Genomic DNA, 144179 nt, shown 5'->3' on the forward strand with positions numbered 1-144179 from the left:
CCTTGCCCATCTGTGTTTCTCCAGTTGTCACCTGTGTCCACTAGAAGCATCACTTGTATTCAGAACAAAGACCTCTGAAAGCCCAGCAGCTAATGTGAACAAGCCTGAGGCCAAACATAACTTCAGATTCCTTCACTTTTAGAAAAGGAAACGAATTTTAGGATTATAATATAAAGCCATACTAGAGAAATCTGAAAGACATCTGATTCCCAAATGCTTTTCACAAACGCCAGATTTCTTCAGTGTGGGCAGCCGGGAAGAAACAATGCAATCTTTTCTGAATCGTGATCATGCCCTGTCTGTGAATGCAATATTAGAGCAAGCCACAAAGAAATAATCAGGGACCTGTTTAAGGTCAAGATCAGTAACTGAAAATTCTCAAAGACTCAAAACGCAACGTGACATTAGCTGGCCTGCCGTTCCGGACGTGGCACATCACTCAACAGTGTTGAAGCAACAGAATTTGGATGTGTTCGCGGAGCCACGTGCAGGTCCGGAAGGGTGATTGTCTTTTGTCAGAGCCAGGAGAATAGTGGCGAAAGAAAACCACAACCGGAGGTCGGCAAACAGTAGCTGAAGGAAGCAGGCACCTGGGAGCCAGCGCCCGTATCTGCCCCCGGTGAGGGTCTGCGTCTGAAAAGCGAATGCACAGAACTGGGCAAGTGTTTGAACCTCCAGAATGTACAATGAGGGACATCCTGTGTGATGGTGGTGTAGCTGAGGGCAAGTGTTTTTCCTGATATTGATCAGAAGAATGGAAACAAAGAGGTTGTACTTGGACTTGACTCAGGAAAAAAAAAAAAAAAAAAGAATGTTTTAATCTCTGAGTCCAGGCAGAAGTTACAAATATTTGTTTGTGTTGTGTCATATTTCAAATCATAGTCATGCTGGAACAGAATCAATATAGAATGCTGGGCATGACCAGCCCAGACCGTGCTCACGGAGTTTATAGCAGCAGCAAATGTGCCAACTCTGGCTACGGCAGTGACTTAGATTTTCATTTATTTTTCAAAGAAAAAAAAATGTCAGAATTAAACATTTCAGGAGATCTGATAACAGTAAAAGAACTTACCAAAGAGGCTCATTTAAATTTTTACTGAGGGTGTCTTGCACGGTGCTGGCCAACTATGGGGACAAAAGAAAATCAAAGAGCTTGATTTTTCTAGGGGTACAAGGTACGCTTACAAGGTAACAGTTAGCAACCATTCAAAGCCACAATTTGAGGGGCGCCTGGGTGGCTCGGTCGGTTCAGCGTCCAACTTTGGCTCAGGTCACGATCTCGCAGTTTGTGAGTTTGAGCCCCGCGTCGGGCTCTGTGCTGACCGCTCAGAGCCTGGAGCCTGTTTTGGATTCTGTGTCTCCCTCTGTCTCTGCCCCTCCCCCGTTCAGGCTCTGTCTCTCTCTGTCTCAAAAATAAATAAACGTTAAAAAAAAATTTTAAAAAGCCACAATTTGAGTGGTGTCACGAAACTGAAGTTGGTGGCAAGTGACAGCTAGTCACTGATGAAGTTCCTGTCACTTTGCCGTCACTGGGCCATATTGGATCCCCACTTGTAAAAGGTCAAATATGTGACCTTTTTCAAGCCATGAAACTTCCCTGATTCTCAAGGATTGCACCTTAAAAGTGGGTGTTGGACTTGAGACTCCCTTTCTCTAAAATCTCTGTGGATCTTGGATGATTTTCTTTTTTTTTTTAATTTTTTTTTAACATTTATTTATTTTTGAGACAGAGAGAGACAGAGCCTGAACGGGGAAGGGGCAGAGAGAGAGGGAGACACAGAATCGGAAGCAGGCTCCAGGCTCTGAGCCATCAGCCCAGAGCCCGACGCGGGGCTCGAACTCACAGACTGCGAGATCCTGAGCTGAAGTCGGACGCTTAACCAACTGAGCCACCCAGGCGCCCCTTGGATGATTTTCAAGAGTCTGTATGGACGCTCTGACATGCAGTCAACCTTTCTTCCTTTCCAAATTGGAAACCGACGAAAGTCAAAATATTGTACGTCAAAGAGGAAACCAGGGTGGTAAAAGTAAAGGAACAAAATGAACCTTCCATTAACACAATATCTATTGATCCTGATCAGCCAGCATCCATAGTTTCAGAAGTGAGAAAAAAATGTGTATAATCTAGTCAGCTTGCCTCTAGCCTTTTAACCTCAGAATCTCGGTAAGTCAGTAAGTGATGAATACTTGAACTGGAAAGTGGAATGAAGAAATGTAATTACTACTTAAATAAAAGAGAAAATCCAGCAATTGCTTCAAATTCATATATATATATATATATATATATATATATATATAATGTAAAAAATTGAAAAATTGCTGTTTATTTAATATGGTCTCTGCTGCACCCTTTGACTTTAAACTCAATGAATGATTATCGTCAATGGCAACTGATACATATCTCAAACAATGCTCTGTCATTCAGGAATAAAAACTAGAGCAATGTTAGTAGTTGTAATTCTGTTAGGCTAGATTTTTTTGGTTTAATTTACCACTGATTCTGTGCCATTTCATATTTAGCTAATGCCTTCAAAGTATTATTTTGACCCAACTAGAGTAATATCTCGCTTTCCTACATTGATGGATTCTTTTTTGTTTTCAGTTAAACCAGTAGATTTGATAAAGTTGAAGTGTCTGCTTTCTTTTTCCCCACTTGTACTTACAATAGTAGTAATTATATTGTATGCGTAATGCTATGGGAGGAGATGTTCAAATTTTCTTATGTTGCACTCTCTTGAGTTGTCATTGTGTGCGACAAGAGTCAGAATGGCAGGAATAACCAGCCCATGAAATGTGCACAGAGTTTTTATCAGGCCTGCATACCGAGAAACCTAGGGTACAGAAAAATAAGGAGACTTAACAAAATGACTCAGTCAATCTTATTTTCTAGGTCATTGCTCCAAATATAGGAACATGTTAATTTTAGGATAACGTAGCAAACTACCAGAATCTAATATCATACTTTAACTTTCTAAACACCGACAATCTGGCAAATAATTTACGGAAAAGGAACATGACTGCAACTCTAAGATCTAGAACTCTCTTTTTTCATACCAATCATTCACTTCTTAGTATTATCTCTCTTTGAATATTGGATCATTTTCAGGGGTATTACTTCCATTGGTGAGGCTAATCACTAAGTGTATTTGTATCTGTGGACTACACACTGGCATTTTGGTGTGATGTTGAAAAATTAGAATGTGCATATAACTAAAGTAATTGAACACAACTTTCACTTTAAGAGTTACATAGGAAGTAAGGAAGGGAGGGAGGAAGGGAGGAAGGAAGAAGGAAAGAGAGAAGGAAGGGAGGAAGGGGGAGCCAGGGAGGGAAGGAAGGAAGGAAAGGAAGGGAGGGAAGGGGGAAGGGAGGGAGGGAGGGAGGGAAGGAGAAAGGAAAGGAGGGAAGGGGGAAGGGAGGGAGGGAGGGAAGGAGAAAGGAAGGGGGGAGGGAGGTGTGGAGGGAGGAAGAAAGAAGGAGGGAAAGATGGGAGGAAGGAAGAATTTGTAGCCAGGTATAAAAAAATGGAAATATTTTAGGTTCTTCACTTTAACCGTAGCTAACAACTTTCCCACAGTTACTGGATTATATTAGAACATTTTATAAAGACTGTTTATTGTATCCTCTTACTCATTACAGGTAATACTTGTAAGCATCTCTAGTGTAATTTTAAGGAGAGCATGTGAAGTGTGTCTTTGAGAATTTATGAGTACTATTTACTAGAGTTAGTGGATTGTCTCCATTAGATTTCCAACAACTATAAGCTCACAAATGATCGACAAGAATCTCAGCTGCTACAGTTCTGAAAGTTACAGTGAAACCAAACTATCCCAAACCAGGAGGGTTAGATGTGTATCTGGCCGTACAGGTGTAATGGTTAGTTTTGTGTCAACCTGACAGGATCACGGGAAGCCCCGGTACTTGTCTACACATTATTTTTAGGTGTTCCCCTATGAGATTAGTATTTGGATTGGTGGACTTAGGAAAGCAGATGGCTCTCTCCAGTGAAGGATCACATCATCCAAGCCACTGAGAGCCTGAAGGAAACAAAAGGGTGGAAGAAGGTTGAATTTACTCTCAGCTTGACTTCTTGATCTGGACTTTGATCTTCTCCTATCCTCTGTGTTTCTGGTTCTCAGGCTTTCCGATCAGACCTGGCATATATACCATTGGCTCTTGAACTCTCAGCCCTTTGGACTTCATCACCAGACTCCCTGCTTCTCTAGTTTGAAGATGGCAGATCATGGGACATCTCAACCTCCAGAATCGTGTGAGTCAACTCCTTCTTTTATATATATATCCTGGTAGTTCAGTTTCTCTCTGGGGAACCCTGGCTGATACAAGAGGAAAGAGGAATCTAGATCATCAAAGGTATGCCCTACAGCTCCCTAATTTGCGTAGAAGGTGAAGCACTTAGGTCTTATATGGCAGAAGGATATTCTGCTTCCTAGTAGGCAGGGGCCTCCTCTCCATGCATGTAGCTTGTAGATTCAGTTAAGCCCACAAGTGAGAATCTTCCAGGCATCATGGCACCGCTAATGGTAACAAGAAGAAAAGCTATAGTGACTGCTTCTAGGAACCTACGGTGAGAGTTCTAAGATGACTCACTCTCTTCCTTAACTGAAGCTGATAAGGAAGTATTTGTTTATCTCATCATTCAAGGATTAACTAGCTACCTAATATGTGAAAGACTCTGTGCTATGTGTTGTATGTAGACTGGTGAACAAGGCAGACTGGGTTTTTGCTCTTACAGTTTTTGCTCAGGGAAATAGACAAGCAGATATTTTTCATTTTTCTCTTGTTATACTGTGCAAAGGGAAGGGGAGGATGCTGAGAGAAGATGTATGGAAAGCGGGCCCCTGATGGGGGGAAGGGAATGCAGAACTATCTAAAGATAAGTTCAAGGTCACTCAGGAGAGAGGAGAAGGACTTGGGAAAGAGTATTTGCAAAGGCCATGAGGCAGAAACTGAAAGGTCAAGGTGATGAGGTACAGAGAAGAAGAGGGGAGTACTATGAGGTGAAGATCGAGAACTGAGGCCAGCCGACACAGGGCCTCACAGGCCGTGTTAAGGATTTCTGTCTTGATCCGGACAGTCTTGGACCTGAGGCAGGAGGCTGGTGGGACCGGATCTGCCTCACTAACAAATTCTCCTGCCTAGTCTGTGCTCATTCGTTCAGAGGTCAGAGGGACAAAACTATTATAGAAATCCAGGTAATAGTGGAATGATGAAGGAGGTGGCAAAGATAAAACGCACAGATTCAAGAGGTATTTAGGAAGAAAAATAAGAATAAGTAAAAGATTGAACATGGACCATCAGGAAGAGTCTGATAACAAGGATGACTCCCAGGCTCCCGGCTTGTGCACAGAGCAGGTGGTGGAACCCGTCCCTGAAGTGGAGAAAAATGGGAGGAAAACAGGCTGGGACAAGGTGAGCTCTGGCATATCAGAAGGAGGATTGATATTAAGGATGACTCAGAAGCGTGAATCTGGGCAACTGCTGCATTTAGTAAAACTAAGGACTCTGGTGTGTGTCTTTAAGCCTTTCGGGGGAGGGTGTGTTTTTAATCGTTGTCAAGTATCTATCATAAGACCACTTTCAAATTTGTGTGCGTTCATGACTCACTCCCACAGATCAAGGATTTAAATAACCTAAGTCGTAGCGTGGTAATATTCGTCACTCGGTTATCACACAACATTGTCTATTTTCTCTCTCTTCCCTCCTCTCCCTGGTTTGCTTCCCCACAATTTGTGTCCCGTGTTGATCTGGATGATGATACGGAAGGAGATGGTCACTGGGGTAGATTCCATAATTTAAATCCTCATGTTGCTACTTGCTAGTCGCAGGACTGTAGCAAATTAGCCAAACTTACTGTGTCCGTTCTGTTCTGTTCTATTCTATTCTATTCTATTCTATTCTATTCTATTCTATCCTATCCTATCCTATCCTATTCTATTCTAAATATTATGATCTTATTCACCTATAGTACTACTGCAGGAGTTTTGTGATATTTTAATAAGGCCTAAAAGGTTTGTTACACCACCTAGCCTATGGTAGATGCTCAAAAAAATAAAATGACTACTGTCCTGTAGTATCAGAGTGCCCTCACTCCTCTCCTGAGACTGTCTCATCTGGCAAACCAAGATGGCAGATGGGTTCTCCTCCGCCGCCCTTTGGAGAGAATAGAAAATGAGAAGCGTTCTAATCTGAGCTTAGTATGTGTGTCACAGTCACAGGGAAGCCTCCCCACTTCCCTCCCTGACTGCTTGGCTTGTCCCTCTCTCCAAAGAACAAATCAGCCCACCCCTCGAGACCACTGCTGAGGCCAAGAATTTCATTCATGTATTTGCTCGGCTTCTACTTATTCATTTTAAAAACAAAAGGTGAGGACCTCTTTTTGTGTACATGGAGGCACAGGAAAGATTCTTCAGGTTCTGTCTGTGTGGGTTGGAGGTAAGCCCCTGCCTGCCAAATTTGGACTTTTACAAGTATGCAGACCCAGAAATGATGTCCTGGCCCTGGGTGCCCAAAATGCCTTTGACTGAAACATTTGAGTAGTTGTTTATGTGGACACAGTGTTAGTTTCAGCTGCCAATTTTAGAATTAAATGGCTTACATTACTACAAAATGTTAGCAGAACATGTTTTCCAAAATAAATGTCATTACATCTACACTCCCACCAACTGATTAGAGACTTGAACTCAGAAAATATGGCAAAAACAGCAGAGCAGCAAAAGCAAGAAAAACACATGCTCGCTTCATATGGTAAAAAGGACTCTTCCCTTCCTCTCTGCAAAGCACATCCATTTGGTGAGTGAGGAATGTGAAAAAAAGAGAAAGAAAGAAAACGAGAAAAAAGAGAAAAGGGCCTCCTCTGAACCTAGGGAACTCCCACACAGTGACTGTCTCTCTCTTTCCAACTCACACTGTAGTAGATGTTACTGAATTTACATTTTCGTGACTTAAGTTGCCGTCTGTAAATCAACGTCTCTTTATTTTTTATTTATGATTTACAAAATAAACCTGATCCGAAATCCTGACGAATACGGTGTTGCCACATCAGAGCAGCAGTATACCTGAGGAAAGCTTCACTAAGAGAGTCTCAGAAATAACTGATGTATTGTCTTCTGGAGCCCGGGGTCCTACCTATCTTCAGACAGGTTATCTTTACAGTTCTGAGAGTTGATGAGCCATGAAGGGATCATTTAAGGGCTGATGTCACAGCAGTGGCCATATGAGTTTGTCACTGTGATGACACTTTTTAGAAAATCATCTCAATTTGTGCCTTGTCCTCGGAGAAGAGGGGGAAAAAAATTATACCTTATTCCTCCCCATTGCCTCCATCTGGGATACAAGCAATGTCTGATCAAACATATGGCATATAAACAGTAATTTAATTAAATGTGAACAAAGCCTTTTCATTCACCGTATTTAAATTTTGAAGTGCAGCCCAGTTTTCTTTCTATCTGAAATACATGAAACAGCGGCAAGAAAAAAAAAAAATTGAGTCACTTACTTGATGACAGATGTGATGCTGACGTGCACTCGGGCTGTGTGATGTGGCCTGGATCCATCAGTAAAGGTACACTATTTTGAGTATGCCCTACTCCATAGACGTGAGTGTTTTTGTCCCAACCAACATAGCATTTTAATAAAATTCCAAGGATAGCTTCCTTGTGATTTCATCTAACTGTAGCATCTGAAACAGTTTGATTTCAGTCTTGCTAGCGTGTTCTAAAGAGAGTCCCATCACAAGCTAACCAGGGAGCGCTTACATAAACTTATATGTTGTCTTAGAAGTTCGTGGACACATCAAGAAACAAGCATTGCTTTGACAAAAGAGGAGTTTGTGGATACTGCCTGTACAGAAGGTTTGAACTTTATTTAGCTAATTATGGAGTGTTCCTACAACAAAAGCAAAGAATTTCACATAATGATCACGTAAAGACTCACATAATGATCATAGAATAATTACCAAATATCCCCGCATGAAGTTGGCCAAAGAGGCAGAGATACCAGAAGATGACAAGAATACTGACATGTTTGTTTACTTCTTTTGGTGGAAATCATCAGGATTCCGCAAAGATCCGACCTGCACTACCCAAAGTAAAATGTCTGAGGCAGACAAAATGATACATAAAAAGATCATCCAGTAGATTGTCTTATGTTTTGGAAAGCCTTAATATGTTAAACCAAGTCGTTTATTATCTCTTGTCTTCTAATTGCCCAATTACAACCTTTACTGAAGCATTACATTCCTTACAATGAAATGGATTTCTCACAGCCCTGTCCCCTATTCTCAGACAGAAAGTTCAGATAAAAAAAAAAAACCTGCCTGGAAACTTCTTTCAGTATTATAATGAAGTCACCCACTGAAAGTATACCAGGGCTTTCAAAATGAGAGCTCTCAGCCCAGATGTCCTTACTGTTCCGTCTAACAGTGTCATGTGCTATACATGCGTTTAAAACTCATGATGGCTTTCAATTCACTTGTCCCCATCATTTTTCAGCTTCCATCTTCTAGAGAAAAAAAGACCAATAAAACTCACATCGTGTTGTTCGGAGTGCTTTTTTCCATTCATGTTTAAACCCATGCATCTGGCAAGCGAATAAAATCTGTGTGTTCCCAACTCATTTACGCTTAAGTCACCAAAATGTTCTTTTTGAAAAGAGAACTGACATCCACCAAGTCCTTCTGAACCTCCTTTTCTTTTCCATATTAGTCCCATCTTGTCGACTCCCAGCTCCCAAGGTTCATGGTTGGTTCACAGCTTTGAACCCGTATGTTGAGAATGAGTGTGAAACTTCACAAAACAAACATGCATCGCTGTGACCCCCTCTGAAAATACTTGCACCGGAGCATTGGATGTGACGTTTTGTCGCTTCTTCAGTCTCGAGTTACAGTGGCAATGAATGAGGCAAGTGGGAAAAGAAGAAAAAAAAAGGAAACTTTTAAAAGACAAAAGGAAACAGGAAATGACGGATTTACTTGGGATGTGGTGCGTAGAAAGAACACTGGCCTGGAAATAAAGGGAGGCCTCGCGGTCACTCTGCCCAACACTGAACTAGCTATAGCATCCTAGGGTAAAACGTTACCCATCCAGTCTGAGCAACAAAATCCACAATTATAAAAACAAGAGGACCAGGGGCACCTGGGTGGCTCAGTCTGTTAAGCGTCGGACTCTTGGTTTTGGCTCAGATCGTGATCTCACAGTTTGTGAGTTCTAACCCCCACATCTTTTCATCTCTCTCTCTCGTTCTCTTTCTCCTTTCTCTTTATCTCTCTCCCTCCTGCACACTCTTTCAGAATAAATAAATAAAAACTTTAAAAAATGAGAGAGCTGAAATGTATAAAGTTGGGTGAGATGATTATTGTGTTTCCTTCTGCTCCTGGTACCGTATTACGTTTTGAATTTATCCCAGAACAGAGAAGCAAGCCAAACCGTTCAAGGAGCTCATGATCATGAGAATTCACTGCCCCCAAACTGCCCTTCCTGGACCTCTGTGTCTGTCTGTGCCCTCTCCACCCCCCACACTACCCCCTAGAACATTTCCCCAATCTCTTGGCTGCTCTGCTCCCTCCAGTGTCTTTCATGTTCCTATTGATCTGCTGCTCCAAATCTGGAATCTTCGGCTTCTGTCTAGGGTCGTTCTTAGACATGAATTGGTTCCTCTTGTACTTACATGAGATTTGGCCTCAGAATGGCTTCCATAGTCTGCGCTCAGTCTCTGAACCCCTTGTCTGCAGTCACAAAAGGCCGGGTTCTTGCATCAAACAGTTCTCAAGAGTCTGTGTGCAAATATGAGAATTGCTCCAGATTTAACTGAAGCTGTAGTCAGGTGTAAAACCAGACAATCAAACAACAGTCGGTGATAGCTTTTACTCAAGCATTCTGGTCTAGAAACACATTCAATCTGGGGAAAAAGAAAAATCGTGTCCAGCCTATTGCTGTGAATATAAAGGACCTTTTACTGGATACGCATTTAATACATTTTACTTAAAAGGAAAGATCATTGGATCATCAGAAGTTCAAAAACATCCTTTGTCCTTTTTCATGGAAAAATTAACCTACTGGCTTCTGGACAGTGTTTGGTACACAGAGACCAGCATGGGGCTTTTTGTGCTGATCTCAAAATTCTTTTATTTCAGGAATATAGAGTTAATATGATATATATTGCAAGTCCCCTGACTAAACATCTTCATATCCTAGAGACTCCCTTTATGCTTGTGATGATTTTGATGTTTGGGGGGTCACTTCTGATGTTTTTCCCTTCAAAGTGCTTGTCACTATGTGCGTGGAAAGTAGTTTGCCGAGTTTCAAACTCCTTGGAATCTCCTCACTTCTCTGTCAGAATCAGACTTAAGCTCTTCCAGGTTCTGTTTACTGCCAGCTGATGATGACTTCCTTATCCAAATGGGGGAAAGACTTTTGAACATATATTAAAATGTGTGTATGATTTCTGAGACATCAAATAGCTGGAATAACAAGTCAACATTTTGATGAGTTAAGTGTAAATTAACTAAAAACACATGTACTAAATTCTCCTCGAAGCACAGATGGTTTGAAAAACCTAGAAGTGCTTGGAAAAAAATATGGCTTTTATTTTCATGAACCCCCAAAGTTTAAAAAGGTAATTGAAGATTAATTTCCCTTCTCTTTCCAATTGTTGCTTTAGATGTTTAAAAGATGATATCCTTATCTTTTGTTCTTAACCTGGGTCCTCTTAGGGACGAAGGTGTTTTCTTCTTCCCTCTTTTTTCTCCTCTTTCTTATTCAAGGATGAGTGGCCATCCGGGGCAAGAAACCCATCTTCCAAGGGGGTGGAGTGCTAATCTGATGAATATCAAGGTACTGGTCAGCCATGTTTTCTTATGGAAGATACACTGGAAGCACAGATAAACCTTCATGGGGCTCTGCTTTCACCCTATTTCCTTTATTTTGGCAGAGGTATCTTTTTGTCCTATGAGACTGCTAAGGGGCGATCCTCTAGTGAAGACGTAGCAATGTAGTGTGGCCTGTCTTCAGTCTACTTTGATTCTGGGCTCTAGGCTTCCATTGGATCAAGCACAAAGAAGGCCATGGGTGGTGAGGTGCAGGCTTGCAGCACTGGTATTGAGGCTGATGCGCAGTTATTAATAAAGTGATATTTTCCTTAGCCTTCTTCAAACGCATCTCTTTTTCTAAGAATCATTTAGAAAGGAAAAATAGTGGGGCACCTGGGTGGCTCAGTCGGTTAAGTGTCCGACTTCGGCTCAGGTCATGATCTTGCAGTTCATTGAGTTCGAGCCCCACGTCGGGCTCTGTGCTGATAGCTCAGAGCCTGGAGTCTGCTTTGGATTCTCTGTCTCTCTCTCTCTCCCTCTCTCTCTCTCTCTCTCTCTGCCCGTACCCCACTTACACACACACTCTGTCTCAAAAATAAATAAACATTTTTTTTTAAAAAAAGGAAGAATAGTAAAACTGAAGCAAGATTCCCACTCACTAGACAATAAAATAAAATAAAATAAAATAAAATAAAATAAAATAGGCAGTATATTTCTCAGCATCATCTAGCACCACTCCATTATTACTACTGATGCTCAGAATATTGTACCAAATTCTAAGTACCTGCCTCTAAAATCATTAAACCTTGGGGCGCCTGGGTGGCTTGGTCGGTTAAGCGTCCGACTTCGGCTCGGGTCATGATCTCACGGTCCGTAAGTTCGAGCCCCGCGTCGGGCTCTGTGCTGGCAGCTCGGAACCTGGAGCCTGTTTTGGATTCTGTGTCTCCCTCTCTCTCTGCCTCTCCCCTGTTCATGCTCTGTCTCTCTCTGTCTCAAAAATAAATAAACATTAAAAAAAAATTAAAAAAAATAAATAAAATAAAATAAAAATAAAATAAAATCATTAAACCTTATATGAGAACAGAAAGGTATTTTCTATGAAACTTGTTCATCCAATCATATATTTTTTTTTCATTTTAAGTGTTCTTTATTCACTTTTTTAAATTATAAAAATAAGATATACATGCTTACCATAATGTATAAATTCTGAAGGAAAACATGATTATATCATCAAATCATCACTATTCATGAAAGCAGTTTTAATAGTCTATTATTTCAGTCCTGTTTTCATGCATGTGTGCACGTGTGTGCGTCTGTGTGTGTGTTTATGTTTTTCTCAAAAAAATATAAGTTCATCTTGTACCATATTATTTCTCAGCTTGCTATTTTCATTCAAAAGCCCATTCTGAAAGTCTAATTCAAACAAATCTTTAAAATAAGAGTTTAATCTTCTATATCATTATTACCTGTGATATGTTCTGTCATACATGACTCGTAGACCTTTGGGTACTTTCCAGTTTCTTGCCACACTGAAGAGTTTTGCTATACAAATCCTTGCACATATGTCCTTGTATCCTGGGGTTTTGATCTGTGCACTACTGATGCTCACAGAGAAGGATTGGTCAGCCAAATAATAAGGCTATGTTTAATTTATAAAAGTTACAGCTACATTCCTTTCCAGAAAGAAATGTAGAAATGTCGAGAATGTCCATCTCTCCATATTCCCTTTTTATTTGTGTATATTTAATGAATGAAAATAGTTTTTTTGTTTTTCTGAGTTGTTCCCTAATACATTAATTTCAATTTTGTATTGCTGAATGTTTTATCAGAATTTATTTCTATGATTTAAAGTACGATGATAATAAATTCTATGAAGAGAACATCGCTAATGCAAAATTTACCACAAAGCAAAAAAGGAATGAGTCAGGCCATGTGTTGACATGGGAGGATGTCCACCACAAACTAAGTAATAAGATCAAGATGCAAAACAAAATGAATAATATAAAGTTTACCATATAGAACAAAACAAAACATCTCTCTTAGATTAATTCTGAAATAGTGCTCACCAGAATGATAACCATAAGGCTTCAGGGTATTCTCTTTGGAGAAGACTTCAAAATTTTATTCTGAAGGCTCATTTCTACTGTGTACATTTGTATGAGTATCTATTATTTTATTCTTAAAAGATGACATAAGCCTTTTAATTGATGAAATTAGCTGATTGCAGTATGGCTTATAATGATAATATTGTTTTCCCTAGGCAGTAAAACTTCCATTTTCTCCTCATGGTCAGTATTAATATGTCATACTGATTTTGACCTTGTGCCCTAGACACTGTCAGGCTCAGGCTGGTGTTCTCCAGAAAGGATTAACGTCTGTGCTAAATTCTTCTGGCTGCGTAGCCCCAACTCAATCCAATTAACAGCAGCAAGCATAGGTCATGTTGTCCAGGTAAGAAAATCAACATCAGGACCACACTTCCAAGTGGAAAGGTTGTACCTGTTAAAACACACCATTTCAATGACTAAGTGACTGTTCTCTTAAACCTCACTCTAGATATTGATATTTGTCCGAGAACTCTGACCCTTTTTGACACCAGCCATGCTCAGTATTTAGCAATGACATATGTGTGACATTGATTTCCAAATGGGTTCTGTGGTATCATTTTATTCGTTGGCGATTTTGCTGTCATTTGTAATTTTTCATTCTGGTAGAAATATGATCTGTGCTAGGTGTTTTAATCACGTAAGTTCAAAATGCAGTGACATGTACAAAAAATCAACTTTCATTACTGAAGTATTTAAAGTTACTAAATACTAAAGTATTTAGTTACTAAATACTAAAGTATTTAAAGTTACATTGTACTGGTAAATGAATACACAAAATTATCAACAAAATGAATAGATATTCCAGAAATAAACATTAAATGATATACTATATTATATTATATTATATTATGTTATATATTACATAATGCCATAAAATTCACATCTCAAATAAGTAGAAAAATGGTTATTCAATAAGTGGTCACAAGACAACTAGGTAACCACGTGGAAAAATATTCAATTTCTACTTTGCACATTATACGAAAATAAATTCCAAATGGACCAAATATTTCAACATAAATAATGAAGCCATAGAATTGCTAATAACATGGGAGAATTGTTGTTATAATCTGAACGTACAGTAGGCTTTGTTAACATGCCATAAAACTAAGAACCAAAAAAATTTAAAAGGGATTAATTGGATAACGTAATAAGAGATTTGTACATCAAAGTACACCGTTCACAGGCTAAACGACAAATAAACAAATAACAAATAATGTCCAAACAGCATATCCCAAATTAAAAGCTAGTATTCTTAATTCATAGGGAGTGCCTAAAAATCTGTAAAACCAACACATTGAAAGAAAAATAGGAAAAAAAAGGACAAAAACAAATGAAAATTAAAAACTCTCTTAAGCGGTCTCAGTCAATCAGGCCTCCAGCTCTTGGTTTCAGCTCAGGTCATGATCTCATGGTTCGTGAGGTCAGGTGCTGAGTAGGGCTCTGCATTGACAGCACGGAGCCTGCTTGGGATTCTTTCTCCTTTTCTCTCTCTGCCCCTCCCCTGCGCTCTCTCTCTCTCTCTCTCTCAAAATAAATAAATAAACTTAAAAAAAAATATTCTTAAAAACTTACGCAATACTCAGCTTCGTTTGTAAAAAAAATAAAATGTTCGTGCAAACTTTGAGACACCTTTTTTTTTTTTTTTTACTTCTCACTGTCAGGATTGTTTATACAATCTGGTAGGAAAGGCACAGGGGGCCAGACAGTCCTTCCTATTTAGGTTGATAAGACTGTAAGAGCAATTCTGCTGCAAAGAATTTGGCTGTATCTATCCGAATAAAAAATTATATTTGATACAGCAATTCGACTTCTAGGTATTATTCTATAGATTAACCTACACATGTTCAAAATAAACATTAAAAGATATTCATCACAGCATTGTTTGCTAGAAAAAAAAAAAAAACTGAAACAACCAAAAGGGGGTAAGAGGGCCTGGTCAAATAAATTGTGTTACTTTGTTGTATTTGAATACTGTGCAACCATCAAGAGGTATAAGCCCCCTCTCTGGGTAGTAATATGTACTGATAAAGGTATATTAAGTTAAAAAAAAATGAAAGATACAGAACAGTGTGTGTAGCATGCTACAAATTCTTTTGAAAAGAGAAAAAACTACATATACATACGTGTTTAGGCACAGAAAACCTCTGGGAATATAGATATAAGACCCTGGAAACAGAGGCGCCTGGGTGGCTCAGTCGGTTAAGCGTCCGACTTCAGCTCAGGTCATGATCTCGCGGTTTGTGAGTTCAAGCCCCGCGTCGGGCTCTGTGCTGACAGCTCAGAGCCTGGAGCCTGTTTCCGATTCTGTGTCTCCCTCTCTCTCTCTGACCCTCCCCCGTTCATGTTCTGTCTCTCTCTGTCTCCAAAATAAATAAACGTTTAAAAAAAATTAAAAAAAAAAAAGACCCTGGAAACAGTGATTATCTCTGTGGACAATATCTGAGTGCCTAAGGGACATGGGTAGAATAGACTTGTCTTTTCCCATTTACGTTTTTACATCTTGAACTGCTTCCTTTCTCCAGTATTTCAAATATTGGGAATATTCCAAGAACAGTCCTTGCTCATTTTTGAGGGTGCCTCCTCCCACTCGTACTTCCCAAGTTACCGACTGGCTGCAGAGATGAGTAAGCTTTTCAAAGTACCAAAATATTCCCTCTACATACCCAGGGCCAAACCTAGGAAACTGAGATCATCGAATTTTACTGTCAGCCACATCACAGAGGTAATGGAAGAATGTGTAATAAGGGAAATTTCTATAAGACAGGAAGCAGAAAGAGAAAGACGTTCTGGGGCTTGGGGAAGAGCCAAGGAGAAGAGAATAAGGAGTAAGAGCGTGGTGGTGGGGTCAAAATCTCAAGAGGATGGGTAGGTAGAAACATCCAGATGCCATCTGGGAAATTCCAGTGTACATCTCCTTGGGTTTTGTTGGTTTGGTTTCATTTCGTTTGGTTTATTGGGCTGGGCCTGAGAAATTTTCATGCCTCATAGAGAGATTCCATGTTCATTAGTATCTCAGCCAACCGGGGACGTATCTGAGCAAGTGGACTTAACATAGTAGCCCCAGCTTTCCCTGGCCCATATGTGGTGTGTTCGGGATCCACATCTCCCTTTATACTCCGATGGGAGGACGGAAAAGTAGAGAGTAGACTCAGCAATGAGAAGAGGACTGAGGTTGGTGCCAAAGAGGGTACAGGGATCTTAGGACCAGACTCAAGGCAGGGACCGTGAACTCAGAAGCAGATGCCAGGGCCATGCCAAAGAGAGGGAACAGGACTAGTCACTTGCAGGGAACACCAGCTCAGGATAATACCCAGCCCCAGACCTCATCATCAACTCTGCCATGGGGAGGGAGCGGTGGGGGGCCAGCAAACACTCTGTAACATAGACCTTCCTCCTGCTTCCGTGAGAACGCTTGCAAAGCCCAGCTTTTAAGCCTATTATTTTGCTGTGGACTGAAAAGCGTATCTTGATACTCTATGCTGAACTCTGACTTCTGTGTTGTAGGTGGGATTTGTCTTCACTCTAAAGAAAAGAATGGCTTGATACAATGGATAGGGAGTCACAAGGCATGTGAAGATTGTAAAATACGCTGATTTATTACATCATACCTCTTGTATCAGTGTATTATTGGTTTATTTGTTTGCTGTAAATCACCTAAAGTTATGTTAGGCATAAGTAAATGTAGGGATATATTCTGAATATAATATTATAAAAATCAATAACTTTTTGTCAAGAGCTAATAAATATTGCATACTTGCAAATGAGAGCTATCTTTTCTCCTCAATACTGATTTGATGGGCGGAAACTGCGTAGGAAACATCAATACTTGCTCTTTGTTGGGATCCGCTTCTCTCTGACCTTGAACATGCAGCCAAGACTCCAGTAGAATGTCCATTTTTAGCTTCAGTTGCTCTGAAAGCACTTATCGAAAGCAAGAGCAAAGTGTGTGTGTGTGTGTGTGTGTGTGTGTGTGTGTGTGTGTGTGCGTGTGTAAAAGTTATAAATCTAATAGGCACAAAAAAGTCTTCAAGTAAAGCAGCAATCAACTATTTATAATGCTTTCAAATCTATTTTCAAAGATACTATGAATATTCTTGGAAGCCCCCAAAGTATTTCTTCACTTGTATATTCATCAAAGTGCCTGAAAATTACACAAGAACAATCAGATAAGGCAGTTAATATGGCTGGCACCAATATGACTGCTTTACTCCTCCCTCTATGATTAATTACAACTAAATTGATGTTACCAGCAATGATTAATTTACATCTTAGGTGCAAAGTAAATGAAGTAAGCAAATTGGAATTGGCACTAACAATTTCTTAAGCCTCAGCGAAGCGCCCAAATCACGGTAAGCTATCCTGCTCAGAATAATTTCTCCCCCCAAAATGGTTAAAAAGCCTAGGTATAGACTTTAATTTTATATATGTATAATGTACATTTTCTTATATTTTCTGAAGCAAACTTTAAATATACATTAAAAAACTAACCTCAGATTCTATTTTTGGCTTGGATATACAGCATCCATATGCGTGGTAAGACAAGTGTCTCCAATCTCATTTACTTGAAATAAGCACACAATGTTTTCTTCCATCCTGATCTTTTAGAGAACTTAGATTGGGTTACGTGCAGACACAAATCCACGCCTGGCCCAATTGTGTATCTTCAGTGTTCTCTTACTAAAACTGAAGAGAATTAAAACTATTTTATAAAGCTCGTAAGTGAAATAACGGCTGAGATGTCCTGGCACACAGCAGGCTTCTTGTAAGATGGCCCAGTACCGTGGCCAGTGTGTTCTCCCGAACAGAGTAGAGGCAGTCTGCTAGAAGCTTCCCACATCCTGCCAATGCACCTTCATATTTACTTATAGATCCGAGTGCATAGGAGAATAAAACCCTAAGGGAGGCTGTTATTTCCTCCAAATAAATTGAGACAACAGTCAGGAAAATGTAGGTAAGATGACATTGGACTCAAGTGGCATTGAGATCGAAGCATGCAAATATATAATCTCTTTGCAGAGGGAGGATAAAGTTGCAATCAATCAAATATTTTGAAGAAACAGAAAAATAATTATTAGAGCCATTAAAATTCATCTAGGTGTAACGCATGATTTTACTGTAAGAACCCTGGGAGAAATTGACTGAAGCATGGAGGGAGCAGAGAAGGAGCCAGAACGAGGCTCTCTTGTTTGTTTAAAATCAATAATATGTGTTCCCAGCCTGCAGAATTTACAAAATTCCCATGCAATACCTTTTTTTTGTTTGTCTGTTTCAAGAAACATTTCTTCCAAAGATAAACTTCCCAAAGCTTTGTGGTCTTCATTTCTTGGAGCACAGACCATATTGTAGTAATTTACTCTTTTCAACCTCTTAGCATAGTACCACCTGGCATGGCAGAGTTGCTTGATAGTTCTTTGTTTTATTCTTTAAGATTTGGAATTATTAGACAATTGATGGTTGTGAATAATGAATTTTTAAAAGGAGAATATGACAACTGTCTTTATCATTGTTAATTAACCTTTGACCAAATTTTTTCACTAAAAGTCACATGCACATCTGAATTAAGGGACATAAAATATGATTAATGTCTGTAATCTTTCTTTTAGGCACTTAAAATTCTTACTGGTTCTTTTCAGGTGGCATCTTTTGTGCATTTGAAAAGCCATATTTTGGGTGGGAGGGAGGGGAGGGTGGGTGAGGGGTATCGAGGAGGGCACCTTTTGGGATGAGCACTGGGTGTTGTATGGAAACCAGTTTGACAATAAACTTCATATATTGAAAAAAAAGCCATATTTTGATAATTTTAAAGAAAATTACTGGATAGGCTGTTAACCTTAGGTTTGTTCCTAAAACATTTTTTGCAGTGAGTGGGATTGCTTAGTGGAAAGGTGAGCAAAGGTAATAGAAAAGAGAATCACCCACAAAATGTGAAAACATGAGTACATTGAATATCTTATTATTTCACTGAAACAAATACATTCTGGGACAAGGATGGAATGATAATAAACCTGACCTTAATGTTTGTACTTTACATAGCGGCCCTTTTGTCTCTGTTTCTCCTTCCACATTTTGCCCATCTGAGGGGCTTTTCTATTTTTTTTTTTAAGTTTACTCATTTTGAGAGAGAAAAAGAGAGAGCGAGAGACAGAACCCAAGTCGGGGAGGGGCAGAGAGAGAGGGAAGAGAGAGAATCTTAAGCAGGCTCCATACTGTCAGCCCAGAAACCGACGTGAGGCTCAAACCCACGAGCAGTGAGATAATGACCTGACCCAAAATTGAGAGTCTAATGCTTAACCGACTGAGCCATCCAGGACCCTGAGGGGCTCTTCTAAATTGCCTCCCCCCTCACATATATTATGTTAGAGTCTTGAAACACTCTTTACCTTTCTGGAAACTTGCTGTTTTGTTTTTTTTTTTTAATTTAAAGCAAAAAATAGGAACTTGACTTCACTAGCTGGGCTATACCCTTATTCCAAAGGCTTGCTTCAGTTTAAGGAAAACCTTTCTGAACAAGATGGGTCTTGTTTCTTTTGTCTTAGACCAGTGAGGTTTGCTCCCAATTTAATTCCCTATATGACCACATAGGTGTGGCTCTGTCCTCAAGAAATACAAAGTTGAACAGGAGTTACTGAGTATCTTTAGGGGATTAAAAATCTGATAAGGAACATATATATATATATATGCATATATATGCATATATATACATATATAAATCTGATAAGGAACATATATATATGTATATATGTATATATACATATACATATATAAATCTGATAAGGAACATATATATATGTATATATGTGTATATATATGTATATATACATATACATATGTATATATGTGTGTATATATATACATATGTATGTGTGTTGTGTATATGTATATATGAATATATATGCATATGTGTAGGTGTGTGTGTGTGTGTGTGTGTGTGTGTGTGTGTGAATAGGAAGAAATAACAAGTCCCATGTTAGATGCACGAACAATGAATGGGTGCTTTGTGCCACTCAAGTGGTAAACTGAATAATTCACAGATCCAGAAGTTTAAAATGTAGCTCCTAATCTGGTGTTTAATTCTGAAATGGGTTGACAATATTCTTATTTATTATGTTTTTGTTATTTACACAGAGTGGTAGTTAATATGTTTTTAAGGACATCGAGAAAGAATTAAAACGAGAAAATATTGCACAAGTCAAATACCATAAGTGAATGGGTACATCTTAGACCATTTAAGCAATGTATTTGAGGAGAGAGTGAGTTTGATGTTTTATATCTATTTTGTGGTCTGTCTGTCTGTCTGTCTGTATTTATGCAAAATAACCCTGTCTTCGAGTGTTTGATTTTTTTTGTAACTTACTCATATAATTTTGGGAAATAGGTGAAGCTGAAAATTAAGTCAACCAGCTAAAAATCTGTCTCCCTGTCCTTGGATACTACTGTGATAACATTATCCTTAGATATGAAATTCGTTAAGTTTTAACAATTTTTACAATTCAGTGGTAGATGCTTTGTGTCGGAAAAAGATCAACGATCATAGTCTTGTCAAAGCAGTGGGATTGACACTATTCTGTCCTTTAAATCTATCATAACGTATGCATCACTTGTATTATTCCCAGGCCTACGTGAACATTTTTGTAGGTGTACCTGAGCTTTGTGACATTTTAAACCACCAAGCCTAGTGTGAACTTTCAGAGAAAATTTCCGTTCAGTTTACCAAAATATTCCCTACAATCAGAAAATAAAACTACGCATACACACAGGTTAATTTGCTCATTGCACCTAGTAACTTGCCAGTTATCTATAAAACTTCACACTGCTACATTGTTTATAAATCTATACTGGTCGTTTCTTATAGGTCTAGGATCTGTTCTTTCTTCACATTTTTATATAATCAACCTATTTATGATCATAGAGTCAAATTAATCTTTTTTTAAATTTAACTGAGAGCCAGGATTTCGAAATAAGAAAAAAAGAAATGGTCTACTCTTTCCTTACTTCTCTTATTAATCTGCAAAAGGGTCTGTCTTTAGAATCCTGGGAAAGTGTCTTGTGTTTGACTAGAAAGACTTGATGTTTAGGTTTCTTTGGTCCTAATTGCCCCTATCTAGCCTTTCACATGTAACAGTAAATTGGCCCCATTTCCACCCATTAATGATCCGCAAATGGATTTGACTTATTTCTTCCAAGTGTCTCATCAGTAGACAATTCTATTTTCCTTTGGTAATAAAAAAACAACTCCCTGTTCCTATGTAGTCCTAAGGCTTTTTGATCTCCCATGCAAAAAATGCTTTCATGGACAAGGTTTACCTTAAATACCAAACTCGAGGTTTTCTGCCTCAGAGACAAGGAATTCGTCACAAAAGCTTTCTGGGTACTAGACTTCTAAAGCAGAGTGACTTACTCATACATTCATTGACTTGCTACATTCTTTTTCACCCCTTGCTCACAACTCTCATAAAGAGGGAATGGAAATTTCAGAAACCTTAGTGCTAGAAAAAAAAGCTTGACTGACTCTTCCCAGAACGCTTCTCAGAATAGGAAGTGATATAAATCCAGGTTTACGGAAGCCATTTGGGGAGGAAACAAAGCTAGTCTTCAAAGAGGGAAAGGAGACTCAACTTCATAAAGAGATATATGGTGGAGTCATTTTCCTGGGTAACTGACAGATTTTGTGCTTCAGAAATCTAGTGCCTCAGGAGGCTTAATTTTGTTTATTTCCATTGGACTTAGTGAAAAGCCTTGTGGTATAACCCCTCTTCACTCAGGAGGAACCCCGTAAGCACCATACAACGTTTGTCTTCCAATATTCTTTTCCTTTTGGGGGAGAGAACACAGAAGCCATAATGATGTCTTGAGGAAACCCCAAGCACAGTCTATTCCTTAGCCTTAAGAAAAAGATCTCTGCCCCTCTCATCTCTTCTGTCTTCACTCTCTCTTCAGTGGCACCAACCTACCCTTCCTACCCTCGGTCACCCTAGCGTAAGAGTTGAGGCTCTCTAAACAAACAAACAAACAAACAAACAAACCAGGAAGAGAATTGATTTCAGGCTCTTTCTGCTTTGACCATGCAACTCAACCATCCTAAGGGAAAGGAAGGCAAAAGTCCAGCTGTATTCTTGGAGAGTTGGCAAGGGAAAAACAGAGAAGACATGATGTGAATTAATATATGAACAAACTATATCACCTTGATAGTTTAAGTGTATATCTGTGACTTGCAAGTAAAAAATTATTGACTAAGGAAAAGATTATTGAAAATAACAAATGGCTCTTATCACCATGTCATTATCAGAGCCAAGTCTGATGAATAAGGTGCTGTTCAAGATGGGTAATTCAGTTTGGGATCCAAAATGAGCTGTAACTATAGAGTAATTAAAGTGACATTATTAATGGCTCACAAGCTGCCTCTTAAATCAATTCCAAACCATGGAAGAAAACTATATAGCTACCCAAAACTACTATGATCGACAGCTTTTATTTGCATATAAAATTGCTAGTGATGTATTTCTTCAGTTTTCAGTAAGATCAATATGTCACAATTCATTATTTAACAAATATTTTGTGAATTCCAGTGTGCCAGGAACTGTTCTAGGCATTAGGGATACTTTGGTGAATAAAACAAACAAATGTAAAAAAAAATCCTTGCCTGCATGAAGCTTATATTCTCTTCAATGGAATACACAATGAACAAAATAGCAAATTATGTATCATGTTGCATGATGATAAACGCTCTAAGGAAAAATAATTCGGAGGAAGGAGCAGGGTAGGAAGAGTGGGGACCGAGGATGAAGTTCTAAATATGGTGGTCAGAGGATACCTTACCAAGGTGACATTTGAGCAAAGACTTAAAAGAGATTAGGGTACGAACCATGAAAGAAGAGTGTTTTAGTAAGAGGTCAGTAAGAGTGAACACATGGCATATTTATGACCCCCCCAAAAAGGCCAAGTGGCTGGTTTCAAGAGAACAAGACAGAGAATGGCAGGGAAGAAAGATAGAGAACTAACAAAGGATTGGTTCACATAAGCCCTTATGGACTATGGTAAGGATCTATGGTAAGGATCTATGGACTATGAGGCAGGATCCTGTCTCACTCTGTTGAGACAGGAAGCATTTGCAGGGTTTGGCATGCTCAGATTTGTGTGGTGTTTTTTTTAACGTTTCTTTATTTTGAGAGAGAGAGAGAGAATGTGGTAGGGGCAGAAAGTGTGGGAGACACACAATCCGAACCAAGCTCCAGACTCTGAGCTGTCAGCACAGAGCCCGTCGCAGGCTCGAACTCACAAATAGCGAGATCATGACCTGAGCCGAAGTCGGACGCTCAACCAACTGGTGCCTGTGATTTGTGTTTTAATAGGATTATACAACTGCTATATTGAAAGTAAACTCAACGATAGGGGAGTAGAAATCAGGGAGACCAACTAGAAGTGTGGTGCTATAATCAACAGGAGGTGATAGTGCATTATACCAACATATTAGCAAGGACAGTGGTGGGAACTGGTCAAATTCGGGAAGACGTTAGAAGATAGAACCCAGCAGGATTTGCTGCCATATTGGATATGAAATGGGATAGAAGGAAAGAAGCCACAGATGAGCAATGCAAAGGACCCAATAGGCCATTCAGAGTTGGGTAAAAGTATAAATCAAGCATGTTTGGAGCAAGAAGTTGAAATTTCAGTTCTGCTTGTCTTGTGTTTCCATGCTTCTTAGACAACAGGCAGTCCTAGCCTAAAGATCAGGAGTCGCTTGCAAGCTGGAAATAAAACGTTGGTAGCCCTGATTTGAGAGTGTTAGGATTTTGTTTTAAGCTCCAGAAATTTCATGCTAATTTATACAATTTTGTTTGGTAGCAGTACAAATAATTTCTGTCCAGCAGAAAACTATGGGCTTTTTTAACCCTATAAAACATTAATCTGTTTTGTATGTAATCCTGAAAGCTTGTCTTAACATTCCGCACTGTAACTCTGACACTGTTTGAGTTATCACAGTCCACGGGCTGAGGGCTCACAAGCCTTCCCTCACTTCAGACACCAGCTGCAAGCTCTGGGATTCCCAACTTATGACCAACTGGCTACAAACTTGGACGTTCCCATTACATCCGTGTGTATAATAATTTGCTAGAGCACTTCACAAAACTCAGGGTAGTATTGTATTTACAACTGCGGTTTTATCATAAGGAACATAAATCAGGACTAGCCAGATGAAGAAACACATGGGTTGTCCCAAATGCGAAGCTTCCGTATCCTCAGGATGTGTCACTGTGCTTCCATATCCTTAGGATGTGTCGTATGGATGTATATCACTAACCAGAAAAGCTTCCCGAAGTTTTGGTTTTCAGAGTTTTTATTACGCAGACATGATTAATCAGAGCATTGGCCATAAACTCAGTTTCTAGCTGCCTCCCTTTCCCTGGAGGTCGGGCTGTTCTCATCCAGCTCAAAGCCCCAATGTTCAGGAATGGCCGGCCTCCATCTGAGAATTACCTAGGAGCCCAACTAGAGTCACTTCACTAGCATAAACTCAGGTGTGGTTCCAGGGGCTCACCATCACTAACAAAAGGCTCCCCTGTTGGGAGATTCCAAGCACTGAAAGCTTCCTCTCTGGACCCAGGACAAAAACCATACACATTCTTTATTTTACAACACATTCCTTTACTAAATGGTCAGTAGCTCCTCAGGTGTTCTTTGAACTGGCTTTAGTATCTTCACTCCCTTGTTAATTAATGAGGGGAATAAAATATTAGATGTATGTGTTATAGATTTGCATGAAAGTCATGATTTTGCCTTTTTTGAAAATTAAACGTTAGCAGTGCTATTAAATGAATAACCACCAAGTAAATCAAGAAGGAAGGTTCGCCAGAGAACCCCTAAGCACTCCATGTAAAGGTGTAAAAGATAAAAAGTAATCCACAAAGGATTCATTGAAATGCCTAAAGACCCAAGAAGAAAACGGGGAAAGTGTGTTCTCCTAGAACCCAAGCAAAGAATTCAGTTAAAGGAGAAGAGTGTCAGCTATGCTCCATGTTGCTGATAAATCTTGTTAAATAAAGACAAGCTTTATCATTGGATTTAGAGACTTAGTCGTCACTGGTAAGCTTAATAAGAGCATGTTTGAAAATGGTGAGACAAAAAGCATTTGGAGTGGTTTTAAGACAGTGATAGAACAATAGAATCTTATTCAACCCCCAAAAAGGAATGAAGTACAGATCCATGCTACAATGTGGATGAGACTGGAAAACATTATGCTAAGTGGAAGAAATCAGACATAAAAAAAAAAAAATCATGTTTTTTATGATTTCATTTACATGAAATATCCAAAATGGATAAGTACATAGAAACAGAAAGAACACCAATGGCTGGGGGATGGGGGGAAATGGGGAGCAACTTGTTAATGGGTTCAGGGTTTCCTTGGGGGCTGATGAAGTGTTTCTGGAACCAGACATAGGAGGTGGCTGCACAAATTCTGAAGGTACTCAACACCACTGAATTGTCGGCCTTACAGCGGTGCGCTTTGTTATGTAAATTTTGCCTTAATGAGAACAAGAGAGAGAGAATGGGTGATGAGAAGTTGCAGGGAGTGAGTATAGACACATCTGTAAGAGACTTGCTGGGAAGGAAAACAAAAAAATAGGACTGGAGCTGGTAGCGAATGTGGGACCAAATGAGGCTTTTGTGTACATATATACATATATGTATGTATGGGCAAAATATATTTTTTAATGGAAGAAGGCGGAATGTATTTGTTAGTTGATGGAAATGCAAACCTGGCTTTAGGTACAAGTTTAACTGTAGACACACCTTTCCTGCTTCAGAAGAACACATTACAGAAGCAGCTAGCTTATAAAGACATTGTCCATCATGAAGAAACATGGGCTGTAGAAGGGTTGATCTCAGGGGATGCCTGGGTGGCTCAGTCAGTTAAGCGTCCAACGTCAGCTCAGGTCATGATCTCCCGGTTCGTGGGTTTGAGCCCCGCATCAACTCAGAGCCTGGAGCCTGCTCAGATTCTGTGTCTCACTCTCTCAAAAACAAACATTTAAAAAAAATTAAAAAATGTAAGAACGATTCTACTCTCCATACAGTTTGCTTTCATTTAAATGCAAAACAGAGAAACAAAAGCACAGCTTTCACAATCCACTTACTTAATCCTGAACCAGATACTACAGGTATCTAACGCCAGCTCTGCCGCTATCTTGTTCTGTCTTCATGAAATCTTCTAAATCCTCACAACTGAAGTTTTCTCATCCGCAAAACGAAAGAATTGAACCAGATTGTCCCTGAGCGTCCTCTCCGTCCCAGAGCCCACTGATTGGCCCATACTCACGGATTTGTTTCGTTACGAGACCTAAGAATATCTTTACGATGTCTATACTCTCTCCACATTCATATCATTGGATCTCCTCAAACTTCCTTTAAAAAAAAAAATTCAAAGCTACGCTGATTTATAGCAGATTAAATGAACAGAACACACAAGATGAGCAAAGAACTTGAGATGAGCTAGATGCAATCAGAGACATCTGGGTGAATTTAACACCACAGCTTTACAACATCTGGGTGATGTTAGTACTCCAGTTCTGGAAATCATACATTCCGAAATCTGACATTACTTTGGATGAGCAACTTGTATCCTTAAGCTGCAGATGCCTCGTTTTGGCAAGAAAACCTGATAAGCCCAGGAAAGTGCGCAGAAGAAAATAAACATCCGAACATTTTTAGCCTGCGGTGATGGACTATCGTAAGCCAAAAAGTTGAAATCTAAATATAAATAATGTGTTTTTTATTTATAGACCACAGGTATTTGCTAACCCACTGACACATCAAACTCACTGTGCCTGAACCCAAAACATTGGATCTCCCACGATCCCATCCCATGTGATTCACAAGTTTTCAGTGTTGCTCTCGCCAGTAGCCAGGTTCAAAACTTAGGAATCACTTTTGAGCCTCTTCTTCTTTGGGCCCCTTTTGTACCTCTAATCATTTGCTGAGGCCTGTCGATTTATATGTGTGTCTTGTTCCGGGCCCCCATTTCTCCTCGTTTTTCTCCAAGATCACCACTGATTCCACGTTACCTGGGCCCCAGACTCTGAAAGGCTTTCCCAGCAATTCTCTCTGCTCCTCACATTCCAACTCACGTCCCGTAGCCAGTTAGCCTTTGAGGAGGCAAGACCAACCTTTCTTAGGCCGGGCCCAGAAAGCCCCGATATTGGCCCCAGTGAGATTCAGGCCACAAGCTGAATGGACAACCAATGCCCAGGGGTGGAAGACAAGTTCTTGCAATGTGGCCCCATCCTTATTTCTAGTACGAATGAGCAGCTTAACCTCCTGCCAGTGAGACTACTCATATCTCAGCATATTTGATGGTAACCGTTCTTCAAACGTATGTTCTTTCTCACATGTCAGTGTGTTTACTTATCGAGGAAGAAGCATCCTTAGTCCCGCACAAAGTTAGGATGGCTCCAGCAGAAATGAAAAGAAAGTCTCAGCTCAGTTTTGAAGTCAAAGCTGGGTCAAGAGAAGGCCACAGAGTGTGGAGATGTAGAATGGGAAGGTCTGGCAGGTCCTTGCCGTGACCTCGGCACACGGCACCAACACGACATCACTCTGTCCACCTAAATCCCTACTACTCACAGGGTAAATGAAACTGAAGAGCAGGACTCCTTTTAGGCAATAAGTTGTTAGAAGTAAGAATAAGGCAAGGCCCCTGAGCAGACCAGTAAGATCAACAAATAGCAGCTCTAGAAAGAGAAGGTAGCAAAACTACCTCTTAGGGAAGTAGGTTTGTTACCTGTGGGTGTATGGTATTACTCTGTGGGATCTGCTCTAGAGAATCTCTATGAAATTCCATATTGGCAATTAATGCCTTTGGAGCATTCTGGCTTTTTAAAAAGCATTTGTGTACGTATTAAAGGCAGCATTGATGTTGTCACGCAGAGAAATCAGCTATATTCTTTTTGGACAATGATAGGATTGATTGGGTTGCTGGAATTTGTCCGTGAAAGAAAGGAAATGGCAGACTTCTAGAAGATCCTGTTGGGTACTTATATTCGTATATAATTTCGTGTTCCATTGTTTAGTGTTGCTTTGTAAATTCACTGCGAAAATTACCAATCCTGAGTGAAATGCTGCGATTTGATAAACATTAACTGTTTGAAACATTAAAAAAAAAAGTTGTTCGTCTCTTTAGTCAACTGGCTAAAAAGCCCTGAGTTGTTCAAATGTAGATAAAATATATTAGAGGGGAACAGTGAGACCCTTACACGAGACCAGAAAGATAAAGCATATCATTCATAAAATGTTATCATTTTAAGGATTTTTATACCATTAGTTGAATCATTGTTAAAATTCTTAAAATAACAAAAGAGTATAGATCAAAAGCCGCAAAAATTGGTGGTATTCAGCAAACTGGCTCCAGTCCTATTGGCTTGTTACTAATAATTCGAAACAATTGAGCTAACCCAAGAAATAATTTCTTAAAAAATTGTGAGATCTGCATTGCGCTCTTGACTCCTACTACCAGCATAATACTCACTAAATGAAGGTTTAAGGGCGCCTGGGTGGCTCAGTCGGTTGAGCGTCCGACTTCAGCCCAGGTCATGATCTCGCGGTCCGTGGGTTCGAGCCCCGTGTCGGGCTCTGTGCTGACAGCTCGGATCCCGGAGCCTGTTTCAGATTCTGTGTCTCCCTCTCTCTCTGACCCTCCCCTGTTCATGCTCTGTCTCTCTTTGTCTCAAAAATAAATAAACATTAAAAAAATAAACAAAATAAAATAAAATAAAATAAAATAAAATAAAATAAATAAAGGTTTAAAAATATATTCGATCCTTAAGCTCCAAGCATTAGCTAAGAAAGACATTATTGGCCTCATCTGATCAACGGAGAGCAAGAGGGGGCACTGGGGGTCCCTCTGAAGGGGCAAAGCTCACGAGCGGTCGTGCCGGAAATGTGAACACAGGTCTCCTGATCCAATCTCAGGTGGAAATGATTAGATTTGCTTATCTAGGAGAATGAAATTAATCAAATAATTTCTTTCTTGTCACTATCTTTATATGGAGAGCCAAGAAGACAAAACTTGAGCGAGAGATTTTTCCAGAGATTTCTATTTTCATTGTAATCTGGTAAATGATAAAATATCTGTAAGAATTACTGACCATGTCAAGGCTGCTGACAAGCTAACATGACAAGCAGTATCATTCAGGATCGTTTGGTGGTGGGGTATTTTTTTTTTTCTTAGTTCGAAATTGTGATGATAAGATGGATAAGGTCATTTAAAGATGGTGACATGTGGTATCCATTAACAAACGCTGGGTCGTATTTAAAACATGCTGAGAGCAGCACAGAGGCAGGGACAAAATGTTCTTCGTTTTTCAAGACTAATATCTCTTCCACTGTATAGATTTCCATCAACTGGTTCTATTAGGTAAATTACATCTGACCTTTATATCCCAGGAAAGGTAAAGGTAATTTAAGAGTTTATGAGCGTGAGAGTAGGGAAAATGGAAAGAGTCCACTGTGCAAAGGAGGGATTATTAAATAATGATGCAGAAGGCGTCAAATAGATGCCCCTATATGTACTTCTGGTGATTTCCACTGGGGCAGCCCAACGGGTTAAGAGTTTTGTTGTTTGTTGCTCTGCTTGATTTTTCCTTTTTGCATCTGAAAACTGGAACCTAACTCCTTCCTCTGGCTTAAGTTGTCCTTAGGGAATCATCCATTTTTCCAAACAATATGTATTGATAACAGCACAAAAGTCAGCAACGGTGTGGTGGGACATGTGTTCTCATACACCGTACTGTACGTGTCCACACAGGTTTCAGGAGGAAAGTTTGCTTTTTTTTTTTTCAACGTCCTTCAAAATATTCATAAACTTCATCAGAGTCTTTCTACTTTTAAGAATTTACCCAATAGATTGGGGCGCCTGGGTGGCTCAGTCGGTTAAGCGTCCGACTTCAGCTCAGGTCACGATCTCGCGGTCCGTGGGTTCAAGCCCCGCGTCGGGCTCTGGGCTGATGGCTCAGAGCCTGGAGCCTGCTTCCGATTCTGTGTCTCCCTCTCTCTCTGCCCCTCCCCCGTTCATGCTCTGTCTCTCTCTGTCTCAAAAATAATAAAAAAAAAAAAAAGAATTTACCCAATAGAGGGGCGCCTGGGTGGATCAGTCAGTTAAGTATCCAACTTCCGCTCAGGTCATGATTTCATGGTTCATGGATTGGAGCCCCATGTCGGGCTCTATGCTGACAGCTCAGAGCCTGGAACCTGCTTCAGATTCTGTGTCTCCTTCTCTCTCTGCCCCTCTTCAGCTCATGCTCTATCTCTCCCTGTCTCTTAAAAATTAAAAAAAACTTTAAAAATTTTTTTATTTTTTTAAATAAAAAAAAAGAATTTACCCAATAGAAATAAGAGATGTACACTATGACTGCTATAAAGCACTTCTTATAATAACAATTGGAAACAGTTAATGTCCCATAACAGGAGGATAAATTATGATAGACCTTTCTAATGGAATAAAATATAGCCATTACAGTCAGGTTTTCCAGAATGCTCCCACTTTACACAAGATATATATCTGGACTGAGAGAGCGAGAAGGAGTCTAAGATATTCTCTCGAAAGTTAGCAGGTCTAGATGAATGATGGCTCTGTGGATAATTTTCTCAACATTTCAAAATGAATATATATAATTATTGTACTTCATATAAGAGCAATAGTTTTCAAATCATCTTTAGAGAATGAAATTTATTATTTTACTTATGCTTATTATACATATATATGCTTTGATATGAAAACATGGGGGGCCTGGGTGGCTCAGTCAGTTAAGTGTCCGACTTCAGCTTAGGTCATGATCTCACGGTTCGTGAGTTTGAGCCCCGCATCGGGCTCTGTGCTGACAGCTTAGAGCCTGGAACCTGCCTCGAATTCTGTGTCTCCCTCTCTCTCTGTTCCTCCCCCACTCATACTGTCTCTCTCTCTCCTTCAAAAATAAATAAAAACATTAAAAAAATTAAAAAAAAAAAGAAAACAGTGACTGAAAAGCAAAATGTGAACAGTGTCTGTAGAAAACTATTATTGGTAATATTTATTGCTTCATATTTTTCTACATTTTCAAAAATTCCTAGAACTATTTTTAATCAAGCTGATATGGATGTATAGAAAGAAATCAAATAGTACCCCCAAAACTTAACCATATCTCTGTTTTGTGCTTTTGATATTTACTCCACATCTCTAAATAATAGGCTCATACCTCTTGTGGTAGCCAGCTCCCAAGGTGGCCGCCAATGATCCTCACTTGCTGACATTCATGCTCTTGTGAGGTCCACTTCTAGAAAGAATAAGCTATGTGACTAATAGGATATTGCAAAAGTGGCAACATGTGATTTTTGGGGGCTAGGTAATACGGCTGACCCTTGAACAACGGTGGAGGTTAGAGGCTCCCTGCATAGAAGAAAATCCACATATAATTTTTGACTCCTCCAAAACTTGCTGCTAATAGCCTGCTGTTGACCAGAAATCTTCCCAATTACGTAAATAGTTGATTACCTTACATTCGGTATGTTACGTGTATTCTAGGGAAAAGAAAAGGCTATTAGGAAAATCATAAGGAAGAGAAAATACATTTACAGTACTGTACTGTATTTATCAAAATTTTTAAAATCTGCAACGGAGCCTGGGTGGCTCAGTTGGTTGAGTGTCTGACTTTGGCTCAGGTCATGATCTAACTGTCCATGGGTGGTTTGAGCCCCGCATCAGGCTCTGTGCTGACAGCTCAGAGCCTGGAGCCTACTTCGGAATCTGTGTCTCCCTCTCTCTCTCTGCCCCTCCCTGCCTTGTGCTCTCTCTTTCTCTCAAAAATAAACAAACAGTAAAATAAACAAATCCGCGTATAAGTTGACCCACAGAGTTCAAACCCGTGTTGTTCAGGGGTCAACTTTTATTGGTTTCTTGGATTACTCGGAGGAAGCAGCTTCTCTATCATGAGGACACTACAGTAGCCCTGTGGAGAGAAGGGAGGCCTCCTGCCATCTTGAGAGTGAATTTTAGCCCCACTCAAGCCTTAGAATGATGGCAACCTCATGAGAAACTGATCAGGACTCCCCAGCCAACCTGCTCAAATTCAGGGTGGGCAGAGGTAATCAGTGTTTATTGTTTTAAACGTCTGAGTTACGGGGGAAATGTTTATGCAGCCATAAGTAATAAATACCATTCCATTTCCTACTTTGTGAATTTTGAACATTTTCTTTGAATGTTCTACCATGACAGATGACAATTAGCTCACTTTCACATCCCCTATCTGCAATCCCCTCCTCCTCTTTTCCCCAATTTTTGGTCATTGTGTCCTGTGGTAGGTGAGGGGATTCTATCCATTATAGCTGAGGATATAAATGATATGCCTAAAACTCTGTATCCCTTCCCATCAAACTGCAAGGGCACCTCTTAATCTCAACATATAAGTGCAGGTTCTGTGACTCTCTGCTCCTCCCTTGTATACCCATCCACTATCTTTTGTCAGCTATACCATTGCTTTAAGGTCATAATACCTAATGACTTTTAGGCTCTGTTCCACATTGCAAGCAGTTCCTCCATGCTCTGTTAATAGGTTGATATTGATGTTGGAAAATATGGTTAGTATATGACAATGAAAACATATTTTTCTCCAGAAAAGCCCTGTTGTATGGTAAGATTCTGTTTCCGCTTCTACTGATCCAGTGTGATGAATTGTAGGGGGCCTGAAGGAACATGCTTCTGTGATGAGGTCAAACGGATCCTTTTTTTTTTAGATTCCATCAGTATCTCAAAACCATGCCATATCTCAGTTTGCATCACATTTGACCACGTCTTTCCTTGACAACGTTTTCCCTCCATCGGTATTGTCATACCGCTTCCTCATTATTTTCAGTAAGACTTTCTAGCTTTTTGCAGCAATTGAGTGAACCCACTTCATTCTTCCTGGTGTCAGTCTTGGAGTCCACCTTGTACTAGTTAGGACTCACTGTTTTCCATGCTCCCCAGCTAACATTCTGGCATTTCTTTCCCTTGTATGCATAGGCTAATTCCACCATTTTTTTTTTATTTAATGCCTTCCTATTACTTAGGGTTTTTCCCCCTCTTTTCTCTAGAGCATACTGTCGAGTATATTTTTTCAGGTTGGCCATGTGACCTTAAGGAAGTTTTCTGTGACCTTGCCTGAAATATCTTCATTTTACACCTCCTATTAAATCCAACTGTTGGCTAGATACATAGTTCTAGATTTAAAAATATACCCATTATTATTTAAATTTTTTTAAGTGTCTTTATTTTGAGAGACAGAGAACAGAGAGAGTAGAGGAGGGGCAGAAAGAGAGGGAGAGAGAGAATTCCAGGCAAGCTCCATGCTGTCAGCACAGAGCCTGATGCAGGGCTCAAACCCATGAACCGCAAGATCATGACCCAAGCCAAAACCAAGAGCGGGACACTTAACCAACTGAGCCATCCAGTCGCCCCCAAAAATATACCCATTATTATTGAAGAGAAACTTGGTACTAGTATGTTTACTGTCAAACTTCACAGGACTTTTTTCTTCTTTAAACTTTTAGAGTCTTGCCACTAGGTTGGTTTACCAAAATTCCATGACCCAGTGTCTAGATCATATGGCCACACTTGTATCCATTTAAAATGAAGAGTCTGGTCTTTTTGGTACAATAATAAATTTTCTTCCATTGTTTTTTGTAATTTTCTCTTGGCCTTTTTTCCATATTCTCTAATACTCAAATATGGAACCTAAGTTTAGTTTCAAGGTCTCACCTCTTCTTTCATGTTTTCTTTCTCCCTTAATTTTGCTCTCCCCTCAACTCTGTCTTTTATAATTTGTAAATAAATCATTTGTAATGTTCTCAGCTTGAATTTGCTATTGTGTGTCCCACTATGTAGTGAGATGTGAAATTGACAAGCTCATTACATCACAGTACAAGGTACAATTTCAAACTGAAAATCAGCAACCAGTGGGGCACCCAGATGGCTCAGTCTTTTAAGCGTCCGACTTCAGCTCAGGTCATGATCTTACAGTTCGTGAGTTCAAGCCCCGTATTGGGCTCTGTGCTGACAGCTCAGAGCCTGGAGCCTGCCTTGGATTCTGTGTCTCCCTAGCTCTCTGCCCCTCCCCCACTTGCACTCTGTCTGTCTGTCTTTCTCTCTCTCTCTCTCTCTCTCTCTCAAAAATGAATAAACGTTTAAAAAAAATTTGTAGTAAAAAAAAAAAAAAGAAAATCAGACATCAGCATTCACTGACCATCGTCTATGCCAGGAAATCTCTGTCTTGGTCCCTCAAGTCAGGTGCCTTTCTCAAGTCCAGTAAGATGGGACAGAGATCGTGTGGTGGGTCACATGCTGAGAACAGGAACACTATGTGTAGGCACATCCTAGGTTTCCATCGGTGAACAAAAGACTAAAGGCTGAAAATACCCCCAAGGGACTCTTTTTCCCAATCTTCTCTTATCTGAATGTAGTTTTCTCCCTGTTCTCTTTCTCTCCAGAGGAACTTCCCTGTTACTTAGATATGCAGAGCAGTTGCAATCCCCTTGTTCCAACCCTCTCATTCAGGACCATTCTCTAAGCTTTGCTTTTTATAACTCAAACATAAATCTGTAATTTATCAACCATTCAACAAACCTTAACACCCAAATGCTCATGTGCCCAAATGTTTCTGTTCTGGAAACCAGAGATTTCCAGGGGGGGAGAAAGGCAAAATGCCTACCCTCATGGGGCATGCAATCTAGCAGGAGAAACAAAGAATATGTAAAATGAGTAAATAGGTAGTATTATGGTGAAAAGTTAAGCAGGGAAGAGAGAGGAAATGGGGTTTGCAATTTTTTTTAAATTCCAGTATAATTAACATACAGTTTTATATTAGTTTCAGGTATACAATATAGTAATCCAGCAATTCTACACATTGCTAAATGCTAATCACATGAATATATTCTGAACCCCCGTCATTCATTTCGCCCATCCCCCCACAACCTTCCCTCTGGTAACCATCAGTTTCTTCTCTATAATTAAAAGTCCACTTAAAAAAATAAATAAAATAAAACTCTATTTTTTTATTTGTCTCTGTTTTCTTTGTTTATTCATTTTTTTTCTCAAATTCCACATAGGAGTGAAATCATGGCATTTTGCTTTCTCTGACTTATTTCACTTAGCATTATATCCTCTAGATCCATCTACGTTGCAAATGGCAAGATTTAATTTTATGGCTGAGTAATATTCCATTGTGTGTGTGTGTGTGTGTGTGTGTGTGTGTGTGTGTGTGTGTTTACCACCTATTCTTTACCCATTCATCTATCAATGGACACAGGCTGCCTCCATAAGATGAGTATTATAAATAATGCTGCAACAAGCATGGGAATGTGTATATCCCTTCAAGTTAGCATTGTAGTTGTATTTTTGGGGTAAGTACCCAGTAGTAGAATTACGTGACCATACAGTAATTCTGTTTTTAATTTTTAAGGAGCCTCCATACTGTTTGCTACAGTGGCTGTACCAGTTTACATTCCTACCAACAGCACATGAGGGTCCCTTTTTCTCCACATCCTCACCAACTCTTGTTGTTTCTTGAGTTTTTGATTTTAATCATTCTGACAGGTGTGAGTTGATATCTCATTGTCATTTTGATTTGCATGTCCCTGATGAGTGATGTTGAGCATCTTTCCATGCATCTCTTGGCCATCTGTGTCTTCTTTGAGATACCTATTCATGTCTGTTGACCATTTTTAATTGGATTACTTTTTTTTATGTTGGGTTGTAGAAGTTCTTTATATATTTTGGATACTAACCCCTTATCAGATCTATCATTCGCAAATATCTTCTCCCATGCAATAGGTTGTCTTTTAGTTTTGTTGATTGTTTCTTTTGCTGTGCAGAAGCTTTTTATTTTGATATAGTCCCCATAGTTTATTTTTCCATTTGTTTCCCTTGCCTCAGGAGACATATATAGAAAAATGTTGCTATGGCCAATGTCAGATAAATTACTGCCTATGCTCTCTTCTAGGATTTACATAGTTTCAGATCTCACATTTGGGTCTTTAATCCATTTTGAGTTTGTTTTGTGTTTGGTATAAGAAAGTTGTCCAGTTTGATTCTTTTGCACGTTGCTTACCAGTTTTCCCACCGCCATTTGTTGAAGAGACTGTCTTCTTCCATTGCATATTCTTGCCTCCCTTGTCACAGATTAGTTGACCATACAATTGTGGGTTTATCTCTAGGCTTTCTATTCTATGTGTCTATTTTTGTGCCAGTATTATACTTTTTGATTACTACAGCTTCGTGGTATATCTTGACATTGAGCATTGTGATACTCCCGGTTTTGTTCTTATTTTTCAAGATTGCTTTGGCTATTTGAGTCTTTTGTGATTCTGTATAAATTTTAGGATTTTTTTTCTAGTTCTGTGAAAAATGCTGTTGCTCTTGTGATAGGGATTGTCTTAAATCTATAGATTGCTTTGGGTTGTATAGACACTTTAACAATATTTGTTCTCCCAGTTCATGAGCGTGGAATATCTTTCCAAACAAATATCTTTGTGTCATCCTCAATTTCTTTCATTAATATTTTATAGTTTTTAGAGTACAGGTCTTTCGCCTCCTTGCTTAAGTTTATTTATAGGCATTTTGTTATTTTTGGTACAATTGTAAATGGAATTGTTTTCTTAATTTCTCTTTCTGCTACTTCATTATTAATGTATAGAAATGCAACACATTTCTGTATATTGAGTTTTTCTTCTGTGACCTTATTGAATTAATTTATTAATTTTGGTAGTTTTTCAGTAGTCTTTAGGGTTTTATATATGCATTATGTCAACTACAAATAGTCAAAGCTTTACTTCTTCCTTACCAATTTAGATGCTTTTTATTACTTTTTCTTGTCTGATTGTTATGACAAGGTCTTCCAGTACTATATTGAATGGGTTTGGAATTTTTAACAGAGGAATCAAGAAAAATCTCAATGAGAAAGAGACTATAGAGCAAAGGCCCCCAAAATATCAAACTAGATAATTAAACTTTACATTTTTGGCTTCTAATCATCTACCCAGATGACTGTGGTCCAATTGAAGCAAGTATTTTAAGAATTGTAAAGGGTATGTCATGATCAAAAGTCCTTAAGGTGGTAAACAGAATCACAAAACAGCTGGCCATCCCAGGCCCTCTTGGGGATATCAAGTCAAGTACGATTTTTGTAGAAAAGAGTGGGAGTGCATGTTTTGATGACCACATGTACTTTTATGAGGGTCTTCTGTCCTCTCTTTCTCAAGCTTCTATTGAATCATGGCACCTAGCCTCTTTGCTTTCTTATAATCAACTCAATTTTCAGATGAGTAAAAAACAAACAAAACTATACTTTCTGCCACATTAAGTCATAGAAAAGAGCCATGTATGTGACTATACGCTAAACACAAGTCAAAGTCATGGGATTCTTTTTTAATGTAACTTTTCACTCCATATGTGAGAATACTGAACTGTAAGGTAAACTGTGATCTGTGGGTGATTATGGTGTGTCTGTGTAGGTTCACCATTTGTAACAAGTGTATCCCTCTGAGGGTGGATGCTGATAATGGAGGACGCTAAGCAGGTCAGGGGCAGGCAGGACATGGGAAATAGCTATACTTTCCCCTCCATTTTTCTGTGAACCTCATGCTGGTCTGAAACAATAAAATCTTGATTTAAAAGAAATGAATGAAACGGAGGCAAAAAGATCCATTCATTCAATTCTCTGTGTGTTAGCTACACCCTAATTTGTGGGGAACGGTCCTTTGTAAGACTATCGATTTGAAGGAGCTCCGCATGTTTACCTGCTTCGAGTTGAAAACTGTTTTCTACTACAGGAGTCTCATATAGAACACGGCCATATGCACCTGCTCCACCAGGATGCGGCATCTATCTTGATGATGGTACTCACCACTTTTGATAGGAATCACATACATACTCCCCTGCTTACCTAACAGCGGTGAGATCCTCTAAGGAACTAAATCTCAGGCTTTGCACGGTACCCAGCCACTAACTGGTCCTTACTGAATGTTGCCTGCCTGGTATTGGTCCCAGTTGAACTCTTCACAAGAACCATACCGTCCGCTACCGTTTGTTGAGCATCTACTATTCTGGCATCATTATCTGTAATCTTCACGGCAACCGGAATTAGGTCCTGTGCCAGTGGTACAGATGGCAAAACCGAGGCTTGGTAGATTTAAGTACTTCGTCTAAGTGTCCACAATCGGCAGAATGGAAAGACGAGGAACCTGCCCCCGGGCCGTTATGACCCGAAATTACCCTTTTGGTTACGTCCTCAGCATCTCTTGAAGATAACTCGATGAGACATCTCAGGGGGAACAAGGAGGAGAGAAGCCATTTTTCTCTCCTTCTCGTTCCTAGCAAGGCCAAAAGAACATATTTGGGACACCTAACACACAGTCATTTGTCTGGTAGGATTTGTCTGCCACCACATCTCTGTCTTTGTGAACTGTGATGCATCAGAGACACAGCGGCCACTGCCCTTTTATCTCTATGCCAGCCACATTTAGAAAGAGGTGAAATTGAAGTAGAACGGGGTTAAATGGGTTCTCATAATAGAATCCACTATCTCTTACTATTAGAGCACTTGAAAGCCCCTAGTCTTCCTCTATTTCCCTTTTAGAGAATTAAAAAAAAAAAAAAGCAAGCAAACCACACAGTTAGGATGAGATGATGAGAAGGATGTATAAAGGAGCTATTTGGCCATCTTGCAGGTCCTCATGCGCTCGTATTTACAGACGTCTTACCAAGAGAGCGTGTCCTGCGGAACGTGTAGGAATTGGGGATGTTGGATTTTTGGCTAAGTCTTGGCCGCTCCTAGCTGTGTTCTGAGTTTGACCGGGGCAGGTCTGACAGAGTGCTGACATGTGGTTTCCCCTACTTTGTTCAGGTTCTGGCATGTTATCTCTCAGCTAGCAGAACGACCTTATGGTTTATTTGGCTTGGGGTGCGTAAGGGCCTGAGTTACGTAAGGCTATTAAATCACAACCTGCCGAGGTGTCTTTGGAAGGCTGTTAGCCTTGTTCATTCTGGGCAAATACAATTAAGGTCCTGGCTATTATTTACAGCAAATACCAGTGAAAATAACCTCAGGTTCCTGGGTTGATTAACACTGACGCTGAGGGGAAGGGGGAGGATCAGCATGAACGTGGTCGGTGTCGTAGCTTGCACTGATTAAAACCCTCCTTGTCATATTCTATATCGCTGTACTGTAGTTATAGTAAATGTTCCTTGTAATGCATTTTCAAGTACAAAAATTGCTTCAGAAAAGAGCATTTAGAAAACTAATTCTATTGAAACCAATGAAGTGTTGACACATTGCCTGATGCAGATTTGTTTAAAGAGGCTTGTTTTAAGTTATAAAAGTACAGTCCTAGAGGCAAAAATCAGTGAGTCCTCAGTCTAGCGACGGAGAGAACAGTAGAGCAGTATGTTCAGCCAGCACCCCCTCATTAATCCTTTCCCGTAATTCTATCCTAGTCACCTTCCCCCCTTGCCTGACTCTATAGAATTTCAAACCTGCTGCCAGCCCAGGAACTCGCTCAGAAGCCATTCATTACTCAGGCAAGGCATTTATAATGTTTGCTGATGTGTCGGTGAATAGGAACACAGTGTAAATCTGGACTGAAGGGTGCTCTCTTTGTCATCTAAATTGCTCCTATGCAATGTGTTCCACAAGCGTCAGAAATCACCGGGGGTTTTGACACGCTCATCTTTTCTGAACGTAGCATTTCCCTCGGCCCAACCTTGGGAAGAGAAAAGGATGCAGACTGTTTCCAGCTGAAAAGAGAGATAGGGCGTTAAGTAAAGAGCTTATTATTTACCTCGAACTAGGCCACCGGCTCCCACAGAAACCCTTCAATGCCTGCAGCCCCGCTAAAATCGGACTTGACGGTGGGCATCTCTGGCATCCTAAACAGGCCCCTAATATAACCTAATTACGTAGTTTGGGGACGAGAGAGTGTCAGGGAAGGGAGGGAGTGGTCCAGCAAAGAGCTGTTCCAGTCTTTAGGTGAAAAACTGTGCCTAGGGAAAGACATACACGTTCATTGTTGAGCAGTGGTTTCAGATTTCAAAGCTGCTTTGCCCTGCGATGATATTTAGGGATGTCTACCAAGAAACGTGTGGACCCGGGGTTTCTGGCAGCGTAGAGGCTGGCACTCCTTCTTTTGCTCACTTCGGCGGCACATTCATCAGATTTGTTATGGCTACTTGTATCCATGGTCGTCTGTCTGGAAACCTTAGTGAGTCACTGTTTCTCCAGATTCTGTGTCTGCTATCACCAGGACATTCCACAGATGTTAGTTTTTTGTTTGTTTCTTTTTTAATGGAGGTGAAATTTATATAACATAACATCAATCTTCCAGCGGCGTTTAGTACCTCCACAGCGCTGTGTGTAACCGTCTCTATCTGATACCAAAACATTCTCATCGCCTTAAAAAGACAATTGCATGCCCATGAGGCAGCTATTCCCCTATCCCTTCCTCTTCCTCATCCCTGGTAGCCAATATTCTGCATTCTGTCTCTATGGGTTTACCTCTTCTGGATATTTCTGATAAATGAAACCATGTAAGATGAGGCCTTTTATGTCTGGCTCCTTTCACTCAGTGACAGGTTTTCAAGATCCGTATACATTGTATCACTCCTTTTTATAGCTGAATAATGCTCCACTGAATGGACATACCACAGTTGTCCATTTATACATTAATGGACGTTTGGGATGTTTCCACATTCTGGCTGTTGTGAATAGTGCTGCTATAGACATGTGGGTGCATGTATGTGTTGAGTACCTGCTTTTGATTCTTTGGGGGGTATATACTTAGAGGTAGAATTGCTAACTCATATGGCAATTCTACACTTACCATTTTAAGGAAACTCCAGACTGTTTTCCACAGCACAGCTTCATGTTACATTCCCATCTGCCATGTGCAAGGCTTCTAATTTTCCCACATCCCCACCAACACTTGCTATTTGTTTTCTATTTCTTATATCCATCATGTTGGGTGTGAAATGTAGGTATCACCTCCATTGGACCCTGGCCCCAGGGCCTATGTACAGCTAGGAGGGAGAAGAGAGCACAGACCAGTCCTGGGGCAGAAGTTTGAAATAGAGTGAGGGATTGGCATTCCCCATGTTCTTGCTATAAGCCTTTCCTACCACTTAAGGTCTTCTCTTCCTGCCAACATGCCTATCATATCTGGGAGCTGTGTTAAGTACACAGCTTCCCTCCTCTTTCCCTTCATCCACCCAAACCAACCCTCCACTGCTTCAAAGGACTCTATCCTCTGAAGATAGTGCATCTCCCAGTCAAAATAGTCAACTCCTCAATGCCCTCACAAAAGCAAATTCCAAACAGTCCCTTCATCTTCAAAGAGGTCTCTTCATTACAGAAATACGAGATTTGTTAACCCAGTTAAGTGATATGGAACATCAGTGAAGAGTTCTTGAGGACAAAAGAACTCCATTGTGAGCAGGCCAGTTTTCTCCGAATGCTTCGTAGATCTGTGTCCCTAAGCCACCCACCTTGTCTGGCTTTCCCCACCTTCTTCCATGCTGAGCCCAGCTTCTCCGAGAAGCCCATGGCTTTTCCATGAAGTTTCCCACAATAGCCCCAATCACTGGTGGTGGGAGGATGTGGTGAGACACCCAGTGGAGTCATTGCTCTGAGAAGATTTTGTATCTTCCAGGCGCCTGTAAGTTTAAGACAATCTCTGCTGTGTTTGAATGACCTGAGATTTATAACCAAACCTCCTGATCTCACAAAGAAATTTCGAGGTGTCATTTGTGGTTTATACCTCTCTGTTCCTTTTTTGTAATTCCTTAAATCTTTGTTCATTTTTTGTCCACCTTTTTTTTTTAATCTGTACAGAGGTATATATTACTGTTCCGTGTTGCAACTAAGAAAACTGAGGCTTGGGGAAAAAAAGGAAAAAAGAAAAAAAAAAAAAAACAACCCACAACTGAGGCCTGAGAATCCTAAGGAACTTGGGTAAAATGACATAGCTAGTCAGTGACTGAGCCAAAATTCCAAACTAGATCTGTCTCTTTCCAGAGCCAGAGCCCTAACCTCTACATTTTACTACCCTAATCAATCAGCTTTGCCCAGAATCTTAGCCCTGGAGCAGATCTTTGAGATCACGGAGTCCAGCTAATTCATTTTTCAAACTCAAAGGTGTTGGGAGGTTTCATTATTTTTGTACCTCTCCATATTACACAAGGCTTTCCACAGAAACAGAATAATGGGATGTATTCTTTATTTATATATATACAGAGAGATTTACTTTAAGGAATTGGGCTCACGCAATTGTGGAGGCTTGGCAAGTCCAAAAAAAATCTGATGGGGTTGATCAGTAGCCTGGGGACGTGTGAAAGAGTTACAGTTCTGTCCAAAGCACATCTGCTGGCAGAAATTTCTTCTTCCTCAAAGAGGTCAGTCTGTGTTCTATTAAGGCCTTCCACACATTGGATGAGGATTTTCTGCTTTACTCGCCGTTCATGGATTTAAATTTTAATCTCATCAAAAAAATCGCCTTCAAAGAAAGATCCAGAATAACGTTTGACCAAACCTCTGGCCCCCGTGGCCCAGCCAAGTTGACGCCTAAAACCAAACATCACACTTTCCTTCCATACTATCGTCTGTATACTCAGTCATGCAAGCTGTCATTTCCTTGGAGTGAATTCAGTCTTCTCTAACCCACATCACATGCTACTATGAATGGAGCAGTGACTCTTGAGTGACTTCTTTGCTGGACTGTTCGATGATTTTACTCGTGAACCCAACAATCTAAGCGATGTTACGGGAATCCCAGTCTCTCATGTGTGTCCACACCGTGGCCTGACCAGTGAAACCCTCTCAGGTTTCCACTGAGGCAAAGAGGCAAATGCTTTGGTTAATTGGTGTGGTCCAGTCTCTGTTTGAGAAAGACGTGTTTTCTTGGCCATAGTTTAGGGTTTCATGCTGATCTGGTTGACACAGTTCAGATCAGTTTGACCCACCGCGGCAGTAGCTTGCCTTTGATCTGGAGTCTAGTTTGTAATATGACCCATTCAGATGGCTTTCCTATAATAGTCAGGCCAGACAAAACCAAATCATCCCATTTATCTTAATGGGCTTTTTCTTTTTCTTCTCTCATTTTTTTTTCTTTTTTCCTTTTTTTTTTTTTTTAATTACTATTTTTTTAGACAGGAGGCCTTGCCGATCTTTTGTTGAAAAGAAAAAGGAATCTGCGTATCTGATAGGCTTTGAAATACCATCTGGTGTTTAATGTTATTGTGCTCTGTTCTCACAGGGTGTGCTGAATCATATCTTCAAAGTTCAACGGCCATTCAGTCAGTCACCACTCAGTATCACTCATTATCAACTGTTTAAATTTACAAAACGCTACCTGGAAACAAAGCCCACTTAACAGGCTGCTTTCCCTGAGACCAGGTCTGCTGCTTGGGACAGGTCTTCCAGTGTGAAGTCCGTTTGTCTGACATTTGTCCCGGCCCTTGTACCCAGCAGAACTTGTGATCCTGAAAATAGCTGGTTGAATTACATAATTTTATGTGACAAAAGAAACACAACAGTATTCTTCTGCTAAGATCGAGTCTGTGTTTGCTTTACTCTTCTTTTATAAACACCCATATATTGGCAATGAATGTGTGAACAGGTAAACTTCATTTGAATCGTGAAATACATGCCCAAAGGGTTAAATGTTCACAGATACTCTCTAAGTGTTTAAGTGCAGTAGGAAAACCCATCAGGGAAATAAAGCCTGTGATGCATTGTGTCGGGAATGGGGGGGGGGGGGGGATGGGGCGCGGTGGACATTTTGTAAGAGAATACTCATCCCAGAATGCATCTGTTTGGCAGGTGAAAATATTTTTTTCAGAGGAACACACACCTCTCTTTAGCACAGTTTCACAAGCTTAAGCTGTATCATTAAATGCCTGGACATAACTTGCGCTTACTCCTTTTAGAATGACAATGCGGCTTTCTCTTTTCACTTAATAATGATCAGGTTTACTTGTATGAAGCACGGCAGTATAGAGCTTGACGCAATAGCCATAAACAACCTCTCCTAAAATGCATTTTTGCTTTTATACCTCAGTGAACAACTCTGTTTGAGTAAATGATCCATTCTTGAATTGTGTATACAGAGAGAAGATCAGCATTGGATTGTTGTTTTAATAAATTGGAAGTCTGCCAACATTCTCTGGGAAGAGGACGAAGACGTTAATGCTAGCATGCAATCTAGCCCGTGTTTGGATTTAAGATGGAATTTAATCTTCTTGCCTCCTTTTCCTCCCCCCTCCCCCTTCCCAGTTCTTTCTTCCCTTGATACACAGTCTCTTTTCATGGAGTTAACTCAAGCTATCTTAAACAGCATGAACTAATAAAGGATGGCAGTTTTAAAAGGGGAGGCATTCACAAATGTTGGAATGTGGAACATTTTAAATTCTTTCTGTGGTGCTTAGTTTAAGAGAGTGGTGATTAATGAGTTTATGTTATCTATCAAAATGCTTCCATCATGCTGCTGATGTGACATGGGATTTATGGTAATGAAAACCCTGCAATCCATCCCTGGTATCTAAATTTATCAGCCCCACGTTCATACAAAAAGCCCTAAATGATATATTTGTAGCTCTCTGAAAGCAAGATCATTTTTAAGAGATTATGTCCTGCCAAAAGGGAACGTTCTTAAAATATAGGAAAGGAAACAATTTCCTTTTCACCCTATTGCTCTAGCAAGCATCATACTAGGTCACATGAGTGGGCTAGTAATGCTCCGTGAATTTCCTGTAATTTTCTGGGAACTCCTTTGTAATACATTTGCAAAGGGTCCTGTGGATTTTCGTGGGGCGAATTTGCAACTGCCCTTTGTGCTGTGCGTCTTCGAAAGGGAAAATCCTCTCGTACCTAGAATAAAACTCACTTAGCTCCATCTGTCAGCTAAGAGTGTTCCAAGTAGTCCCATAAAAAGCCTCATCCATTCGCAGCAGCTGGAGGAAAACAAACCATCCCTGCCCCCCACTTCTTCTTCATTAGGCAGATATTTCTGTTTCTGCAAGGCCTTATAGAAAGGATGAAAATGTGTTTCCCAAAATTGCCTATATCTTGCTTCTCAACTCCCTCTCAAATGGCACCAAAGTATGGACAAAACATGCCATGTTATTACATGGGTTTGTGAATGCATATATTAGATGGGAAGATACTGGATGGGGTTTCCAAGACAAGGTCTCTTACCATGCTGCAGCGTGTTGATTAGAATTGGTGTGCCTGAGGGACGCCTGGGTGACTCAGTGGGTTAGGCTTCCGACTTCTGCTCAGGTCACCATCTCACAGTTTGCCGGTTTGAGCCACGAGACGGTCTCTGCTCGTCTCGAGACTGCTCAGAGCCTGGATCCTGCTTTGGATTCTCGGTCTCCCTCGTCTCGGCTCTTCCCCCACTCATCCTCTGTGTCTCTCTCAAAAATAAATAAGCATTAAAAAAAAAATTTAGAAGTGGTGTGCACAAAAATAAACTTGTCTCTGCAAAAGGTAAAAACACTGACCTTTGCGCTCGGTTTACTTTTTAACAAATTTTGACCAACGCAAGTATACACTCTTTGAAAGCTTGGTCTGTTACTTGATCTCAGAAAGACATTGATGACTGGGAGAAAAGGGGGCGGAGCTACCCCTCTAAGAAGGGCATGTGTTTCTAGCATAACCCTCCAGAACACCACTGTGAGTTATGTATGCTCTGGGGGGGCGGGGGGGTGCAGAGTCACTGTTCTTCAAATCCTGAGGACCCGTCTATATTTTCACTCTGTGCATAGTCGTTTTCATCAGGGTCATCTCCGTGTCAGGCATTTGGGTGCCTACATTTCGAGTTAATCCATTTTTGTGTGCTTTGGAAAGCAGACAAAAAGCCCTGTAGTGGAATATTTTTCTTAAGGCAGAATTTCTACCTCCAGAGTGTGGACACAAGCTCCCTGTGTTCCAGAAACAGCACAAGCTTGTATTCCTTTGCCATTTTCCTGCTGCTTTTGCTACTTCTGCCTTGGAGAGCTGCAAAGGATTGAGAAACACAGCTAAAGAGAAAGGAATCCCAGAGGCCACAAGGCGAGTGGTAACAAGCGAGTATGTGTTCTGTCTACAGGGCTGGGCTTGAAGGGGGTGGGGAAGTCTTGTTAAAATCACAGAAACTGTCTGTGCAGCAAATAGATTCTCCCCCTACCCCTCCTCCCACTACTAACACTGCGGAAAATGCCGTCTATCAAAATGTTCTTAAAAGCAGCCCGTGATGATGTTGGAATAAAAAGGTTATGACACAGTTATGACAACTGGGAGGTGGGAGGAGCCTCCCTCCACCCAGCTGTCTGTCAGACTGGGTACCTGAGACCCTTCAGATTAATAGAGTCATATCGGGAACTGGCTGTCCGTTGAGACGTTCTCTTGCTGCACCCTTCACTCCACCCACCTCCAGAAGCCCTCAGCCTTGGCCCTTGGGGTCAGAGTCATGGGTCATTTCCTATTGATTATGCCCAGCTTGTCTTTTTTCTGGTGTCACTGTTTCTGGCCTCATTGGTCTACTCTGGCCCAACCCCAAACATCTTCTTCAATACTTAGATGGTTCCAGCTTAGAAAAGAAATGATGGGGGCACCTGGGTGGCTCAGTCGGTTAAGCCTCTGACTTCGGCTCAGTTCATGATCTCACTGGTTCTGGGTTCAAGCCCCACGTCGGGCTCTGTGCTGACAGCTCAGAGCCTGGAGCCTGTTTCAGATTCTGTGTCTCCCTCTCTCTCTGCCCCTCCCCTGCTAGCACTCTGTCTCGCTTTCTCTGAAAAATAAATAAACTTAAAAAAATTTTTTTAAAGAAAAGAAAAGAAATGATGAACCATTTTCACATTTTCAACCACCTTTCCAGCACACTCTGAGGCTGGTTTCAGTTTCGAAGAACTAATGTAATGTCCACGTGATTGTCTCCAGTATATTATCTGCCTCACTGGCTCCCAGTATTAAAATGCTATTAATAGTTTTGTTTGTTGTGTTGTGTTTTTGCCAGCTTGGTAAGAAAGCCGTGAAGATTTCACTCATTTTTCAAGGGCAGGCCACATGTTCCATGATGAGGGAAAAGGAGGAAAAAAGTTGTATTTGTTATGTAATAATAAGAAGGTAGAAAAGCTCATAAGAAAACATTCTTTAATTGCTTAATTTCATAGGACAAAGATGTTGAAGAAAGCTGACAATACTCACGGTGTTTTCATTTAAACTTTTGATATTTGGATTTTTTTGCCTTAATTTTGATTTTTTTTAAGTTGCCTTAAAATATGACTTATTTAAATTACTGAATTTTTGGGTACCTCCTAAATTTTGTAGGCAAGTGCCTCACTGGCCTCATTCACCTTGACCTATTTCTGGCCCTACTTTCAGAGAAAAAGAAAACAGAAATTGAAGCCATGGGCATAGGTAATTTTCTTAAATTTAGCAAGCTCAAATGAATGTAAGACTCAAGATTTTGATTTTCACTGTTCAAGTCACCAACACTTATTGTTTTCTAAAATACATGCCTAAGTTCTTAGCTATCTGGAACATTTTATGTATATTAGGTGACATATTTTGAGACGCTATCTAGGAATTTTCTTTCCCATCCTTGTTGACATTAGTATGCTGCCTATTCGTGGGTGACAGCCGATTGCCTTACATGGAGGACAGATGCCTCAGAAAAAATAAGCGAATTCAGTGGCTAGGTACAGTTTATAAATACATAGTAGAGAAAGTCTCAGATGCTCCGGTGTTCAATTACAAGGGTCAAGTGATCGAGAGGGGGACGATTTCTCTAAGAGCTAAACGTTTGGGTTTTCATATCAAGAAACAAAGCCTTAAACACTCGGTCGTAATATTAAAACCTTAAATCACACAACAGAGAGAATGCATAATGCCATGAAGAAGCTACCATTTTCCCACCAGAAATTAAATATCAATTCACTCAGTAGATGGTAAAAAGGAATGTTAGGAAATGTGATAAAAATATAGCTGTCAGTAGGGGCCTGAGAAGAGTGCTGTTCCTGTTCCCTTAACAGAACAAAACCTTATAAGATTGTATAAACGCCAAGTGTGTATCAGAATACCAAAAAAGATGAGGGGCCCCTGGGTGGCTCAGTCGGTTAAGCATCCACCTTCGACTCAGGACATAATCTTGCAATGAGTGAGTTCGAGCCCCCTGCCGGTCTCTGCCCTGGCAGCTCAGAGCCTGGAGCCTGCTTCGGATTCTGTGTCTCCCTCTCTCTCTCTCTGCCCCTTCCCTGCTCATTCTCTCTCTCTCTCTCTCTCTCTCTCTCTCTCTCTCTCTCTCTCAAAAATAAATAAACCTTAAAAAAAATGTTTTAGGGGCACCTGGGTGTTCAGTTCGTTGAGCGTCCAACTTCAGCTCAGGTCATGATCTCGCAGTTTGTGAGTTTGAGCCCCACATCGGGCTGTCAGCACAGAGCCTGCTTCAGATCTTCTGTCCCCCTCTCTCTCTGTCCCACCCCCACTCCTGCTCTAGCTTTCTCTCTCGAAAATAAATAAAACATAAAAAAAATTTTTTTGAAAAAAAAAGTCCTAGAAAGAGTACTGGAAAAGAAGAGGTTATTTTCTAAAAACACCATTTTCTAGCTTGCATGATAACAAATACCCCCAAAGACTTCACCATTACGATTCACAAGGCTCAGGGTGCAGAAATGAAAAAGTTCTTCTGTTTCTCTGTAACTAAACTAAACTAAACCAAACTTTAAAGCCTCCATCCGTATGGCGGAAGAGTTAAACTTGTCACGATCACCCTCAACCACATCTGACTTGAAACATGTTTTATTGGCTTTACGTTTCTGTCAATTCCTTCCTTCTGTTTTCCTGACATTCCTCTCAAATGTAATAATATGCTAAACAGTTAATGGAGCACTTTTACCTGCCAAGTATAAATTAACATATTTCATCTTTATGTCAACCCTCTGAGGAATACAGTATTATCTCTCCAGAGGTGTAGAAATCGAGGGGCAGAGAGCAAAATGCTGAAGGTTATATAGCAAGTGAGTTGTAGAACTGACTTAAACCGTGGGGTTTTTTTTAATTGATTAATTTATTGATTTTGAGAGGGAAAGAAGGAATGGGGAAGGGGCAGAGAGAGAGGGAGAAAAAGAGAACCCCAAGCAGGCTCTGCCCTGTTGCCACAGAGCCCAATGCGGGACTCGAACCCATAAACCATGAGATCATGACCTGAGCCGAAGTGGGACACTTAACCAACTGGGCCCCCCAGCCGTCCCTAAACCATGTTTTGACATGAAACCCTGAGTAGTGGAAAAGCCATCACTGAGGGGCACTTTGGAGGCATGGATTCAAGGAAGATTTCACAGAAGTACCTCTCCACACCATCAGGGAGCTCTGAGCTCCCAGAGAGAAGTTCTGTAGTAGGTAGGAGTTGACAGAAAGTCTCACAAGGAACGGGCAGTTGAGCTGACAAAGCCAGGGGCTAGGCTGTAGGACAAGATACAACAGCGGAAGCCAGAGGGAACTGGACTGACCCTGGATGAGAGGTGCAGGTGGTGTCTAAGTCTCTGGGGGCACAGATTGCCCAGAAGTCTTCAAAAGCAGGGAGGTGATATGGTTCCTACAGGTCAGGAGCACCTACTCTGGAGACCTCATGGTTGGAATACCAGCTGTGTCTCTTACTAGTTGTGTGATTTGGAACACTGTGACTTCCCTGTCCCTTCATGTGCACACGTAAATTAGAGACTGTGAATATCGCGTACGTATGGGATTAAATGACTTAACTTACAGGAGCATCTTAGAACATTATGTGGTAAGTATGACTATAATTTTTCGTGTTGGCCACGATTTTATTCCTGAGAGGCATGCAGAAAAGCAGTATGAAAATCTCAAATGAACTGAAATGTATAAATGGAAATATATCTTAAGCTAGAAGTAACTGAATTTATCTTAAGAAGTTTTCCACATTAAAAAAAAAAAAAAAAAGGAGATTCCAAAGCTAAGTTCAGTTTAATTACAGAGACAAAAAAAGAAATTTACATTTCTGGATGCTGCATCCATTGTAAGACACTTCTCCTTGGTTCACCCCTGTTTTGACACATCATAGAAGGAGAGCCACTGACAGCCTGTTTTCGGACTATATTTTCAAGGATGTTTGTATAGCAAAAAGCCTTGGAAGATATGGTGTTTCCCTCCAAAGAAATTAAGGCCTATTTGTTTATTGTCCAATAAAATAAAGATGCTATCTCTCTCCACGGCAAAGTTTAGGCATTCTCACTGCCCATTACAAATAGTTCTTGTTCCCTAAACTCAGGGTTCCTCTCCTGTAACATAACCTACTGTAAGTACAGGCATCACCTGTCCTTCACAGTATAGCTTAGTAGGAATCAGATCCTGAGAAACTGGGGCAAATACTCAGTCTGGCTACTGCTATTACTGTGAATAATAATAGCTTTGTCTCTGACCCAGAAGTCTCTTGTTTTTGGTTAGAATCCATGTCCTTGGCAGGCTAACTTGTTATTACGGCAAAATCTCAGAACTTTCACATCCTATTCAGTATATTATAAATATCCTAACTAAATCAAATTATTTAATGTTATGCATTGTGATTTAATACTGTCGTAAGAATACTAACATTTTTACTTCTGTAAGTTTTTCAGTGTTTTGTTGTCAGGAGATAGATAAGTACAAGCATATATATATATATATATATATATATGTGTGTGTGTGTGTATATATATATATATACATACATATATATGTGTGTATATATATGTATATATATATGTATATGTATATATATGTGTGTGTATATATATATACAAGTATATATACAAGTATATATATATATATACAAGTATATATACAAGTATATATACAAGTATATATACAAGTATATATATATATATATATATACACACACAAGTATATATACAAGTATATATATATATATATATATATGCTTGATTTAGTCTTTACCCACAATGTGTCCTTAAAAAAAATACTTGTCTATATTTAAGCAGTAATTAAAGGTTTACGCCAGTGACCAGAGCTGTCCACATGTAGTCTGTCCTGAACACACACGCAGTCCAGGGGTATATCATTACCAAAGCTAAGAACACTGTAGTGTACAGATTCTCACGGAGTGCAAATTCCATTCTTCATCTGCCACATTCGGACAAAGTCATGTAATCAGAATGCATTAACATTTCGAGATCAAGTTCAGGATAGTACCTTGAAGAAAGTAGCTAGAACAAACGGTGAATTCAGGACAATTGTCCATCATTTTATTATCTCTAATTGAAAACACTTGAGTCACATTTTTTAAGATTATTCAAAGAAACAGAAAACAAATCAGCTGCCGGTTCTTCTAAAATCCTACAATGAGATCACTGAAGCAAACACACGAGATATGTACTCCCAACACCACAAACATCACAGAAGGGAGTCAGCATTTTTCTCTAGCCCTAGCTCAGCCTGGTCATTCTGGAATAACATGCTTCTGTCACCTGCCCATTGGTGAATGACTTGTAGAAACTAACATCCAAAATAACTCGATGGGCGTAATTAAACCTCACCAGTCTTGGCTACTTTCTCAAATGTCATAATAAAAGGGTGAAATTATATACTAGACAGAGCTGTTTTCCAAAGTGGGAAACATAAAAATTTAGGGAGATGAATGATAACGTTATGAGAGCAGTATTTTTACTGAGGAGACCGATGAATGTGGCGTTGCTGAGACATTTCTCCTCTTGTCCTCCCGTTGGGAGTTGCCGCTCTTCTCTGCTGTATTCCTCCTCCACTTTTTCTACTCAGTCATTATCAAATACACTCATCTTGTTTAAATAACATGGTACTTAACCTCCGTTTGATGTTGGGAATGTAGGGCTGCTGAAATTACAACCAGAAGGATATGAGTAGGTGTGAGAGAAATAGGCAGAGGGGAATATAGAAAGAAATTGCATGTTTAAGCCTCATCATGACCAGAAAATATTTTCAGTTCAAAGTGTGACATCTCTTTTTGGAAGGAGGAAGCCAAAATGACCACAGATAGTTTAAAACAGGGTAAAACTGGAGACATGGATAGCTATTTAGAGATTGACCGTTTTTTGGATTGTAGCATAGTTATATATTAATATAGCCTCATAACCGCCCCTCAATACCTAAACAACTGTTCTACGCTCTCGGACTTTGAAAGAAAATCCAGTAAAATAAATCTTTTTTTTTTCTTGGGAGAGAGAGAGAGGTGGGGGGCGCAAGTGACAAAGGGGCAGAGAGGATCCCAGGAGGGACAAAGAGAGAGAAAGAGAGGGAGAGAGAAACAGGGTTCACCCGAAATGGGGCTTGAGCTCACCGAATGAGGGGCTCGAACTCATGAGCCCTTGAGATCATGACCTGAACCAAAGTCAGATGCTTAACCAACTGAGCCACCCAGGTGCCCCATCCAGTAAAATGAACCTTAATCAGGATCCATTTTGTCCCAGCTGTGGACTTTTCAGACCCACTTATACCAAAATTCTGTCTTTGAAAAAGGTTTATAGTGACTGAGATAGTACCTTTAAGAATTACTGATCTTGGTTGTATTTGTTGTATTTTTTTGTAGTCGCCCAGAAAATATATACATGGATTACCTTCAGGCTGGGGGATTATTAAAACGATATGTAAAGAACGTCCTGTACTTCAGTCTTTCTAAGCCATGACACTTTGAGGAGTGGGGTACACAGTGGATTTCATGGATAAACAGAACACTAGCTTAAAATGTTTGTGCGAAAACTTGAACTAAATTGGCCCACCTCTTCCATTTATCTGGAATGTATTTTTCCGCAGTGAAAGTGGGGCCAATATTCCGAAAGTTATGCTAAGCCACTTCACATGCCTCCGCAGTTTTCAGCCCATGTGTGATTGACTTTGGCTTGAATTCCATTAACTAGTTGAATTGGTGCTCTTTTGGTTACAAACAAAAGTAAGTTTCATCTACTTTAGGCCATTAGAGGTCTTTGTTGTTGGCCTATCCCAATCTCAGTAAAGGTGGTATAAAGCCTAAAGCCAAAGGAAGTAGGACTCAGATAAACTAGGATTCTCTGTGCTGCTCTTTCCTAAGGTTCTCTGCATGCCAAAATTTTCTTCAAGGCTGAACTCGTAACTACCAGTACCTCACATCTTCCCAGATCTGTCATTAGAGACAAAAGTGCTCTTTCTTCTGGTTGTAAAAAAAAAAAAAAAAAATCTCAAGAGAGATTCTTATTGGTTGACATGACACATATGACCATTCCCGTGGCCAGATAGTCCAGGAACTAGGAGTGGCAAGTGCAGTAAGAACTTGGTGGTTGGGGTGATGGGAAAAAGAAAAGTTTCTCAAACTCAAGGTAAGCCACAGTAGCTATCTGCCATCCTGGGGATAAGGCTCGGTTTTACTAAATAGAAAATGGGCAAAACTATAGCTATCTATGGAAGAAAGAACCCCCTTAGGCTACTTTACTTAATATGGCAGGCAACTTAGACTTGCAGAATCATGATACAGCCTCTCTAGTGCTTAGTTCCAATTTGCTTCGTTAGACAAATGGAGAGATAGACCCTAGAGACCAAAAGGCTAATCCACAAACGTGAATCTTGCAAATAATCGTGTCCCTTTGAGCTAATAGAGCAAAAATGCCACAGACTGGATGACTTAAAAAAAAGACACATTCAGGGGCATCTGGGTGGCTCAATCAGTTAAGCCTGTGACTCTGGATTGTGGCTCAGGTGATGAGTTGGGCTCTGCACTGTCAGCTCAGAGCTTGCTTGGGATTCTCTCTCTCATTCTCTCTCTCTCTCTCTCTCTCTTTCTGCCCTTCCCCTGCTTATGTTCTCAAATAAACAAACAAACAAACTTAAAAAAAACATTTATTTCTCACATTTTCGGAGGCTGACAATTACAAAATCCAGCCACTAGCAAAATCAGTGACCGATGAAGGCCAGCTTCCTGGCTCATCGACAGCCTTCTACTATTAATTCAAGCAGCCTCTCTGATTCCTTTCCTTTCAAACATCAAACCACTTATGTTTGTATAGAGAGATTTAAATTTACAGTCCTCAAAGGACAGTTATCTTACCTTCTCCGTGTCTCTGGGACAAAAATCAGTTTACTAAAATGGAGCCTTATACTGGAGAGATGAAGTTTTTCTGCTAATTTGTGAGAAGCCCCAAGCTACATTTATTTCAACTGTACCAAGAAAAAAAAACACCTTAATCTCTTCTGGGTAATAGCTGGTCAAATCCAGTTCTAGGCTCTCCCTATGGCCATCTCCAGTCTAATTTCGGTGTCAGGGTCCCTGTTGGGTGTAGGTTGCCCACCTGGACGTGAGTTGGCCAGTGCACTCACCTGTTCTCTGATGTTCACAACTGACCGTGAGGCCTCCTCAAGCCCCACAGCCCAGTCCCGTCAATGCCTGCGGGTTCCAGTACCCTCCCCGCACTTCTCTGGGGCCATAGGATTAGAAGGGGCTGCCCCTGGGAACTTCGTGCCTATGTGCCCACCCCCTTGCCAAGCCTCAACAAATGCCAGCTTCCCCAGGACCAGACTGGTGCTGAGGATTCTCTGAGAAGTTAAAACTCTTCCAGCTACCCTTTGAGAGCTGAGGCACAAAGACTGCCCTTCTCAGATTCCTTCAAATTTACCTACATGTTTCCTATACACACACACACACACACACACACACACACACACACTGGGACCTTTGGCACCTCTTCTCAGGATCCTATCAGTACCCAGGCTCTGCTCTGTTCTCTAATGCTCCCCCACTTTCTGTTAAATTAGGGGAAAGAAAGCTACTGTTTCATTTTCCCTGCACGATGTCTCATGGTACTATATTGAATTTACATAATATATATTTTTATATATATTATACATTATTTTTTATTGTTACTTGTTTTATTTATATATACGTTGTTTGGGCTCTCAAGCTTAAAAGTGTAGAAATACTGAAAAAAATACTCTGTTTTAAGCATTCAGCTTTTTTTTTTAAATGAATTTATTTATTTTGGGAGAGAAAGAGAGCAAGCAGGGGAAGGGCAGACAGAGAGAGGAAGAAAGAGAGAATCCCACACAGGCTACACACAGTCAGCATAGAGCCTGACATGGAGCCCAGACCCACGAACTGTGAGATCATGACTGAAAATAAGAGTCAGGCACTTAACTGACTGAGCCACCCAGGCACCCCTAAGCATTCAGCTCTTTAACCTAAGAAACACTTGTTCTTCCAGACCTTGAACTTTAAGGTCACTGGTCAACATTAAAGAATGCTAAGAGATCAACTCACTATTTTTTAAAGTGGCAAATAACGGTAGAAAATCAGTATTTGTCTTGCTTTCTCATGTGATGTGTGACAAAATAACCGAATAATAAGAGGGAAGTATATTTCAGCTTATAAATCAATAAGAAACGTTAGAATGACAACATCATCAGTTTGTAATCTCTGTAACAAAAGACATCAACCTCCACAAATATCACAAAAAGAGAAATATCCAGAGAATGTGTGCCTGTTGGTGGAGAAAACACCACCACCGCCTGTAAAACATTCTTGCCAAAACTAATTGAATGAATGAATGAATGAATTTGATCAAACTCTAGAGCCAGTTTACAGGAGGCAGAAGATAGAGAAACATGGAAAACCTCACCTTGAGGATGGAATCAACAAAATCCAGATGGTGGAACTAAAAGACAAACAACCCAGTTTTCTCAACAAACAAATTGCAAAGAAAGAGAGACAGAGACAGAGACAGAGACAGAGACAGAGAGAAGAAGAAGAAGAGGAAGAAGAAGAAGAAGAAGAAGAAGAAGAAGAAGAAGAAGAAGAAGAAGAAGGAGGAGGAGGAGGAGGAGGAGGAGAGGAAATCTGTAGAACAAAAGAGATTTAAAGTCATATTAGCCAATCATAATATTTGGGTCATGTTTAGATCCAGGATTTGAAAAAAAGAGCATAAAAAAAAAGGACATGATACATACAAGAAAGTGTTTGATTAGATGCAGGTGATATTAAGGAATTGATATTTTGTGGGTGTAATGATAACATTATAGTTGCATTAAAGAGTCTTTGTCTTTTAGGGATGTGTACTAGAGCATTTACCAGTGAAAATAGTTAATATCTCTGATATGCTTCAAAATAACACAGGGCTAAATGCAATATGGTGTCTTGGATTGGAATCTGGAACAGAGAAAGAAAACTGGTAGAAAAGAACTGGTGAAATCAGAATAAAGTCTAAATTTAACTAATAGTTATATATCAATATTAATTCTTCATTTTGACAAGTATACCATGGAAATGTGAGATTTTTAACAACAGGGAGAACTGAGTGGAGATATGTGGAAATTCTCTGTGCTATCTTTGCAAGTTTTCTGAAAATGTGAAATTATTCCAAAATTTACAGGTTTTTTTCTTTTTTTTTTACATTTATTTATTATTGAGAGAGAGACAGACAGAGCATGAGCGGGGGAGGGGCAGAGAGAGGAGGAGACACAGAATCGGAATCAGGCTCCCGGCTCTGAGCTGTCAGCACAGAGCCCGATGCGGGGCTCAAACTCACGAACTGGGAGATCATGACCCGAGCTAAAGCCGGACCCTCAACCGACTGAGCCACCCAGGTGCCCCTACAGTTTTTTTTTTTCCAAAGTAATGAGAAAGGAGAAGATGGAGTGCTGGATGGAACAAGGTTACCCATGGACTGGTGGTTTGGGGAGCAGTGATGAGTAGTTGGGGTTTACTATAGTACTATGCCCGCTATTGAATGAGTTGTAAATTCTCATAATAAAAAGTTGAGTAATTTTTAAATATATTATTATTGTCTCTCTGTAGGCTCTTAAAAGTCTACATAAACCTTTAGAAGCTGGTAATTTGACACTTAATTCTCTGTATCATTCCTGCCATCAGGGTCGTGGTGTTTAAACCATAGGGCAAAGGGTAACAGTAGAAAGTATTGGAAAACAGCAGAATTAAATATGGTCCAATTACACAATTTGCTTATTCTCTTTGGTTATTAGACTTCTTCAAATTATTTCCTCCCCCTTAATTTTTTTTCAAATCTTTTTTTCCTCCTTTTTTTTTTTTTAACTACTTTTCAGATCTGTCACCTAGTGCCCATCCATGTGTCACTCAACATAAGGTCCCACTGTAATGGGAACATTCAAGAATCGTGGCTTCAACAACGTAGAAGCTTATGTCTCTAACACATAAAATAAGTCTGGAGGTCATAGTTCATGGCTGCCACAGCAGCTCCTCAGAGTTGAGAGTGACTCAGGCTCCTTTCTGTTCTTCACTCACCAATTCCTGGGATGTTGCCTTTGTCCTCGAGCTTCCAAGAGAGGTTCTAAATTTTTTTTTAATGTTTACTTTATTTCTGAGAGAGAGAGAGAGAGAGAGAGAGAGAGTGGGGGGGGGGGGGGAGGGACACAGAGAGATGGACAGAGAGATTCTTCAGACACAGAATCTGAAGCAAGCTCCAGTCTCTGAGCTGACAGGGGCTCAAAGCCAAGAACCAGCAGATCATGACCTGAGCTGACGTCGACACTTCACCGACTGAGCCCCCCAGGTGCCCCTCAAGAGAGGTTCTACAGCTCCAACCATCATACCCACATTCCAAGTAGCAAGAAGGCAAGTCAAACCACTGCCTTTTAAGGAAAGACCCCTACAGCCCCACAGAATACTTCTGCTAACCTTTTGTTGACCAAAACATACCCCTACAGCCACTCCTAGTTGCAAGGTGGAGTGTGGAAGATGGTTTTTTAACGGTGCCCAGGCTGTCCTCTATAAAACCAGGGTTCTATGACTGAAGGAGGAAGGAAGGGTAGATGTTAGCAGCCTCTGCCATAGTCAGCCATGAGGAAAATCTAAGCATGCAGTGGCAGAACAGTCCAACCATGACTTATGCCCAAATTAATTACCCGGCTAGTACAATCAGCAAAGATCTGGAAGTATCTGTCATCCCACATACAGTGCTGAGTGGTTTACGTTGATCGGGTTGACCGAAAGTTAAAACTAGAAAGCCGCCTGTAGATTCACCCTTCACAGCGAGATACCGTCTATCTACATGGAAGCCGATATATGTGCATTTCTGTCGACATTGTGTATAGTACAAGATATGCCTGCTGTGACTATAATGTCTTTTAAACCTAAAATGGACGCATTATAGATTCCTCCTGGCAGCCTTCTTGACCCTCTGGGAGACCTTCTGGCCTCCTGGCCGGTCTCCAGAGAGATTCCTGTCCGTCTTCCTGAGAGGAGACACATTCTGGGCTCCCTGCCCATGTTGTAACCTGCTGTTCCTGTGGGTAGAGAGCCATGTCTATCTGGGTCAGTCCTGACTGATTATCCCATTGCCTTTAAGTAAGTTCGCCGGAATACTCCACACATACCAATCACGTAGGCCGCCCATTTGCATGCCGGGTACCCAGTGAAAACAATGAGAGATGGTGGAAAGAGCATCTGCAACATGGCTGCAAGGATTAAGACCGAGCAATTCTCAGTCCTGGTGGTGAGACCTTAGGAAAGTCACTGAGGGTCGCTAAGCTTTGGTTTCTTCGTTTGCCCAGCAGGGATCTTGCTGCTTTCCCTGCTTTCCTTGCAAAGCTGTTAGAGAAGCTCAGTTACAAGACAGTGCATGTCAAAGTCCTGTACTTTACCCCCACCCCCAGTATTATTATTACTATTTTCAGTTGTTATTATTGACCTACTCAAAATGTGAATCGTTTGGAAAAAGAAGAGAACAACAAAAAAATAATGTGGCTTAAGCCCATTTGTGGCTAAAAAGAGGAACAGAACAGCTAGTACAGAATCTGCAGGGTGAAAGGATGAGATACAAGGATGGGTGAAATTATATCTGTCTCGGGAATGATAGGTAATAAATGACTTGTTCCATGGAGTAAACCCAGAATATTCTAACCACCATTTCCGTTTATTATAAGGCTATCCCTTCCATGGAACACCAGTCCCAAGAGTCACCCTATCATTAAAGATCCTGTTCTACCCCCACTGGAAAGTTAAAATAAGTTTAATTCCTTTTTAACTAAGTTACCTTTAAAATATAGCTATAGGCCCTTCTCAACAGCCAAAACCCAAATCACCCACTTAGCATTTCCCTGCTCAATACGATCAACTAGGACCCACTTCTTTTCATAAAAAGAAGCCTTTGGGAACAGTGTGTGAGTAGTTGTAGACACACAAATCCACTTTGGGACTGTGTGAGTAGGGGTAAGAGTACATGTGAATGTGTGTGCAACTATAACTCTATGTATTGAAGCCTGCACAAGGCTTATAATTTTGCAGAGAAATTTAGGAGAAATTTAGTTTTTGTCAAAGGAAAAATCATGCAACATAAAATTAAATTGCTTTTACTGGCTATCACTTTAATATTAACATTTTTATGTGGCATTAGATTGAAAGCTAAATTTCTGTGATTGACATAAGAAATTACTCCACAAATGTGAAGCAAAAATCACTTGGGCTTTATTGGCCAGTTAGGGGTTTTTGCTCTGAACTACCTTTCAAGGATAATTTCTGTTGGGAGCTAAAGAACATTCCGTGACTTGACTGCTAAAGTCATAAAAGTCAATAAGCGTATTCACTGACCATTTGTGAATGTTTCATGTGACCGTAGCTGTAGTAAAGGACCTCTTAACTGTGAGTCCTTTTTCGTGAGGAGATTAAAAATTTCTTCCTCCAACTTCCCTAAATCTAGAACTTCTCTTGCATAGAAAACACACACATCACAAAAGGAATCGATTCCAGATGCGCAAGAGACCTTGTGTGACAGTGTCTGGCTTTGATGGTCACATCACAGAAGGCCATTTGGGCAGGTGGCCACAACGGTATTTTGTTTCTCTCACACTCGATGCCATCATACCACACTGTAGCATTCATCGGGTTTATATCTGTATGATTTCTCCCCAACAAAGGAAGGAAAACAAGATAAGAGAATTGGATAGCTATTCAGATCACAAGGCTAGAATGTGTGGTTTCTGGAACACAGGTGTAGGTGAACTTCCCAGTAAGAATCTTGTCAATGCTGACTGTATTCCAATTCAATCCATGCCATGTGGACGGAAGAAAGATAGGACACATTGTCCCAAGGCTTGAGAACTTAAAATGCCTTCTGAGCAGGAAGGTTAATAAAAATGAAACTGCCAACGAGCTGCCTACCTCCCTGTGTAAAAGCATCGCTGTACAACCCACCCTGGGTTATAACGATCTATTTGTGTGACTGATGTCACTCACCACATCGAGGCCCTTCCAGAAGAGGAACAATGGCATATCTTCAAGGTAGAGAGCCCAGAGTACAGCCCAAAGTACCAAAGCATATTTGATAAACATTCACTGGAGGAATGAAGGAAACACTGTTTAAGGGGATACAAGTGCCATAGGGATTCCAAATGCAATCAAACATGAGCCTGTTGTGTTTCTGGAAAGTAATCAAGAGTTCATAGCTTTCATTCTGCTCATAAGACATTCCTGCATATTTCTAAGGACCAATGAATTTCTGCCCTCCACAGTGCTACACATTGAAAGACAACGGCTCCCATGTTGAGAAATAGTCCGTATTCTCAGAGCCCCTTGCTAAAAAGTAGACATTGTACGATTGCACAAGGGGAAAGGGAGGTTTAGGGACAGCTAGCTGAGAGGAAGTTGATTTCACTTGGTGTGTGTTGATGACAATGTATTCCCAAGGAGCAAGGCAATATATTGTCGAAAAACTGAGCTCAAACTCAGATGAGAATTGGAGATTCCTCTCCCTCTTCTTCTTCTTCTTCTTCTTTTTTTTTTAAAGCAAATTAAGACCTATTCTGTATAAAGCAGTTGAGCAAGACAAAGTATCTGCTTCCCAGATTGTAAACCGAGGAAAGATCCCTAGTCTTGCCTTCATTGAGACCCAGTTTTCCAGCGTTCCCAAAGTGTGTTCCATGGAACACTGCTTATGGGGGAGTTTTAATAAACATCATTTTAAGAAGGGTAGGTTCCTAGTCAAATAAGTTTAGGAAACATTGATTACCATACCCCCTCCTTTAGATTTACAGTGGGCAATTACACTGTAAAGAAAATGGTTTGTGTTTATTCGTTCAAGGGTTTTCTCAAAATTATTTGACTATGGGCTCTTCATTCACAAGATATCTTCCGGAATTGGATTGGAAAGCATCAGTTCAGGAGTCCTGCAATGATGTTTAATTTATGTTTCATAGCTAACATCCTTTATCACTTGGGGCTCATATTCTGTATCGCTTTTTTAAAGCAACAGCTAAGATGTAGGAACAAAAGACCATGAAGAGAGGAACTGAGCTCTAGAGATTGAGACTTTGCAAGAAACTACACTAGAGACCAAGGAAAAGAAACAGCAGTGAGCATTACATCCTGAAATTAAAATGTTTTTGGAAAAAAAAAAAATTAGAATCTGATCATGCCTCTAGAGATCTTGCCAGCAATTTATAGGGATGATAACCATGAACTGAAATCAACAAAATTTCAACTTGAGAAACCCTAGAGGATGAATAACCTGCTTCCTTCAACAACAACAACAAAAAAAAATCAAGAAAAAAATAACGAAGAAAGGGAAGTGTTATCTGTAAATTAAAAGACATTTGAGGGGCACCTAGGTGGCTCAGTCTGTTGATCATCTGACTCTTGATTTCATCTCAGGTGGGATCGAACCCCACATCGGGCTCCACACTGAGCATGAAGCCTACTTAAGATTCTCTCTCTCTCTCTCTCTCTCCATCTTCCCCTCTCCCCTGCTTGCACTCTCTCTGTAACATAAAAGAAAAAAAAGCAATAAATTGAGGCTCCTGGGTGGCTCTGTTGGTTAAGCCTCCAACTCTTGATTTTGGCTTGGGTCATGACCTCTTGGTTCATGAGATCCAGCCCTGCACTGGGCTCTGTGCTGACAGCATGGAGTCTGCTTGGGATTCTGTCTCCCCTCTGTCTCTCACCCCCTCCCCTACCGGCACGGACTCATACACACACATGATCCCTCTCTCTCTCTCTCTCAAAAAAAAAAACAAAAAACTGAATATAAATAAATAAATAACACTTGGGAGGCATATCAACTTTGCAACACCTTGGGTTGTATTTGGGTCCTGATTTAAGCAAGCTAACTACGAAAAAAAATACCTGTGAACAATCAGGAAATTCTGGATAGTTGATATTTCACAATTGCAAACATTTTTAGGTATGATAAGTATTGTGGTTATGATTTTGTAAGTCGTTACATTTAAGAAATAAGGCGCCTGGGTGGCTCAGAGGGTTAAGCTCAGGTCATGATCTTATGGTTGGTGACTTTGAGCCCCATATCAGGTGAGCACAACCCCCACTTGGGGTGAGCCCCGCTTCTCTCTCTCTGCCTCTCCCCCTTTCTCTCTCCCTCTCTCTCTCTCTCTGTCTCTGCCCCTGGTTCACTGGCACCCTCTCTCTCTCTTAAAAAAAATATTCTGGGGGTGCCTGGGTGGCTCAGTCGGTTAAGCGGCCGACTTCGGCTCAGGTCACAATCTCGCGGTCCGTGAGTTCGAGCCCCGCGTCGGGCTCTGGGCTGATGGCTCAGAGCCTGGAGCCTGCTTCCGATTCTGTGTCTCCCTCTCTCTCTGCTCCTCCCCCGTTCATGCTCTGTCTCTCTCTGTCTCAAAAATAAATAAACGTTAAAAAAAAAAAATTTTTAAAAAAAGCGATTGAAAGAGAAAGAAATGGGGCAAAAGGATTATTACAAACTTGGTGTGAATTCAGAGTTCGAAAAGGGATGAGAACAAGGAATTTTGAGAAAAAAGGGGCAAAAACAGCCTGAGTGACACAGAGAAATTCAAGTAGGTGAAAACTGGAGTGCCTGGCTGGCTCAGTTAGTGGATCGTGTAACTCTTGATCTCAGGATTGTGGGTCCAAGCCCCACGCTGGATGTGGAGATTCTTGCAAAATAAAGTCCTTTAAAAAAACAGCAAACGAAAATGAAGTGTGTGAAAAACCAAGGAAAGAAGGAGAAAAATTCCACTGGACTTTTGAGAGAGGAAAACAGATTGCAGAGTGTCTGAGGCATGGTGCCTGGTAAACAAATGCTGCTCATAGTTAGAACCTCTCCTGTGAGAAATATGGCGGCTCTGAAGAAAGATGGCAGCTGGAGGTCAAGTAAAGGTTGGTCAGGAAGGATAATGCTATAGACTGAACTGTGCCCAAACCAAATTCATACATTGAAGCCCTAACACCCCCTCCAGTGACCAGACTGGAGATCAGACCTTTATGGTGGTAATTAAGGTTAGACAAGGTCAGAAGGTAGAACCTTGATCTGATAGAAGTGTTGCCCATAGAAGAAGAGGAAGAGAGATTGCATTCTTTCCGCCATGCAAAGACATCATGAGAAGGCAGCTAACGGCAAGCCTGGAAGGGGATCAGACCTGAACCTGCCCAGCACCTAATCAGGGACTTGCAGCCTCCAAAACTGTGAAAAAAATACATTTATGCTGTTTAACCACCCAATCCATGGTATTTTGTTATGGCAGCCTGAGCTAAGACAGATAAAGCAGACACGTTCACTTCAGTAGCCTTTTTATCTTGTTCAGAACGTATCCCATTCTTCTTTTCTTATGTTGGAAGGGTACACAGAAAAGTAAATGTCTCTGAGTGATACTGCTCTGTGATCTTTTCTGTGATGGTCATTGAGGTGTGGCCACAAGAAAGGACACAAGAAAGGCACAGGAAAACAAAGCTTATTATTCTCACGGGTCCTGGAGAGAGAGTCGCTGCGCACCTAAAGGGGGCCGTATGTGAGAAGCACCAAGGAACAGCATTAGTGCAATGGGTGGAAGCCAAGAGAGAGCCAGTACCTATGAACAAGGGCCTTTATTGGGGGTCGGGATGGATTTGGAGTACTCGAAGAAAGGCTCAGGGGGATTGCTTTGGGGCATTTGAATCTTCCTAGGCCACTAGTCAGCAGAGTGCAGAGAGGAGAGGCACGGCAGGGGCCAGCCTTATCACACTGGGGCACCTTGGTCACTGGGGCCGCACGCTCATAGCCTGTGGAGGGGGTGCTGAGGCAGCCGGAAACAAAACATCAAGTTTTAACATTTCAGAAGACAGGTACAAAGACTCAGTAATTGCTTCTTTCAAATTTTATTTTTGTGATGTGTTCTTTTCACTGTGCTCACCTTATATTTTTTTTAAAGGAAGTAGAAAACAACAGCTTTCAGGTTCCATTATAATCAGAAGGCTTGCATAAACCATTTCAATTCAAATCTTTCTCCCTTATGACTTACAAAGGCATAGGGACCCACTTCAGCCATTAAAAACAGACTAGTGCAGAATCCTGGTTTTTCTGAGTAGACTGGTCCTAAAATTTTCTTCATTCTTATTATGTTAGGGGCCCCCCAAATCACTGCCTGATCTGATGATTCATCAGGACCCAGTATGTAGTCACAGAAATGCTTTATTCCGGCAAAAGGCTACAGAGCAACATCAACACATGTGAAACACTGTCTACCAGGGAAGTTCATTAGAATTGGTGCCCAAGGTTTTTTACCGTAGGCTGGTCATGTAGGCACCCTCTGCCCGCACAGAGCAAAATTCCAGACTCCCAGAAGAAAAGCAGGTATTCAGCATAAACCACATGACACAGTTTAGGCACCGTGAGGCACTCTTACCAGGTAGGGAATGCCGAGAACCTTCCTAAAACATACAAACCCTGATGCCAGCCGAGGCCAACCTTGCAAGCAAAGTTGGGTTCTTCACTTTGCCAGCACGTGGGAACCCCCTGGGGGGTGCTACTAAGCATACTGATGTCTCGGTCCCACCTCTTGAATTTCTGATTCATTTGGTCTCTAAGATGGCCTCTTGCCTGGGGTCATCCAAGAGCTCCCAGGGCTTGTGATACACAGGCAGGATCGAGAAACACTGACAGAGCGGTCTGCCTCTGCCTGTGTTTTATCTCCAAAAGCACATTTACAAAATACAGCCCACGCACCCTTCTTGTTTCTCTATTATTCCTCATCTGGAATCACTCTCCTCCCTCAGTCGCCATGCCGCATCTTTGAAGTCTGACTCACATGCCATTTTCTGAAGAAGCCTTCCCTCATCACCAACCAAAGGCATCTTCACTATCCTGTGAAGAAAGCCATTGTGATCCCACCCCTCGTCCTTCTCAGCCTCGGACATTACTTGTGCATCCCTGCCGCTCTTCTCCCTTCCACTGCCTTTCCAAGCACCCTTCTCACAGTTGATGCGTCATGAAATCATGTGTTTTACATGAGAATTTGAAAACTCCAAATATGGCTGTTTTACAAGCGTTGTATAATGCTTTTAATCAGAAACTCACCCCGTAAGTCAAGTAGAAGTAATCTCGTACTTTCTGAGCCGTGATGTGCTCTAAAGGCACATACCCCACTAATTATTTTAGGATCTGAATCAACGATGTGAATGTATTTGCTTACTTCTCACTGGCAACTGCTTGCGTGACCACATTCAGAACTGTGTATATGGGACTCCTGGACAAAAGAAGACAAAAAAAGAGTCCCCTTTGCCTTACCGTCCCCTGCTACATATGAGGTGGAGTTTGCTTCCCAATTTAAGGACAGAAAAAGGAAATAAGCGTTAGCATGCCTCATAGGTTGGCAATTGCTTGACTTCCTATTCCCGATTGCTTCAGGGCAGACAGGTCACCTGCATTTCAAAGCAGACACCTGCTAATTCACCTTTCCACCCTTTCATCTCACCCTTCCACTTAGAGCATCCTCCTTACTCTGCAATTAATACACTCCTGCAGTTACCCAGTTGGACGGATGGCAGGGAAGGAGGGAGAGGAGAGAAACCGGCCTGATAGTGATTCTCAGTTCAGACACCCCATCCCTTGTTGAGTGAGATTCTCTGATCCCGATTCATTTTGTCCAATAACAGGCCTCAGAACACTCTCCCCAGTATGCCTGATATGTGTGCCTGTGCACATATGTGTACACATGCACACATGTTCACCAATGCACACACGGGCACATGCACACATACATATGTGCATGCACATGCACAAGTATGTATGCACACATACACATGCACACACAAGTTCACAAATGCGCATATGCACACACATGCATACGTACACGCATGTACACATACATATATGCATGTGCATGCACGCATATGCCTACGTATGCACATGCACGCGTGATCACAAATGCACACGCGCACATGCACATACATGCGTGCGTGCACATGTACATATATGTGGTCACACATCCACATGTGCACATGCATAAGCACACAACGCACCTACACACAGGGAGACAAACATGAACATACACACCTAAGAAAGTGACCAGGAGAGCAAGAGTTCCCAAAGAAGTTGGGAAAAGGAAAAAGGGGGGAAATGAATACACAGAGACTTTTTTCTTTGCCCTTTGGATGTTGCCCACCAGCCTTGGATTAATTTTCCATTTTCAGTGGTGGAAGACTGAGCTTTGTTGGTATTGCTCATTAAGTATGGTCGATGTGTCTAACCAGACTTCTTTCCGAACTCAAACTCATCTGGGGCAGGAGTGAAGCTCCTCTGCAGGGCTTCCTTCCCAACCCCCCCCCACCTCCCTGGGAGCCTCCATTGGCTGTGGGGGTTGCTGCTTCTCTTTGTTAGCGGTCCTTCAGGCCAGCATTTGCCCAGCAGACTCAGTGGGGACTAGACTCTGGCCAGGTAGCACAGGGTGCCTGCTGGGCCCGGGCCCTCCCTCAGTCCTGCACGTACAGGGACAGGGCTTCCAGGAGATTTCATCTGCATTGGCAGCATTTTCTTTCTGTCCATCCTGGGCACTAGTGATCTCTTCGAGGAGCCATTTTAGCATCCTGCAGGATGTCTCTGTCCCCTCTACTCCCCTAACGCAGACTTGTCCTAATCCTGGCTTTGAACTGCAGAAAATTGAAATGCCAAGTTGGGGTGCTGACACTTTATTGACATGATTGCCCACTGGCCTTGTGCTCAGAACGTGACATCTTGTTTCAGCGGACATTTACAGCGAGTTTCCGGGATCGGTTCTCTTGGCCCCAACTTACAGAGGAGGACACGGAGGCACAACATCCCACCCAATGTCAGGTGCACATTCCCCCAGCCTTCTACCCTGATTTGCGGCTTCTCGCTCTGTCCTCAGTATGCTCCAGGTCGGAAGTGGCATGTGATCTGATAAACCATCCAGATTAGAAAATAAGGAGGCAGGACATTGACCCAGAGGAGCAACCCCAATTTGAAACAAACTGGCAAAATGAGAACGGGCTGTGTTCCTGCCTTCCTAGGAATGAAAGGGACAACGGCATTCTAAACCACAACCCCCGCCCCCAAGTGACGAGGGTACACCCTTGGCTCTGGCCATTTGCGATTACGTAGACAAGGCACCACGCCAGAATCTTGGTCTACACAAGCAGGACATCACTGCTGCTTCAGAGGCCCACAGATGTAGTTTGGGGACTGCTTCTTTCTCAAGTCCAGACTGCTTGCTAACCTGAGAACATACACGTCACATTTTAATTGATTTACTTGATTTCCTCTTACGTGGCGCACTTTAAATTTTCCAGGGCTCTTCCCTTTCGAAATTTCCTTACGCGTCTCCTCATTATCATCTCCCTTATTCTTAGCCCCACAAGTCACCCAATCTGCCTCGAGCTTCAAGTCCAGTGTTCCTTCCACTGTTCCATACAACCTGGGCCCTTCACACACACGGATGAAGTAGATGCTCGTGTGGGAGTGTCCCAACGCTCAATCTCAGTGACTATGACCTGATTGGGAAATAGGATCTTTACAGATGTGACGAGGCTGTGAGTTAGAGGATGTCATACGGGAACAGAACAAGCCCTTAACACAGTATGACCAGTGTCCTTCTAAAAAGAAAAGGCAGGGGGTGTGCCTGGGTGGCTCAGTTGGTTAAGCGCCCGGCTTCGCTTTGGAACAGGACACGATCTTACGGGTTGTGAGTTCGAGCCCCGCATGGGGTTCTCTGCTGTTGGCCCAGAGCCTGCTTCGGATGCTCTGCCCCCCTTCCTCTCTGCCTCTCCCTCACTGGTGCACGCACACACATACACGCGCTCTTTATCTCTCAAAAATGAACATTTAAAAATTAATGAATGAATGAATTAAAAAAAGAGACAAGACCCCAAAACAGACTCACAGAGAGGAGGGTGCTAATGTGATTCGGAGGCAGAGACTTCCATTCCCCTGGCCTTATACTGCCTGTAGCACCAGCTCCCAGGCACTGTCCCACCGTGATGCTTTTCAAACTGTGTTGATCTCTGAAAATACCCAGCGCCCAGATCCTGCCCCTGGACCAATTCCATCTTAATCCCGGGACCTGGGCGAGGCACTTAGCGTCATTATCTTTACAATTTTTTCCGGGTGTTTCCAGTGATCATGTTACAATGTCCTACAAATTCCTCTTGGGTTTTATTTCATCAGAGGATGCGTGTAAGTAAGGCCTCTGCCCTATGATAAGCGTTTAGAGCAACATCAGCATCCAGCTTACAGCCTGTTTTAATAAAGTTTGGGGGGACACAGACACAGATTTCCATGTTGCTTTCCAGCTGCAATGGCAGAGTTGAGTATTATGAGTTTGTAGTCCACAAAGCCAAAACTCTGTCTGATCAGGTAGTCAGATGAATTACCTGTTTCATCCTTCCTAGCACAGTGAAGATTTAGCAAAGGGCTTTGCACTTAGTAGGGGCTCAAGTGAATCAAACTGAAGGCAAGTGAGCTGAAAGGAACGGAATTAAATTGAATCTCCTTCAGCATATTATCTGAAAAGAATCCAAGGTGTTATACCTCCCAGGGGTATTCACATGTTAATAAGCAAGGAGCAAAGCCCCAAAGCTTTTATTCGAAGACAGAAGGCAATACCTGATGGCTGAAATTGCAAGCACGTGTAATTATGAATGTGCCGTTCTGTTCCGTGAGATTGAGAAATCTCAGCCAGAACCCCTCAAATTGCACCAGGAAGGTTACTCCCCAGCTTACCTAAGCACAGAATATTGTGCTTCTAGAATAGGCTCACCAGAGGGCTCGATAGCCTTTACTGTGAAACAACATATATCTCCAAGGTTTATTTGTTTTCTTTATAGTCCTATTTGTTAGCCCAGCAAGTTCCCCCCATGGGAGAAAACTGGTAGGTTTTCTTAAAAGGTGTCACCACTTCCCATTTTCTAATTGCTAGAACGTTCTTCCCCTGGGGACTTTTTTTTTTTCCTCACTGTGAACATGTATGTCAGCGTAAATAGGTTGGTGAATTTCATTATTTAATTTTACACTAGTCCGTGAATGCTGGGAATTTAGTGAGTTAAATTTGCCTCAATGCCAAGTCACCTTGGGAATCTGTCAGCCAGCTAGAATGATGCAAAGTCTTCGAAGATCCTCATCAAGTAAGAGGTTCTTAAATTTTAATTAGTTGACATCGATGCTCCGAAAGAACAAGTGTCACTCTTGTGTCCCAGGTAACCCAAACTCTCCCAGGGGAAGGGCTGTGGGAGGGTAACTCCCGAAAGAGTCAGGGAATAGGAGACTTCCACCGAGGAGTTCAAACAGATCCCGTTTTGAATTCTGACTGTTTCCATTCAGTGGCGAGTAAACTCAGGCAAGTTCTTGAACTCTCTCGATATTAGTTGAGAAGAGTTCAAGTGAAAGAGGGAGATAATAAAAGGGTTGTAAGGACCAATGACATGTGGGGACCTTGGCACAGTGCCTACAACATAGTAAATATTAAATAAATGCTACCTTTCCTTATGATCTTAGCTGAAATTAAATTACTCTTATGGGAGCTTGCAGCCCTGGGACAGATGGCTCTGGAGAATTCTAACCCCTGTTTACATGAGATGAGAACCCATGACAGACCATTCGGTAATCGCATCTGTGTGTGCTTGCCTGTGTGTTTAATTTATAAACGTGGAGTTCTGGGGTGCCTGGGCAGCTCTCCATCGGTTGAGCGTCCGACTCTTGGTTTTGGCTCAGGTCATGATCTCATGGGATCAAGGCTCACATCAGGCTCCATGCTGATAGTGCAGAGCATGCTTGGGATTCTCTGACTCTCTCTCTCTCCCTTCCTCCCCTCCTTCCCTCCCTCCCCTCTCTCTCTCTCCAAATAAATAAACTTTTAAAAAAGTAAAGTTCTGACATCTACCAAGCAAAATACTAGAACATTGCATGACTCTGAACACAATAGCCACACCTCCTTACCGTTACGTTCTTCCTTCCCACCAAATCATTCTGCCCACAGTATGATCACACCTTCCTCCTTTTCAGAAGGATTGAGTGGCTCCTTCCTCCCACATGAAAAACATAGACTGTTCTGCTTGCTTTCAGGAGCCACAACAATCTGCCTCCTGAGAAAACTGAGTTTACTAAATCCCACCCCAGGACATTGTTCTTTTATTCTGGATTTCCCTCTATTCTACACACGTGTCATGCTCATCGTCTCCTCTGTTGGCTCAGCCTTGAGTTCCTTAATCCTCTCTTCCCTCCATCTTCTCAAGTCATACTCATCCGTTAAGATTCAGCTTTGTGGGGCGCCTGGGTGGCTCAGTCAGTTAACCGTCCGGCTTCGGCTCAGGTCATGATCTCACAGTCCGTGAGTTCGAGCCCTGCGTCGGGCTCTGTGCTGACAGCGCAGAGCCTGGAGCCTGCTTCAGATTCTGTGTCTCCCTCTCTCTCTGCCTCTCCCCTGCTCATGCTCTGCCTCTCTCTGTCTCAAAAATAAATAAAAACATTAAAAAAAAAAAACATTAAAAAAAAAAAGATTCAGCTTTGGTCCAACATCCTCCCAGTCTCTTGAATTTCTCCTTTATTCCTGAATTTGATAGCAATTACAGTCTGTGTCACACGATTCAACCTTTTACTAGACACCATCTCTCATTCTTCACCGATATTTTGCATGTCCTAGTTGTAGCTCCTTAGCCTGGGTGTAATCCTTGAGGTAGGAGACATCTCTTAAGATTCTTCTGTAACACACGTTTTTAGATTATATATACCGTGTGGTGTGAAGGGCATCAGATTTGGTGTTAGACATACCTAACTTCCGGTGTTCAGTTCTAGGACTTTGGGCAGGCATCTTAACCTTTGTGGACCAAAGTTTCTTTAATTATAAATTCTGTTATGGGGTCCAGTGACATAACGTCTAGTGCCTAGAACGTAGAAACCAGTCAGTAACCCCTAGCTATTATTAAGTCTGATTCAATACTTGGCACTAAGTGCCTTTGAAATCCAGTGTTTCTTCGTCTATGTGGTCTCACAGAATGGGTCTTAGCTTGGTGTTGCCCAGAAAACAGAGCCTGAGGAAAAGCTTGGGTGCTGCCACTTTGTTAGGGAGTGCAATGCAGAGAAACGGAAGTGAGGGAAAGGGGAAATGTGCCAGAGAAGAAGGGATGAGCCTAATGGAAGGGTGCCTAATGGAAGTGGCCACCTCTGTGTATGGAGTGCTGCTGTTTTCTCTTTCTGGCATGTGAGTCTTGAGGGAGCCATATAAGCTACAGCATCTGAGTGCAGTACGTTCAGGGGAAGAAGGAAGAAGACTATACCCACTGGCCCCTGTCTTCCCTTGGTCAAAGGTTCTGCCCACAGGGCCCTGACTCCCCCGTACTGGTAGCTTGTGTTTCCCGTGTCGTAGAATAAATCCCCAGCATCTGAAGCCTCAGCTTGATACTAGGCCAATAGGGGACACCCTGTGGCTGAAGGCTTCGGAGAAAATTGAGGCCAAGAAGAAGCCGATGAACTCTGAGATAAATGAAGCTTTCCTATCGTTCATTTAATGCTTTTATATTTATTTCAGATCTTTTCCAAAGGTTTATACCGGTCTTGTTATCATATTATTTTGTATGTTTCCTTCCCCATGGATGTTGACATTCATACTTCTCTCTGTAAGATTTTTTTGAATTTGAAAGTAATAAATGCTTAGTGAAGAGAAATTAGGAAGCAGAAATAAGTAGATAAGAAAATAAAAATATTTCAAAATTCTTCATCATGATATATATTAATATATATCAGCTGGGTTTTCTTAATATATTTCTTAACTTAATGTGCTAACTTAGTATGTTTTCTTGTTAACAAATCATAGTCTAGAATCTCATTTTAAGGGCTTTATAACATTTCGTTTTATATTTGACCCGTTATTTGCTTCATCAGCCCCCTATTATCGGACATTTACATTGTTTAAATTTTTGGAATTATTAATAACACCAAAGTAAGCAGATAAATATTGTTAAAGATAAATTCCTAGGAGGGAAATTGATGGCTTAAGGGTATGAATCCTTTTAATGCTTTAGATAATTATTATCAACTTCTCCTCCAGAAAGGCTATACCAATTCAAACTCTTCCAGCAGTGTTCAGGATTAAGACATGCATTTGCCGACTTGCAGATTCTATTTAATGGCTCTGACCTCAGTGGAAAACTGCCGGGCAGATGGAGCTCGACCAAGCATGATTCCAATCAATCAGCACTCCCTCTTATCCTCACGTAGGGTTCTGAGGACTCTGCAGGAAGTAGCATTAGCCTCTCGGGGCTCTGGAGCTGCCTTTCTCCTTTCTTTCATCTCTACCTGAGAAAACCATCATTCTCATTGTTACCCTCAGTATCACAAAGTAGCATCCACCTTGGCTGGGAAGTCAATGCTAGTCGCAAATAACAGTCTTCCGGGCCTTGGTGGAACATCAGGGTCCGATGAGGGTAATTCCCACATACGCAATCCTGAATAACCTGTTTGCCAACCTCACAGGACTAAACCACAATTTTCTATGTTGTTCAATCCTTTCATCTCTGGGAAACACATTCGCCTGCCCAGCTAGGTCCTTGGTGTGCATAAAACAATAATAAGCATTTATGCTGGGCTTTTAATCTTCAAAGTACTTTGTGAACATTAACTAATTAATTTTCACAACACTCTTGTAAGATTAGTAAGTATTACTCCTCCCCTGGAATAAAAACAGCATAAACCACTGAAACATTTGACATCACAAAAAACCCGGAACCTAATAGTCTGGGAAGAGAAGAGTGTTGATTACCAGCTCAGTTATGAGAGCAGAAGGAAGCTGGGCAGGCTAGTGATTTATCCAGAGTCACAAAGGGAATCAGCAACGAGGCAGCAATTAGATTTCACTTCCCTAGTACCCGTGGCTTGGCTGACACCAGAAAGCAGTTAGACTGTGTAATTCAGTCAAAACCCTGCACAAGAGTTAAGAATATCTGACAGAGTCAAGGTCACCTACATACAAGCAAATGATGTGAAGGAAAGGTACCAAGAAAAGTTATAAGTATTCAAATTAATGATTTAAGAGGACGAAAGTGTATCTCCGTAAACAGGCACAGCGGGCATTGAATTGAAAGGTTAGGCATCGACGAAGACATTCAAAATATAAACACGATGACAAGGGACTTTACAATGAATCCTAAGAGGACCGTCCTATGAATTCTTTCTCGGATGTACACCTCTACCGTCACCTAATTGACAATTAGAAATGCCAAAATTCCAGAACATAGGCAAACACGCAGCTCTTAACGCCCGTGAAAAAATTAATTTGTGTTCTACACCTGGGAACTAGTGATTCGTTTTGACCTTTGGGCCCTGAACAGATGATAAAGTAAAGAATTCTAAGGTTTGAAACTTTTCATCATGTACTAAACCATTAGTTTCTTCGTGCTCCCGAATCCAGTCTAGGAAGACAGGTGTCACTTGGTATATTATTTTTTTATTCTGTGTGAATGGCACATGTCATGGGCACCATGGTATAAGAATACTGGACTCCTGGAAATGAGAATAACACTAACAGCAACAACAGTATAATGCAAATATTGCATATATTGCAAATATTTACCGGAATACTGCCTATTAGTGGTGGATACTGTACACAGAGTGTGAAAGGCGAAGCCTACCTTATGGTGTGAAAGAGTGTGGACTTCAGCAGAAAAGCGCCAACTAAACTGTAATTCACTACGTATTAACCATGTGTCATTGAGCAGGTTACGTACACTCACTAAGCCCCAATTTCCTCATCTGGATAATGAGGATAATGACACAGTATTGGCCAGGACTCTCGGCTGCAAGTGACCTTTCCTTGACTCCATGTTCCCTCTGGCAACTGTGTTATTGTTCTGCTTTTCGGAAAGAACGGCCCATACCCTGTGTCCAGGTTCCAATTTCCCCAACTCTCTTCAGCCAACCACAAATAAGCTCCTGTCCCTACTGCCATGCCATTGGAATTCCTCTCTCTCTCTGTCTCTCTGTCTCTCTGTCTCTCTCTGTCTCTCGCTCTCTCTTTTTAAATTTATTTATTTATTTTGAAAGAGAGAGAGAGTGAGCACAAGCAGGGGAGGGGCAGAGAGAGAAGATCCCAAGCGGGGTTCTCTCTACTGACGCAGGGCTCGAACTCCCAAACCGTTAGATGATGACGTGAGCAGAAATCCAGAGTCAGACGCTTGACCAGTTGAGCCACCCGGGTGCCCCTTAAGTTTTTAAGGTCAACGTAGAAAACCAGTATTCAATTCTTAATCCTCATCTTACTGGACTCCCAGTAGCTGGTCCTCAGTGCACAAGTCTGAGCACATGCTTTTCTCTTGAACCTCTTCCTTCTCTTCACTTCCTTAATATCACAATCACCTGGACTTTCTTAAACCTCAGCAGCCATGACTTTTGAATCTCCCCTGCCGACACCTCTTTTTCTGCCTGATTTCTAAATGTTGGAGTGTCTGAGGGCTCCGTCCTTGTCCCTCATCTATAGATATCCCCACCCCCTCAAGAGCTCACCATATCTCATGGCTTCCAATAGAACAGATATTTATGTGTCCAGCCCAGATGCTTTTCCTAAGCTCCCTATTGGCCAATTCAACAACAGTCTCCTCGACATCTGCTCTTTCATAGATAAGAAACATTTCAAACTTTACACATCCGATATTGAAATTGTGGCATCCATCCACCCCCTCATCCTCAGTCCTGCCAAACTTTTCTTCTCCACATCTTCTCTACCTACTTTGTTCATCCAGTTGCTTAGACTAAGAACCTAGGACACATCCGTATGGCTTCCTTGATTTTCCTCTCTCGCTCTTCCCCTCACACCGTCCACTCATATATTTAACCATCAGGAGGCCCTACTTGTTCTGTCTAAAGATACCTCCTGATTCCAGCCACTTCCCTGTGTTCACCACAACCACCCTAGTTCAAGCCAGCAACATCTCTCGCATGGATTAATGGACGTTTCCCTCCTTTCCCTCCTGCTTTTCCTCATGTATTGCTGTCGTTCGTTCTTCACGTGACAAAGTAATTATTTTGGAACAGGACGCAGATAAGTCTATGCTTCTACTATAGAGCCACCAATGGATTCATAATGCAATTATAATAAAACTCAAACTCCTTAGCAGGTTCTAAGAGGCTCTGCATGAATTAATCATGCCTCACCCACCACCCTCGGTTCATTGTGACCTTCTTTCTGATACTTGAATACAACAATCACATGTGGATTTCAGAGACGTTGTACTTGTATTTTCCCATTGTACTTGTACTGGGAAACTCATGCCCCAGGTTTTCACATGGCTGGCTCCCTGACAACCCAGATCCCAGCTCAAATGTCAATTCCTTAGAGAGACTTTCTTTGACATTTTAAAATAAAGTTATCTCCACACACTTCCACATGCACACCTATATTTTCTACTCCATTAAACTTCTTCAATTTTTTCAAGCCCATATTACTATCTGAAATTTTATTAATCATTTATTTATTATCTGCCTTCCCCCCATCATAAGATTCTATAAAGCCAAGATCTTATGTCTTTTCTTCTCTATATCCTCCACACCTAATAGAGTTTTAGTCTATTCAGAGGCACTCACACAGTATTTTTTAGAGTGTAGATGAAAATCCAACTTAAACTATCTTAAGGAGAAATAGAAAAAATAAATGTAACTTATAGGTTGAAGAATAGATTTAACATAAGGTATGACTGAAACCAAGTACCCAAGATTGACACACTAGTGCTGTTATATTTCTCAGTCTCTTGGCTCAGTTTCCCTGTGTGTGTGTGGGGGGGGGGGGGAGGGGGGAGTTGTTTTGTTTTATTTTGTTTTGTTTCCTGCTCAGGCAGATGAGACAGGAGAAAACACAACAAGTAGAATCTCCTGAATATAGTTCCTTTTTTAAAAGTTTATTTTTTGAGGGAGAGAGAACACAAACGAGGGAGGGGCAGAGAGAAGAAGAGACAGAATCCAAAGCAGGCTCCATGCCATCCGTGCAAAGCCTGATGTGGGGGCTCAAACTCACAAACTGTGACTTCATGACCTGAGTGGAGATCGAGAATCAGACGCTTAACCAACTGAGCCACCCAGGTGCCCCCCTGAGTATGGTTCTTATAGTTCTCAATCTCAGAGGGAGGAAAATTCCCTGGGAAGAAAGTCATTGATTTGCCCACTGTTTTATATCCCAAACCTAGAAGAGTGGCTGGAACATAGTAGGCACTCATTAATATTCACTGAATGAGTTCATTACAGAATAAATACACACATTTTCTCTCCCAGTCCCTACATATCCACTCCTCCAGAAGACTCTATTGGCCCACTTGAAGAAGGACAGTAATGCTGAGAAATCACCTGGATGATGTGTCCATGCTAGCAGACAGAGTTTCCACAAAATCACAAATGACGGCTGATGGCAGATTCCCCTGGAAAAAGTGCCATAAGAAGACCAAAGTACTCTACCACAAACACTTACCTGCTTAGGTTGATTAAGCTTTCAGTGAGTTAATACTGGTGAAAATAAATCCTAATGCAATACAGGAAACAAAAATATTTCAGCAATTAGTACTTTCTTCTGCCTCTTCAAATACTTTAACCTATGTGGGGCATAGAAGTGGTTCACATTAATTAAGATCCATCCACTTGGAAAACTTAAGACTCCCTGAAAAGGATACGTTTAGGGGCACCTGGGTGGCTCAGTCGGTTGAGCGTCTGACTTCAGCTCAGGTCATGATCTCACAATTCATGAGTTTGAGCCCCACATTGAGCAGTGTGCTGTCAATACAGAGCTTGCTTTGGATCCTCTGTCTCCCTCTCTCTCTGCCCCTCCCCAGCTCTCGTGCATGATCTCTCTCTCTCTCTCTCTCTCTCTCTCTCTCTCTCAAAAATAAACATTAAAAAATTAAAAAGAAAGGGATATGTTTATAAATTCCTAAGTCTGAGAAGCCATTCTCACACCAAGATTCATTTGGACCTGAAAACATAGGAGTTTCAGATACCTGTGACTGTATTTGCCCAAGGATTCTAAGCCTCCGATGCTGAAAAATAAGTTTTTACAGGCTTTTGGGTCCATCTATTTTTCTAGCGCTCCTATGTCTAGTCTCCTCTGGTCCCAGTTCTCTCTTAACATAAATAGATGATACGGATACTTCAAATGGACAAATGGCTATGATTTGGACCTTCTGTTGTGAGGGGGGTTTTGAGATGAGCACATTTTAGGCTTGGGAGGCAGCATAGGGGAAAGAGTACTTCTGGCTTCAGCGAGAGTCAATTTCACTTACTAGGAATGTGCCGTCTTATTTGTGCATACTCATGGCCCTGCATGCTATTTATTTCTCTGGTCAACTCATATTCCCAAATGATATTTTTCACATTATACTCTCTCCACAGACTTCAAACTTCTCCCTATTCCTCATTCTCAACAAGCACCTTCTCTTACTTTTCTGAGGAAATAGACATTACCGAAAAGAGCATCCAGAGGATCTCACCGATAAACCTGCTCTTCTTCTTGCATAGAATCTGCTCCTTGTGTAAACGAACTATCTGTTCCTCCTATCAAGGACCATGCCCATCACCATGCCTTCAGCTGTATGCTGGACTTCCTCCTCTCGTCTATGCAAGGATATTGGTCTAACCAGCATTTATTCTCTTTCCTGCAAACTCGGTTTTCCCTCTGGGTGAACCATGACCATGAAAGCATGCTCGAACGATCTCTGTTGATAAACGTACCCATTCAGCAATGGCCTCCTTTCTCTTGACAACAGTAGGGCTGTGAAATAGCTATTTGCACTTCCTTTCCTCACCTCTCTTTTGAAGCCCATCCAATGAGATTTCTTGTTCCTACCGCTCCACCAAAACAGCTCTCGCCAAGGTCACCGTTGACTTCCATATTGCTACATGCTACGATCAAACCTCAAGTTCCATCCTCCTCTATCAGAAGCAATTGATACAAAATATTTTTACCTCCCTCCTCCTTCTTGAAATACTTCCCTCACTTTTAGAGCAACGTTTTGTATGATCCTCCTAGCTCATTGGACACCCCCATCCATTTCTTTGCTGGTTCTTCTTCGTACGCCAACCTCTAAATATTCCATTGATCGATGGTTCCATCCTCAGACTCACCTTATCTATCTGTATTCTCTGCATTAGGAATTTCATCCAGTAAAATGACTATCTATATGCTAATAACAACTAAATATACATCTCTGGTCTCTAACTTTCCCCTGAATCCCCAGCTTGTCTGCCACATTTCTCACTCAGTATCTCCATTTAGAATTTTAACAGGCTTATCAAACTTAATCTATGTTAAAAAATCCCCCAGGGGCACCTGGGTGGCTCAGTCAGTTAAGTGTCCGACTTCGCTCAGGTCATGATCTCACGGTTTGTGAGTTCGAGCCCCGTGTCGGGCTCTGTGCTGACAGCTCGGAGCCTGGAGCCTGCTTCTGCTTGTGTGTCTCCCTCTCTTTCTCTGCATCTCCCTGCTCATGCTCTGTCTCTCTGTCTCTCTCTATTTCAAAAATAAATATATATTTTTTTTTAATTTGAGAAAAAATCCCCCGAACTAAAAACTTGACCCAAACATGCTCAACCCAAAACCAACCCCAAACATGCTCCTTCGCATGTTCCTCACTTCAGCAAATGGCAACTTCATCCTACCAAGAAACCCTGTCAGCTCTCCCTTCAAACAGAGGCAGAAAATGACCCTTTCCGGCCATCTTTACCTCTACACCTAATCCCAGCCTCCATCGCTTTGCGTGAATTATTTTAATAGCCCCGTTACCTGCCCTAATTGATTCTTTTGTACAGAAACCAAAGAGGATTCTTGAAAATACAAGTCAGGCCATGTTACTCCTCTGCTCAAAAGTCTCCAGTGGCTTTGCATTGCTTGCAGAACAGAATCTGAACTCTTCCGCATGATACAAAGGACCCTATGATCTACGCCTGACTGCCTTTATGACCTCCTTTCCTACCGCTTTCCCTCTCATTCACTCAACCCCAGTCACACTAGGCTTCCCTTCTTCATTGGACATGCCAAGCTATTCCCACCTCAGGGTCTTTGCATGTACCGTTTGCTCCATCTAAAACACCCTGCTCTACAAATTTCACACACCCATTCTTTTCTGGCCTCAAAATCTTTCCTGATGACCTTATCCAAAACAATGCCTCCTCTCCCATTCAAACTCACCTTTTTTTTCTTTTTTCCTTTAGCACTTACCACTGTATGACCTACATATTAGTGCCCAGTCAGGAGACAGAAACCACACTATATAATTAAGCAGGGAAAATGTAACATAAAGAACTGTTGGGTTGCCTGGGTGCCTCAGTTGGTTAAGCGGCCAACTCTTGATTTCAGCTCAAGTCATGATCTCACAGTTCAAGAGTTCAGGCCCTGCAATGGGTTCTACACTGACAGTGTGGAGCTTGCATGGGATTCTGTCTCTCTCCCTCTCTCTCTGCCCCTCCCCAGCTTGCTCACATGGCATGCATGTTTTCTCTCTCTCTGTCTCTGTCTCTGTCTCTCCCTATCAAAATAAATAAATAAAACTTAAAAAAAAAAGAATTGTTAACTAGTAGGAGGTGGTTAAGTGATAAAAGGGTTAGTAGAAAACCCTAAGGAGTCTAGATTTAACTTATGCAAAAGGTAGCCACTACCTCTAGGCTGGGGAAGAATGCACAATAAGGGAGCTAAGGACTAACAGTGCTGCCCTCTTTCAAGGCTGAGGTACAGATCTTTTCAGAAATGGCATGGCCACCACAGGAACATGCAGGCTGGCTATGGCAAAGAAACTTGGCTAAGGGTATGGGCTTCTACCAGTCTTTAGATGCAGTCTGCTCTTGCAGAGGCTGTGGACAGTTGGAAGTGGTCTCTAGAATGGGCCCACCATTGCTGGAGGTTGTGGGAGACCAGAACTGATGGGAAGTGATCCTGGTAGGGATAGCCTGACCTAAGGATGCAGCTCGAGCTCATCTGCAAGAGCTTCCAGTCTTTTGAGCCTAATAAAAATGGAGAACTAGACTCTTGAAAGTGTTGCCAGGTGAACTGGGGAGACCCTGGGCCCTGGGGCCTCAACCCAGCCAGACCCAAAGGAATCATGAAAAGTTCTTGGTCTTGTCATGAGAATGAATGTAAGGACAGATACACAGTGCTGCAGATAAGTGACCCAAGGGGAAAAGCTTATTAAAGCAAAAAGTACACTCTCAAGACACAAGAGTGAGAGAGAGAGAGAGAGAGAGGGAGAGAAAATGAAGCCTAGGGCTGGGATTCTATGTTTAACTGACAATTGTTAACTAGGAGATGGCATATTCATTACTTGGGGCGGGAACCAGGTTTTCATGCTTTCTCTTCCTCATTTGGTCAGGGGGTTCCTGTCATGGTATCTGCCATCTTGGGCCTGTCTAGTTTGATCCAGCTTCTTGTGGAATGTTGCCAGGACAGGGCTCTGACTTTCCTGATAGCTGTCCATGACTTCCTCGTTGCTGACCTCCAGGTATCCTGTTATAACCTAACTAACTGCCTACTCTAACGAAAGGAAGTATCTTCGTGCCTCTCTCATTTTAATCCATGGCTTTCTGTTAGTAAAATCTAACATTTCACCATCTGGAAAAGTAGAAATGAACATAGGCCCAGCTTCAGTATTACAGAGCAGACAAGAAGGGAAGATTCAGAGAGACAATAAATTGTTAACAAGGACAACAGGTTACATATTTCTCTGTTTATTTGTTTTTTCCCCAGTAGCATACAAGCTCTAGGACGGCAGGGACTTCAGCTTGTTTTCCTCTGTGTTCCAGCATACAGTTCCCAGGATATATGAGCTATTCATTAAATATCCATTAAATGAAAATATCAGGGTGCCTGGATGGCTCAGTTGGTTTAGTGTCCAACTCTTGATTTTAGCTTGGGTCATGATCTTATGGTTCATGGGATTGAGATTCACATCAGGCTCTGTGCTGACAGCATGGAGCCTGCCTGGAATTCTCTCTCTCCCTCTCTCTCTGACCCCCTGCCACACACACACACACACACACACACACACACACACACACTCAAAATAAATAAACTTCAAGAAAGAAAAAAGAAAATACCAGTAGATAGCTTGGTTCTTTCTAGAAGTCATGTGTTCTTTTGGTTACCTGGCATCCCTCTCCTCTTTTTTGCCAATCACACCCCACTTTCCCCCAGTAAAAATCCCACTTTTCTGACTCTGAGGCCATGTAGGTGCATCATACGTTTCAATGGCGAACCCACATCCTAAGTCAATTAATCATTATATTCTACCCCCCAATGAGTCTCAGACAGAGATGCTGTCCAGAAATTGCTAGTGAAAAGGAGCCCTGTATTTTGTGTTTTTTTTGTTGTTTTTTTTTTATGGAGAGGAGATAAGTCTGGGGCTGCTGGCAGAAGCCTCAGTCATCATGGGAGGGCTTGTCTGAGGTTGGAGATAGCTCTGTAGAGAAAAGCCAAGCAGAACAATAGAGAGATACCATTTCCAGGTGACATCATTTGAATCCCTGGATCCAGCCACACACATACTTTTTAAGTACATTGGCCAAAAAATGTAGTCTGTTTCTCCAGACAAACAGTACCAATAGAAGATGTATAGATATATATATGTAGGTAGATATATATCTCTCTATATACACACACATATATACATGCATATGAGATAGATGTAGATAGATATATAGATACAGATACAGATATAGATATAAAGGGATTTGTTTGGATGAATTGGCTCACATGATTATGGAGGCTGAGAAGCCCCACTGTCTACCACCTGTAAGCTAGAGATCCAGCAAAGCCAGTGGGAGAATCCCAGTCTGAGTCCAAGGCCTGGGAGCCAGGGAGCTAATGGTGTAAATCTAGTGGAAAGGCAAGAAAAAGCCAATGGACTAGCTCAAGAGGCAGAAAGTGAAAAGGACGGTTTCCTCCTTCCTCAGCCTTTTTGTCCCATCCGGGCCCTCGGTGGACTGGATGGTACCCATCGACTTGGGGGAGGCCAGTGTCCAGAACTGAGTCTACTGATGCAAATGCAAACCTCGTCCAGAAACACCCTCACAGACCCACCCAGAAATAATGTTTCATCTGGGAGTTTCTTGACCTGGTCAATCCAACACATAAAATTGACCGTCACCCTAGCCAGTTTGGTTTGTTTTACTGTCACCTGTAGCTGAACACGTTCAGTTGTACTTTCTAATTTTCTAAACTCACAGTCTTTAGAGAGCATGTCCTTCCCTTATACCTTCTCCTATCTCCACACGCACCGGACCTTCCCTGGAAGACACCCAGGGTGCTCATAATTTAGGTTACACCAATATCCGTGATATTTCTGGAAATTAGCTTTCCGTTTGGCCCCAGATCTCCATTCCGGAATAATTACTTCGAGATATATTTGCCTATAAAAATTATTGGCAGAGGAAATAAAATATTAAAATTTTTAAATTTTCTTCACACATAGACAAACGGAAGTGAAGAAACAGCTTTAAAACTGACAGAAAATCTCACCGTGGCCAAAAATAACTAAGCCGCTATATAAATACCTATGGTGATTTTAGAATCCAACCAGAGTGGAAGTTCTGCTGTCACATCAGGGCAGAGGTAAGAACGACAACAAAATTCACGGAGAACTGCCTTCTGTCTAGCAGCACAGCGGGTATGTGGCCCCCGGCCCAGAGCCCTTCTTTAGGGCCACCCATAAATTGCCTATGGCCGGGAGTATCATCTCCTGATGTACCACAGCCAAGAGACTTTCTGGATGCTGTCTGGCCACAGTGATCTGCTTCACTTAAGGTTCTCCTCTCAGGGGAGGATAACTGTCTGGTATGAGGTCCTAAAGACCTGGTCCCCTTACCTCAACTTGGCATCATTGTGGAGGACGGTCCCCATTCCAGAGCTCCCTGCAGGAATGCCTAAGACCTCAGCTGCAACCACGTGGTCAATGCCCAGTGCATCCCTACACCCGTCACTAGGGATGTATTTCTTACAGGCACTCCCTCCCCAATAAGCCTTCTGCGGGCACTTCTCCGCCCCAGACTCTGTTTCCACCAACCTAAGAAACGTAAAAAAGGAAAAGACATTGAGAGAAGATGAATCACATAAGTGTTTTCATATAAAAGAAATGGAGACAGCGCTGCACTTGAAAGAGATTGTCTCAGATTATTCTAGAGCCCCAGAATTCTGATTTGGAATGCAATCGGCAGCACACCCTCTAAGCTACTGACTCCTAAATCAGGGGGAAGAGACAGTAGAAATCTTACTATTTAAAAAACTGAGTATTTTAAGTCTGGATCACTGCCTTCACCTCTCCTAACACAAAATGCACTGCAAGTGCATTGAATATGTAAATAGCAACAGTAAAACCAAACACATTAAATTAGTGATAGGAGAAATGAAAGAGAAGGAAGGAAGGAAGGAAGGAAGGAAGGAAGGAAGGAAGGAGGGAGGGAAGGAAGGAAGGGAGAGAAAAAATTCATATGTATTCATTCATCATAGCTCTTCTGCTTCTCTGACTGAACCATGACTGATAAATTATTAAATTGATATGAACTACATCAAAAGCCTAAGCGTGAGGGCTTAGGACCTGAAAACTTTTTTTTTTTTTTTTAAATACTAGCATTCTTTTTTTTTTTTTAATTTTTTTTTAACGTTTATTTATTTTTGAGACAGAGAGAGACAGAGCATGAACGGGGGAGGGGCAGAGAGAGAGGGAGACACAGAATCGGAAGCAGGCTCCAGGCTCTGAGCCATCAGCCCAGAGCCCGACGTGGGGCTCGAACTCACGGACCGCGAGATCGTGACCTGAGCCAAAGTCGGACGCTTAACCGACTGCGCCACCCAGGCGCCCCGGACCTGAAAACTTTAAAAAAATTAATGATTGAATGATGAGTGAGAAAACATTACGGGTAGAGCTCATGTTTGTCTAAATACCCCTAAATGAGGCAGATGAAAATAGTAACTCCCCTGGAAGTGTTACAGATCAGAAAGAAGGAAAAGACACAGTCCATTTCGTGACTTAAGATGCTACTTTCACTGTAATAGGCTGGTCACTTCTGATTCTACTTCATTTTTATCGTCCAGACATTGGATGAAAAAGGAAACAGCTGGGCTGGAATAAAATGCTTTATCCTGGAAGCATCCTGGACACCAGATTTTTTTTTTATCTTTTAAGTTTACTTTCGCTTGAGGTTATGTATTGCTTTAAAAGTATCTATAGGGTGCCTGGGTGGCTCAGTTGGTTAAGCACCCGACTTCGGCTCAGGCCATGATCTCACGGTTTGTGGGTTTGCGCCCCATGTCACATTCTGTGTGACAGCTCAGAGCCTGGAACCTGCTTCTGATTCCGTCTCCCTCTCTCTCTGCCCCTCCCCCACTCATGCTTTGTTTCTCTCTCTCTCTCTCCCTCTCTCTCTCAGAAATAAATAAAACATTTAAAATAAATTTTACAAAAAGGATCCATTCCATCCCTATTTCCCACAGAAGAATTGAGGTTACAGCTAAAAACAGAAAAGGTGGGGTGCCTGGGTGGCTCAGTCCCTTAAGCACCTGACTTGAGCTCAGGTCATGATCTTGCAGTTCACAAGTTAGAGCCCTTTGTGCTGGCAGCTCAGAGTCTGGGGCCTACTTCAGATTCTCTGTCTCCTTCTCTGTCTCTACCCCTCCCCCACTCACGCTTGTTCTCTCTCTCTCTCCCTCAAAAATAAATAAACGTTAAAAAAGTTTTTTAATAAAAAAAAAAGAGACAAAAGGAATTTGCCTCTTTCCACAGTGTATAAGGTAATGCAAATATTTCCATCAAGATTACTTCCGATTCAATGTCTTTATAACATCTGTTTCTATTGAACCAAAATAATATGCTGTCATGTATCTAGGACATACTCACACTTTCTATTTTCATATTAACAGCACAAACACTGTCACTGTTAACTTGATACGCCTGCCACCAATACGCTGACACGCACAGTCACAAGTTCATCTTCTCCATCCTTGGAATGTTCTGCAAAAATCAGCAATTTCCCTAGCTCATTTTAACCTGTTTTCAATCTTATATTCTGGATACAAGGTGATATTTTTACTCAAACGCACACAATAAACATCTATATAATGGAAAACCACACGTTCATGTTGTTCATGTTCATGTTCATTCCCTTCAGTACTTTCCACCTTTCCGACTCTGAGTAGGTATAATTCTTCCAAACAGAAAAAAAAAACAAAAACATGTGACCTATTTTTGAAAATGAGACAATTTAAGTTTCTTGTCTTTAAATTAATAAAAGAGACACTTTGAACAAAGTACAAAAATATGTGTAGAACTGAAACATCTTTTACAAGTTCTCCCCTGATTGGGCATATTCTACTCTGAACAGCACTTTTAAGTATTACTTCAGTATTAAGTAATCCTTTACATATATATATTATATACACACACACACATGTATGTATATAGTTGGAAATTCCTAACTCTATATTCATTTGTTAAGTGTGGAAAGGGAGAGAAATGACTCAGTCACTCTCGGTTCTTGTTGTCTCCTTCAGAATTCTCCAGAGGCACTGAAAACTCCAGTCCTAATGTCTTATTTTCTTCTGTCCCACCTGTCTTTCCAGTGTCTGAGTTAATGTCAACACAAGGTATCCGAACCAGAACCCTACAAGTCGTCCTCTGCTCTTGCTTTCCGTACCCACTCTATTGCCGAACCTTGTAAACCCTTTCCCTCAAATTTCCCCTAAACTCCGTCCGTCTTCTCCATCCCCTTGGAAACACTTTCATTCTGGCTCTACCACGGTTCAGCTGATTGATTCTATGGACTTTCATAATGTGACTAGTGAGGAGTCCAAATCATTGAAGTTTAAACCTGACAGGGTCTTATTTTTTTCTAGTAAGTTCCCCCCCGCCACCCCGCCCCAGGCTATGTTGAAAATTTCCTTTCTAGATCAGGTTCCTCTAAATTGCTTGAATTTTACTTATAAATAATAGTGTCTTTTTTTTTAATGTTTTTTTCTGAGAGAGAGAGAGAGAGAGAGAGCGCATGTGCACGCAAGCTGGGAAGGGACAGAGAGTGGGAGAGAGAGAGAATCCCAAGCAGGCTCCACGCTGTCAGCGCAGAGCCCATCTTAGGGACCCATCCCAGGAAGTAGGAGATCGTGACCTGAGCCGAAATCGAGAGTTGGACGCTTAACTGACTGGGCCACCCAGGTGCCCCTCGTGTCATTTTCTTTGTAAAGGTCAGGTCTGTTTTTTCCCTAAAACTCCAGCGTCCCACTGCACACAGAGATGATCACCTCCCTGCCTTCACCGCTACGTGGAACCTGTGGTTCCAGCAGTCTGGAGAAGGGGTGGCAGATGTGGAAGCGTCCGGGTCTTCATTTTCGTCACAGACTCATCCAAGGAGGGAAGGAAGAAAAGGGAAAGGCATAAACACCTCCTTGCTAAGCCAGGCTGGAGTACGATCCTCTCCCTGATTAGCTGCGGCTGCCATTATCTGTGGGTTCAATGAGAATGGATTGTGACCCCCAACGCTCGGCGTTGGTATAGTGGTCCTCTGTGAAATTCAGTCTCTCTCGTGGGCCCCAGGCCGGGTTGTTCTTACTACATCTCTCCCATATGTCTCCATCTTTGCTCCTGTGTGTCAGTAATCTCATCAGGATGACATCTCTGGTGTCATCTTTACAACACAGCCAACCCTTGGACCTGTTGGCCTGGGTGGGACCCCTCTCTCTTACCTCAGGAAAGAGGCACTTGCAGACCCATCTCAGCCTGTGTCCTCCCTGTGGTTCCCCACCACGTACTTAATACTTTTGTCCTCAAATTCAGTCTATAATCATAACTCCTTGACTCGAGGCCCAAAAGAATACATTGAGGTCTTACTGGACACCTAATTGGTATTACCATGTGCTATCTTGTTCTTGTGCCATTCATCATTTATTTCTGGGGGACTGTGAAAGAACCAATTCCCTGAAAATCAATTTCTCAAAGTCAGTTGACCACAAGACCGATTTGTCAACTTTTCCAAGTTTACTCATTTACCAAAAGCTTATTTTTCAGAAGCCAGTTTACCAAAAATCAATGTAAACAAGGTCAGTTTGCTGAAAGCCTATTAGCCAAAAGAAAAATTAACCAAACTGCAGATTTTCCAAATACCTGTTTTCTGTTATCCACTTACAATATACAACAAAGTTACTGGGGAAATTTCAGCAGTCTTTTAGACTCTGTTTTGAAGTTTTGGCTCATGTTTAGTTGTAGATTTAGTGGAAGCTTCTATTTCACTCTACTCATTTCACCCAGTTGATTATGCAATGAATTTGCTAGTCCTTCAAAGTTGAATGTCAGTTCTGTGTATGGTTCACATATCTGATGACAAGACTGCTCATATTTTTGAGGCATACCCAAAATATATTTGAATTGGGTAGATTAAAATATCTATAAATTCGGGGCGCCTGGGTGGCTCAGTCGGTTGAGCATCCGACTTCAGCTCAGGTCACGATCTCGCGGTCCGTGGGTTTGAGCCCCGCGTCGGGCTCTGGGCTGATGGCTCGGAGCCTGGAGCCTGCTTCCGATTCTGTGTCTCCCTCTCTCTCTGCCCCTCCCCCGTTCATGCTCTGTCTCTCTCTGTCTCAAAAATAAATAAACGTTAAAAAAAATTTTTAAAAATAAATAAATAAATAAATAAATAAAATATCTATAAATTCTGAAAAGGACAAAAGGCAGTGGGCTCTAATGTGTATGTTTTAATGAAATTAAAAGTAATGAAATTACTTGAGTATTTATAAAAATCCTTGACCTCAAGATATGCAAAACACTTGTAATTCAAAACACACCGAAAATGTGCATTCCCAAAAGCTATAGACCAAAATTACAGAAAATTCCAGACACTTAGGAGCATTTCCTGACCACAGTATAGCGTTCACTGCCAAGATCAAACTGAAGTGTATAAGAAGTTTTCAACAGTCAAATGTAATTTCATGGAAATCATCAAAAATTATTATAATTATTATTTTCCATGGGATTGCCTACACTTGAATAAGTAGATAGAAGAAATAACTGTTTGGAAAGTAGCGAGTGTGGCCAATTGGGCACCTCATGAGACCAAATTGGGGATAACAATGAAGTGTGTAATTCACACTGCACCTGATGTTGATTCAGAGCATTGGGAAGGATGCTTCATCTTCAGCCACTGTGAGAACAGGGCTGGATGTCTCCATACCCAGGAACATACATCTAGGGCATATACAAGGTAAATAATTGCAAAGAATGGCACACAGAGGAATGGGTAGCCACTGTGGCAGGAAGAGGGCCCCTGGGGGCAGAATCGTGTACGTGTGGAGGCAACAGAGGACGGGCGGTATCCAGCAGAAGTAATGGGATCAGAATTTTCCTTCGAAGATCTGGGGGACCTGCCCCTCCAGACACACTTAAATCAAATGAGAATAAAGGTAGTAATAATTAAAATGCTAGCCGCTATGTACCAAGGCAACTAAGTACCTTAGTGTTGGCTAGAACCAAGATCAACTGAGGCTGAAACTTACACTAAACGATATATTCTCAAAACCCTGAAAGTTCAAAATCTGAAGTGCTCACCCTCACAAAACCATCCCCGCTGACTTCATGCCCCTCTCCATTACTTGCTACGGTCCCGATTGGTATTGTCTGGGAAGAGGGGCAGTAAATTCCTAATTGCACAATAGGCATCTGGTGCCTCTTGGATGTAGAGAGAAGACACAGTACAAGATGAGTTGGATAAGAATACTTCCCAGCTAGGACACCTCCTATCTGCAGAGAAAGGAACAGGAACTCAAATAAAATCTCAGGGCAACTGAGCTCAAGAAATATTTTTAGTACAGCTTTTTAATACTGAGGTTATGCCCAGTGCTGTTGATGTCTGGGATGATATAAGGAGATGAAGATAGGATTTTCCTAAAGTAAGCAATGCCCTGTGATTAATTTCCTGGAAGCCTGTGGCTGTGTGGTCCTTCTGGGATAAAGTAGAACCACAAAGCCACCGAGGCTGGGAGGTGCTGGCTGCAGGGCCCATCCTGTGGGATGTCACCAGATGTCACCTGATGTAGGATTGTCACCAAGGCTCTGGCAGGCAAGTACGGCTCCAGTTTACACAGAGGAAAATTAGACTGCAAAGCCCTTGTTAGACACATTGCTAGCAGATGACATTGATGTTCAGTGGCACTTTGTCAGCCTGTTGTGTCTGCTGCATCTTATTTGATAGGGTAGAACCCAAAATAATGAAAACAAATGGTGTTTATACCCCCCTCCCATCTCTTATCTATCTGGGTCTTGTTCAATCATTTCCCCTAGTCCTTTACATTTCTAGGTAGGATGGCTTCAACTTGTATTTTACATGAACGTCACACTCTAAACATTTTTGTACTGCGTTTTTGTTAGTTGATGCTTCTTTTTTTCTTTCATTTTTAAACTTTATTTTTTAAAGTTTATTTGTTTATTTTTGAGAGAGACGGAGAGGGATGGAGAGAGAGGATCTCAAGCAGGCTCCACATTGTCAGCTCAGAGCCCAGTGCAGGGCTCAGACCCACAACCCGTGAGATCATGACCTGAGCTGAAATCAAGGGTCAGACGCAGGCAACTGGGTGGCTCAGTCAGTTAAGCATCTGACTTCGGTTTAGGTCATTTGGCTCAGGTCATGATCTCACAGTCTGTGAGTTCGAGCCCCGCGTTGGGCTCTGTGTTGATAGCTAACTCAGAGCCTGGAGCCTGTCTTTGGATTCTGTGTCTCCCTCTGTCTCTGTCCTTCCCCGATCAAGCTGTCTCTCTCTCAAAAATAAATAAAACATGAAAAAACATGTTTTAAAGAGTCAGACGCTCAACTTACTGAGCTACCCAGGCACTGCTGTTATTTGATATTTCTCTATTTTTCAAATGATACTGCATATTTGAGGTACAAATTATTAGAGTTTGTAAAGCATATTATTTTGCTTAATAAGACCTTTTTCTTTGTTATTTTAAAAAGAAATGGATGTGGCTCGGAGGGAGGAGACCCATCCTGGGTTCAGCACGGCTTTGAACTTGTCAACTCGCTTGTGCTAGGGTGGCTTTGGTTTAGTTTTCTCTGTAGATTGAACCATAAACCCTACAATCTCCCTTCCAGCTCTCAGTTTTTCTCTCTGTGCACCCTCTGCATGTAGACTCATTCACTTCCATACTACTTTGCTTCCATAGGGGAGAATGGAGCTCTGTGTCAAGACCCCTGCAAAGGCTGGTCTCTAGAAATGATCCCATGTGGGTGCTTCAAATAAACACATAAAAATGCCTTAGTAAGCAGTGTTTCTTAACTCACTGTTAGGAAATCATTTATTTCCCCAATCTTTTCTCCCCTCAGATTAGTAGCATTTCCTCCGATTCCGTTCTCAGAATACAGTTGTCATGCTACCGCTAACACTTTTGACATATTCTAAGCATTATAGCCCTCATCTACAGATATTAAAGATCTTTCTTCATCTGATATAATACATCGTTATTGTTCCCTCATAAGGACACATATTGCAAGGTGGTTTTTTAAGTGAAAGTATTGACCTATACCACTCTGAAAATCTAAGGCATCCCTGTCAAAAGTTCATAGGCGTTTAATTTTTTATCAATAGGTAAGGTAGCCGAAGAAATGACATTAAAAAAAGTCAAATAGGATTAGTATATTTCCAAAGCACTCATTGTTTAAAAGGATTATTCGCATTACTACAGCTGAATTTCATATACTTTTTATTGGGTTTTGTTCTGCTTTATATGAATTATTTCATTCATTTTTTTAAATGTTTATTTATTTGCGGAGAAGGAGAGAGAGAGAGAGAGAGGATGAGTGGGCGAGGGGTAGAGAGAGAGGGAGAGAGAGAGAGAGAGAGAGAGAGAGAGAGAGAGAGAGAATCCCAAGTAGGCTCCACACTCAGCACAGAGCCCAGTGCGGGACTGGATCCCACAAACTGTGAGAGTGTGACCTGAGCTGAAGTCAAGAGTCAGACGTTGGGCTGACTCAGCCACCCAGGTGCCCCTCCTCCGCTTTTTTAAGTAGGCTCCACCCCCAATGTGGGGCTTGAACTCACAACTCCAAGATCAAGAGTCACATGCTCTACTGACTGAGCCACCCAAGAGCCCTAATTTCATCCCTTTTTAATGGAATCAGAGATGCAGGGAGAAAAGAGACACATGATATTTTTTAAAAATATCTATGGCTATAGGTGCTCATAAGTTGCAAAATAATCAACATAAAATTCGGTTTTCAAAACAGTGCAATGAGTTTTTGAAAGAATAACCTACCTTCATATCAAACCTTTTTTCCCCTCTTAATTTACAACTATTTGGATGTCAATATAAATAATTGGAAGCTCCTTATTAAATTTCATTTCTTTTTCTTTTTAGAAATAGAATTCCTTGTCGTAAAATTTATACCATTGCCCTGTGGGGAAGACCAATCTGTTTCCGACATATTTCTATTATGCCACAAAGAAAATAAATCCAAGACTTTCCATTTCTCTCTTTTCATTTTTTGCTACTCTTCTTCCTTTCAGGAAAGGCGGTGCTTCTGTTTATGAGCGGTGCCTACTCACTTTGCTTAGTCATTGTGATCGTGTCTGTGATTTTATTTACATGACTAGTGTTACTCTGCTATCTCCCTGATAGTAATAACGGTCAGGCCCATATCTCTTCTTGAGAGTCTGTGTCATCAGTCTGACTGAGGGAAAACTGAGGGAAATGGATGCAAGGATAGGGCTCCAGGGCTGTTTCCACACCCAGGAGCTGCTTCACGACTTCCCGTCCACGATGAGAACCTCTCAGGAGAGTTCCGTGGTGCTGGCCTCAGGCCTTGGCCTCATGTGTCCTGTGCAAGGCAAAAGCATCTGGTGGGCAGCAAATCGACCGCCAGCTCTTGCCTATCCTTTCTCCAGTGATTGTCATAGCCACTCAGTTTTAAAAGGCTGAGAGAAAGTAGACAGCAGACACAGAGACATCCCCTGACTCCTCTTGGCCTCTCCATCCGTGCCCATTAATAAGGCCACAGGGCGGACCCCCAGCAGCTGGTGGGAAAGGCCAGGAGTCTGCGTTCGCCTGAAGGGAGGGGGAGAAGACAAAGAGGATGTAGTTCAGACCGGCAGGCATGACAAAGGCCCACCAGAAACAGCACTGGATTTTGCCATCTGGGTGTCACCCTTTAAAGATGATGTGGCATGCCCTCGCCTCGGACTCTGTTAACAACCTCACTGGCTGGGAATTAACATATGATAGGAGGGTTTGAACCAGTTTGAGCCAACGGTGCTAGATGTGAACTCGTCAGAAGCTCCCTGGAAGGTTAGGGCTGGTTTGGACCCATTACGTGGGGTTGGCCCAAGGTGTGAGTGGTCAAGTCATGACTGAACGAGAAGGACATGAGCACACCGGTCAAAACCGAAAGAATATCAGCAAAATGAATATTTTCCTGTTGGCATAACAATGTTCTTTCTTACAAGCTAATTAGTGCTCTTCTTTGGTAGTTGATAGTATTTCATGTGTTACAATTACATGACCGCTTTTTATAATAAAGCATTTAATGCTTACCATCATTTGTTGTGAAACATACATTATTTACGTTAAGTTTTGTTTTTCTTACAGTCCTGATTCAACTTCCCTCCTTTCTCAGTAAGTAACTTCTTAATTTAGAGTTGCCAAAAAATGACGAATGATGTTAATATGTGTACCCCATAGTCCTGAAAGTTTTGTTTTACACCACTCGACTGGCTGATTAACTCGCGTTTTTGTAAACCCTAGTGTGCTTCTAAGACACTATAAATAATCATGACAATATCTAATAAAAATAGATGTCATATCACAAAACCACAGCAGAGTTTAAACTTAGTTTAGCAAAATCAACAACTTGCTCACAAGACTGATGAACTGCAGTTACGTGTTTTTAACAAAAGCATTTCTAGCAACCAGATAAGCAAGTGTCTTCTTGACAGAGATGGATGATAGCACATGGGCCAGAAGCCAGTGGAAAATAGGAGCTGTCATCTAGAAAATGACAGAGCCATTTCGAGTCCCTCTAGATTAGCACTCCATCTTCGGCTGAGCAGATATACTGTTAGCTGAAGGTCTATTGCCAGCAAATCAGAAGCAAGAGGGCAGAGCCCAATCGTTCCACGATGACGAGAATCATCAGAGGCTCGGAGGCAGAGGTGCACATGATGACATCCCAGCTTTCTGGAAGGTTTGTGGCATAAAAAAAAAAAAAAAAAAAAAAAAAAAAAAAAAAAAAAAAAAAAAAAAACAACACCCAAATAAAAGAACTACTATGTGGGTCAGTGAAAATCTGAGTTCATCTCTTCACCATAGAAACTCCCCTATGTTCACAAATAGTGTAAACGTTGTCCATAATATGCTGCCTCGTTCGAAATTGTCCTGCAGACAGGTCCCTGATTATAACATCACCAGCTTTGCCACTTATCTTTATTGAAACAACGGAGTGTTTGGAAATTTGTCTCCTCGGCCGCATGTGCCTAAGTAAATACTGTCTAACTGACCAACCGGCATCTAGGGAGGAATGTCCAGAGTGCCCTGAATTTCGCGAGACAGATTTTCAAACGCAGCTGGGTCTGCATTTCAGCAAAGTCTTCCCCACCTTATCTTGGAGCCCACTGGAAGCCATCTCTTCGTGACTGGGCTTAATGGCTAAGGATAATATGCTGTCCCCCGCATGGTCCTCTGATAGGGATGGAACACTGCTGTTCCGTTAGCGGCTTAGCACTGCACGGCACACTCTTCATAACCCTGATCTAGTGCCTCTGAGCACAGCGGAGGCTGTGCAAGGGCAGACGGCTCCCTCATGGTCAGCCCCATGGGCAGACGGCTCCCTCATGGTCAGCCCTTATGGCTTCTTGATTTTCAAGGACCCAACTCGGGCACCATTGGGTAGGTCAGCTCCCAACTATGATGCTTGTCTGAGTGAAAGCCTCCACGGGACACCAATGGGCGTATCAACAGTTTTGCTGCAAAACAAAACAAAAAGCTGCCCTAGACACATTTTTGTTCATGACGGGGCTTAGCAGAAGAGAGGAAAATATGGTTAGAAGTGTTTAAAAGCTAAGAAAAATAAAGAAACAAGCAATTCTCCCAGGGGAGAAATGACTGCCTTTCATTCTGGTTAGTTAACAAAGGCCTTTCAACTCTAACTTGGAGCTCAGGCTAACGGTTTGTGTATAATTTAGGGCTCTCTGGAATCTCCTTACACCTAGCAGGCCAAGCAGTGCTGTACAGATTTTTCTAATTAATGTAACAAACCAAATAAAATCCAATCGTATCGATGAGGCTCACTCCAGAAGGCAATCCGTTTCCAATTATTTATTTTGTCCGTAATGACCATTGGCTCGTCTTCCGTGCGGTGGGTCAAGAAAACCTCTGCTTCCACGGCATTGTAATTCGGTTTCAGGTCTGTGGATCGCATGAAAGCCCCCCCGACACCCCAACCCCCGCCCATGCTTTTCTTTTCGTCCGTGACATTCAAGACGGTGAGCACTCTCGAAGAAGCTGCTGCTGCTTCTCTTCAGCTGGTGTTGTCAGTTCTGAGCGCGGGGTCCTGCTTTGCCATTTCCAAGGTCTCTCTGAAGCCCTGGATCCCAGGGCGCTTCAATCAGGAGCTCACAGAGAGAAGGGGCCGGCAGAGTGGATCCTCGGCCAACTCTGTGCAAGCCGCCTGTGTCTTTCAGGGAGCGCCGTGGAGTGCACCTTTCATTTCGGTGCCGAGGAAGACCGCCTCATCCACAAACCCTCCTTGACGAAACACATGAATAACCTCCCAGCCTCCTAAGGGACAGGGGGACGTTTGGGGGCTTGACCTCACGCGACCTCTGCTTGTCAGCATGATTTGACTTGAAGAAACACAACAGTGGATCCCGTTTTCTATTGTGGTTTTAAAACCGGGCATCTTGTTGAACTTCGGGACATCTTAGTTATGCAGGTGGTGGCAAAATGCATCAGTAAGAATAGACGAGTGGGGTTTTTGTTTTGTCTTTATTTTATTTTATTTTATTTTATTTTATTTTATTTTATTTTATTTTATTTTTTGTAAAGAGAAATATGCTCCTGTGATGGAATTGCTATTCTTTCCCAATAAATGTCATGATATTTCTTTTTATTTATTTATTTCTTTTTAATTTTTTATTTTCAGGATAGCTCATAATGGAACCTCTTCCAAGATCCTATTTTTAATGTTGAAAAAGCGTTTTATGTATACATGGGAAATGGAGATGAAAGAAAACATAGAGTGACCATTTAGGCAAAAAAAAAAAAAAATGGCAATGCTAGGCAGATGTAATATTAGGATTTACATTTCTAGCTGAAATCAACGTGGCAAGTTAGCAGAGAAGTCTGAAAATGGAAGTAGATTCTTGGTCACACATACTAAGGACCAAGGATTGGAAGTAGAAATTCTCCTGCCTTGTTGTTAACTTCTTTTTTCAAATTCTGTGGTTTCACTGTGGTGCTTATTTAGCAGTTGTGTTCCGGGTTGTAGCTTATTCAGAGAAAATAAGCCTGCCTGGCTAAAGAGCATGTAATCTGGTTCTCTCCCACATAATCACCATCTTCCAGGACCCCCATCCTAGCACGTGATATCATCCTCCATTCTCAACCAAATCAGAGCCGAAGCTCACAAACGTATTCATCTGGCGTCTTACTGGTGAGGATGAGCTTTAAAGATCCACACTCATTGGTGAAATTATGACTAAAGCTATGTGTAGCAGAAAGTGAGCATTTTCAAAAGCACATTTATGAGCATAGGTGTTTTATCGACGAAAAACTAGCTATTTTGTAAAGAGACTCTAATAATTATAAGATACATGTTTCTATATCACCACATATGAAACTAGACCCAAACCGACAATTACCAACCAGGTGTCAGGGGAGGGGGAGATGGAGAGTCGCTCTTGAAGGGTAGAGAATTTCATTTTTGCAAGGTGAAAAAGCTCTGGGGATCCATTACACAACAATGTGAGGGTACTTCATACCATTGAACTATCTACAGCTAAACCTTGGATTAGGAGTAACTTGTTCTGCCAGTAGTCAAGCAAGCATTTTCTAATGAATTTTAACTTGATAAATGAGCCATGTCTTACAGTACGAGTAGTATGTGACGCTGAATGTCACGTGATCACAACTGAGCCCCTGGTTCTTGAACTTCGCTTTGACATACAAGTGCTTTGGATTACAAGCTTGTTTCTGGTGCAAATTTTGCTCGCCAACCAAGGTTTTACTGTACTTAAAATGGTCCAGATGGTAAATTTTATGTTCTGTGGTGTTTACTACAATTAAATGTTTTGCAAATTTTTCTAATATAATCAAGAGAAGTCCTCTCTAGGTCTAGGAAGATGGGCTAGGTGGGATGCGTTGTGTACCTGTCAAAAGCCAGCTTTAAGTTATAGGAAGCATATGTAGAGAATGTTTGGTAAAACTGCCAGTAGGGATCGAGGAATACAAAAAGCAAAGGTCGTCACTGCCTTTGACTCCTTGGATAGTTTTGATTCATGAAAAATATCAGAAATCGCCTCTCAGAAAAACCTCTCACCATGAGATGTGTGGCTGGGGCACCTGTAAAAAACAGTACAAGGCTTATTAATCCTTGACTCTGTCGTTGCTTAGACACGGACAACACCGAGTTTCTAAATATCACACGTGCAGCAGGGACAAGAAACTTTTTGGGTGAAAGTAAAGGAGAAGGCAGTAAGATTTGTCGAGCCTGCCCTAGGTGCTTCACCCGTGATAATTCATTTAATCCCGGGAGGCAGCTGCTATTATCCCAGTAGTTCTAAAGGGAGAAGTTGAGTCTGAGAGATTAAGGAATTGGCCCCCTTTTGCCTGGAGAGTCCCCTTATCACTAGGAATGGGCTTCCTACCTCGTCTGATTCAGTCCCACCCTAATCTCTCTGTTGTGCCATTGCGGAAAGTCCAAAGTGAAATTGAGGGACGGAGGCATACCTAGTTTTTCTTGCCTGCTCACATACGGAAGGATGATTCTCACACACTAGGACTCTGTGGTCCCTGTCCCTGAATCCAAGTCTGGCTTCTTAAGCAACTATCTACTGCTCAGTGGCCCGCATTAGCCACTATGCCAGTGTTCATCCTTTTAACACCTGACCATCAATACAGAAATCCTTGGACACAGGAATAGGAACAAGGTCGAGCCCTTGCCCTCAAGAGGCCACCCGTCTAGGGGGAAATACTGACCGGTAATAAGTATGGTAAGGAGCTGCCACAATGGAGGTATATTTGTAGTTTCCCTGGGGAAAAAAATTAAAAACCAAAATGGAGGAAGGAGTTGGTAGAGAAAGTGTGATTGGGATATAGTATCTGCAACCAAGGGCACGGAGTGTGACAAGGGTGTGCACTGGCCACCAAGCCCCAGGCTCTGTCTCAGGTCCGCCTCCGTCTTTTGTGGGCAAGATTCCTAAAAACTGAAGGGAGTTCAACAGTACCTAGCGCCTTAATTTTTGCCTTACAAAACCCACTGGCCAAGTGACGGATCCAGAGTATTTTATATTCAGTTATTGAAGACTCACTTTGGTCCTTAATTAGGAACCAGATATGTATGTGGAGGTGGCAGGCGTAGAAGGTAGGACAGAGTGGGGCTGTGGAATAAAACTCTGTTATTCGTGATTGTCACAATGTCTTCAAGCATCTTGAATGGGCATAAGCTGACAGTGTTACCTCTCCTCGTGCGTATGTCTAGCACGCCAGACAATTGAAGGTTGATTCTTTCATCTGTCCCATGAAGCAGAAATCCGCCTTCCAGTTTTGGACTATTTCATGCATAACGTCGTATATTATATCGTCTGTATTACAGAATTTTTCTACCGATTTAATCCGGTCCTCCAAAACGATTACCTTTAACGTGCCAAAATGTGATCTGTTGGCTATACTCGAGAAAGCAGTTTTTCAACTCCTGGTACTGCCCTGACTTTTCTTTGGATTTTTTGGATCTGGTGTTCCCAATCAGTTACAATAGGTCTGCCGAAGGAGAGCCTGTCAAATATGGAATGTCGCTATAGAGGACCAGGCTGAAAGGGCTACAGGAGATACTCCAGTGGGTGATGTTGCAGAATCAGCAATGAGGAAAACAACAACAAGAAGAAAGCTGGAGAGATTCACAAGCTACAATTGGCTCCATGAATTCCCTTTAACTGAATTCCTAACATGCTGTGTAAAGAATGGGGACATTTACGGGAAAAGGTAGCACACCCCTTTTTTGTCCCAGTGATGGGGTGTTAAAAGCATACTACATTTACAGGTCCCCTGGCTATCAAATTTATTTTCTTACCACAAAGCTTCCCCAGCATTGTTTGTTATCCAGGAAATTCCACAGCTTTAGAGGACCCAGACTTCAAAGTCAAGGAAGTGGATTGGGGGCATGGGAGTCTTGGGGCACAGGAGGGAAACTATCCATCAGCATTAGAAAACTCCTAGGGTTTTTTTTTTTTTTTGGTCTTTGTTTACTATAGGATGCAAATCAGAAGAGGATATCCACAGATAATTTTGAAAGCCCATGTATTCATTTTTGAAGACTAATATAGACACTAGCTTATCCTTTCCTAAAAAGTTGAGTCTACCAGACAAAACACTGTTTTATCAGTTGTTGATGGAAGGAGCCTTCCTTTACTAAACATTGTGCAGCCCCCCGCAGCGTGACCCTCAGGTCATGGGATAACACTAGCGTGCTCAGGCTCGAAGGGGCCTTTTTTTTTTTTTAAGTGGCACCTGCTGTGAGGCTCTCCGCATAAATATTGAGCGCCTGCAGCAAATCACAGATGTTTTATGCACTAGAAAAACCGACAGGAAGTAATCACTAAAAGAAAGCCAGAAACAGTACGGAGTAGGTAGGAGCAGGAGGAGAAAAGAAAAAGGCTATTTTTACCTCTGGGAGGATGTTTGGGGAATGGATTTAAAATGCAGAATATGAGTAGCCTTGCTGAGTGGTTCAATGTGACCCAGACTCCCGGTCGACCCAGCTGAGGACAGGGTTTCTGAAGAAGACAGGACATCCCATGACATAAGCTGAGTGGCAAAACATTCTTGAAAATCCCTTTACATTGTTCTTGATGGGGTGGAGTCCTTAACTTTGGGTTGTTACTGTTATTTTGAGGCAGCCAAGTTTTTCATAGAACAAATACCCTATGTTCTTGGGGGTTTTTTTGTTTTTTTTGTTTTTCCAAATGTGAAAATAAATGCCTTCATTTTGGTGCAAATCTTTCTTACTAGCCAGGGACCCCTTCCCTTGACACACCCCAGGGCAGTCCCTTCCACCTCTAGTAGATGCTTTCTCCTGTTCACAAGGTTCACATTGGATATCGACCCTCTAAAAAAGAACGTCACGCATGAGTTTATCTTGTTTTCACACCAGCTTATTTTTGGTGTATCTCAAAGCCATATCGTAACATTATTTTATAGAGTTCCAAGTAAGTAGTAACAAAGAAAATATTTGTCTACTCCCCATTTCCTCAACAATTTCTGGACCTCATTTCAAAGAGATGTGTGTTACCGGAATATTAATGTGTTTTTCTTTCTTCTAGAGAAACCAAAGCATATTGTTTGTTTTCACAGGAGTATTTATACTTCACGCGCTTACATTTTAAGACACATTTGCTCTCTCCTTAGATTACCTCTCTAATAACTAATTTTCAGCGTATAATCACATTAACAATCTACCCCTAACCAATCCTTCTGAGTCCTATTTTTTTTTAATTTTTATTTTAATATTTGACGTTCCCTTTGGAGAAAGGCAAGAGCATTTGAGATCATATTGGATATTTTGCCAAGTCTGTCAAATGAGTAGCATATCCACTTTCCCAGCTCCGTCTCATTAAAATTGTATTCTAATTCTGTCTTAACTTGGTCTCTGTGCTTCATAAGTCATTGCCTCCTCATTACGTGTAGTGTGGGAGATGAAATTTATTCAAACCCGATAGCTGAGATAAAGAATTGAAAGGCAGGCAGCTGGGAGAAATGAAATTAGCCTATTTTAGGGCTTTTCCGGCTGGATTTTTGCACCGCCACCCGTTAAGCCATGTGTCAGTTTGCATTTGTGACACCATCTACGTTTGGTTTATAGATTTTCGTTAATATGATATTCTTAAAACAAGAACACAGAGATTCGCATTGCCCCCCACCACCACCTTTTTTTTTTTGTCTTAGCCTTGAAATGCCACCGAGTGTCTGAGTTGATAAAGGGGTAAACATGATTTTCTATAGTTTTCTATAATTATAGAATCATTAAAATTGCCCAACAAAGATTAATCGTTTCATTGTGTTACAATTCGTATTGGTGTCTCTTACAGAAAAGAACACTGGTGACAAAGAGTAAATGTTATACCCTCAGAATGGTTAGAGGGGAAATGGATTTGGAATGTAATGTGACTTACAGGCAATTTCACATACAATCCAGGAGGGAGCCACGCTTTCTAACTCAACCACTCCATCTTGAGCTTTAAATGTCAGAAGAATACGCTGTCGAATTCCTAATTTTGAATATAGAGGAGTTTTTGGAGAAAATGGACTAAAAGCACTGCACTTTTCCATTATAAAATTGAGTTGTTAAGGAATTACATGGTCTAATTACTAAACTTGGTATTTTTTTTTTACTATTTTGATTATGAACAGATATTGTCATTAGCTAGCTAATTAAATTGACTGCAATAACAAGCAGTAATTTAGAAATATGTTCCAAATTAGTTTCTATATGAAAGCAAAGTCTTTGTTGATCTGTGTATGTGATTAATGTCAAGTGTCGTGAATTAGCTGAGGGAATTCTGTGTAGAAATATATGAGTTTCTATAAAAGAAAGAAGAGAGTCATTTACAACCTGCACTTCTGAAAGTAGAAGATGAAGCTTGATATGTGTCTAAATATAAGTCCTGGTAATTTTTTTTTTCTGGTCACTCAAAGAAAATATGGAAAGAACACATTTCCTAGAGCTGTGATGGTTAGTTTACGTTAGGTTTCTCAGTCTCTAGGTACAGGGCAGGGTATATACCCAGCCTAGAAACTTCTCAGCTAATATATGTAAATTTAAATTTAAATAGAGCCGGCCCAAGTATTACGTAAGATATGTGGGCACATCTGTCAAACCCACCGTAGTACAAAATCATGAACTATTTTATGTGGCTAATAAGTTGTGCAGATGAGCAGTGGACTGTAGTCATAAACAAACTTGCCTTTGGTGTCGGTGTTTCCTAGGGTCAGGTACCGGATTGGAAAGGTGACCCTCTTGAGAGCATTTAGCATGGTGGATTTTTATTTGCTTTTTCTTTCTTTCTCTCACATGTAGCTAGGCCCTGGCATGGCTTAAGAGATTCTGCCCAAAGGATTATGGAACAGATGAACTATGCTATAGTCATATATACGTATAAGTAAGTTGCAAACCCCCAAACCGATGTGGACCTAAACAATTTCCTCTCACAGGATTTATTCTTGAACGTGTATGTACAAGTTTCAAGATAAACAGCAATCTGATACTGTAACTAATAAACCCAGACTCACGGTTTCCGCACCTTCTCTACCCCAGGCCCTTGGAATAAGCACCTGTCGCAATCCTATGACTTGTATGGCCTCTCCCCAGCAAATAAAACTTAGAATAAGCCTGGGGAGAATGCTTTGTTATTCAGATCGATCATTTTTAACACCAAGCCTGGGTCTACATAATCCTCGAATTTGTAACTTAAGCCTCAGAAATCTACACCCTAAAGGGCTCTGTCGAGAAACCTACCAAGAAAACACACCATATGTTTCTGCACAAGACTTTGACCTAGGTCCTCAGTAACAAATCAGTTTCCCCCCTTTTCCAGGCTGTAAGAACCTGGTCGCCAATTATACTTAAATTATTTTACCTGGCCCCTGGATTCTTTTATCTACTGGATGTCTTCATAGAAATAACAGCTGCGGTAGCCGCATTTTTTTCGAAGCCACACCACAAGGAAAGAATCTGTTTTCCCCCACCCCCGCCCGCCCTAGAGTCCCAAGTTAGCCTGTTCCTTCTCACCACAGAGGGACAAAAAATACCTACAGGGAAAATGAATAGGAGAGCAAAGGGCCATTATGGAACTATTGTCCGTCTAAGGCCCTGCTGTGGCCACCAGGCTTTGGGGTTGCGCTCTGCCCTTAGGACTGCTGCTTACCTCTGTTCTTCATGGCTGGTGGTAGTATTTCAGTTTAGCACCAGTGACTACTACGGTCAGTGTCAAGGAATTTGGCTGATTTCTCGGATGTGGGGATTATCGCCTTCTCCCTGGATATTCTGAGTTCTTAATATTTCTCGAGAGCCGCGTGCCTTGTCGTGAATTCCAGCCCCACGAAGGCATTTGTGATGCCAGATCTCAGAGAGGGGATCTTTGAAAAAGTGGGAGGCCTCACTGGAGTGTGTGCGCATGAGTCTTAAGAGTAGGCACACCCACACCCGCCCCCATTAGCTTTAGTGCACATGGCGGACAACAGTATCCGTTTGCTTCTCGTCACTCCCCAAACCGAAACCTGTTTGTCCCGCAAAACATTGTTTGCCCATTTTTTTTTACCTTTGTATTTGACTTTCTTGAGATGTGATTGTATCGTTCTTTGACTAATTCCACTAGTTGAATCAGTACTTGTGATCATGAAAAGTGCCCCTAATTATGAAGATTTTCTTTGAGAGTTCTCATTCAGCATCCGCGCTCCTGGCCTCTGCAGTGAGATGTGTCTTAAGAAAGTAACCAGTTCCTAGGGCACCTGGGCGACTCAGTCATTTGCGCATCTGACTTTGGCTCAGGTCATGATCTCTCTCTATCTGTGAGTTTGAGCCCTGCCTCGGGCTCTGTGCTGATAGCTCAGAGCCTGGAGCCTGCTTCACATTCTGTGTCTTCCTCTCTCTCTGCCTCTTCCCCACTCATGCTCTGTTTCTCTGTCAAAAATAAATAAACATTAAAAAAAAAAAAAAAAAAAAAGGAACCAGTTCCTAATCAACAAATGAAAGTAACCGTTTCCTTTTTTTTTTTAACATTTATTCATTTTTGAGAGACAGAGCGTGAGTGGGGGAGGGACAGAGAGAGAGGGAGACAAAGAATCTGAAGCACACTCCGTGCTCTGAGCTGTCAGCCCAGAGCCCAATGTGGGACTCGAACACACGAACTGTGAGATCACGACCTGAGCCAAAGTCGGATGCTTAACGGACTGAGCCACCCAGGCACCCCGCAAGTAACTGTTTCCTAATGAACAAAGGAATGCCCACTTCTAAAGCAATGTCTTCTCTCATTTTCTAGAGTTTTACATCCAGTATACTCCCATATTTTTACCCGCCCTGGCCTTTCAATCTGTTGTTTCCATGTCTCCTTTCTGGAATGACGTTTACTTCCCAGATATTAGTGTACTTAGTCATCAGAGATGAGCAGTCAAACTTAGGGACGTGAAGTGGCTGGCCCTAAAAACAATCACACCGAAGATCAGCTTTTGGCAAAAAGAGAACAAAAATCACGTAAGACAGGGGCGCCTGGGTGGCTCAGTCGGTTGAGTGGCCGACTTCGGCTCAGGTCATGATCTCGCGGTCCGTGAGTTCGAGCCCCGCATCGGGCTCTGTGCTGACAGCTCGGAGCCTGGAGCCTGTTTCGGATTCTGTGTCTCCCTCTCTCTGACCCTCCCCCGTTCATGCTCTGTCACTCTCTGTCTCAAAAATAAATAAACGTTAAAAAAAATAAAAAATAAAAAATCACGTAAGACATATTCCCAAATTTGTTAAAGGACGAGTTACAAAAAGAGGAGAAATCATGGCTCTCTATATAAATATAAAAGGAACACACGTCAAAGAATCCAAAGGGCAGACACATACACCGGGAATATTGAAATGGATTGGCAAATAGATACAAAACTGGCTTCTCCCACAGTGGAGTAGCCAAGTTAAAACTTGCAGTTGCAAATTGATTTGCATGTCTGGAGCTAAGAACTATTTGCATGACTATCCATTTTCTGCAAGTTACTTTCTACTTTACGGAGTTGTAAAAAACTGTAATCTCTAAAGACTCCATGGAAAAGATATGCAGTCATTTCTTTTGGTTATTCTAAAGTTTTGCTTTTTTTTTTTTTTTTTTTTTTTACAGATCAGTTGAATGTCCTTGACCCAGCAAATGAATGAATACCCTTGATTACACTTCTGCTGTACGTAGGATTAATTATTCATTCATTCAACAAATATTGTTTCTTACATACCCGACCTATCTTCCTGAGTATGTTCTGGGTGCTGAGGATGACCCAGTTAAAACAGAAACACCTTTATCTTACGTTCTAATGGGGAAAGATAGAAAATGAGGAAGTACACAAGCAAATTATGAGCATACGTGCCAGATGACGTGTAGGGCGGTGGAGGGAAATAAAGCAAAACGGAGTAGAGGGAGTGGGGCTGCGGTAGTTTTTTAAAGACGATGTTTAGGAAAGGTTTCACTACTATGGAGTTATTCCAGCACAGACCTGAAGGAAATACAAGTCAGAGGTTTTTTTTGTTTTAAGTTTCTTTCTTTATTTTTTGAGAGAAAGAGGGAAGAGAGAGAGACAGAGAGGGGCAGTGAGAAAGGGGGACAGAGGATCCAAAGCAGACCCTGTGCTGACGGCAGAGAGCTCACTGTGGGGCTCCAACTCACGAACAGTGAGACCATGACCTGAGCTGAAGTCGGACGCTTAACTGGCTAAGCCCCCCGGGTGCCCCAAGGTCAAAGTTATACAAATCACTGGATGAAACTAGCAAATGCCCAACTCTGAGAGGACACCAGGCTTAGTGTCTGTAGGGTCAGCAGGGAAGTCACTGTGATGGAACAGAGTGAGCGTGGGGCCAGAAGAAAGAATAGTGCAAGAGAAGTAGCAGAATGGATGAGGGAGGGCTTTATAGACTGTGGTACAGACTGTGTACCTCTAAGGGTTACAGAAAGCAAGGGGAACGAGCGGGGTAGAGTACCAAAATACGCCAGCCCAGAATATGCTTGCTTCTCTGGCATATGGATTATTTTGAGCTGAAGTCCAGTGCGAACCAGCAGATACAGGGAAAGCTCTAAAAGCAGAGCCCAAGTTTTCCCAAGGAAATTTACATCTTTAGAGAAAATTTCCATTTATAATGATAATTCTCTCTCTTACCCTGAAGAGGAGGACTCTTCATAGCTCTTATCAATAGACTTCAATTTGCGTAACAAACCTTACAAAACAACTTGTTTACCATACTTTTCCTGGTCCCCTTCCCCATAACTTGCGCCCCCCAGCCCAGAATCCCCTAATTGCTTTTCCTTAAGTTAGCCTAAAACGGTAGGTAAGCCCTTTGGGGTACTCATCACTGAGCATGCCCACGTGTTAAAAACTTGTTTTTTTTTCTTTCTCTTGTTGATCTTTCATTAGGCAATCTGACTTAAAGGGTCCCTCCCCACCACCCTACCCCAGCAGGAGAATCTCAGATGGGTCGGGGGAGACATTTTTCCCTTACAAAGCTTTTGAGCTTGGGAACGTAATGATACAATATACATTTTGTATTGTCTACCATGGGAGATGGGATCAGGATTTACTGAAGATCGGTCCGGAGAGCTCTTTGGAGATTAGTATGGTGGTTTGAAGCAACAGTGGTAGCTGTGGAACCAAGGAGTGAAACCAGCAGGGAATGTCTGCTCACCCCAGCAAGAAGAGGAAATCACTTTGCAAGACACGAACGCAGTTCATTTTTTCGCCCTTCAGAAACTTTTCCTAATTCAGACACAAACTTGTCAAAACACAAGTATTCCCTGAAGATGATTTGTAGCAGCTCCTGCGAAGCATGTTGAAAGACACCCGTTGTTCGCCACCTTTCCTTACCGAGCCTGTGATGGGCGCTTGCTTGTTTGCACCCAAGAGAAACTTACGGTGACTGAGTTAAGCAGAAAAAGAGAAAACTGAACGCATATCATTCGTTTATAGACTCTATGGAAGAGTTGGAACCAGTTTTTTGAAGCCAACAGGGGAAAAAAGAGTTTCCTTCATTTTGTGTATGGGGAGATAAACACCAGAATATAGTGTTTTTTTAAATGTAAAACAGGGGGGCGCCTGGGTGGCTCAGTCGGTTAAGCGGCCACTTTGGCTCAGGTCATGATCTCGCGGTCCGTGAGTTCGAGCCCCGCGTCGGGCTCTGTGCTGACAGCTCAGAGCCTGGAGCCTGTTTCAGATTCTGTGTTTCCCTCTCTCTGACCCTCCCCCGTTCATGCTCTCTCTCTGTCTCAAAAATAAATAAATGTTAAAAAAAATTAAAAAAAAAAAAATGTAAAACAGGGACCCTGAAGAAAAAAATTACCAAATGAGTGGAAGACATAAAAATATGAAGTAGGCTTACACAGCTCTGTATCAAATGAGAATTTGCTTATACCAGGAGTCATCAGTTTTTATCGAGTAACTGTGCAGTTATGGAAAATGTAGGCTCTGTCGCTCTGGTTTAAATGGTTTCAAATGGGGGCACCTGGGCGGCTCAGCCAGTTAAGCATCCAACTCTTGGTTTCAGCTCAAGTCATGATCTCACGGTGGCTGAGTTCGAGCCCCACATCGGGCTCTGTGTTCACAGTGTGGAGCCTGCTTCAGACCCTCTGTCTACCTCTTTCTGCTTCTCTCTCTCTCTCTGAAAAATAAATATGTTTTAAAAATAATTCTTTTAAAAAAATAAAATAAATGGTTTCAAATGGAGAACTTCTCCGTGTAGCAATGACCATAAAATCCCCAACCAGGGGAATCTACTTGGATCATTTTGGCCATTCATCTGATTCCTCTGGGAAATTTTTGTTAATTTTTTTTTTTAAAACACAAATTTCCAGACCACAACGCAAAATGTTCTAAATTACCACACTGGAGCTTGGAAACCTGTGCTTTCTTTACAAATTTACAGGGATTGTAATGATCAGCCAGTATGAGGACCCATGAGTTAAGCCTCAGTCTGCACCTAATTCTTTTTTTTTTTTTTCTTTTAATTCACATGCTCAAAGAGAGTATCTGAAAATAAAGTTGTGTTTGTTTATTGGGAGTTCCTCATTTTACTGAGTCACAGAATGTTGGTGTTCAAAGATTATCTGGTCAGAAGCAAAACCGACTGATGAGACAAACCCAGCCCCAAAAGTGCCCAGAATCCACAAAAAGCTCAGTTCTCCCACACTTTTCTCACCCCACTGCCTGTTTTCCCATGTGGACGTTGCCTGAAAAGTATGCTTAAACATTTTTTTCCATATATAATGTGGTTTCCTTACTGTGCGGATGTGTAATTTTAATTATCTGGTTTCTATCTATTTTCAGAAAGTTAAGCCGCATTTAACAAATAGATACAACATGAAACAGTAAAAAAAAAAAAAAAAAAAAAGAAGAATGAGAGAGAGAGACCAGAGAGCAAGATCAAGGAAAGAACAAGGTAAATATGCCAGCGAGAATGCATCACCTTTGCAGTGATACAGTTTAGATTGGTTTCTGAGCTCCACGACACTCAGGGCAAAAAAACAAAACCATACTCTAAGTTCCACTGAAGGTAAGTGGCCTGATTTCTTTCTCATTATTTATTTTCCTTCTTGTATGAAGCCGTGAATTGCTTGGTCAATAATTAATGGCTGTGAGTCGTAACACTGGAGCTGACACCACATTAAACTTTCATGCCATTATGCTAAGGGGCTACAAATTTCAGAAGGAAACTTGGAAGGTGGCTAGGACTATGTAGAAAACAGAGTGAGCCGTGGATATGGGTCTGTGTGGGATTTCACACTGGGAAGGCATTTTATCAAATTTAAACACCATTGGGGCGCCTGGGTGGCTCGGTCAGTTAAGCGTCCAACTTCAGCTCAGGTCACGATCTTGCGATCTCATGGTCGGTGAGTTCGAGCCCCGCGTCGGGCTCTGGGCTGATGGCTCAGAGCCTGGAGCCTGCTTCAGATTCTGTGTCTCCCTCTCTCTTTGCTCCTCCCCCGTTCATGCTCTGTCTCTCTCTCTGTGTCTCAAAAATAAATAAAACGTTAAAAAAAATTAAAAAAAAAAAACTTAAACACCATTTATTAAAGCTTTCCTGAAAGAAATGTGTGTGTATCCTTGTTTCGGTTTTTAGATCTAACACCCAAGCCTAACTAAACACAGTTTATCCGACTTACTATTTTTCAGGCTTCTTTTGGCTTTTTGCACACGACACGACTCAGAATTCTTCAGGTCCCTTAGCTTTGTTGGGCTTCATCTTTCCCATTTTTTAGGTGTTTTACCCCAAAACAATGGTGGGAAATAAAAAGAAAAGGAAAACAATTGGGCCCTGTGCTCATAAAAAGTACTGAGCAGCCCGCTTCCCTAGTTTGTTGTGGTTGCCGCTGTTGTTGTGACTGTCCTGTCTTTTGTGTACCTTGAATGGTCCTTACTTTTTAAAATGTTTATCCAGTGTTTCACATACTTCCCATGACTCCCTGCTGATACAGCTTCAGTGTAATTAAAGTATTTATATGAACACTGCTGAATTCAACTTGCATTATTTAGGCGCACAAAGGAAAATTCCTGGCATTTCCAAGTCACAATTGTTTAATCAGATGACGTCGTGTCAGTGGGTTTAAGAATACCTTTACACCCAGCAAAAAAAAAAAAAAAAAAAATGAAGTTGCCGTTTTCTCTTCCCATTCTATGGTGTTCTTCAGTGAAATTAATTGAACTGCATTATAATTCAATTTGGACTGAATTTTTTAAACTAAGCAGCCTAAAATAGTCACGCTGGACTCTATTTGCTTATTTAATTGACTTGGGAAAAAGGACCATATCTGGACAGGGAGAAAGCCGTCATCACCGTTCAAAGAGACCTCACTGCAGCCCTTTCCCTCCACCCCTTTAAGTAAAGTCTTGCCCCTTGACACATCCTCATTATGGAAATGAATGTAACATTGAATGAGTAATGTCATTCTTTTGGAATTATGACACGGAGGGGAAGAATTATAGCACACTGGGAATTTTGGTTAGGAATTGATTTATAAAAGAAACGGCCACGTTTGTTTTTATTGTGGTTAAAGCCCTAGTTTGGGAAAAGACAAAAGGGCAAGGAATTTGGGGAGTTTATGGATGAATGTGGATCTAATGAAGAGAGGCCATTGGTTCCACAGGCCAGAGTAAGATTCCCACAGTCCTGAACAAACAGTTCTCAGCCTATAATTTCTGAGCCTTTGTTTCCCCACTTTGGAATTCTGACTACAGGCATGTTACCAAGCCAACTGGGTTCACTACAAAGATCTAGCGAAGCTCTTTTTATCACAAAGATCAAGACAACAATTGTGTGCCTACAAGAAAAGAACAACTAAAACCATCCAACAAGCATTAAAAGAACAATTCTAGAGATAGTTGCCTTTGAACTCCAATAATGGGCAACATTCAGTCCCAAGATTTGAAATTCAGAGTTAAAAGAATTCATTACCAATCTCCTTTCCTTGTAATTATAAGCACTCTGGCAGCAAGTATTTTCAGTGGCATTAATTTTGTCAAAAGTGATATTTTGCAGTCATGTTGAATCCCATACAATGGCCGTATTATAAATCTGCTTTACAGACTTAGTTTTGTTTATGATAGAGTTCATTTATGAAATAGAAGAAATCTAAATTTTGCCTTGGCTTTACCCCAAACCACAGAAAATGGAGTATTGTTTTACAAAAGCTTGTTCTGAAATATCACTTCCTGAATATAAAAGTGTGCTGTTTGTGCAGATACGTTCCGTTGACATGCGTGATGTCCAGCTGAGAAAATAAAAAAGGGTAACCAATCTGCCTGTTTTCCTCTTTTAGCTGTGACCTGTGAACAATTTCAGTTCCAGGTGGAAAAAAATAATAATAATTTCCATTTTTGTGTAAATACTTCCTTTTCTGATGGTGTGAGGCTATTTTCAACTGAATCTGAGTGGGCTGCAGTAATTCCGTATAAATATCCTATTGGGAGAATTTTGACCACTGTCATTGTCCAAACCTTAGAAATGACTTTTGAGATGCAGTCATTCCTTATCACGAAATCCATCACAAACTATTTGTTTTTATGTGCTTGTTGGGAGTGCACACTCTTTTCTTTCTGCATAAGAAAAACTAAAGTACCCACTATCCCGCGGTTTCCTTTGGGGGATGATGGAGTGAGTTTGCATTTCACAAAAACCTAGCGATGGTACTTCTCGGCACCAGAGCAACTTGTGTTTGTGCATTGTTAACACCTCGCTCCTAGAAAGCTTGCCAAAACACTTCTTGCCAAAAGGCAAAAGATGGAAGAAAGTTGACTGATAGGAAGTGGCCTGGGGCTTCGTTGTTCACTTAGATTTCGATGATTTATTATTGATGTGTATCCACGTATAAGTTTCAGTGCTCCGCCAGAAAATTTTATGCCAGAATTCATATGGAGATCCATTTGGGGATATTTTTATTAATTTCTTAAATGAGAAACTATGAATTTGGCGAGTAACTTCTCTTCATTTGCAAATGATCAGCTTTAATGCATTGCCTACAAGATTTCAGATTATCATGAAAAGAATATTGTCATTTTTTTTTTTAGGTCCACATTTGAATGCTAGTTACTTAGAAGTAACAGAAATGCATTAATAGCCAACACAGGCAATTCTTAACTAAAGGTAGGTTGGTAAATTACATTCTTAGAGGGAAAAGAAATCTATAAATCAAATATGATTTTTCAATTAAACGGTAATTTACTGTTATATTCCCATGAAGACCTTGATGACAAACTTTTTAGGACAAAAAGTGGGGGAGTAAATGCCTTACTTTATTACTGATAAAGAATTTTTCTATTCTGTATGGTATGACAAGATTCATAGAACATCCAACCCTGTATGTTTTTTTTTTTTATTCTTTTATGTTTATTTATTTTGAGAGAAAGAGAGAGCACACACGCTCCTGTGCACGTGCAGGGAAGGGGCAGAGAGAGAGAGAGAGAATCCCAAATAGGCTTGGTGCTATCAGCATAGAGCCCAGTATGGGGGCTCTAACTCACAAACCGTGAGATCATGACCTGAGCCGAAATCAAGAGTCAGATGCTTAACCAACCCAACCACCCAAGTGCCCCAATCCTGTATTGTGATTAAAGAGGAGAAAGAATAGGAATTGTGTCTGAAGCCAATGGTCACAGATCCCAGAAAGACTAAGGCCAGGCAAGTGGGGAAGAGGGAAGAGGAGGGAAGGAAGATTTTATATGCCAGGGCACAAGAGGGGAGACCTACTGACAAATATAATTTGTGACATGCCTGCTTTTGGATCCACAAATAATAACATGGGAGACTCTTGGCAAAGGACTTCGGGTATAAATTGCTATAAGTCAAAACCTATTGCTATTAGGCATATCAGGCTTTCAAAATGTAGAGGAGATGAGGTGAAAGGATTATACAAACAATGTGCAGCAGGGCACTTACCCTACTTTTGGATGTTAGTAAATTTATGACGATTTCTTGGTGGGCTTTTTGGTGCCAGTAATATTAAAGAGCAAGTGTTGAATTAATACATAAGTTGTTAGACGCAGACGTATGTGCATAGTGGAGAGAAGGAAAAACTTCTCCTCATCCCCCTTAGGGTCCCTCGCTGGGTCTGAAAACTAAACTGGCAAAGACAGATGAACAGGAGAAAAGCAGATACGTTTCGTTTAACATAAGATTCACGTGGCATAGGAACCTTTGGAATGAGGACCCGAAGAAACAGCTAAGCCTATGTGTTTTTATACTAAGTTTGATGAAGAGTGGAAAGTCGTGGAAAAATGAGATAGGACGAAAGGGTCTGAACTAAGAGTAGTAAACTGGGGCACACTTACCAAGGCTTGTTCTTTCATAATTTTTTTTTTGTTTTTGAGAGAGAGAGAGAGCGTGAATGCACCTGCAAGTAGGAGAGGGGCGGGGCTCAGTCCTTGTTTCTCTTACACAGGAACATTTCTAACACCCATAGTAAAAATTTTTTGAGAGTAAAAAAAAAAAAAAAAAGCTTAATTTGGATCTCCACGTCCAATGTAAAACTGTGGTATGCTCCCTGCTGAACCATAAAGTTAACTTTGAGTTCTATTCAATTACAGATGAACTCTATCTTCCCTTTTTAGCTTTCGCTGATGGGCAGGGAAGGACGCGACATCTTACTTGGTTATGATGGCCATTGCCCTCTTCCGACAAGAACAGCCATAGGGGATCCTTCCTGGCCATCTCATTGCAGCTCCCAGAACCATGATCTGGGCATGCAACCAGGCAGCCATCTTCACGTGTCCAAAAGTCCTGGCGTGAGACCAACTCACAAACTCAAGCTACTCAAAAAGCAAGTAGAAAGGAGCAGAGATGCAAGATCTAAGCATGGGTCACTGTTTTTCATGTTTTTAAAATATATTGTTTCCACTCGTCACAAGACCCTGCGCAGTAAATTGTCCCCATTTTACAGACTGAAAAACTGACAAGTGGAAAGATTTAAGTCACCTTCCCACCATCATATACCTCGGGAGTAGCTGAACAGGGTTTCACAACAACCTCTGTCTGACTCCCCAGTTCCCAGACCAGTTACTTTAGCCGTGCTGTTAAGATTATTAGCTTTAAGTAGATGGTTATCTTTAAAGGGAAAAAGTCCAACGGCTCTCTGGTCAATTGCTGGAACGGCAAGAATCAAAATTGTGTCTTACTTACCTCTACCTCCCTCATGGAGATGGTGTCAGTGTCAGCAAAGGAGGTGTTCAAGAAATAATGATTAAATGGATCATGCATAAATTGGAATATTTGTTTTCAGATTCTTTTAGTTAGACATGACATTAAAACAGTACTTTTCTGTGAATGTAAGATACACATTTAAAATTTTGATTATGCTAGAGCTGGGGTAATGATGTAACACAGAAATCATTAGCTGTTATATTCACTCGCTGTCCCCTAAATTTGTTACTTTATTAAGAGATAAACAAGGGGCGCCTGGCTGGCTCAGTCAGTAGAGCGTGTGACTCTTGATCTCTGGGTTGTGAGTTCAAGCTCCATGCTGGATGTAGAACTTACTTTAAAAAAGAGAGAGAGAGAGAAATAAATAAATCCATGGGTCAATTACACTCTCAAAATGGTGTTGACCTTGTTCCATCTCTGAAACTCAATCTGGAAGTAAAATTTTAAGATTACAGACAACATCGGGACAAAAACAAAACAAAACAAAAAATCTAATCACATGTTTGATCATGTAAAGCCCAAACATCAGCCCAAGAAATCTGTACATGAGACATCGAAGTCAGTGGATGTGCTAATGAATGCCTCACATGTTTGCCAAAGTAAAACAACATCTAATAATAAGAAAACTGTGATACCTTCCTGTTTACAAGGCATTTTCCTAAGTTTGTCAAACTAAAGTAGTTGTTCTTCATAGCAGCAATCTAAAGATAGGGGCACCTGGGTGGCTTAGTCTGTTAAGTGTCTGACTCTTGATCTCAGCCCAGTTCTTGATCCCAGGGTCGTGAGCCCTGCACTGGGCTCACCCCTGGGCCTGAAGGGTAATGAAAAAAAAAAAAAAAATCAAAAGATAAATGTGGTTAATGTCAAATTGTGTAAAATATTTTTATATGAAAACAAACATCTCTTATAGATTAAAAAGGGAAAATATGCTTTTGTTTTTAAAACATGATCAAGGAGACCTCAATAAAGTTGTTCTCTACTAGGTCCTTAGGGATTTTCCCCCATTTCCTCCCCTACTTACCATGAAAAAACCCCTGCTATATAGCATACCTTTTGTCTTCAAGAGAACCCTGTAATGTATTTGCAATCATGGCCAGTTTACAGGGGAGTGAGGAAGCCCTGAGAGCTTAACTTGCTCCGTGTAGAGGGAAAGGGTTTTAAAGAACAATCTCATTTCCTAAAAGGACTTCCTTCCTCCTCTTGTAAAGCCAGCTATTCATAGCACATTATCAACATCATATGTCAATTTACAAGTGCTCTAGGGGAAAACATGCAAGTGAATATGGATTGCTGTATATCCAAGTTTATAAAATACACATATATATATATTTTTTTTTTTAATATTTGCTTATTTTTGAGAGAGAGCGTGAGCAGGGGAAGGGCAGTGAAAGGGGGACAGAGGATCCAAAGTGAGCTCTGTGCTGACAGCAGGGAGCCTGATGAGTGGCTTGAACTCAGCAACTGCGAGATCATGACCTGAGCCGAATTTGGGTGCTCAACTGACTGAGCCACCCGGGTGGCCTTAATACATACATATATTCACTCTTAACCTACTTTCTATTAACTACCTCTCCTACTTATCAACATTATTTCTTCTTTCTATAAAATATGACATATTTTCTGTGAAGTCTGATGAAAATCTCCAACAGTGGTTCTCAAGGAGTGATCCCTTGACCAGCCACATCAGCATTACCTAGAAACTGGTTAGAAACCCATAATCTCAGACCCCATCCCAGATCTACTGAATCCAAAGCTCTAGGGATCGGGTTCAGCAATCTGTTTTTTTTTTTAATTTTTTTAAATATTTATTTATTTCTGAGACAGAGACAGACAGAGCATGAGTGGGGAGGGGCAGAGAGAGAGGGAGACACAGAATCAGAAGCAGGCTCCAGGCTCTGAGCTGTCAGCACAGAGCCCAACGCGGGGCTCGAACTCACAAACCATGAGATCATGACCTGAGCCAAAGTCAGTCGCTCAACCGACCGAGCCACCCAGGCACCCCAGCAATCTGTATTTTAATAAGCCCTCCAAGTGGTTCATGTGCCAACATCTGAGACTCACTTATTGGGAGTGACTCTCTTGCTCATTGCTTCTTAATTGTCTGTATACTTTTACTAGAAGTTATGAGTATGTGCAAGAAAATCCATGCAGAATTTCCCAACTGGTGGAAACGCCCCATCCCCTCATAAAAAGGCTGCTAGATGGATGTCTAATATATACGTGTTTCCTATTTCATGGATTCCTTGGCAAATTTTTTGATTCACTGACCAACTGTGGAAGCTGGCCCCAACTGTGTTATAGCTCCCTCTTAAAATAGTTAAGATATATAACAGATCGATAAATGATAGGTAGATAGATAAATTTGATATGTATGAAAAAAGTAAAGATTCAAGCGTACCTCTGCAAATCCCTTAAGAAGCACAGAGAGGGCATTTGCTTTTTGAAATGTCTCTATTTGAGGGGCGCCTGGGTGGCTCAGTCGGTTAGGCGTCCGACTTCGGCTCAGGTCATGATCTCGCGGTCCACGGGTTCGTGCCCCGCGTTGGGCTCTGGGCTGATGGCTCAGAGCCTGGAGCCTGCTTCCGATTCTGTGTTTCCCTCTCTCTCTGCCCCTACCCCGTTCATGCTGTGTCTCTCTCTGTCTCAAGAATAAATAAACGTTAAAAATAAATAAATAAATAAATAAATAAATAAATAAATAAAATGAAATGTCTCTATTTGAAGTGTGCTCTCAGAAGTGAAAAAAAAAAGGAAATAATGCTGAGATTTAAGAAAGAACAATCTGTCCATTCAGAGGCCTTGGAGCACAGAGAAGCTGGGAGAGCTACCACAGGACCCCTACCTGGGGAGAAAACGTAACACCTAGACCTTGACCCTCAGACTGTTCCCTTGGCTATTCGTATCTCCAAGTAGAACTATATGAAAATTGAATAAAAAAAAAAAAAGCTGTGAATAGGCCACTACAGATGATGATTGTTCCATGGACACTTCCATCTGAAGGTACATCAAGAATTGTCCATACAGGCTTGGACCATGCCCGCCAATCACATGGGATTCCTTTCTTCATCAGTGCCTCTGAGACAACATTGTGACTCCCATATATCCTTTGGGGACTGTGTTACCAGCTCCCCTCTCTTCTCTATAAGATAAGCGGAAAAGATATAAGTAGTATTGCTTCTGAGAGAAATCACATGCTTGCCTCTCTCTCTCTCTCTCTCTCTCTCTCTCTCTCTCAATTGGTGGTTCTCTGTGTCATCTGATATTTACTGGCCTTAGAGGTCAAGACCACCTGCTATGGAGGCAACTTGAGTTCTCTGACTGATGGATTGAAATCCTCTTCCAGAACAGGTGGATATACAACCTCAAAACTCAGCACACTCTCCAACACACTGATATTAAAAAAGAAAAAATTAATGTTTATTTCTTTTTGAGAGAGAGAGGTGGGGGCGGGGAGCAGAGAGAGGGAGACATAGAATCTGAGGCAGGCTCCAGGCTCTAAGCTGTTAGCGCAGAGCCCAACACGGAGCTCAAACTCAGATCATGACCTCAGCCGAAGTCGGGCGCTGAACCGACTGAGCCACCCAGGAGCCCCTACCGCATCGATATTTTAAAATGTACCAAAGTGAACAGAACAACTGGAGAACAACACCAAGAACTTTTTTTTTTTTTTTAAGTGATTTCACAATCTCTCTGTCCAACGCTAAATCCAGAGAGATTTATACTAAGGGTTGGAGGGAGGGGAGTAGGGCAGGAGGGAGCGTGGATGGTAATATTGCCAAATGGCTGGTAGTTAAAAGCTCTCTGCCTTTGGGCTTTTTTTTTTTTTTTATCTTAGCCACATTCCCTTCAAAAGAACTGTGAGTGATTATACATTATTGCCTCAAAGATATCTTAACATTATTTAGTAGTTGGTTTTAGAGCAATGAAAGAGGAAACTGTTTCTGTTAGCACTGAGTGATAGCTCAACACTATTTAACTGGGCTTTAGGGAACAAAGCCTTCTGATTACCCAGGTGTCAATCTCTCCCTCTCAAATCTGGCTTCCAGTGTTTCTTTCATTCCTTCCCTTGCACTGTAAGAAGCAGAAAAATACTTTGAATGTGAATCCGAGGTGTGAAAATGATATCCTCCGGATATAATTTGGTTTAAACTGAACAATTGATCATAGATCTAGGATTCAGCTATGAAGGGGAGCAGATTTTGCCACCCCAAAATATGTTTCTTTGGCAAAAGGATTATTTTAACCTAAAGGCGATGAACACCCAGCGGATTCGAGAAAAGCTCTTCCCTGTACCCTCATCTGCCTACATTTGCACCAGAGAGGGGACCTGTACCAGGGAGAGAGCTCTTAGCACAGATAACTTCTCACCTAAGAAACTTAGCTGCCTAGCGGGGCAGCCTTTATCTTCTAAACCTTCTTCTGAAAGGCCTTCCTCCCCTTTGCATCCCTAGACTCTTTCCATAGCTCAAGGTATTATATAAGCTTCTATTCTGTGATTGCCTTTTGAATCTTCCTATCTTTATGGGGCTTCCCAACGTACATCATTTTGGTTTTCTCTGGTTAATATGCCTTGTGTCAATTTGATTGTTAGACCAGCCAAAGAACCTAGAAGAGCAGAAGGAAAATTCTGCCCCTACAGTTGGCGATCACAGCGGGCTAGACACTGCTCACTGTGACCTGCTGTAGCTGAGAGATCCTGGCACCTCTGACAAAAGCCAGCAGAGGGGCCGAATTCTTGAAGTGTTAGTCCCCTGGATCTCTGCCTGCCTCCTTCTATATATATATATATATATATATATATATATATATATATATATACATACATTTAGATTATCAAGAGAAAATATTTGGTGGAACTGGTCCCTTGGATATAATGATTTTGGTCAACATTTTTTATGAGTGCTTTCATTTTCTATTGATCCCTTTCCAGAGATCGTCATTATTTTCTTTTGCCTGCGTCATAAAACGTGGTTGGAAAGAAATGTGGGCTCCATTTGCAGCTGGATATGGGTTTAAGTCTTTCTTTTTCCTGATTATCTTTGGGAGTACACTTTTTGGATTATGAGGGCTGCATCTTTTGCACTCTGATATGGGATGCCTCTTACATCCATGGTTAAGCCATAAAAAGGTTTATTGGTTTGAGATGCTATTGAGATGAACGTAGGATCCTCCTCAGCAGCGGCCTGATGGTGGATTTTTTAAACTGGCTATATTTAAAAGAAACAATTTTTTTTTTTTTGAGAACGCTCATTTTCAACAGTTGTTTTATCAGTACCTATGGAAAGACCCAAGTTGAAAAGTAGATTCCAAAGAGTATAAAGGTAGCTTTAGGTACTCCCTTAATAAAATAAAAGAACAGAAATTGGATGTAAAACAGAAACTTTAAAAGTCCACATCTAATGTAAATTCCCCTTCTCCACCCTCTTCTCCACCTTTTATCCCCAGCTTCTGGTCCCTGACCCTCCAGAAGATCTTACGGATCTCTAGGCCCCTCGTGTAACCACCCCTCCTCTCAAAATCCAACCCCATCATTTTAGCAAATTTCCTTAGATCTCCAAACTCCTCCGACTTCCGTACAAAATCCCTTAAACGCCCAGCTGCCTGTGTTGAGAGGGAAGAATTTCCTCTATCATTCAAAGTCTTTCTAGCTGGGCTAAAAACCAAATTGACACGAGACAGATTAACAGGAGAAAATCAAATTTAGCAATGCAATTATGGGGAATCCATACAGACGTGGAAATTCCAGAAACAGTGGAGAAACATGGTTCTTACATGTGCTAAGGAGAGGGGTAGGGTTCTGAGAATGCAAATAGAAGGTAGACCACTAGCAAGAAAGTGAAACATGTTTGGAAAACAAAGGTTGCCATATCATGTGGGTATATTTCTTAGTTAAAGAAGAATCTCTATTAATCACTCTCTTCCTGGTACAAGCAGGCAGTTGAGGAGGGAGGCAAAGAGCTTTTCCTGAATCTGCTGGTTTTGATTGCTTTTAGCTCAAAATAATGTTCATGCCGAAGTACCCATCATGGGGCAGCCTGCCCTTGGCCCCTACACCTGTTTTGACTGCCTTCTCTTTGTAAGATTTACAGGAAGCATTCTGTGTGATCTCCAGGCCTAGGATATACCAGTTAGTTATATAAACACTAAAAGCCAGGACGTGAATTTAGCAGAAATACCCCAGATGGACAGTCAAGTTTGCGTTGTATCACTTACAACTACTCCCACTTTCCAGGGCTCTGTACCAGGATCTGCGAACTTCAGGCTCTCCTATGTGATGTCTTCGTGAACATATCCTGGACATCTACCTCAAAGAATTCATGAACCCTGGATGGCAGCACGTCTTCTAAATATGAAGGCCTTTTACCTCCAGTTACAGAAGATGCTACCAAATTCAGACAGGAATTAGGTAGATTAGTAGCCATTCACAAATCTACTCACAGGGACCAAGTCTGGTTATTAAGGGATGTTCCTCGCATCCACGATTATACTGTAGTTATCAGACAAGCTAAATGACTCCTTTGGGAACTTCCTCCCCCAGAGGAAACAAATGGCTGTAATTTCTCCCAGGCTCTGCTACAAATGACCTGGAAATGTCTCAAATGAAGGCTGATATTCAGGGGCTGATAGAAGCAACAGCAGAATCTCCTCCAACTAAGGTGAATTGGTCTAAGGTTGAATCATACACTCGGAAAGATGAGCATCTAAAGGCCTTTGCTGAACCCTTCATACAGATTTTTTTCTTAAGGCAGCTACTTCAAACCCTGAAGTTCTAGAATATAGAAATCTTTTAATTTATATCCGAGTTAGAAATCTCCTTGATATAAAGAAGGAAATGAAAGCATATGTGGTTGAATGGGAAAATCGGCCTATTGATATTATTCAGGGCACAACTCAATTCTTTGAGCAAATGGGAACAATTGTCTCTATCTTGCAAATCTCTACAAAACCAGAAATGCAGCTCTGGGAACAGTTCAATGTCCACCTATCCTTACCAAAACAGTATCTCCCGCGTTCATCTCAAAAAGCTTGCTGATATTGTGAAAGATCAGGACCTTGGAAACAGAACTGCCCTGCACTTAAAAGAAGGAAAAAGTTTAATAGTAATTACTCCAGACCTCTGATAATAGGTAAATATATCCTTAACACTCTATAGGAGAAAAATTGATACTATCTCTGTGGCTTTGCGATGTAGATTTTCTACATGCCCACTCCTTATCTTCTTGAGGACTAAGAGCCATCCTTTAAAATGTAAAATGGGGGTGCCTGGGAGGCTCAGTCGGTTAAGCGTCCGACTTCGGCTCAGGTCATGATCTCGCGGTCCGTGAGTTCAAGCCCCGCGTCAGGTTCTGTGCTGACAGCTCAGAGCCTGGAGCCTGTTTCCGATTCTGTGTCTCCCTCTCTCTGACCCTCCCCCATTCATGCTCTGTCTCTCTCTGTGTCAAAAATAAATAAACGTTAAAAAAAATTTTTTAAAAAATGTAAAATGTAGGGAGAAGTTTCTCATCATGAGAAAAAAAGTGAAATATTTGGAAATTGCGCTAAAGAAAACCCTTCAATGTTTTTGCTGAAAGTATTAGTAAAAAGCTTTTGCCATTTGAGGAGATGAACTTAATTTATTCCACCTGTCAAAACAAAATTTGGGTTTACTTGGGTGGCTCATTTGGTTAAGCATCCAACTCTTGACTTTGGCTCAGGTCATGATCTCATGGTTTTGTGAGATCAAGCCCTGAGTCCGCTCTGCACTGACCACACATAGCCTACTTGGGATTCTCTCTCTCTCCCTGTCTCTCTGCCCCTTGGCCCCACTTTCTCTCACATGCTTGTGTGTTCTCTCTCTCTCTCTCTCTCTCAAAATAAATAACTTAACATTAAAAAGTTTTTGGATCCAAATGCCCTTTTATAAACTAGTGAGTTTTACATCATCATATCAATCTCATGGTTAAAATTTTCTTTTTTTAATTTAAAAAAAATTTTATTATTTATTTTTTGAGAGAGACGGACAAAGCATGAGCAGAGGAGGGCAGAGAGAGAGGAGACACAGAATCCAAAGCAGGAGCTCGAACTTACAAACTGTGAGTTCATGACCTGAGCCAAAGTCAGATGCTAACCAATCGAGCCTCCCAGGCACCCCTAAAATATTCAAACAAAAACTATAAGGTCTCTGTATCTGTCTGTATATTGATAAGTGATTTGTGTGTTGTAGATGTGAGTTATTGTTGTGCTTCAAACCGAATTACCATACTGATTTGTAAAAGAGCTCCTATTTAATTGGCTTAAAAACAGACATTTATGAATTAAAGATTGCTGAAACTCTCAGACATATTTAAAAACTAACCCCAATGCTTTTCAAGTTCATGTGACTTGGGAAAATATGTACTATTAAAGCTAGTTTAGGTTTGTTGGTCCAATGAAAATAGGTATGTCTTCAGAGTTATCAGTATTGAAAAACTGCAAGCATACAACTTTCATTTTAAGTGTTTATTAAATAAATTCATGTTATCTCTGTTCTAAAATTTGTTAGCAAGAAAAATAGCTTAGGATGATGGCTGACTTTGTCTACTGTCTTGTAACATCTTCATGAGTAATCTAAACATAGACTGTTTAGGAACAAGTCAGTTCTATAGATTTAAGCGAGATAAGATTGTAAGTGAACATTTTAAGATTTTATTTTATTTTATTTTTATTTTTATTATTTTTTGAGTAAACTCTGCATTCCACATGGGGCTTGAACTCATGACCTAGAGATCAAGAGTCGCATGCTCTACCCACTGAGCCAACCAGGTACCCCTGAACTTTTTAGCGACAATTATGTTTCAAGGAGTGTGTGCTTAAAAACAGCTTCTAGGGGCGCCTGGGTGGCTCAGTCGGTTAAGCGTCCGACTTCAGCTCAGGTCACGATCTTGCAGTCCGCGAGTTCGAGCCCTGCGTCGGGCTCTGGGCTGATGGCCCAGAGCCTGGACCCTGCTTCCGATTCTGTGTCTCCCTCTCTCTCTGCCCCTCCCCCGTTCATGCTGTGTCTCTCTCTGTCTCAAAAATAAATAAACGTTAAAAAAATAAAAAAATAAAAAAACAGCTTCTAAAATCTTTTTGATAACTTTGAGGCTTTAGAATTTTGCTAGGTTAAGTGATAAAAAATTGATTGACGTTCTAGATCATTCCAAATAAGATAACACTGTGAAACTTTAAATGACTATAGATAGGTATTCCAATTTTGGCTTCCTATTGCAGAAGAACTAAGGATAAATTTGGGTTGGCTAGCCAACATGTCTTGTGCCCCATTGAAAGATTGTTCTAAACAAAGAGCACATGCTTCTAGAAATTATGAAGTGTATTTCAAATCAGAGACTCTAAAGATTGCTGGTATAAAATACGAATTTACAATTGCTTACTTCTTAGTTTTCACTAGAAACGTTACTAAGGGTTAAGGATTCTAGTTAGTGTGTGAGATGGAAGCAACTAGAAATAACAAGGGAAACAACTTTATGCAAGGACAGTAGGATGTGTTTTGGATTAAGGAAAAGTATGCGATATGAAAATGCATTTTTTGTTCAGAGAAAAGAAAGTGAATTTATCCCAAAATAAAACTGGTTATTTCAAAATAGGAAAGCAGAAAATCACGGACAAACAAAAGAAGAAGTTGGGACTATAGAGAGAAAAAAGGTCGTACCCTGGGGGACCAACTTGGCTAAATTTGAATAAATCATTAGAAAAGTTTTAAAATTTAGCTTTAAAATCAGTAACATACATATAAAAAAACTCACTTTATTTACTTTCAGAGCACCTGGGTGGGTCAGTCTATTGAGTGTCTGACTCTTGATTTCCGCTCAGGCCATGATCCTAAGGTGATGAGATTGAGCCCCACATCAGACTCCTCGCTGAGTATGGGGCCTGCCTAAGATTGGCCGTCTTCTCCTGCTGCCCCTCTTCCCTGCTTGCACTTTCTCTAAAAAACAGTACAAAACAAAAACAAAAACAAAAAATATCTTTTTAATTAAAAAAAAATTTAGGGGCACCTGGGGAGCTCAGTTAAGCTTCTGACTTCGGCCCAGGTCGCGATCTCCTGGTTTATGAGTTCGAGCCCCACATCGGGCTCTCTGCTGTCAGCACAGAACCTACTTGGGATTCCCTCTCTCCCTCTCTCTCTGCCCCTATCTCACTTGCGTTCTCCCTCTATGTCTCTCAAAATAAATGAACTTAAAAAAAACAAAAAACAAAAAAACCCTACATTTACTTTGATCTGCTAAAAGGACAAAATTTTCTTGAACTATCGATCTGCTCCTGATAGGAGATTTTGAAAGGTTTTTCTTTCTCTCTCTCTCTCTTTTTTTTTTTTAAGTTTATTTATTTTGAGAGAGTGAGCAAGCAGGGGGGAGGCAAAGAGAGGAGTGAGAGAGAATCCCGGGTAGGCCCTGTGCTGCCAGCCTGGAGCCTGATGCAGGGCGCAAATTCCCCAAACCATGAGATCATTACCTGAGCTGGAACCAAAAGGTGGACACCTAACCCACTGAGCCACGCAGGCACCCCTGAAAGGTTTTTCTTTACCTTTTACATAATCTGCCTACAAAGCAAAAATTTAATAAATATATTTATTCAAGTAATTTCCTGTGCTTAATGTTAACTTTATTATTAGGCCTTTGATTATTTAGGAAAACTGAGCCTTCTTAGAGCTAAGCTTCTGAAAGAGCTAAATTTGGGGGTACCTGAGTGGCTCAGCTGGTTAAGCGTCTGACTTCAGCTCAGGTCATGATTTCATGGTTCATGGGTTCGGGCTCTGTGCTGACAGCTCAGAGCCTGAAGCCTGCTTTGGATTCTTTTCCATCTCTCTCTGCCCCATGCCCTCTCACACTCTGTCTCCCTCACTCTCTCTCAAAAATAAATAAACATTTTTTTAAAAAGAGCCAAATTTTGCTCACAACTCTGTGGCCTTCTGTATTTGCCTTTGAAATCTTTTATGTCATTTTGGTCAAATAGATAATTAAGTGTTGTTTCATACTGATCATATGTCCAAACCTTTTGATATTTTTGACACATCTCCCCAAATCAAATTCCGACAGCTTTAAGGAACTATGGTTGACTTTATCAAGCCAAGAAAGCCTCTTAGAAAAACAGCTTGGTACTTTGTTTACAGAGCTCCCAACAGGTGAGTAAGGAAGGTCACTTCGTAGCAGGTGCAGGAAACTTTGGATATCTTTGGGACCTCAAGAAGAGAGGAATTCACTGAAATCTATAGATATTGCAGGTGAAGTCTGATGGCACATCCTTGCTTGGCTTCTGAGGATCAAGAGGGTTTTAGGAGTCCAGCCTGAAGCTCCTTATGAAAAGTCCCAACAAAGCAGATTTAAAAGAGTCTATATGGTTGATCATTATTCTTGCCAAATTTATATAAAATAACCAGGCCAAATATAATAAGATTAGACTTATTTTGCAAACAAATTATTTCTACTATAATTATTATTGGTAGAAATGGGTTGATAATAGAAAAAATTATATCTCAGTAGAACTATGCTATATATTGATAGATATCAGATTCTAGTTCTGTTAATTACCTTTGAGGTTTTGTTATTTACCTGTAACTGGACTGGATCCTGAATTCTTCTAGTCTCCTCGTATGTCTGGCTACAAATCTCCAGACTAACATCTCCAATTGTCTTCCACTCTCCTGACTTGGAATCACTAAGGGAAACAAACAAACAAACAAAAAGGCTGTCCCTTTCCTCGAAGCCCTGCAAACTTAAATGAACGATTTGATTTAAACTTCAGAGAAATTGCCACAACTCATGTATAGACCATATTTGTGGCTGTTGCTGTATGCACGAGTCAGAAGGATCACCAGAGATACTCAAACTGCAAAGCAGGAAAATCTGTCAGAGTGCCACGGTCTGCCCTCACTCTGTCGGAAGATGCTTTGTGCCTGGCATCTAGAAATCTTCTCGACTGCCTGCCCCGAGAAATCGGAAACTGGGATGATAGTCTGCTCTAATCATTAACCATTGTTTCCCTGTTGTGTCCATAGGTATGCTCTTCTTAAATACCTGATTGCTTGCTTACACAAAATAGGCCTAGCTTTGGGAGTCTAACCTGCATCCCCCACTTCCTGAAATGAGACACAGCTGTCTAACTACGCTCCTCTTTTCCAAGACTGAGACTGGCCCGGTGAGACATGGAACCCAGTGAGATATGGAGCAAGCTCCCAACTCAGCTACTAGACCGTGAAACCTCCTCTTCGAGGTTTCAAAGGTGGGCCTGAAGGGAAGCAGATTTTGCCATCCCAAAATACGTTTCTTTGGCAAAAGGATCATTTTGAGCTAAAGGCAGTCAAAGCCCAGCAGACTGAAGAAAAGCTCTTTACCTCACTCTTAGCTGCCTAAATTTTCACTGCAGAAGGGCACCTGTACTAGTAAGAGAGCTATTAGCACAGGTCAGTTTTTAACCTAAGAAACTTATCTGCGTAACAGGGCAAACTTGTGAATGGCTTTCCTCGTGTTTGTAGCCCCAGAGTCCTACCCCTTTCCTTATATAAGTCTCTATTACCTGCCTGCCTTTTGAGGCTTCATTATCTTTATGGGCCTCCCCTCCATAGGTAACCCTATTTGCTTTCCTCTGGTTAATCTGCGTTATGCCAATTTGATTGTTAGCCCAGTCAAAGAATCTAGAAAGGTCGAAGAGGAATTTTTCTGCCCCTACAGCAGATTTTTTCCTCTTTCCAGACTTTACATATGAAGATGGGTAAAAAAGACAGTTTTAATGTCACCCTGCTGGTTTTGACGTAGTTTTGCCTTGTGAGCAGATATAAAGTTGTATTTCTTGGCAGAAAATGACCCCAAAGAGAAAAATAACTGCTGTGAGAGTTAGGGCAAAGAGGGAGACGTGACAGGGTCAAAGAAGGAAAACAAAAGCTTTATGAGGAAATCATACACTTCATGTGTGTCATCAACAGAGACCCATGTCTCTGACCCACTATTCACAATAGCTGAACATGAAGACAACCCATGTTGTTTTCCATCCACCCGCCCATCAACGGATGAATGGGTAAACACAATGCAGCACATACAAATACTGAAATATTATTCAGCCTTAAAAAAGGAAGGAGATTCTCATGCTACAAACAAGGGTGAGCCTTGAAGATGTTATGGTGATGCTAAGCAAACTAAGCCAGTCACAAAAGGACCAGTATTGTCCGATTCCACTTCTATGTCAAGGTCATAGAGACCAAATAGAATAGTGGTCACCACAGGTTGGAGGTAGGGAGAAATGGGGGAGGTATTTTTTTTTTAAACTTTTTTTTTTAACGTTTATTTATTTTTGAGACAGGGAGAGACAGAGCATGAACAGGGGAGGGTCAGAGAGAGGGAGACAGAATATGAAGCAGGCTCCAGGCTCTGAGCTGTCAGCACAGAGCCCGACGCGGGGCTAGAACTCACGGACCGCAAGATCATGACCTGAGCCGAAGTCGGTTCCGACTGAGCCACCCAGGCGCCCCGGGGGAGGTATTTTTTTAATGGGTACAGAGTTTTAGTATGGGATACCAGTGATGGTCGCATAACATTGTGAACATACTCAGTCCTAGTGAATTGGACACCAAACAGTAATTAAAGGGGTAAATTTTATGTTATGCACATTTTACCACAATTTTCCAAAATGAAAAAAAAAAAAAAATCTTGAGATTCACAAAGGTCCATAGGATGGGTTCCAGGTACGTGCGAAAGGGGTATGACAATGTTATTGCTTTTAAATGGAAAAAAATCAATATGGATAATCTAACAGGCATAAACAAAATGCTTCAAGAAAATTATATTTAATCTCCCTTCTAACAGTCGTCACGTAATAAAGAATGTTAACTAAAAGAATCTCTAAAAGCACTCATTAAATATATCAAAAGTTTCGGAAAAAAACAAAAACAGAAAGAAAACAAATGCATCAGTGAGGCAGTAATTAGTAAAAATTTGCTGTGCACACATCATAAGGGCCCTTTGCAAACTGGGAATATTTAAACCGAAACATGGAATGAGGCTTAGAGGTGTATTACTGTAAGGCAGGTTATACATTGAGAAGGCAGTGAATGTTTATTCTTTACACTGATGGGTTTAGAGTTCTTTTTTTTTTTTAATTTTTTTTTTTTAGCATTTATTTATTTTTGAGACAGAGAGAGACACAGCATGAACGGGGGAGGGGCAGAGAGAGAGGGAGACACAGAATCGGAAGCAGGCTCCAGGCTCTGAGCCATCAGCCCAGAGCCCGACGCGGGGCTCAAACTCACGAACCGCGAGATCGTGACCTGAGCTGAAGTCGGACGCTCAACCGACTGAGCCACCCAGGCGCCCCTAGAGTTCTTTTTAAGGGAGTTGGTTAGTTGTTAACTCCTATCAGTTTTGCAGAATGATATTAAGTTTCATTTACGATTTTCGAAGGCGGAAGCAAGAAGTCACCCAGGTCAAGTTAACTTCACTTGTCTTGCAAAATAACCTACCCGAAACACTGCTTGTATGACTTCACTGGATGTGTCTGCTCGGGAACATTCCAGTGTGGTCTCTGCATTAGCTTTTAACAAATATAAGGGAACAAAGTTATTTTAAACCCACAGTAAGCGGTAGGGGTGCCATGAACAGACTGTATATCAATGTTGGGATGGATATTGAAGTTTCAAAAACTGATTTCTCAGGTCAGTTTCAGAGGTGTCAGGGAAGAGAGCAAAAACTGGTCGAAAAGCAAAGACAAAAAGAAGCCCAGCTGACGGCCAGCTATGCCGGGGAAGGAGGAGAGATAAGTGTGAGTGGAGTAGCGGCTGAGAGGTCTGACATGGCAATGGCTTGAAAGCTAAAAATAGAGAATTTAATCTGGGATGGAAGAAATAGTGTGTGACACCTGAGGGCGATTGCTGATTTCACCTTCTGTGATGTTCTTACTTTACTCTCAGCATCAATGAAGAGCATTACTGATGGCCATGGGGAGGAAACTTTGGGATTGGGAGCCAGAGACAAGTATTTTGTCTGAAGATCTTTTTTTCTTTTTAAGTTTATTTATTTATTTTGAGAGAGAGAGAGAGAGAGAGAGAGCATGTGCAAGCAGGGGAGGGGCAGAGAGAGAGAGAGAGAGAGAGAGAGAGAGAGAGTCCCAAGCAGGCTCCACGCTGTCAGCAAGGAGCCCGACGTAGGGCTCCAACACATAACCCGTGAGATCATGACCTGAGTCAAAATCAAGAGACGGCCCTTAACCTACTGAGCCACCCAGGTGCCCCTTGGCTGAATATGTGCTCTCATCAGAGCAGGGCTGTGGACAGCAAGAGGAAGAACAGTTGTGTGGACAGGAGCTGCAGGTGGGAAGCAGCCCAGGCGGGGCAGGAGGTTCCCCAGGTTTCCAAGGGGGAGAAAGAGACCATCCTCGTCATCGTTGGCATTGATGGAGAGCTACAGGGCAGCAGGACTCCGGGTGGGAAAAGACAGAAGGAGAGATAATTGAAAGATAAGAAGGAGCCTCTTACCTGGTAGCCAGACAGAAAAAGTGATCGTGCAGATGAAAGGAAAAGATGGGGGGCGGGGGTGGGGTGGGGTAGGAAGGAGGCAGTTTCCATAAAAGCAAAAAGATTAAATGAGTATTTAATTATCAATTTAGCAGTGTGTGAAGTGTAATGCCTTAAATTTCTTTAAGTTCTCTACGTGTGAACAGGAAGACAAGGAGACGTGTTGAAAAGAAACTCCCAGAACCTTCTCACGGGAGGAACTGTGTCACTCAGCCATCCACACACACCAACACACTGATGGGATTTGTTAAGAGGTTTTTTTTTTTTTTTTTTTTTTCTTTTTCCCTCAAAGCCTTGGATGATTTGATTGAAATCTTCATTTATGACTTTGAATCTCATTTGAAGCTCCTTCGTATATGCCCCAGTGTAGAAAAGCATCATGTACTACAGAGTTTGCAATAAATCACCAGGCATATACGGGGCCATGCTTTTGTGTTACTCACCCTAATAAAATAGTGTATTTGGTGTGTTTCACTCCACCAAATAAATAATGTGTTCGGCTGTTTCCTTACACCGAATAAATCAATGAAAACAAATGTCTTTCTGCAGAATAATTCCGTCTTAAACTCTTTAACATGTATCAGAAAATAGATTTCCTGTGTTCTTGAGCATGGATTGTCAACAGCACCACGTCAGTGGTCTCTGTTTATTGTTTTGGGGGAAGTTTGGGGGGTGGGGGCAGGGAGAGGCTTGTTTACTAGACTAAAATCCTTTAAAAAAAAAAAGGATCCTTATCTTTCATTTAGGTTAATAACATACCACATATATTTGTCAATCAAATTAGAATTACTGTCAGCCCATAATGCATTTTAGTTGAGCCAATATCAGTCAGTCCTGATTTATTTGCTTAATACAAATCTAATTGAGTTTCAGCCTGCTCGTCTCCTTTCCGCTGTTAACCGACCAAGTACATCTTTAATTTCCAAGACCGATGGTGTGGTAGCAGTTGAGAGCAAGAGTGATTTGCATAAAGCCCCAGAAGGGTGCCAAAACTCTTCACGCTTTAAACAACAGCCTTTATTATTCTGTAAGTGGATGTGTTGAATTTTCATGCTTTTGTTTCCAGTTCAGCCCTGACAGAAAAGAATAAAGTAGATTTTGCCAGCACCCCTGCTGTGCCCTGGGGGAGAAATTCAATGTGCCTCATTTGTCTTAATTGGAGAACCGCCCTCAGCACCAGCTTTTTCTATGAATACATTAGCATAACAGACAGAAAATTCAAGCCCACTTTTGTGGCAGCCGTCACCGCCCTCCCACCCCACCCCCCCCGACACAGCACCACGCACACCTCCCATTTGAACACTAATAAAAACTACACGAGGGGAGAAGTGCTGGTTTCATCTCCTGGATTTCTCATAGTTGGTGTTGTAAAATTCTCTGTACAGGAGAGATGTATCAAGCCTATTTTATCTCTGCGCTGTTATTAGAGCCGGTCGTGAAAAATGTGATAAATATCATCCATGACAGAGAGCTGAAAGCTTCTCTTTATTCTTTATAATGTGCTAATCCTATATACTTGTTCTTTGACTGGTTATGCTGCTTTTTCAGAGGGGAGAGTTGGTTTTACAGAGACAAATGGGTAGCGGCTCTGAATGAACCTAGGGGGGGAAAAAAAAAGAAGAAAGAAAAATTCTTACCGAGGTGAATTTATTAGCACTAAAACAAACGCAGTTATCGGAGTCAAAGCAAGATTTTAAACCCCGTGCCAATTCGTTGGAGAAACAGGAAATTCATCTGCACGTTTTTCATATTGCAAAGGGGCTCTAAGTCTGGACAAACTGTGCCCTGTAAATCACTTCCCTCATCCAGTCCCTTCCAGTGTCTGATTGAACTAATGGAATTTAAAGGTAGGTGTTTCCAGAGAAATGTTTCGTTTACATGTTCCCAAGACCGGTATTAATTCTTTCATCACATCTGTTCAACCTGCTTGCCATTGCCAGCTTCTGAAAGAGACGGAAAACATGGGGAAAGACGTAATTTCTTAATAAAACGTGCTGTACGCATTCTCTTGGAAAGATGGCTGCCTTTCAAAAACACAGCGAATCCATATTTTGTCTTGATTTTTCTCCAGCAGGCCTAATTTACCACGTCAGTCACACGCTGCTCTCACTAGAAGCCTTCCAGGGATTTTAAATAAGGTTTTTTTTGTGTTGTGGTTAAGAGCTTGTGTTGTTTTGAATTCTTTGTCCGCCCATTGAAAAATTAAATACCTTTCGGGTCAGGTCCTTGTGGGTAGGTGGAAGGCAAAGTCATTTTAAAAGAATAACTTTGAGATGCACCAGTTTCACGGCCTAAGAGAGAACTAACCAGTTCTTACCGCGGCACAACTCCTCGTTCTGTCGCCAACTTCAAAGGCTCGGCGCGCACAGTCCGGAGCCTGAAGGCATCACTGAGGGTTAAGGCACTCTTCCCCTCCCCCTTTCCTTCCTGCATTTTCCATTCACTCAGTCCCAATAAACATTCCAAGAGGCTAGGATGAGTTGGTAAGTGTTGGAGACTAGGAATACAATGTTTGCTTTCTTCTGTAAATGAATCTAAAAATAATCATTTGGCTTTATCTGTCCAGTGAGAGGATGTCAGCTTTTCGCTTTACTACCGGTTTCATTTACATTATAAAAATGACAAGCAGTTTATCAGATAATCCCCCGCTGCTTTCTAAACAAACATTCCAGCCACGGAGTTCTTTCTGGAATCCTCCCTCCCCCGCCCCGAATGGCCTTGAAGTCTTGTCTGGGGTCTGGACAGGGGCTGCCTCAGCCCGTCCTCCCCATCAGTAAAAGATGGTCCCGTGAACGCTCAATTCTCCCTCTATCCCCTACCAATTTGTTTCTTTAAAGAAAAAGAAAAAGAAAAAAATATACTCATCTCTCAAAGATCTTCTATTTACTACTATTCCTGACAACTTTCAACAGTCTTAGGGAAAGAGAAATGGGATTGCAGGCTGCATGGAGGACTGCATTCCAGTTTTTCTTGGGACATTGTTGCTTCAGCATATTATTAGAGTTTAATGTTTGCTATCATGAGAGGGGCATGTGTTCCCTTTATCCAAATGAGAGACCGCTGGAAGGCATAGAAAAGACTAAGAGCCACTCGTAGCGTTTTGTTTGTTGTTGTGGCTGTGTTACTGCTTCAGTTTCTGAGAAACACCCCACATCCTTTGCAGACATAGTAGGCAAATTGTATTTTCAAAGACACTGATACGGTATTTGCATGTTGCCCTCCCCTCCCCCCCCATGTTGGTTTGGCCCACCTGTCTGGAGTTGAGAGCTGTCAGCGGTATTGAAATTCTTTGGGAAGACGCATCACTTGTTAACCTGAGCAGAGCTAAGGAGGACTGTTTCATGGGTAAGTCGTCAATTATTTTTTTGTGCGTGTGCCGTCACTCTCTATGAAAATCACGTCTCCCCACAAAGATCAAGTATTTGTAGAATGACCCCGGAAAATCAAGCGTAGGTATTTGAGGGGAAGAAGGGGGACACGTTAAGTTTGGGGAACGATGGCTAGGAAAGTGACTCTCCCCACGTCCACAAGATATAAATTTGTCCTGCAGACCTGGAGTAAACATAATCCTGCATTCTACTGCGGGCGCTGCGTGGGGTAATGGTTAAGTGGGTACCTTGATGCAGAGATGGATCTTGATGTGGCACGTCTCTTCGAAGAAACCCTTGGGATTCTAGCCGGAAGCAAACTTTGAAGACTGAAATTTCAAAAGTTAGGTCATTTATAGGAAAAAATCCGTAACTGACTTTAGAAAGTATTCTTGTGACGTTGCAAATCCATTTAATGGGCACAAGTTGCCTTACTTGGTCACGGCACAACGACCAGGCAATACCAAATTAGGAGAAAACCGATGCATAAGAGTAGGACGTCGAGTAACGCCAGAGTTTAAGGCCAAATATTCCTGACTTAAGTCATACAGTTCGAGTAACAGCGATCCCAGATTTCAAGCAATAATCGTTTCTGTTGAAGTTCCGAAGAAAAAGACGCAGACGTGCTAATGTAACATCCACAGATGAACAATAAGATTTCGCTACGGAATGTGCCGCAGGCATAGTGAGGTGGTGAAGAGAAGACGTTTATATGTTGTGCACACCAAAATTTCTCACTTTAGTGAATTTGTATCAAATTAGCCAAGAGAGTCTATTTGGGGACCACCCCGGCTATTGTTTTTTCTTGCTTCAACTCCTGGGGAAGTTATTGATTGACTCTTCACAGTCTTGATAACCTCTTCGTATCTGATTCTAAAGACTTGGCCCACAGAAACTGGGAGAGTCCTTTAAATAACCTCACGTTTATTTGTCAGCTCTCTTCAGTGATCTGCTCTCTGAAAAGAAAAGGAAGGTCAGATCAGGAAGGATAGTTGTTACGTTACCGTATCCCCTAGGGTTTCGCCTAAAAATGCAAGACACCTGGGTGAGGTACGCAGCATTTTTCCCTCTGGAAAACTCACTAGTCCCTCCAAGGAGGTGAAATAGAAACACTGCCATTGTGGCCCGGATCTGGAGCCTGAACAAAGTAAAGTGGGACCAAGATCCTACTCTGCACTGTTGTTTGGTCAGATAAAGAATGGGAAGGCAAAAGGGGACACAGGCTGTCACTGGTCCCAGGGAAAAGCATTTTCGAAAGGTACAACAAGAGGAGAAAGTTTGGGTGGTATTGGAGTGCTAAGAAACTCAAGCGGTGGCAGGGAAAGACATTGCAAGATGGCGTCGCTGGCAGGAAGACACAAACCTCAGGAGAGCAGGGGCGCCTGGGTGGTTCAGTCCGTTGAACGTCCGACTTCGGCTCAGGTCACGACCACACACTGGGTGGGTTCAAGCCCGCATCGGGCTCTGTGCTGACGGTGTGGAGCCCGCTTAGTATTCTTTCTCTTCTTCTCTCTGCCCTTCCCTCACTCACTTGCTCATATGCACTTTCTCTCTCCCAAAATAAATAAACTTAAACGTTGCTTAAAGAAATTAACAAACAAACACTGGGTTTGTGTTTGCCTCCTTGAGAGGATTTACAAGCCCGTTTCCTGGTATTGCATTGCTGCTCCCACCGCTTGATCATCTTTCTGATTTTCAGTATGATCTGCATTCGTTCTTAATTTTCCCACAGATGACTCACCAGCCTGAGAGCCCCGACAATGCCAGAGCTACACCCGTGGTGACTGAGTTTTAGTGTCTAATGAAACCACAGTCTTGGGGTCACCTGGGTTGCTCTGTGAATTGAGTGTTCGACTCTTGATTGTGGCTCAGGTCATGAGCCCAGTCTTGTGGGACCGAGCCCCGAGTGGGGCTTTACACGGAGTGGGGAGCCTGCTTAAAATTCTTTCTCTCTGTCTCCCTCTGCCCCTTTCCAGCTCATGCATTCACTCTCTCCCGTTCTCTCTCAAAAAAAAAAAAAAAAGAAAAGAAAAAAGAAAAAAGAAAAGAAACAACAATCTTAATATCTTAATCAATGTGGAAACAACATTCTAATCTAATGATTCTCTAATCCTTGGTTCCCAGGCACTGAAACCCCCGTTATTGTTGTTAGACTCCATATCGGTCCAACTGTATAGTTCCCAGCAAAAACTAATTTTTTGTGATGCAGTCAAGAAACGTCTAAGCGGCCTCTCAACTATGTTTGTTTGGGCACTTGAAGGCTGGTCTGCTTTTGCAATGGCTCCCTTAAAGACCAAATGGGGAAAAGCCAAGAACTCTGGGCAACACTTCAACAATCAGCAGCTGCTCTGCACTCCCAGTCAATCCCAATTTGCCACTTGGCTGCTTACTGATGAGCTGCTTGTATGAGTGTTTGATAGCACCATGGTGGATTCCCTAGTTCACTCATTGGCTTACCAAGCTTTGGGCAGATATCGGGTACCCCGGGAGCTTGGCCTCTCTGCAAAACAGCTTGTTATAAGGGAAAGAGAATTTGATTGGAAGTCAACAGTCCAGTTGCAGGTTTGAACTGTCCCTAATTACATATATGGTGTTGGGCAAGTAATTTAATCTATCTAGGCCTTAGGGGTTTGTCGTTGTTAACATTTTATTATGGGATTTTTAAACATATGCGGAAGCAGAAAGAAGAATATAATAAATCCCATGTACCAATCATTTACTTTCAGCAATTATCAACTTCAGTTGATTAAACTCTGCCTTGCCTACTGGATTACTGTGAAACGAATCCCAGACTCCTGTCCTCTCCATAAATATTTCAGAGTGTCTCTCTAAAAGATTAGAACTCCTTTGTTTTTAAAAGTCACGAGTACATTAGATATCAGCAATAATGATAACTCTAATATTTTCCAATACTTAATGTTCAAATTTTCCTGAGTGTAAAATTTTTAAAGATACTAAAAAAAAAAAAATTTTTTTTAAAGTTTATTCACTTTTCAGAGACAGAGACAGAACATGAGTGGGGGAGGGGCAGAGAGAGAGGGAGACACAGAATGTGAAGCAGGCTCCAGGCTCTGAACTGTCAGCAGAGAGCCTGACATGGGGCTTGAACTCATGGACTGCAAGATCATGACCTCAACTGAAGTCGGACCCTTAACAAACTGAGCCACCCAGGGGCCCCTAAAAAAGTATTTCTGAAAAAATAAAAAAAATTTTTAGGGGCGCCTGGGTGGCTCAATTGGTAGACCAGGTGACTCTTAATCTCGGGGTCGTGAGTTTGAGCCCCACCTTAGACATGGAGATTACTTTAACAAATTCAAAAAATTTTTTTAAAATATTTTAAAGGATCAAAATGAGGTCCCTAAATTCAATTGCTGAAATGTCTCTTCTATTTTAAACTATAGATTCTCATTTTCTCTCTGTCTCCTTCAACTTCCTTCACAAGGAAAAGTGACATCATTTGTCCTGCAGACATTCTCAGTCTAGACTTTGTTAATTGCATTCTTATAATGATATTTAATATATTGCTTTATCTTTTATATTTCCTGTAGTCAGAGCTACAAGCTTAGTCATTTGAAGAACTAAAAGTAAGAATGCTTGGGGTGCCTGGGTGGCTCAGTTGGTTGAGCATCTGACTTCAGCTCAGGTCATGATCTCGTGGTTTGTGAGTTCGAGCCCCGTGACGGGTTCTGTGCTGACAGATCAGAGCCTGGAGCCTGCTTCCGATTCTGTGTCTCCCTCTCTTTCTGCCCCTCCCCCACTTGTGCTCTGTCTCTATCAAAAATAAATAAAATGTACAAAAAAATTTTTTTTAAAAAGAATGCTTAGTATCGTGCACTTCCCCTGGGAAGCATATGATGTCTAGTTGTTTGTCCTTTGGAGCTGTTAGCAGCCATTGATAACCATTGTCTAGATCCATTTATCAAAAGGGGTTGCAAAATGGTGATATGATATTTTTAACATACCTTCTTCATTTACTAGCTAGAGTGCTTTTATAACGAGTAACTTGTTCTTGAAAATTATGTGGCTACCCTGTAGTATTGAGATACAGGAAGGGCAGGATAAATGATGAAATCTTTCCCAAGTTTAAAAAAATAATGAATCATTTTTCTAGCATCTTCTAATGAAGAACAACAAAGGGTTTTTTTTGTCTGTTTGTTTGTTATTTAAGATCATTATACATTTTTGGGTTTAAACATATTTGACGTGCTTTAACTCATTTTAGTTATTATTTTTGCATAAGCCAGTGGGAACTCTTGAATTAGTCTAAAAAGGAAAGAACATATAAAACTCTATGTCTGCAGAAGGCATCAGCTGTGGGAAGTAATTATGGCAAAGCTGTACTGTATAATATTAATATATAAAAGTCAATATATAATTAGATATAATACATAAAATCAGTAACTTTCCTATACACTGGTAATGAAAAAGTAGAGTTTAAAATTAAAATTTCAGCACCCCTGAAAGTGAAATACGTAGCTGTAAATCTAACAGAATATGCATAAGATCTAAATGAGGAAACCTTAAAAACTCTCAAGAACAAACTCAAAGAACTAAATAAATGAAGAGGTAGTCCATGTTCATGGATATAAAGACTCAATATTGTCAAGATATCAGTTCTTCTAACTTGATCTACAGATTCACTGCAACCCCAATCAAAATTCCAATATGTTATTTTACGAATCTCAACAAACTGAGTCTGAAGTTTTATAAATAAAAGACCTAGAATATTCAACACAATATTGAAGGAAAAGAACAAAGTTGCAGGAATGATAATATCTGATGTCAGGACTTACTGTAATTGCAAACTTGTGCTCTGCAAAAGACATTGTCCCAAAAATGATAGCACAAGCGACACACTGGGAGAAAATATTTTCAAAAGGCATATCAGATGTATTAAGAACCGTTAAATATCAACAATAAGAAAACAAACAATCTGATTTTTAAAATGAGTCAAAGAAGAAGGAAGAGTAAGAGGAAAAAGAAGAAAATGCCATCATTATACCTGTCAAGAAGGCAAAGAAAAACTCATCTCTGCAGTGCTGGAAGTTGAATGGGGGCCAGGACACAAATCCATGCAATTTTCTTTAGTGCTCTTTTTTTTTTTTCCCAAGTAAAAAAGTGACTAATAAAAAAATTTCAAGTCATCAAGAGTCAACTTGTGATGATGATCCTGTTTAATCAAGCCTGAACGAATCAAAATAAGTAGAGGTTTTATAATTTTTAAAGTACTTTTCCAAAAAAGAAAAGTACCCGTAGAAAAAAATAAAGAAAAAAATCAAGTACCCTTAAGGTGTTCGGGAAAATGTACTTACATGGAACATCTCTATTTTTAGTGATTCTGGATAAATGACACGTGACTGTGACTTCTTTCTTGGTTAACTTATAAGCTATTACATATTGTAACATGATTGAATATACGCCATTTCAAACCAAGCCCAAAACAAAAGACCCATATTTCAAGTTAAGCTTTTTACATGTTAAAAGAAGACAACAATCTTAAACCATGACTAAAACCCAGAACAGAAAGACTGACGTATCACATATTCTAAATATCTTTGAGTCAAAGGCAGTGAAATTTGTTCCTTACTATGATATTTGAGAATGTAGGTGAGCTTTTTCAATGTACTCCACTGTTCAGTACTGTTAAGTCCGGAACCATCCAGTTGATGCATCGCATCATCAACCTGCCAGGAAGCCTTTGGAGAGCCATTTGTCCCTGGGTCCAAATCAAATATGTACCCTAACTGTTAAAAAATATTTTGTTAGACTAAACGACTGAACTATCTTTGGCAGGAATGCCAAATGAATTATGACAACAGTTGACCACTTTGGACCCTGGGGCAATATTACCAAAAAGAAAAAGGCAAAAATCGGTTCTTTCTAAGTTTCTGATCTTATGTAGACCAAAGGCATTCTCCTTTCTGTTATGAATCTCGAAGTCCAAGACTCTTGCACTCTTCTATATTGGAACTTACGTCATTTATCCTGTGTATTATTGGAAGGGGCCTACACTCAAAATTGGTATAGAACATTATTTCTGAATCGCAACAGAGTTGAGGCTGAATAGAGAATTGTTGGCTTCTGACTTACCTGGGATCACATACCAGCATCACCTCTTATTAGGGTCCCCCTCTTTCAAAGTGGGGGTAATAATGTCTATCTTTTGTCATGGATCTGTAGGTCAATGGTGAATGTTAAGTTTGTGACCTATTGTGGGCCCTCATAAAAAAGACAGCTTGGGGGGCACCTAGGTGGCTTAGCCAGTTGAGCATCCGACTTCAGCTCAGGTTATGATCTCACAGTTGGTGAGTTCAAGCCCTGCACCAGGCTCTGTGCTGACACCTTGGAGCCTGGAGCCTGCTCCAGATTCTGTGTCTCCCTCTCTCTCTGCCCCTCCTCTACTCGCACTCTCTCTCTCTCTCAAAAATAATAAATAAAAACATTTAAACAAATTTTTTTAAAAGACAACTATTAAGATGATGATCTAGCAACAGGCTTTATCTAGAATTGCCAACTAAAGTCTTAAGAGGATAAATATATGGATACAGTTATATATCAGACACGGGGAACAGTCTACTGGGATATGCATAACCTGCCTACAGGCCTTCAAAAACAAAAGCGGCAACCAAAGAGACAAAAGCAGCAACACAATTGCAGATAAACACTAACAACAATAATAACAAGCCCACTGTGCCACCCATGTCAGCCCTGTCTGCCCATTTGGTCCGTCAACATTAACATTTAAATGATGTATTTAGGAAGAGTCATCAGAAACCATTTTGCCTTTCAGCAACTATATGTTAGACATGCGAAAGAGGCTTTTACTTTTTTTTTTTAATAAATGGTTTCTAAGTTTGGTTTAAAGCATCCCGTCACTCTTTTGACCAACCCATTAATAATTCTACACATTCCTACTTTGTTTTACTGCTCCCAGGCTGATTCAGAAAATGTGAACGCTTGGATATTCACAAGGAGCTCCTTGAGTTCGGTTTCTCTGACTACCTGAATTCCCAGAGAGGCCACAGAAAGGAAACACAAAACAGAAAGGAAACACAGACTCTGTTTCATTGCCATCAGGCTTTTGCTGCATTGCTGTGATTTTCTTCAGGTCCAGGCCCCTGCGACTGCATGAATGCCTTAGGACTTCCCTAGACGAAGACTTCAATTCTGGTTTTACCACATTTCTTTGTATTTTAGTATTCTATCAGGAAAGTTTTGGAAAATACAAAGATCTTCACCCTGGGGGCAATACTGCTTAAAACAATTACTTGGGTTTTAGTGAGTTTTCCGCATCACCCCCCCCCCCCCCACACACACACACACACAAAAATGATTTTCCTCCTGCAACTATTTGGGAGTTTACTTTCTTGCAAAAGATGGGCTTTCTGAAAATATTCCATTGGCAGTAGTCCAAGGCCATAATTACTTTAAATTAAACCCTCAAGGGTTTCCCTTTCTTTTCTTTAGCCACAAACAATCCCGTCCTCTGAGTGTTAGACTCAGTTTAACTCAGCAAGTTTCTAGAACCAGTGCGCAAGGACCCAGAGGACAGGAATTCTAACTTGGACCTTTAAAGATGCTGTTAGGACGTCATTTGATGTGTTCAATAGAGCCCTCTCTGAATCCCTGCTGTTCATCTGAGAGGTGGGTGGAGGGTGGTGGGTGGTGGGGGTGGGAGGGTAGGTAGCACACTGGAGGCCAGAGAGCAGCTGTTTTCCTAACTTGTGCAAGGCTGGTAAGGAATCTTAGGCAGGTATATAAATTATTTTATTCAAAAATGTATCTAAGGATAAAACCTTGATCACATCCAATATTCCAAAGAAATGACTCCAGACTATCGTGCTCTCTTAAGATGAAAATATTTGGACTTTTCCAGAATTTCTTTCACCTTACAAATATATTTATAACAGTACAATTTTATCATCCGTCTTTGGTTTACAAGTCTACCAGCCATAATTGTTTTCATTTTACTTATTTTTTTAAAATATTGTTTCTGGGGCGCCTGGGTGGCTCAGTCGGTTAAGCATCTGACTTCGGTTCAGGTCATGATCTCGCGGTCCGTGAGTTCGAGCCCCGCGTCGGGTTCTGTGCTGACAGCTCAGAGCCTGGAGCCTGTTTCAGATTCTGTGTCTCCCTCTCTGACCCTCCCCCGTTCATGCTCTGTCTCTCTCTGTCTCAAAAATAAATAAACGTTAAAAAAAATTAAAAAAAATAAATAAAATAAAATATTGTTTCTGTAAAGCAGCAAGGGTTATTTGAGGTAACCTCACAAAAGGATGTCCCTATGGGGGGAAGCAGAAAGAAGTTTAACATTCCTCCCCCCCCCATCTTGTCGCCCCACCCCCCCAGTCCTCCTCTGTGCCCACCCACCCCAACTCAGACAGGTTCTAATAAAGGCAAATATATATCTGAGGAAAAAAAGCTTAAGTTGACCCAAAGGAGTAAGCCTCACAGGACAGGGACGTTTAAAAAGGCAGAATATTGTAGGCACCACAAATGAAAATCCAAGTTTGCTCCTTGGGATTGCTTGGCTGAAATTGCTTTCCACTTGTCTGGAGGAGCAGAGATCAGATGTGACTCGTACACCTGCTTTCGAGCATTCTGTTCAGGAGTCCGCTCTTCTCTGCGAACTCCTTTAGACGGTGTCTTCCCGAGTTTTGTAGCTCACCCACCTTTTGGCTGAGTTGTGTGGCTGATAATTTGAAGATATCTCTGGTTTCCTGTGATCTGGCTATTAAGAAGATTTACGGGCGAGTCCCTTTGGTCGTGTCCTGCAAAGGTGATAAAATTTTAAAAATCTATTTAGAGGCCACACAATTTAACATAATTCTACTTTGGTTTCTTCTCACCTTAGACGTACAATCCATTAAGCTGTTTTATAGAGGTTCAATATAAAAGGACAGTGGTACTCTAGTATTTCTTAACCTGTTATTAAGACCACAATATTTTAACAGGAATGAAGGCCCAAATGCAAATTTCTCTTCTCTTTGTATAACATTAGCGCAGTAAAGAATGAATTGAGCACATGATTTTTCATCTCTGGAGTACGGGGGCTGGTAATGCGTGAAGCTGCAAGAAGCAAGCATTAATCTGTCTAGCTGCTAAGGAATGAAATGTCACTCAGAGGAACTTGTTCTCGCTGGTACATTCTTTCATGGAATTCGCTATCGAGCAGCGGCAAAAGTAATCCTTCTTCCAACTGCATTATATCATAGCACATCGACCCTTTTTCACGTGTTTGGATTGAGTCCCTGCCTATGGAATATACAAGAACTTCCGTTTTTCAAGAGTGTTCTTTAAATATTTTTAAAATAGAGCATCGCGGGGTGCCTGGGTGGCTCAGTCGGCTAAGCGTCCGACTCCGCTCCGGTCATGATCTCACAGTTCGTGGGTTCGAGCTCCAAGTTGGGCTCTGTGCTGACAGCACGGAGCTTGGAGCCTGCTTAGGATTCTGTGCCCACCTCCCCTCCGCCTGCCCCTGCCCTGCTCCTGTGCTGTCTCTCTCTGTCTCTCTGGGTCTGTCAAAAAAGAATAAACGTTTCATTTTAAGTTTAAATAACACCCCACCCACCTCCTGGTGCCTCCCTTCCCCCCCCACCTTGGGTGTGGTACTACCACTAGGGCCTGGGAAACCAGGGAGATAGGCTATTAGCATTCCCGATAAAAACCTAGGATTTGCCTGTGAGTACACAGTTTAACAGTTTAGAGGAGGGCATTGTGGTATTAGTGAGGCCTATGCTAATGGTGAGCCTTCCTTCCTGCTCTTTTTTTTTTTTTAATTAATGTTTATTTATATTTGAGAGAGAGAGAGATAAAGAGAGAGAGAGAGAGAGAGAGAGAGACAAAGCACGAGCAGGGCAGGGGCAGAGAGAGGGAGACACAGAATCGGAAGCAGGCTCCAGGCTCTGAGCTGTCAGCACAGAGCCCGACGTGGGCTCGAACCCACAGACCGCGAGATCATGACCTGAGCTGAAGTCGGACACTTAACTGACTGAACCACCCAGGTGTCCCCCTTCCTGCTTCTTCATTTCTACTTCCAGGAAGCTGAGATAGCTAGATAAGCAGCTTTTACATTAAAAATACCTTACTGGGTACTTGGCTGGCTCAGGAGGTAGAGCCTGGGATCCTAGATCTAGGAGTTGTGAGTCCAGGCCCCACGTTGGCCTTGGAACCTACTTTGGAAAGCAAGAAATAAATAAGGCCTTCTTCAATAATACAAAGTCTGTATAGCATTTTACTATTTTTTTTAAGTTTATGTATTTTGAGAGAGAGAGGGAGCATGCACGTGCACATGGTGGGGCGGGGCGGGGGGGGGGGGGAGGGAGAGACAAAGATAGAGGGAGACAGAATCCCAAGCAGGTTCCACCTGCCAGTGCAGAGCCCCAGGCACTGTGAGATCATGACCAGAGCCAAAATCAAGAGTCAGGCACTTAACCCGCTGAGCGACCCAGGCACCCCCATGTTTCACTTTAAAGAATGGTACGTTTCAAACTTGTGACTACAGAATCCTTTTCCAGACTCCTATGTTAAAGAAAGTGAAGAAAAGTTCCGTCTCATTTACCATCGCCACTCACACACATGAGGCCTCTTGAGAGGAGACCCCTCAGAGCCCAGGGCCTTGTTAGTTTTCTATCTCAAAACAAAATGCTTGCTGATTTTTAAAATCGGCCAATCACTCTATGATTCTCCATTGCAAATGTAGAAAGCCAGGGTAGTAGTAAAGAAAGATATTTGAGTAGCTCTAACAGGAGATGACTTTGAAACCTGTCTTTGCTTATGAAGGGAAGTCAATCTTCGCCCACATTTCAGAATTTTCTTGCAGAGTGATTTTTTGGTTTTAATCTTGACAGATGTGTGTGTGCTCCTCAGAGGTGAATTTCTCTCCATGCCTTTCAACACCGTCTGTCCACAGAGAAGCCAACCAACAAGTCAATACGTGTCCTCTTTTAAGGTAAGATTAACTGGGATCCTATTATGGAACTGGTCTTCATGAACTAGTATATCCTATTTTTAATCTCTCAGCATGGATTTTTGTAAGTAGTCTTTTAATTTTTATTGTTATACAATAAGGAGTTAAAAAAAAAAAAAAAAAAAAGAATATCAGAGTCAGAGCCGGAAAACTGGAAATTGCTATTACAACCAACGAAAGGACGTTGGTGAGATGTCTTTGAAAATATGATGCATGATTCTTCAATTTAGAAAGAAGTTGTATTTGAGGGCCCGTATGTGACAGACCTAGTTCTAGGTGCTGGGAATATGCAGGGCTTACATTCTGGTAGAGACAAATTGATAGATGTACTCTTGTTACCCTATTTTTCATTACGTTAGCGGCAGCATCATTAAATAGAGAAACTTCGCTTGTTTGTGCTGTGGTTAACGTGTGAATTGTGAACATCGGGAGTTGGAAATTGGAAGGTGAGGTCTCGAGGGTGCGTCCTTGCTCCCTCCCATATATTAGCTGAATATATCCACAAGCGAATCATTTCATCGTGCTGAGGACATTTCCTCATTGGTCACTGTGGGACTGGGCTAATACATAACTCCCAAGAGTGTTTTAAATAGTTTGAAATGGGGGCGCCTGGGTGGCTCAGTCGGTTAAGCGGCCGACTTCGGCTCAGGTCATGATCTCGCCGTCCGTGAGTTCGAGCCCCGCGTCGGGCTCTGTGCTTACAGCTCAGAGCCTGGAGCCTGCTCCGGATTCTGTGTCTCCCTCTCTCTCTGACCCTCCCCCATTCATGCTCTGTCTCTCTCTGTCTCAAAAATAAATAAAAACGTTAAGAAAAATTTTAAATAGTTTGAAATGTTGGAGAATGGGTTCTTCACATCGTGCTGTACTATGCAATACTATACCTACTTAGCGCTACTGCTGTGACTATGTGTCTTTCTACAGAGAAGCATTATGGTACTGTCTAGCTTTATACGGTTTAGGATTTCTTTTTTTTTTTTCTTCTAAACATGGTAAAAAAAAAAAAAGTAAGTAAATTGTCAACAGTAGTGTCCACTGTTCCAGATAATATGAATTGTGTTCATGCTACAGTATTTAGGTGACGTGCACCGCCATGAATTGGGTAGCGTTTTGCCAACAACAGAGTAAATGACGACTATTCCCGTATCAGTTTTCTTTTGTACTGATTACAAGTTTGTGTGGGGGCATGATTCATGGTTTACTTGCTTTTCAAGTCACAGTTTCAAGTAACGCCATTTGTCTTCTATCAGCCATTCGTACCTAGACCAAGAATCCACGTGCTGCTCTCTTGTATTTCACATCATTTCCAGTGTTGGACAGCCTTATTCAGACTGCCACAGGTTTAAAGTAAATAGTGCAGGGGCAACTGGGTGGCTCAGTCGGTTAAGCGTCCGACTTCAGCTCAGGTCACGATCTCACGGTCCGCGAGTTCGACCCCCGCGTGGGGCTCTGGGCTGATGGCTCAGAGCCTGGAGCTTGCTTCCGATTCTGTGTCTCCCTCTCTCTCTGCCCCTCCCCCGTTCATGCTGTGTCTCTCTCTGTCTCAAAAAT

At 41.4% G+C, this 144179-nt stretch overlaps 1 long non-coding RNA gene across 1 annotated transcript; it reads left to right on the forward strand.

The window, feature by feature from the left end:
* The first annotated feature begins 4133 nt into the window (after positions 1-4133).
* LOC128778331 (uncharacterized) lies at positions 4134-107464 on the forward strand. Its single transcript, XR_008423914.1, has 3 exons — positions 4134-4270; positions 101441-101522; positions 107417-107464. It is a non-coding gene; the product is annotated as an uncharacterized LOC128778331 (long non-coding RNA).
* Positions 107465-144179: the final 36715 nt, after the last annotated feature.

This window comes from Panthera pardus, unplaced genomic scaffold (assembly GCF_024362965.1).
Source record: "Panthera pardus isolate Hobbes unplaced genomic scaffold, ASM2436296v1 HiC_scaffold_2, whole genome shotgun sequence".
In the NCBI taxonomy this organism is placed as follows: Eukaryota; Metazoa; Chordata; class Mammalia; order Carnivora; family Felidae; genus Panthera; species Panthera pardus.